This window comes from Mixophyes fleayi, chromosome 1, assembly GCF_038048845.1.
Source record: "Mixophyes fleayi isolate aMixFle1 chromosome 1, aMixFle1.hap1, whole genome shotgun sequence".
Lineage (NCBI taxonomy): Eukaryota > Metazoa > Chordata > Amphibia > Anura > Limnodynastidae > Mixophyes > Mixophyes fleayi.
In genome coordinates, this window is record NC_134402.1 from 299,386,568 (window position 1) to 299,530,746 (window position 144,179).

At 40.6% G+C, this 144,179-nt stretch overlaps 2 protein-coding genes across 19 annotated transcripts; both read right to left on the reverse strand.

The window, feature by feature from the left end:
- Window positions 1–28,108: 28,108 nt before the first annotated feature.
- CDC14B (cell division cycle 14B) lies at window positions 28,109–86,721 on the reverse strand. Of its 15 annotated transcripts, none has more exons than XR_012692395.1 (16): window positions 86,143–86,721; window positions 57,846–57,936; window positions 54,960–55,035; window positions 52,868–52,960; window positions 52,365–52,441; window positions 51,450–51,516; window positions 50,836–50,898; window positions 50,640–50,727; window positions 49,112–49,342; window positions 47,848–47,986; window positions 46,667–46,829; window positions 45,052–45,152; window positions 36,977–37,111; window positions 34,298–34,405; window positions 33,315–33,422; window positions 28,109–30,798 (listed from the first exon to the last, which is right to left on the reverse strand). XR_012692395.1 is itself a non-coding variant. In XM_075211100.1 (16 exons), exons 1-16 carry the CDS (start codon window positions 86,288–86,290, stop codon window positions 30,762–30,764), a joined length of 1,677 nt encoding a protein of 558 aa, XP_075067201.1. In that variant the 5' UTR covers window positions 86,291–86,721; the 3' UTR covers window positions 28,109–30,761. The 15 variants fall into 15 exon arrangements, 13 of the variants coding, with proteins under 13 accessions (XP_075067201.1, XP_075067205.1, XP_075067202.1 ...); XM_075211100.1 differs by lacking the exon at window positions 33,315–33,422 and adding an exon at window positions 31,169–31,228; XR_012692389.1 differs by lacking the exon at window positions 28,109–30,798 and adding an exon at window positions 31,169–31,228.
- A 21,920-nt stretch (window positions 86,722–108,641) lies between these two features.
- Window positions 108,642–119,732, reverse strand: PRXL2C (peroxiredoxin like 2C). Of its 4 annotated transcripts, none has more exons than XM_075211112.1 (6): window positions 119,363–119,732; window positions 119,026–119,094; window positions 117,654–117,707; window positions 115,488–115,593; window positions 112,929–113,057; window positions 108,642–108,970 (listed from the first exon to the last, which is right to left on the reverse strand). In XM_075211112.1, exons 1-6 carry the CDS (start codon window positions 119,609–119,611, stop codon window positions 108,843–108,845), a joined length of 735 nt encoding a protein of 244 aa, XP_075067213.1. In that variant the 5' UTR covers window positions 119,612–119,732; the 3' UTR covers window positions 108,642–108,842. The 4 variants fall into 4 exon arrangements, with proteins under 4 accessions (XP_075067213.1, XP_075067212.1, XP_075067215.1 ...); XM_075211111.1 differs by having other exon boundaries at window positions 108,644–108,970; window positions 112,929–113,060; XM_075211114.1 differs by having other exon boundaries at window positions 108,646–108,970; window positions 119,417–119,732.
- Between the last annotated feature and the right edge of the window lie 24,447 nt (window positions 119,733–144,179).

The window sequence follows — 144,179 nt, forward strand, 5'->3', positions numbered from 1 at the left end:
ATCAGATTAACGATCTCATATATAAAAATTGGTCAGATGATACAAATTTTAACTTATAAAACAAACAGATAACAATAGTACATCTTAACCACATGTAAATATAATTATTGCATTAATCTAATATAAATTATAGTATGATGCACCATAGTGGACTATATTGCGTCAATACAATTATGTTTTTATATTTTTTTGGACAATATAAAGCTGTTAATGTAAGACATCATTTATTAATAAAGTTCATTCCTTGCACTTGATCAGTATCAAACCAGTTACAATAGTTTGTAAATAATGTGAATACTTTAATTTTGGCTAATGGACCCAATTGTGACTGACATTCAAGTTGTTCTTTTCTGTGAAATAATTCGACTCATCTTCTAAATAGGGCATAAATAAATTGTGTATCAACTGAGAACTGTGTGAGATTCATTCCTCCTGAATGTCTAATTGGTATGTAAATAATGAACCTATCATGGGTAAATTTAGAGGGGGAGGATATGTTGGCAACAGGGTTTGGATTTTGAGAGGGAGAAGACTACCACCAACACCATGTGTAACGTCCATCAGTTGGCATGGGGATCAATTAACCTACCGTACCAGATGGTCTCCCATCCTGTTTCTTACGTGGCTCCACCTTTCTTGGCTTCCAAGATCAGACATGGTTGGGCATCTTCAGGGTGGTATGACCATAGTTATAGCATCCCCATCATACACCTACTGGTCAAGGATCTGAGGTTTGTACTGTGGTCGGTGTGGATCTCCCCCCTAGTTTCTATTACTAGGAGGCATTTGTTGTCCTCATGGAGATAAATCAAGTTCTGCATTAAAACCCCCGTGGTATTAGGGTCTTCATGTTGTATATTTTTCATGTCTCTTCCCTGTTTACTCTTTGAACCAAATCTCTACCTCTCTAACCAACTAATAATTTCTTGATTCCCATGAATATCAATCCTGTAGGTTTACACGCATGTTTTTCTTGAGAGATGGTGATTCTCGAAAACCAATTTTGATATTTCTCATATGTTAATTTAGTCTGAACTTTAGTTTTCCGATGGTCCGGCCTATATATTGCTTTCCGCAAGGGTATTGTATCAAGTATATTATGTTGCTGGAGTTGCAGTTAGTAAAACGTATAAAATCAAAGATTTTATTATCTGTTGTGGCCTGGTATTGGGATATTAGTTGTGTTCCCTTACATTTCAAGGTTTAACAATTCACACACCTCCCACGGTAATAAAATGCTGCTTTTTGGGATAAATTTCCTAGCCAGTTATCTGTTGTCACATTTTTCTTGTTGCAAATATGGCTGGTGACCAGGGATTTTTTGAGGTCTGTGGCTTTCCTAAATATAATACTGGGATGATCTGGTAACATTTTTCCCCAAAGTCTCCTCCTGATACAGTATGTGCCAGTGTCAATACCTTTTTTAATTGGTTGGCCCCACTCGAGTAATCGGATATGAAATATATCTTGCTATAATTTATTTATTTTTTTTATTGTTTTTCCTTCTGTATTCTTTTTGTATCTCAGTTTTTTTCTGTCAACATTTATACGTTTTTAAATGCTTCATCTACAATGTTATCATACTTTTTCCAAAAATTGGGTTCTCATTAGATTTCCTTGTTCTATATAATCATTTGTAAATGTGCAATTCCACCATACCCTGGTAAAGTGGCTAAATGTAATGCTACGTAGCCATTGCGGATGGTGATGGCTGTCCGCAAGGATATAGCTGTTAACATCAACAGACTTTCTAAATGTTCTTGTCGCAATATTATCTTGTTTAATGAAAAGTTCTAGGTCCAAAAATTCTCTCACTATACTTAGCTGTGAAGGACAGGCCATTATTGTTATTATTGATATATTATTGATATATTACAGAAATCCTTTGTGATTCTTCAGAGCCGTCCCAAATGATTATGTCATCAATGTATCTTTTCCAAAGCACCAGATTTACCTCCCAGCTATGATTTGCCCAGATGAAATGATTTTCCCAATAACTCACTTAGAGATTGGCAGAGCTGTGAGCGAAGTCTGGTGCCCAGAGCTGTTCATTGTTTTTTCAAACAACAAAGACCATTTGCGCTCCAACCATATAGGACTTCCACATTATATCAAAAGATAAGTCCTATATATCTCACTTCTGTCGCGACACCTCTTTGAGACCGCCAATCTCGTATGTATATAGAAACAACAAAACAATAGAGTGCGCCAAAAGGGAGATGAAAAAATAATAAAAAGTTGATAGGATGTCAGATCTTGTTAATATCATATATTTATTAAAACATTAAAATCAAATAGTATATATTACAAATCAACTCCATTAAAACATGACATATCATAAATTTCTAGATGTTCAATATGATATGTCTCTTTATAGATTGTATAAAGTGCCTGGCCAGTACATTTGAAAAATAACAATTGAAAACCTAATAAAACACGTGTTGTAAATAAAAAACTTTTGATTCGCTTGTGAACAGACTGGAGTATTATATGTAAATGGAAACCTTGTGGCGCCTTAAAAATAAATAATAATATAATGGAGTAATCTCACCCACTAGATGTAGTCTTCTGAACAGTCAAGGTGTATTCTCTCATGAGAGATTTTTTTTCCAGTGTCCTATGTTAGGATGAAGACACTATATATCACATTTTCTTCTCAAATATTCACAATATGGGATATTTCAAAAGCAATCTCTCCTAGTATTTCTCTGTGTACTTAGGATACTATATGTTCCATGCTCCACGATAGTCACAAAGAGGAGATGTTTACCCAAATGTGTGTATGGAATGGATTCCTATTGACAAAAGTGATCCGATCCGTGATTCCATTCTGCAGTGCTCCCGGACTTTTAATGTTCCACTTTTATATCTGGCAAGTGGACGTTTTCATCACGATATATCTCTGATGCTAACCAAGAGTGTTACCTCTGTGAGTTCAGTGAATCAATTGACGGATGATATTTAACCCCTCGGATCACTGTTGTCTGAGAATACCTTGAGACATGTTTCCCTGTAAGAGAGGATGAAGGGACTGATTTGTATTCCAGACCATCTGCATTTATGTTTAGTTTCATTTCATTCTGTGAACATGCACCTTTTTCACATTAGATGAGCCCCCAAGCCTGTGGTACTACAGTCTGTCGAGAATCTGATGACAGGATCCAAAACAATGAGAACTGGGAATGTCTCTGTCAGAACCAGTTGGATAAAAATGAATAGAAAATATAACACTTAAAAGAATCCAGAGAAATTTCATAATGTTCATACAAGAAGATAGAGAGATGCAACTTTGAACAGAATGAATGGGATAAGAATTCCCAATCTGTTGCATATAATTAAACAAAGCCATGATTCCATGTATATTTGCTTACTTTCTAAGTAGAAAGGAGATTTGTGGGGCGAAGTGTCAATCAAATTCAGACAAATCAGAAAAAGGGTAATGTAAATAAGCCTGGATACACACTACAGTGTTTCCAGCAGCTTATCGGGCCAATTCAAGACTGATTAGCCCGATGTCACAGTGGTGTGTACTCTGGAATGATGGACAATTATAATTCCAAAGCACATGAAATTGTTGATCGAGATTTTCAAACTGAACTGACAATCTCGTTCAGCAATGGAACGATGTTCTTCCAATTCTGCAGTGTGTATGCACTCACAATCACCATCGCCAAAGAGTTTACAAAGTCATGATCTTTTCAGCCAATAGACAGATGAAGGAGCACAGATCTGAGGGTAAATCTGTAAATCCTGTAAAACGTGTAAAGTGTGTACATGTAAATCGGAATGCTTATCCGAACTTTCCTTTTTTTTTTTTTTTTTCCATCAGCCGTTGGCAAAATAGAAAATTATAGATAACACATCGGGAGAAAATTTCTGTAGTGATGTAAATGATTGGTAAAAGCCCTAGTCTATATGATTGGTCGGCATGTCTCTGCAGTAACTGATTGACTGCAGCTGCCTTTAAAAATATTTTTTTCCAGCAAGTCAGTTCTCTTGATAAAGCCATGGTGAAACGCGTGTTGAGGGGAAGGGAGACTGTCCAACATGTATTAAAATGATTAGATAAAATGATACTGGAGCGATACATGGCGATTTAATTCAGCGGAAGGTGTTGCCGAACATCGACTCATAGTTCGGCTGCACATATTGCCGCCTATTACAGTAAGGACTGTCCGCTCATTTTTCTGTGCTCCTCTATGGGACACAAGGAAAAATGAGTAGAGATTTCAGCCTTAACATCGCCTCATTGTGTCTCTGTGGACTGTTCTGGAGACATGTCTCGCTGTATTAAATCCCCCCCATAGAATCACTTTAGAATATCAGCCAGAATTGAAGTGATTAATACAAAGTTATATTAGATAGTAGACAATAAGAGAGGGAGAGAAGTCAGTACAAGTTACACTCTTAACAATTTAAACAAGGGGCAGATCAATAATCTGTACAGCGTGAGATAACCACTTAATAATATAATATATAAAATCAATCCAAATGATGGTCAAGGGAAATAAAGCTCTCACAATTGGAAATTATGCACAGTTTATGTGGAGCAAATGTTGAAGCAAGTATAACTGCAATCCAGGGCCATCTTTTCCATTGGGCACGATGGGCAGGTGCCCGGGGGCCCCACGGGCAAGGGGGCCCCATAGACAAGGCTCTTAATAAGAATAAATAATCCTGCAAAAAAAAATCCTGCAAAAGAAAAACTTCAAGGGTCACCGAGCGAGTACATTTAAAAAAATCAGTGCATCGGGGCCCATATATATATATATATATATATATATATATATATATATATATATATATATATATATATATATATATATATATATATATATATATATATATATATATATATATGGGCCCCGATGCACTGCTTTGCCCGGGGGCCCGTAATGTTGTTAAGATGGCCCTGCTGCAATCCAATCTTTTAAGACTATGCAGCAACACCATAAAATGAAAACATTCTCAAAGTGGAAATTAAAATGAGTGTTGTTCTTGAATAATCTTTTGATAAATTTGAACAAAGTTCTTACTTTCTAAAATTATTCACAGCACATGAGAGGATTATAAATAAAACAACCAGCATGTATAATTAAACTATATAAGAGCAGCAATATGCAGTCAGATTTTTGAGAAGCTACACAGTAGCAATATAAATTTTAGAACAAGAACAGCTACAGGGTATTAAGATAAGAATTAATGAAGTGGTAATAGTATTACTAAAAGAGAAAGATGCACATGTATTAGTACCAATAATCATACACATGTATAGTGTTCTATGGCCACAGAGTGGCAATAAAAATCACATTACTATAATTTTTCTAAAAGTTGGGTTGTTTGTGTAGACACATTATACTCAAAACATACAAGGTACACAGTAGCAAAATTAAAATCAATCCAATGGTTATGTCACCATTGATTTTTCTGCCATAAAATTTGAATGAATAAGATTTATCCATATTGAAATAGACAGACATCTCTCACTGATTTATTAAAGCAACAGTAAAAGGGATATTATTCAAGGAAATCAACTGATTGCAGAATACATTCACTCTAACTGGATTTTAAGACACAATCTATAGTTCACTCATGAGAAATTAGAATATAGAAGCCATCTACTAATGTGTTTTGTGCCTTGATTGCTTCAAATATAATGTATAAGTTAACAAGGAAAAATAATGAGTATGTGGCAATGCTCCAGGAAATGTTAGGAACATGATTAAAGATAAGAGAGGCACTGGTAAGAAATATTTTATTAACATTGTACCTCGTAGTGTTTTGAAATTTACTTTGCACGGCTAAAATCATAATGACAGATTTATAGCCCCAATTATTTTAGACATTTGATGCCAGGTGTTATATCTTTTTGCATGTTAGAAAAAGTTTCAGAGTGCTATAAGAATGTGTAATCTTGATTGTAAAAAACAGAACAGTTTCTATACAAACAAGAGATGGTGTTGTGTTTTCTCTGTTCTCTGATTGTAATGCATGCAAAAAAGATGTGGCATTGCTGGTGTAGTGCAACATGAACCATCGGCACAAACTTATGCATCACACTTGGCCTTCTGCCTACTCTTATCATTTCTCTTGCTGTGCAAAGCACCTGGAGCACCAGGAAAATGTGTAAAAACCATAATGTTTAAAAAAAATATTTTTTAGTGTTGCATAACCCAGCGGTACTTAATTATTATAAATATTGAAAATAATTAATGCAACAAGAAATAAACTTTATACTGCATTTTATTTTATATAGTCCTTCAGCATGTGTCAATAAAAGCTTAAACTGAGACCCTTTATACATAAATGGTTAATTAGCTTTTTATATATCGCACTTTACATATCAAAAGCCATTCATAGTGTCTGTAGTCATATGGTTAGTGTGTAGGCATCATACACCATGGTGTGTCTCCTGTTTAATAAGAATACATCCATCCATCTTGCATTCATACAATGATACTCTGATCTATCCCTTCTGCACACTAAGGCAGATTCTAAAGTCTATTGTGCAAATACCATTCATACATAGTTGTAATTAGGACTTCATAGATAATTAGCTACTTTTATCTAGTGAATCCAAAGACGACATCTCCAGGACACACAGACACACATTTCGCTAGTTTAATTTTTTTTTTTAAGGCAAGCCGAGTGATTGGATTATAGTCCATCTGATCATGGCTGTCTGATGACCACACTCAATCTCATTCCCATTTGCATAGATGTATTCTAGTATTCACCTCCTTTGACCATTGATTGGTCCATCCACGATCTCTTTGTGGGAAAGTTATCAGTACATCTATGTAGAATATATATATATATATATATATATATATATATATATATATATATATATATATATATATATATATATATATATATATATATACACACATATACATATACACATACATATATACATACACATATATATATTTTGCGGCAAGAGCCCACTACTGCAGTAGCACACACACGAACAACTTCTTCCTTTTTATGTAGCTTTATTGTCAGGATGGTAAATGTTTTGACACCGTATACTTTCACAGCTATTATAGAGACCCTAAACGCTAGCTATACATAGACTAGCTATACATAGACCAGCTCTCTCTCAGGACCAGCCAGCTTCCCCAGCGTTGGTCTCAGTGAACAAATGACACAAACAAGCTTTTATACATTATACTCCTCCCCCAGCCTTAGCTTGATGGACAGGTGACACACCCACCTTCTCTTTAAGAGAAAACACCCATCACTGGCTCTGTTTGAACTAACAGACACACCCTGTCTGTTTGCTGAGAGGAAGCAGCTTTCAAATCATGTAAGTTAACCAACTTTAAACTACACAGTCTTTACTTGGTTTAACCTGAATCTAGGTGCATAACTGCGCCAATGTCTTACTCTGCTTGTATGTATGTCAGATAAATGCCTCCCTTTGTTACAATATATATATATACTAATGAATTCAAATATATTTAATAATGAGGTATGTCTATAAAATGAAGTATACTTTGCCATCTTTACAAATAAACTAATCTTAAGTATATTATTCCCCTACATATGTTGAGTGTTTATAATTTAGCATTGTGCCCAAATAGCACATGAGAATCCTACAACTAGAATTATTCAAACATTGGGATCACAAGCAAGAACCTCTGGGATCATAAAATCAAGTGAACAAAATTAGTTAGAGAATGTCTCAATTGACAGAAGGCACCCATAAGAAATCAAGGGACACCTATTTCAGAACCAGATTGGCTCATTTTAACAACAGATTCCAGCATCAGGGGCTGGGAGAGGCATTTGAGCTTGCAGACTGTACAGGGTACCTGGAGCAAAAAAAAAAAACTACATTTATATATTCTACAAATGAGAGCAGTTTGGAAGTCAATTATGCATTTTCAACCTTTCTTTCCCCAGAGGCATCTCAAGGTATTCTTGGACAACCAGACAGTGGTAGCAATCATAAACCAGAAGTACAGATATCATGAAGGAACACAGATCATGAATTGGGCTGAAGGCAACTTAAGTTCTCTCACAGCTCTTCATGTAGCCAGCAAAAATAACATGGTGGTAGCTTATCTCAGCCGCTATCAGATTCCTCTAGGAGAATGGACTCGGAAAGATGTGTTTTGGTTACTGATACAAAGGTTTGACTAATCACAAATAGTTTGGAATTCTAAACCATTGGCATTAAATCTGAGATGATTTTTCTCCTGCCACAAAAATTCCAAAGCTGAGGGGATAGATGCCTTCACAAGACCTTGGAAGTTTTACGTAGGATGCATATTAACTCAATTCCCTCTCATTACAAGAATTCTGCTAAAGATAAAAGGGGAAACAATAGAGGTGATAGCAATTAACTCATTCTGGCCTCAGCAACCAAGGTTGGCTATAGCCTTCGAAATGCTTCTAGAGCCAACAAAGCACATACCATGTTGGTCCAATTCTGCAGTGTGTATGCAGAATTGGACCGAAATTGCTTGAAGCAGCACTTACCTGTCACTGGAGGTGTCTAGGGCTTCGCTGTCATCTCCCTCTGTACCCTCCTGCCGACGCAACTGTTCATAACATCTTCCAGGCTGACGGTGCTTCTAGCTTTCACTTTCAGTAGTGAGGGCACACAGGGTTAAGGATGCATAGGCTGCATGTAGGGGAGGGGAATGAAGGGGGAGATTGACCTTTGTGCTGTGCGTGCATGGTGAGACTTTCCAGGCAGCAGCAGAGCACTGTGCAGGCTGAAAGTAAGGGTGTGCACCGGCCACTTTTGGCATTTTGGGTTCTGATTTGTTTTGCCAAAACACCCCACGAAAGGTTTTGGTTCTGATTTTGGGTTCTGATTTTTTTTTAAAAAAGCATAAAAAGTTCTAAAATCCATATTTAGTTGTTTTTTTTTCACTCCTACACTATTATTAACCTCATTAACATTCATTTACACTAATTTCCAGTCCATTCTGAACACCTCACACCTCACAATATTGTTTTTAGTCCAAAAGGTTGCACCGAGGTAGCTGGATGTCTAAGCTAAGCGACACAAGTGGGCGGCACAAACACGTGGCCCATCGTAGGTGGCTGTGTAGGCTTGAATGGCTTTTTTGCTGCTCCTCCATCCTCTGCAGCATATAGAGGGTGGAGTTCAAGCACGTCACTACCTCTTGTTTTAGTTGATGGCAGGGCAGGTTCTTGCTTTTTTAATGTAGCAGGAACAGTGAACGTAGTTTAATATCTGATACTAATATTTCTGCACTGCAGAAACAGTGAACATAGTAATATAGATTGCAGTACCTATTCTTTGGGACTGCTGAAACAGTGAACGTAGTAATATAGATTGCTGTACCTATTTTTTAGACTGCAGACACAGTGAATGTAGTAATATAGATTGCAGTACCTTTTTTTTGGACTGCAGAAACAGTGAACGTAGTAATATAGATTGCAGTTCCTATTTTGTGGACTGCAGAAACAGTGAACGTAGTAATATAGATTGCAGTACTGCAAGAACAGTGAACGTAGGTAAATTTAGCAGTACTAATAATTCTGGACTGCAAGAACAGTGAACGTAGGTATTGCAGTACTAATATTTCAGGACTGCAATAATATATTGCTCTAGAATTTTTTTATACTTTTTAAATTATTTTTTTTTACATTTTTTTAGGAGTTTTTAATAATTATAAAATTACTATGGACTTAGCACAACAAAGCACAGGACTAAAGCACCACTGGACTCAGCAGGACAGAGCACTGGACACAAGCATATAGCACCACTAGACTGATCACGCAGGAGCACCACTACCCTACAACCTCCCTCCTCCCTGATGTCAGGCGAAATGAAGATGGGGGCCACAAGCTGAGAATTTATGACATCCGAGTCTCGCGAGATCCAACGAGAGACTTGGATGTCATAGCCTCGTTTCGGATCTTTTTGCCGGGCGGAAGTACCCGGATCCGCACTGTTCGGGTGGGCTCGGATCAGCGGAATCCGAGCCTGCTCATCCTTAGCCGAGAGTGTCCAGAATGCAGTGAAAGTGACAGGCCGATGGCTATGACAGATGAACAGCAGACATCTGAAGGTAATCGCTATAGTGTGTATGCATATATCGGCATGCTGATCGGTTCTTTTTCATTTTTGGCTGACGTTGGTGAATCGCTTATCGTTGCCTTTTCCTGCAGTGTTTACCTAGCCTAACACTTGTTTAAATGCCTGCTGCTATGTTAGATCTTATTGCTGAGATTAAGGGTAATTTGGGGCCCTCAAAGGGTTGCCTATCTTAGGGGTGCCTATCATTGGTCTACATATACTAGATGTGGCAAAAGCTATCTCCATATATCTGCAGAGAACAGAGAAAATGAAAAAAACAACAATTATCAGCTCTTTGTCTGACCAACAGGAGCATGAACCTTCAAAAGATAACCTTGCTAGTTGGATCTGTGAGATCATAGCAGGCATATAAGGGCTTGAGGTGCCCAAGTTTATAAAAGCATATTTAAGGCGAGCAATGGCAACCTCGCGGGCTCGAAGCTCGGCTTTAGGTAGGATCCTTCATACCTTTTGTATTCAAAATGGTGTCTGATTATTGACTGACCCTATATTATTACTGCTTGGTTACATCTCAGTGGTTTAGGCTGCCAGGAAGTCCATGACATCCCTAATGTTTACCACGCTTTTGTTATGTGTAATATGTTTTTCAGAAGCAGCTTTGGAAGTTAAAGACACTGAGGAAGAGGATGACTCGCACTATATAGACTCATGTTTTACTTTTCCTCTCCATGCACAGTTTAGTACGATGTTAACCCATTCTTTAGGGCTGCCATTGAGTCCATCTAGGAAACAAAATGAACAGTTAAACATAAATAGTCTAAGAGGGACTTCTGAACCACAGTGGAGGATGATGCTTTATTCATCTCCATAGTTCTAGACGTGGCCAAGTAGAATCTCTACATTATCCACATTAATTAGTCTAGGCTGTTTATAGATTACTAGATATCTTTAAAGAGTTCAGCTCTGATTGGGAACCCTTTTCCTTCAAATTCATACTTGTCTGGGACCTTTTTCTCTTCACCACCTGCATAGCATATAAATCCTCTGTAGTTTTCCAGGATATCGGCTCCATAAATTGATCAGGGGGCTGGGGATTACATGTTGCACAAAAGACCCGATCATAATCAGATAATAGCCAATCACAATGTCCACAGACCTTACGCTGGGCTTTAATTTCTTCCCCTTCACATGGGTGCTCTTTGGCTTTTTGGAGATGGGGCAGTACTTTCATGGATCAAGGAATACTTGCACCAGTGGTTCCGAGGGCCTGCCTGGTCCTCTATATTGGCACCCTTTAACCCTGGATATGGTGAATGTGGGGGGGGCCCACAGGAAGTGGAGGAACCACAATAAATACTACCTACGTTTCTAATTTCCTGTCTCTAATTAACGCTAAAAGGGACTAACACATTGTAATGGCTATCACAGAGGATGGATGAGTAAAAGTCTGTTTTACTTTAGGGCAAGCATAGCTTACTTTATGACACTCAACTTCTGATTGAAGGTTTTTTTTTTTAAACAAATCTCTTTATTAAAGGTAACAAAGAGGCAAACCGTTATGGCATTGAAAACATTTTACAGTGCAGGTGAGGGCTAGTTCTTTTGAATTGGTTATATTAGTTAGACTTTGGCTTTCTGATTTGTGTTTTTGAATATCATTCACATTTGAATTGATGCTTTCGCTTTAAAGTGAATGTATTATGATTGCAATCATGAAGTAGATCAGTGATTTATTTAGAACGTCTTACAATTTGTTTTATGTTATTTGATTACAAGTGGGATCACAAGTGTGGTAAGTGAACTCCATGTCACATATATGTTGGGAGTTGTATCAATAAGGGCATATTGTATTAAGTTGTTATTCTAGTTTTAATTACATTGAACTTTGTTCTTGATTACCGTTTACTAGTCTGGAACTTGGAGCATGTTTCACTGAGCCTGCGACTTTAAAATCTGGAAGACCATCTGTGAACACCCATATAATAGTACCTTTTGGTTGGTATGTTCTCCATGCGTCTGGGCAACTCCTTTTTGTATTACTCAGAAATAATGTCTTCTAATGGAAATTGTACAATAAATAACCCACAATGTTATAATTAGCTATTTTTATTTCTTTTAATATATATATGCTGCTGTGTATTCTAAGGCCACAGGTATGACATGTGTTTCAAAACTGCTTTTGCATCAGACTCCCTTCCCTATTCTCTAAAACAGAAGTTGGGAGGAAGCATAGACCCACTGTTACAGGTAACAAGAGCTTTATCTTGCTTTCAGAGATAGTTTTCCAGAAATTCTATGTTGGATTGTCTAAGTTTTGTTCCTTATAACCTCTGTGGTATGTTAGTGTTGCTGCAAGAGGCATAGCCGGATTAAGGGGGGGGGGCACAGGGGGCACATGCCCCGGGCCCCCCTCTCTCTGAGGGGACCCCGCCGCCGGCCGCACGCTGATCGGATCACCTGTCAGTTGGTGATCAGATTCTTTTTCTTGTGAGACTGTGGGGCCCCCTGACGTAGGCGCACACCCCCCCTCCCCCCTCACAAAATGTGACAGCAGGCTTGATGTACAGCAGCACCGTGGCTGCTGTACATTCTAAGAGGCCGAAATAGAGCTGCTGCGCATGTGCAGCCGCAGCAGCTCCTAATCCCAGGACGGCTTCATAGACAAGAGAGCCTGCGGTGCCCCAGGGGCTGATCAAAGCGGCCATGAAGAGTGGTCAGCTAAACCTTCCAACCAGAGGCCTGACCAAAGGTGACTGAACATGGGGGGGGGGAGGGTCTGTGGGTGACAGGAGAGGGAATGGGTGTCTGTGGGTGACAGGTGTGGGACACAGGTGTGGGACTGGGTGTCTGTGGGTGACAGGAGTGGGCCTGGGTGCCTGTGGGTGACAGGAGTGGGTCTGGGTCATAATCATTAATCATCTAATCATTATTAGAGATTATATATATAATACATATATACACACACACACATATATATCCACCCAGCTCCCCGTCCCAGCCCGTCCCTGAAACTAGCATTGATAACGCACATTAAAAAAAAAAGAAACATTGATAACATGACACCAGTTTTGATATATCTATCTATATAATATCTATCTGTGTATATATATATCTATCTATATATATATATATATATATATATATATATATATATATATATATATATATATATATATATATAATATATAGATAGATATATAATATATATATATATAATATATATATATATATCTCCACTGCCCCCCTCCACTGGAACGACCTCCCTCGCTCCATCCGTCTCTCTCCTAATCTGTGCTCCTTCAAACGAGCACTCAAAACTCACCTGTTCCTTAAAGCCTACCAACCTTCTACCTAACCCGCATCTCCTCCAAACGTTCTACTCTCTCTCCTCCCGGTCCCTCTCCCCACACTTCAAATTCCTCCAATTGTGTCTGTTCGTTCACCCACCCTTAGGATGTAAGCTCGAATGAGCAGGGCCTTCTTCCCTCTTGTCTCCTCACCTGTTCTTCTACTTCGCCTCTACTGCATTGACCTAACTGGAGTTTCTGAAGCATTGGTATTTTTGTTTATTGTTCTGTATTGTTATACCCTGTATAGTCTACTGTTTGCTTTGTGTACGGCGCTGCGGAAATCTTGTGGCGCCTAACAAATAAATGATAATAATAATAATAATAATAATAATAATAATGTGTCAAAACTGATGTCATTTTATCAGTTTTTTTTTTTGTTTTTTTTTAATGTGCAGTATCAATGCTAGTTTCAGGGGCGGGCTGTGACGGGGAGCTGCGTGGCATATGCCCGCTGGGCTGGACAGAAAAAAAAGGACTATTTTGGGCCGGTCCCTGCACTGGCCCAAGTCTCTATTACTTGCTATTACTTGGTGCCTGGCCCCTCCTCCGAGACCAGCCACCTTCTATTATTGGCCGCGGATCCTTACGATCCGTTCCCCCCATTCCCCTATGCGTGGCCTGCTATTGGTGTCACATGGGACGTGCACCAAGTGACAGGTGCCGTCCCATGTGTGAAGAGAAACAAGGTCATACAGCGCATGGATAGAACAAAGTTAGTGGGGGTAGTATGTTAATATAATGTGTGAGGGAGAGGGGGTAGTATGTTAATATAATGTGTGGGAGAGGGGATAGTATGTTAACCTACCTCCCACATTATATTATTAATTTAATGGTGGATTGCAGGTGGATGCTAATTATTTAATGGGCGCTATTTTATTGTGGGGTGATGGTGGGGCAATTTAATTTAATAGTGGGGTCTATCAATTTAAGATGGGGTGATTGGACCTTAAAATTTAATGCTAGGGTGGTTTGGAAGTTCATAAATGAATGTGGGGCTGTTTTGGGGAAAATTAGGTCTTTTTATTAAATGTGAATATGAATTATTTAAACCGTGGATGTGGGAAATGGTTATATTTTTTAAACGCCATTTAATTTATTGCTGGGGCTGTTTGGAGGGAGGGAAATATGTTTATATATTTAAAGGGAATACCATTGTTTTAATGCTGGGGCTGGTTGGAATTTTCGAAAATTTCATGTACCCATTTTTTTTTCCATATAGGACCTCCAACATTCCAGAATCCAGACAAGCAGCAACTGAGACACCAGCAGTCACAGGTGGGGACAGTGATAAGAACAGGTAGGAGAGAGCAGGGCAGTCTGCCAACTGTCCTGAATCTGGTCGGGCAGTCCTGAATTTGGGTGACTGTCTCGTGTAGTCAGGATTGGGTCCGACTACAAGGACAGTTGGGAGGTATGTCCCGATTCACACTGTACTGCATATGAAGGCAGAGCTGTGTGCACCTAACAGCAGTGCACACTGTATTGCCTGTGCATTTGTATAAAATGATAACCATGTTACATCATAGGGGCCCCCCTGTCTAAAGTGCCCCGGGCCCCCCAGAGCCTTAATCCAGCTCTGGCAAGAGGTATGCATTCTGTGTGTTTATGAAACTCACCAAAACTTAAAATTATTGGTTACTGCTCTACCGCTAATGATGGACTAAAAGACCTAACTGAAATCATTGCTTGTTCAACTGTCTCAAAAACTTGTATGCTCCATTGATGTGACAAATGCCCAGGTCTGGAAGCACTTCAGAAAATAGTTGAAAAACTTTTTCATGATAGTGATATGGATTATGACATGACAATTGTTTATGTGGGCAGCACTGTGGCTTAGTGGTTAGCACTTCTGCCTCACAGCACTGGGGTCATGAGTTCGACTCCCGACCATGGCCTTGTGTGTGTGTGTGTGTGTGTGTGTGTGTGGAGTTTGTATGTTCTCCCCGTGTTTGCGTGGGTTTCCTCCAGGTGCTACAAAAACATACAGGTAGGTTAATTGGCTGCTATTAAATTGCCCTTAGTTTCTCTCGGTTTGTATGTGTAGGTTAGTGGATTTAGATTGTAAGCTCCAATGAGGCAGGGACTGATGTGAATGAGTTCTCTGTACAGCGCGGTGGAATTAGTGGCACTATATAAATTACTGATGATGAGAATGTTTTTCCCCAGTTAAATAAATAGCAATGCTAACAAATTAAGTTATTTTACAAAATACATGTAAAATAAGTTCTAAATGGTTACAACTGACAGAAGTACCAACTGCATATATAAATGTCCATATTGGTGGGAGTAGATGGAATTTCAACTACTGTGGAAATGGGAGGCGACAATGGGTTGGTTGGCAGCTCTTCTGGCAGCTCTGCTTAACATGCACAGCTGTTTGGTGACTGTCAGGGTTTTGTTTTTTGTTTTTAAATATAAAATGTTTATTTCTGAAACTGGGCCCATGAAGGAAAGAACAGATTTGCAGAATATACTGCAGTGTTCGTGTTTTATCCTTTTACTTTATGGGCATCACTAATCTATTGTGGACAACCGACTACCCTACTGACTGCACCCTTTGTCTAATGAATTCATTTACTAATAAACTTGCTTGTATAGAAAGTCATATTGGAAAAAAAAAAAAAAAGAAAGCTCATACCCTCTGCCAAATCTGTGTTTTTACATCACAGGACATACTTCTCAAATCACCTAATTCTCATTACATTATACATTTTCATTAATCATGCAAATAACAGTAATAAATTTTACTTTATCACTATGTATTAAAAAAAAACCATGAGTGGACTCAGATTGCGAGGTTCTGTGGCTTCAAAACTATTACAAGTCATTGGTTTTGTAGCTACACACTGTTAGTGAAACACAGAATCTGTATAAAGACAAAACAACTCTGCCTTAGTCTTGTCTGTCCAAAGGGAATGGTCAATAAGTCTTCAGTTTCCTTCATATACAACTTTAGAAAGCTAAGCCATACTGCAATGTTGTTCTGGAGGGAAGGGGGTTTTTCTCCTGACTACTGATCCATATATAAATAGATGATAAGCAGTAAGTCCACACTGACCAAAGTAAATTGGTTACAATCATTAATACTGTTGAACAATTCTGTGACATTATTTGCAGTGCTGATGATGATGCAACAGCCTATCTGTACACAGCAAAGTCCCAGGATGAATACCTACATCAGTTGAAGAAAACCATTCTACTAGAATCAGAAGGTATTGTTTTACTAGATTTTGCAGAAACATATACATTTGTGTGTCACAATGCAATTCAAGGATTCCACAGGGACACTCAAATACTCCACCCATTTACTGTATATTTTAGGCAAAATGATTGTGGCACTTTAAAATGTGTGAGTCTATATGTTATAAGCAATAATCGTGACCATGTAGCCATAACTGTGCTTTCCTTTACGTCAGTAATGAAACACTTATCAGAACTATTACCAAAATTGGATTTGTTCACTACTTTAGTGATGGTGTTAGTGCATAATACAAGAACTGCAAAAACTTTTTGAACTTATGCTTCCATACAGATTACATCATCAGTCAAGCAGAATGGACTGGTTTTCCCACATCTCATGGCAAGAGTCCCTGTGACAGCACTGGAGGGACAATTAAACATCTAGCCACCTGCACCAGTATGCAAGCAGTGGAAACCCATCACATCTTGACACCTTTGGACCTGTAAATCTGGGCAAATGAAAATTTACACAGCATAAAGTTTTTCTGCATGTCACAAAATTAAATACAAGACTGCAAAACCAAGCTGCATAGCTGTCTAGAAACAGAGAAAACTGTGGCAGAAACAGATGCTCATCACAGATTTCGGCCTATTCGTAACCATCAGACGTAGCCATCAGATGTCATGAAGACAGCATGAACCAGAGTTAGTGTCACTACACCCACAAAAAATGTAGACAAAAGTGATTTGCAACAAATATGTAATAAATATTGGCGCTCAGTCTAGAACTTGAAACACTGTTCATAAGTTATTTATTCACACCATAACATGTCCTTCATACAAGGAAGCTGCCTTCCTTCAAGATTTCGGGTGGTAAGGACGAACAAAAGGAAATCTGAGACACGAAAAACAGAAGGAAAAGGGTAGTAATTTCAGGAAGATACTCCTAAAACAAATAGGTGTTAATTAAATGCGTACCAGATATACGTTTTATAAAAGGCTCTTCAACACATGAATTCTGGGTAGTTCAGCTCGAACCTTGTGTAGTTTCTCCAGTCATGCCTGTACAAATTCTTGCTAAACTCCGTATCTTGTCCACTTCATTCGAACCCAAGCTGCCAGTTCCAGTCTTGGCCCATACCGGACTATTCTCCTGCCAGCATCTATCGTTCTTCTTGTAAGGGTCCCTGAGGAAAATGGAGGTTCAATTGTGCGCTGGGCCTGAAACTGTTAAATCAGCCTATATTGTGTAGTTGTAATGACAGGAATTTCCATAAACAGAGCACGGGTATCCATCTGCTGTCCTAAGCTGTCCCTGTGGTCCACAGGCTCTGCTGGACTCCGATCTCTCTGCAAGACTGGGATTTCCAAAGTTGATTTAACCCAGCGTTTTTAATTCTGTTCCAAAAGCTTGCATTATTGCTGTAACCCGAAACAGAAGGCAGATAAATTATCTTAGGAGTCCAAATTCTGTGGTAATTCCTTGATAAACACCCGCGATACTTAATAAATAAACTGGAATAAATAAGCCGCGTTTAGTAAATAGTGTAATACTTCAAAAAATCAATATTTCGGAAACGAATGACAGCTGATATATTTGGCAGAAATAGAGTTTTGGACATCCTCTCTTAACTGAAATTTTTTTGTTAAAACCTGAAATGGGTGGTGGTCACACCTGGTTGAGCCAACATGGGATGACCCTTCTACATTGCTGAATATAATGCTCAGTTACATTACATCACCATATGGACATCAGTACTGCACTTTTCTTTATATGCTGGGTGTAAATCCCATTATTCTTATTAACCATTTGGATATCTTGCTTATTTAAAGTTTGGTGGTCTTTTGGTCTGGTGCGTTATTGTCCAAAAAATAAGTTCTGGATCTCTATAGACAGCCAATCAAGTTGATTTTCTTCAATTATGTCTAATTATTACTTCAGTGCAATGTATTGCCTACCACTGTGATACACACTTTTCAATATAGGCTAAAGCTCCATAACTTACAGACATGCTGTCCAGTCCCAATATATTGGATGACTTCATAAGAGTGTTGAATCCTTTGTTAAAAAACAAACAAAAACAAAACTAAACACAAAAACAGTCATAGCAAAATAAAGGACATTAAACAGCTGATGCGTGGGAGCGTGGCCTGGACAAGCATGGAGTAGCACGTATCGTTACATGTTCTCAAGCCCATATATACTAAAAATCTCCTGTACTGTGGCTAAGGTTTGGACACAGAATCGGACTCCTGATATGCTGCTGATAAAGTGGCCCTGCGGTGATAGCGATCTTAGTGGCGGAGAGTGAACTACCCAGAAGTCATGTGTTGAAGAGCCTTTATAAAAACGTATATTTGGTATGCATTTAATTAACACCTATTTGTTGGAGCACTGTGTATGTGGCGGTGATTGAGGCGGGAGGCCAGGACGTCACAAGTGCAGAGAACAAATCACTATTCTAAGCCCATTACCTGCAGTGGACTTGGTTTGTGGGATTCCAGGCGCTGGATTGGTGGTCTTTTACCTGTATGCCTGCCGTGGTGGTGAGGGTGGAGGCTACCGAGATTTGACTCCCTTGTATGCCCACAAAGACATACCATCGTCTGCATCAAAGGCTCCCCAGCTGTGTCCGGTAGGCTGCATACGCGATCAGCGCTGTCCCCCTCTGCAGAACACCAGGGAGGGAGTTGGTCACTTCAGGTTCCTGTCAGCCATCTCTTTTTCCTGCCGCTCCGGGACACCATATTGTCTAGGATTGAGGCACTCCACACTGAGCCTGAGTGACGGAGGGGAATCTCTTCATGCTTTACAGTATCTTATACCAGCTTGGGTCGATTATACTTCAGCCACCGGTTAGGCTGATACACATTCTCTACCGCCTGAGGAACAGCCTAATTTCACTCTGGTCTCATCTGTACTCCTAAAGCCTGCAACTGTTAACATTTGCATAAAAAGCTGTGACCGACTGTTTTGCTTGTATCATATGGTGGAGGGTGAGTGTACTTGGCTGCAATTTGACAAGTTTTATTCAGACAAACCGAATGTACAGCTAGCATTATAACTTCTGACACACAGACCTGTTTGAATACGGGCCTGGTGCTAGGCTATATACAAGTCTATAAGATAAATGTGCTCCAGCATCATTGCAAGGCATCATTCTACCTTTCTCCTAAAATTATGGGCAAACATAGCCAGTCCACTGCGGCGGGAAAACTGTAGCATTTTGCTCGCTGCTCCACCACTGCCTCTGGCTCGGGTGATGCACCGCACTCAGTGCCATTGCGGTCCTCCGCTTCTCCTCCCTTGTCAGTACCTCCGGCTGACCCAGAGGTCACACTGCAGCAGGTCTTACAGGCCATCGGTGTATCTGAAAAACGACTGGAGAGGTGCAGGCCGACCTCTCTCTTCTCTGGCATGACATGCAAAAAAATCAGGGAGAGAGTAGGCGAGGTGGAGGCCCGTGTATCCACTTTGGAGGATACCTCTGCACCGATCAGAGGCCAGTTTGAAGGTTTAGAGTCAAGTTTCCCTGTTCAAGCAAAAACTCACGGATATTGAAGGGCGGCTACACCGTAACAACATCCGTTTGGTTGGGCTACCTGAGAAAGCGGAAAGCCCCAGAGTCCTTCCTGGAAAGCCAAAATAATAATAGAAGTGCTGGTATGTCAGACAATATTTAATAAACCATATTGTTGGTACATAAAAAACAAAACTATGATAAAAACAAATATTAAAACACATAAAAATATATATAAAATATATAAACCAGTATGAAGCCACTTGCTGTTATTATATTAAAACTGATAATCTCATAAGTGATCATATATTGATCCTTGTGATAAAATACCAATGTGTTTTAAAAAGGACAATAGATGAATACTTCCAAGAAATGGATACATGTATCAAATTCAAGCTTATAGACTGACGATATAAAGTCCTATGTGGACTGGGCATACAAACAAGTGTCTATTCAACTCTGATTAGGATGGAATCCAGTTTAAGTGATTGCTCACAAGTTGATCTTTGTAGTGGATATTGTTGAGAAACCAGACTGATAGTGATCCTGTTTTGCCCTGATGTTCCGTTCAAGGTTAAACAAACGCTTGCTACTATGCCAGTCAGGCAAGAATGTGGAAACTTCTTCACTAGTAAAGCACCCCTTCCTGGAAAAGTGGTTAATTCAATTGTTTGGCACAGATTCGTTTACAGCCCAATTTGCGGTAGAGTGGGCCCTCTACATTTTAACTCAGGTACCTCCACCTGGAGCCCCTCCACGCACCTTCATAGCCAAACTCCTGCATTACTGTGACAGAGATCCTGTGCTACGTCTGGCCAGGTTGATAGGCCCAGTGGAATACAATGTCCAACGAGTAGCAGTGTATCCTGATCTCGCTTTGGATGTACAAAAGAGTAGGGCTCAATTTATGCCGAATGAGAGATTACGGGATCTACAGATTCCATACTCTATGATCTTCCCCACCAAGCTGCGGGTGGTCTCAGAGGGCCACACATCCTTCTTTGATATGCTTCGGGTGGCCGTTACCTGGATTGATCGTCTGGCTGCTGGTGGACGCTGAGAAATGATGCCTGCTGAGTACTTTATTGTTTCTTTCCTTTGTCCTCTGGACATTTTGGCGCTGAATCTTTCTTTACAGAATGTGTTGAAGCTGTTAGACATAATGTAACCCCTAATGTTTACTTCTTAATACGGTTTAACATGTGTTGATAAGAAAGTGTTACATTAAAGCCACTGTAAGATGTAATGCGCTGGAGGGCCCATGGCTTGAAGACTAATCTTGGTCTCAGTTTTCCCCTTCCCTCTCCTTTCCCGCCTCTTTATCTTTGTCTTTGTCTATTTATTTCTGGTCTTCCCTTGAAATTTACCCTTCCTACTCCGCTGGTGGGCGGGCGGCTTGCCTTGGTGGACCCGGGCTGTCTTGAGCAGCGCAGGCTCAGCTGGTGGTCGTGTGCCAAGTGGTTGAGTATCCTAAATTAAGTGGAGTTGGGGATTAAGGTATACTTCAGGTTTAGGTGGAGTATACAGGGTGTGGGGTGTGGTCTTTAATGTTAAGGTTAATCAGATTTAGCTTTTATGTTATCGCAAAAGTATGACCTATGTTTATGTGCACGAAAAATGGTACTGGATTATGTATACTCTACTGGGGCGAGTTTTTCAGGGCAGGGGGACCTGGGGGATTCGCTGTAAAGTCATGTGGATTATATGTATAGTGCCTTGTCTGACAGGGAGTTGAGATTTCTCTCCTGGAATGTGAGTGGTTTAAATAATAGTGTGAAACGCTCTCTGGTTATCCAGGAAAAAAGGACCTTGTGGCCCCAGATGTCAAATGAAGGTATATATGTATAAAAGTTGTTTGCTTTATTAATACATAAAGACAAAATAGTTTAAAGTGCATAGGTTGCAACCCAAAATTCATATAAAACAATTGTGCTAATACATGCGATAAAAGATATAGCAGCAATAAACTGAGGGTGTCACAATGAACATGAATAATTTGGTAGATCAAAATTCCACATGCATATAGTCTCTAAACAATAAAAGAGTCCAAATATGCTATATGTATATACTCTCTCCGTGTGGAGGTAACCAATCCAATGGGTAAAGTGGAAAGTCCCAATAAAAAGGGAATTCGTATCAACACTCACATAGGTAAACAGAATCAGTAGCTTGCAAAATAGCTAAATGTCCTGTTGTAGCAGTCCTGTGAGGGATACACTACAGCAAATGAGCACACTAATAAGAAAACACTGGTCTCTACATGTGGAAGTATTCGGATGCAGTAGAGTCAATAACCGTGGAACATAGTGTCAATGCTTCCACGGGGAACGGATATAGTAGCACGTAGCTTCCAAAGCCATAAAAACTACAAGGTCCTGCTGTGGTAGTCCCGTATATAGTGAGAACAACTGAAGTGCACTTTCGCTACAAGCCGTCTGCGAGTGCTGGAATGATAAAGACTTACCCGGTCCCGGACATCAAGTTATCCCTGAGAAAGCCATTAACGGTGAAACGCGTAGGAACCATTTATCTGTCTACTAGAACACAGTGTGTATTTGCCAGAATTCACCAAGAACTGCATTAAGAACTGTTTCTATTATACCGCATGGGCAAACACAGGAGTGATCTAGCTGCGGCCGCGGCTTTACGTCACTTCCGCTTTCGGAACTCATTCAGCTGGGAGGAACTACTCGGCCCGAATATCCACTGGAGGAAAAGAAACTTACAGAGCCCGGGACTGGGTAAGTCTTTATCATTCCAGCCCTCGCAGGTTATCATCTTTTATGGGGCTTAGAGATGGCTTGTAGCTAACGTGCACTTCAGTTGTTATCAAGTACTTTCCTTAAAAAAAAAAATCGTGGGTGGGTGGAGCTCTATCACTCTACTCACACCAACTCTCAAGGGGTTTCTGTGCTTAAGCATAGTTTGTCTTGGTTTATCCTTCGAAAAACTCCAGGTGGATTTTGGAGTGAGGTATGTCCTAATTAAAGCTGTCCTTAACTGGGCTCCAATGCTTCTCCTTGCAATATATATACCCCCACCGTACAATAGTAAGGTACTAAAGCAATGTGGTAAATTCATAGCAATGTTTCCGGAGGTCCCCATCATATGCATGGGGGATTTCAATAATGTGATGAATAAAGCCGTTGATAGATGGCGGAAGGAAAATACTATAATCAACCTGCCTCAGCCGTCTCCGCCTTGCTAGACGAGCTGGGCCTGGTATATTTCTGGCGCTTGCGGCATCCAGAAGCTGTCCAATTCTCCTGTTTCTCCACATCATATAATGCATTCTCAAGAATTGATCTAGTCATGCTGTCCAGTTCTCTAGTGCCGATGGTACATGGGAAAGAATATAAGGCCAGAGGGATATCCGACCACAAGTCTCTTCTTCTATTGACTTTGCTATTACCAGAGGTCAGTCCTTCTGGAAACTGAATCCCTTTTGGCTCTCCCTGATGGGCACAGTAGCAAAATTGGCGACTCAGTGAGAGGGATTCTTTGTACTGTCTGAGTTATCTGCAGACTCTGCTAGTTTGGGATGCTTTTAAGACTTTTTGAAGGGTACATTAATCACCAAGGTGGCAGAAACTAAAAAGTCATCTAGACAGGAAGAAAAGGAACTTGAGAAAACATGTAAATTATTAGACATGCAATATATAAATGGTAGAACCGAAGCTATAAGGCGAGCATGGCAGTTAGCACAGAGGGAATTGGTTGATTTATGTTTTTGACAAATCCAAACATAAGCTCATCTTCTCAAAACATGTGCAATATGCACAGCGTGACAGAAATGGGAGTTTTTGGCATACCTGGCGAGGGTGGAGAAGGCCGACGCGGCTGAACCATTTTTGAGGGTAGTGGGGTTAAGCAGTTCCTGATGCCTGATATTGTTGAGGTCTTTCACAATGATGCCGACACATAAGTCCCAGGTCTAGTATGAATTGACAGTCTTACAGGCATACTTGGATGCTTTTTTTTTTCCCCCATGCTCTCCACAGATAAGTAAGGAGTATTTTGATTCACCATTCACCCTAAAAGAAATCAATGTGTAGAACTAAACTGACAACCTCAAAGCAAGTATCTTAAATGGAAAATTCATGTTTGGAGGAAGCTCCCACTCTCTGGCAGAATAAATTTGATTAAGATGGTGGTAGAGCGAAATTTTTTTATATATACTTCAGCAATCACCCATTATATATTCCACCCTCCATTTTTCATAGCATTGACCAATATTTGGTCTCTCTGGTTTGGGGAGGGCTAAGGTTAAACCCAGCTCACTGTGCAGGTCCAGATCCTCTGGTGGCCTTGTGCTTCTTAAGTTGAAATTGTATTATATTGCCTCTCAGTTGGCCCATCTCAGGGCACGGGTTTCTGATCCCGATCATAATCTAGCATTAAATTGGCGCACTAATTCCCAATGTAACCATACACCTTTACAGTCACTACTGTTGGGACGGCTTAATTCACGGGCTTCACTGCTTCCGATACAAGCAATAAAGATTTGGACAATTAGTAATAAAATGGTGGGATATACTGATACTGACCCATGCACACCTATTTGGGGGACAAAGAAATTAAAGGAATTGGACAGTGTAGATGTCCAGGCTGTGGTCCCGATAAGGTGTAATGGTTTTAAATCAATTATGACACAAATGTTCTCAAATCTTTTGAACAGTTATTCAGAGAATTCTCCATACTTATAGCATGTTGTAGGTAGGAGAAGAACATTCTTCTAACCACAATTTAAGGGGGAACCACCGATAATTGTTATACCCTCACTGAGGAAGCAACTACAGGCCCCTGGTTACAAAAGTTTGATTTCACATATGTACTTGTATCTGTTATATGAATCCACAGTGGATGATTTGAATGGCCTGAGAAATCAGTGGGAAATAGATCTAGGTCCTTTAACAGATAAGAACTGGGGAACGGTCCTGGACAGCACTAGTGGTTACAGCGTCCTTAAAGTTCCAACAAATACAAGTTTTCATTTTGCATAGGGATTATCTGACCCCTGTTAGATTGGCAAACTTCCGCCCTGATAAGACTCCCAAGTGTCCGAAATGTAATTCAGAGAATGGGAATTTTGGGCACCTTCTTTGGGAGCGCCCTCACATACAAACCTATTGGCGTAGGGTAACTCACTGTAGTCAAAAAAATTGGAATAGAGGTGCCCCTTTGGTCACCTGTCTCTTTGGGCTCCGCCTGAAGAGTAAGGTCAATAAGCTGATGGAACTTTATATTTCTCAGTTGCTGATGGTGGCTAATCATTTATCATTTATGATAAATGCTAAATGTCAAATCTTGTATCTGGATTAATACTCATGTATGGTTCATGTTCCGTAACGAGATCAGCACATATGATGTAATTTTGCTATGTTTTTATGTAAGTAACTTTCCTAACTCTGATAGTGTTAGAGTTGCGATTGTTTTTCTTTTTCTTTGTTTTGTTCTGTGTTTGGTTTTTTTTTTTAGCAACTTTTTTTTATTGGTATTTCAAGGTAAAAACAAAAAAAAAACCAAAAAAACCCAAAACCAGCTGATGCATCACACCATGCCTCAAAATATTCCACTGCATCTGTTAAAAAGTATAACCTACATCCCTCACTTCATTAGAGAGCTGAAGCGCCTCCGACATCTTTAGGATCATATTCTAATGTTATACGATCAAATTGATGAAACTGCAGGCATTTGAGCAGCTGTGACATCACAGGCCCTACCACAGTGTATCAATCCAGTGTGTTTTTGCAAAGCAAGGTTGCCAAGCTGCCAGTCACACTACCTGCTTGCAGAACCACCACCCTAATATGATAGTCTGCTGCAGGGGAAAAAGCATGGTGCACATATCTAGTTATGTTAAAAGAAGTTATTTCATATGTATAAAATCGGCTCCGTAAAGTACATCCTTTGACATACTACAAATTTCTGGATTATTTGATACAAGTATAATATTAGAGAGGTGTTCCTAGCAATCAAAATGGAAACATGGTTCCAGTTTTGAAGATCTGATTAGTATTTTTAGATATACCAGTAACCAAAACATGAATTCATATTGTTTAGTGCACTTTAATATATACACATATCAATCATTACATTTAGAAATAATTAGTTTATTTTGTATGTATAAAGTATTCCAGGATTTAGAATTAAAAAACAAAAACAAATTGATGTGATGCAGGTTTTTTTTTTTTTATATATATAGAAAACAGCATATTAAACAAATTGAACTTTGCAGCATCTTCAAACAGCTATGTTTTTCAATAAAAAAATACTTTCTGCAAAATACCAGCCTCTTAGTAACTCCGTTCAGTTTAAAAAAAATAGGATTACAAATGTACAATGCAGTAAAAATAAAGATGCTTTACCAGCACATTAACATACATTCTTAAAAGAGGAGTATACACCTAAAGGCACAAAGACGTTGTATTTCAGTGATATGAAGGAATACAAGTAAAGGCGCTATCCATTCTGACAATACCCATACTTAACAAGAAAGTCTTAAATCTATCTATACTGCACTTGTAATATAGACATTTCATTAGCTAGCCAATACATAAACACTTGTCAACTCTTCAAAGGGTCATCCCTGAGCTTCTCTCCTGGAAATAAATTTTTATATATATCTATATCTATATCACACACATGAAATCAGAAAATTCTGGAAATGAGTCAATAGCTCGCTGCTACTTGTCCTTTCTAGACTACAAACAAGGAAGGCATTCTATTGAGCAAAAGGAGTATTGTTAGTAAAAACTTTCGGCTTGATCTGCCTATTGGTAATAATGCTGCTCCTACAATCATTCTATGTACACATAAGGGTTACATCAAACAAATAACGTGTATGGGATTGTTTAGTCTATGCTGAGGAAAATATGCGGTCAATGTCCAGACATTCATTTGGTCGACATTCAGAAAGTCAAGAACTGTAGACAGACAGGTCAATTCGAATGTAAACAGTATTAGGTTGTCAATTAAAATGTAGACAGTACTAGAGGGTTAGATATTATTGTCAACCTAATACTGTCAACATTAGAATTGTCAACCTAACAATACTGTCAATGCCATTATTATAGACGGGGTTGGAAAGTCGACATTATGATGTCAACTATATCAATGTCAATCATGGAACTGTCGGACACATCTATCCTACCCTTGTGGAGACATTGATACAGGAACTAGCAAGGGATATTACATGTAATGCGAGAAAAAAAAAAAAATATATTTGAAATATAGAATCCATCCTGATGCATAAAAGATTCTATTCAATGTAACAAAGAAACTTGTGGTTTGAAGCATATAGTTTTCTACATTAAGAAAATCATTGTTTAGGGGTAAATTCAATGAGTAAAAAAAAAAAAAAAACATAAAACCCAAAAAACCCAGCTGCGAGACACTATGCTGTTAGTGAAAGTAATGCTTACTTTTGCTTGCGCCGCATACAGGTGCGAGCAAATTTAAGCGTTCCTTTTTACTGTGTAAACGGTAATAAGGCGTGGCTGCAATGTTCTCTGGAACATCGCACCCAATTGAATTTGCCCCCTAGAATTAACAGAAGGAAGATTTTTCTTATTTAAAGTTTCTTTGAAAAATGTAAACTAGTCCCATTCTGAAATTTCACACCCTGTCACGTCGCAATCATACATATTTATGGCATAAGGATCAATAATCAATTTTTTCAGACTGCCGAATAATATTATAAAAATAATATATATATATATATATACACACACACACATATATATATACACACAACGCATACACATATGTACACACGTGTATGTGTGTATATTATATAGTTTTTATATATCCACACACAATTAAAAAACATATACTTTAATCATTTTATAGATTCATATGCTAATGCATATTATTTATCCACACGATACTGCATTCATCCCTTGCTTAAAAATGTTTTCTGCATTAAATGTAGCCGAACATTCCCAAATTTAGATAGATTATCTAATATTTTATGTAGTGAACATTTGGACATGCAGAATACTAGTCATCTTTATGCAATGTTTTATTTATATATGGAGCATGAGGCAGTCTGAGCCTCCAAAACTTTGTAGTTAATAGCATATCTGAAGTTAAACTAAAGGGGCCACTTACTAGGACTGACACACAATTGCTAGTCATTGAATGACAAGCACCTCCCTGATAAGAAAACATCAGTAATTAAAGATGCAGCAGCTGTTTCTGAAATATAGGAGAAAAGCTGTCAGAGGTCAATTTTGTTCAGAGGCTACAAGCACCAAAAATTAATAAGTAATTTGTTGAGAGGTTTGAATAAGTAGATTTTTACATGGAGATTTGCATTTAGTATACTAGGTGATTTGCAAATCGACCTTTGATAGCTCTCACCCAGTGTCAGTCTGACTGGACAAAACAAACATAGCACTTTGCTTATACTTACTTATTGTAATCATGTTTTAAATATGGCATCTCCAGCAGCCCCCATTATTTTCGCCACATGGATATTCAGGAGCAACATTTTAGGCTTTCCATTTCAAACTATATAATATATTCATGTTTACACCAATAGTATTGTAAAATGAGAAAGCAGTCTTTGCATTGCTTGCATGAATAAGTCTGCATACAGTCATTCACCCAATTTCAGAATAATGTTATACAAGGGATGAAAACTAAAAGTAGAAAACTGATCTTAAACTTGTCAGTTTTATGGAATTATTGAACATCTGACTCAACTGCCAACATGCTTTGCGTATCACAATTCATGGAAATTTATATTACTTAATATAGAAAAGCATATCAAATCTCTAGACCTCCAAATGTTTTGAACACAAGATGAATTAAACATTTCATTGCCAACCAATATGACTGCGCTTCCAAAAACAGAAACCCAACAAAAAGATTAATGACATGTCCATGTGTCTCAGGTTACCTACATATTAAATCCTAATATAAAGGGTTTAAAAGTTCTATAAAATACTTTATCGCTTATTCATTATTGTTTAGAGGACACTAAACAATGGGTCCTTTTGTTTACAACTGGTCCATGGAGACCATTTAAACAATGTGGGACTTTGTATATGAGACCTGCTCCCTGTCATATCATTTTCCTGATGTTAGTGGAGTTCTAAACAATCAACGTAATTAGCTTATCACATGGGGTGTCTGAATATATGGGACCTATAAAGAAAATGGAAGTTGCTCAAATCAATTTATAGGCTATATCAGGTGCATGAAAGGGTGGGGTTATCCTAAAAGGAACAAACACAGACAAATCCCCCCAGCACACTGCTATAGCCAGCAACAGATCTGCTATTTCTACTGTAGATAAAAATGCAAAAGTCTTAGTTGCACACATTTGCAAATGTATGTTGAAGCCACCCACCACTCCACGGTGATTTTGCTAATAGGGTGGTCCTACTCTAAACAAACAATGAGAGTCCCATATATTTGGGCCATACATATGTGTTTTTAAATTGAGAGCTAACTTACCAAAGAGGTACCCCAGAAGCCTCAAAATAGGACCTATGTCTAGCTGTCTCAGTTATTCCCACGGAAGCAAATTGCAAACTGTGAGGGAAGAGGACGCACTAGACATCCTTTAATGGATTATATAACTAATGATATATAGAAGGTAAGTATTATATATAAATAACCCATAGGGACAAGATGTTTAAGTATGTTTGAAATATAGTGCAACTGACCACTAAAGGCTAAAGATGGAGCAGACCTGTAAGGTTAGTTATTGTTAGATTGCTGGATGAGGCTAAAACAAAAATGTAATGAGGTCTAGAGAGGGTCTTCAACAAGTCACAACTACTGGCCTCCAGCGTCACACATCCAGACCATGACGGAGAAGAAAAAAGGAAAAACACAAAAAAACAAAAAAAACAAAACATACTTCAGAGACTAGGAATTGGGTAAAATATTTCATGTTTGAGTTTATTGCCCCATAAGACAATAGTTTAAAAAAAAAAAAAAAAAAAAAAAAGTTTCCAACTGCATGGTATGCAATAGTTGGGGAGAATAAAAGCTTCAGCCCACAAGTCCCTACTTAAGATCATTTCTTTGAGAAGCAGCTCAACTTACCAAAGGTTTCCAGTCAATGGTGATGCCCTGCAATTACAAATGTAACTGCAGACTTTTGCACCTCCTGTTTTCCGTATTGAAGTTTCCAGAGCAATGATGAAAAACCCTTTGGTATGGTGATTGGGTTACACAGTATATACACACACACATACATATATACAGAAAGTCTCCTTTTAGAACAAGGAAATATGGTTCACTGGGTTAACAAGATAATGGAATGCACTTATGAAATATTATTGAGAAGACCTACATCATGTAGGTTATTATGGAAGTGTAGTGCTTGGTTGTCATTTTAGCACATGAAATGATTGCCATCACAATGTATACGCCATGCAGGCAGTAATCTACTGCATGCTGAAGACTGCCACAACAGCTGGAGTACCAAATGAGTGCTGCAGATACGACAGTAGTGCAATATGCCAGTTATCTGGCTATTCCTCATGCTTCTGGTGGGGAAGCAAATGCAAAACAGTGGAACATGGTTTGTTTTTTGGGAAATAAAGGCAGATTGAGGTTCTATATTCTGTAAGTTCTTTGAGAAGTCTATTTTCTTCTAAACATATATTTTTCTTCATCTTCTTTTCCAAATGCCAACTTCAACTCCATCCGATCACAATCTAGTTATCGCAACACTGTCCGAGTCCGTGGAATTGTGTGGCTGTAGAAATAAGATGTCAGAACTTATTACAAAGACAGAAAATAACACAGGGGAAGGGGGAAAAAAACAAAAAAAAAACCTCAGTTGAATTATACCATAATGAAAGAAAAACAAAAATCAAACAAAAAACCAAAACAAACAACACACTCCAAACTAAACCAACAAACACACTGGTGAGGCAAACTTAAAAAAAGACAAAAAACACACTAAGTAATGAGTGCAGGGGAGAAAACAAAACTACACTTTTTTTTCTTTTTTAATCAGGGAATGCTGTATTAGTGTTAAAGCGGCAGACAGGTTGATTTAGGAAGACTGAAAGAGCTGGTCAAGCACGTTTTGCAAGCAAAGAGCAGCAGAATCTGGGGAATACCATAATTTCATTAAGCGCATTTGGTGCAAAGCAATCCTTTTCTTCCGCTCAGGAATCACGCTGTGGGGAAAGTAGAAAGAATGGTAACAAGAAATGAAACAAGCATAAGGTTTCATGTTTAGAGGAATTAGAAGGGGAATTAATAAAGAGCATCACATAAAGAAATAAAGCACTGACACCTTAGAAGCACAGAATCACAGACTTGATTGACCTATTACCCCATAGAGTATTTAGGTGCTAAATCTATGCTTTTTTATGAAAAATACTAATAAGTTATATTCTCTTTACTACAAAATGCACACACACACACTAATGTGTAAGATCACTGCTCTAATATAACGGTCTCCAAGTGCCCAAAGGAAAAAGAGGATACTGTGGAATGTCTTACATTCTGTACTATGTAACTTATAACATGGCTAAACAAGTTGGCAAATTAATTTTTTTAAAAATCTTGATATTCAGCAATAAAAGAGTTAAGGCTCCCACAAATCAAATGTATTATGATATCTCGACTAGAATGATCTTAAAATCTTGCAATCTTTACACATACACATGAAACAAAATCCTGTGCTATAAAGAAAATGCATGTGTAGTCTCAGCAGCTGTCTGTCTATAATGCATCAGGAAGATACTAATGGCTGCAAACAAGCAAAAAAAAACCAAAAAAACAAACAAAAACAAAAACCTGAAAGACTGCTTCTTCAAAATTGTTCAGAACAGCATATACATTATGAAAAGGTTGCATTTGTGGAAGTTACAGAGTAACTTATTTTAGCCATCAAAAACAGCATCATGATAGTGACTGAACATTTTTCAATGTAAGATGAACTATAGTGTATACAAACACTTTATATTATTATTATTATTATTATTAATTAATTTTTATTTATAGCAATTATATTGGAGGAGGCAAGTATTTTTTTTTTTTTAACCATCTACGAGGGCGAGTCAAAAATGATCTGCACTCCAGTTATTTTAAAACTTCTGTTGGCCGCAGTGTCTTATTAACGCTTTCTGTACTAGGTCGTTGTCTCCCCAGTCACTGCTGTGCAAGTTTAAACGTGTTCCGCAAGTTATTTGTGACTGCACCGCAAGAAAAAATGGCTGCTCCACTTGCGATTTGCATTTAAGAACAGCATGCAGGGATTTGTTTAGTCTAAGGAAGATGAAAGCTTCTTAAAAAGAATTACTGGCGACGGGACAAGGATTCATCACTACGAGCCCGAGAGTAAACGAGAGTATGGAATGGAAACATCCTCAATCGCCAACCAAGAAAAAGTTAAAAAAAAAAAAAAAAAGTCAACCATCAACAGGAAAATTGATGCTTACAGTTTTCTGGGAATATCAAGAGCTGGTATTGGAACATTATCAGGGAAAAGGTTCAACAATCAACAGTGCTCACTGAAGAGCTGAAGCCTAAAATTCAAACAAAATGCAAAGGACTGCTATCCAGGGCTGTTGTGTTATTTGCATGACCATGCACGTCAGCGCACCGCTGCTGATAATGTCGACTGTGACAGGATGGACCATCTATGACACCCTGTCTGTTGCTGCTGGGAACCGGCTGGGCTTACTTTGCCACCGTTCCCTTTCGTTATCCCAAATGCGCCCTCTTGCTGCAGTAGGAGGGGCTTACAAATGTTGCCCCCCACTGGACTCCTTACCAGCATCCAGTACAGAGTTTCTTCTGGGTAACTGATGCTGCAAGTGTACCCCGTTACTGGCGTACCTAGGCTGGTACTCCTGACCTCTTACTATGGATCAGTGTTGCTGTGGATGGATCCCCCCTGGCCTATCACACTGACCAGAGCTGCAGGTTAGCAGGCAGAGCGGTGGTACCAGAAAAGCTGGGTCCAACCTCAGAAACAGACTGAGAACGGATTAGATTTAGGGTCTAATCTGCAGGTAACAGGAATACAGCAATATTGAAGATGTTTTCAAGCAGGTCTTTGAAGCAAGTGATGTTTATTTGCTCTCACACTGGTTGAAGGTAACAGTGATCAGGTCAGATGGAACAAGAAGAACATTTCAGTGTACAAGACAGTGCTTTTTATACAGATTTGGACACAGGCTATTTATAGAATCAGGATGCAATGTGTTTACACAAACATGGATTTACATGCATTGCAAAGACAACAATATTTACACTTATCTGTGAAATTCTAGATATGCTGTGATGTCCTGCATCTGGTTTTCAGATGCAGAGAATCTAGGAGCCAGTCTTAATTAAAAGTTCCTGCTTTCAATGTTGGACCTTCACACATCAAAAGATCTAATTAGCATGGGGCCCCCTCTTCAGACAGTCCAGAAAATACATTCCCAAAGAAAAGGTACAAACCCCAAACAAGCCACTTCCCCACATTACAACACACAAAAGACTTCCATCCACAAAAGGCTTATTGTATCAGATATATACCTTAACAAATAAGTGCATGTGTAATTATATAAATAAGTGCACCTGCGCTATTTCCTTAAATAAATTTATACCAGAAGTTATTTATCAGTGATCCAGTCACATCGACACTCTCCAAAAACTTTGTTTTTGCGGTGTTAATGCATCCTCCCTATAGTCCTGATCTTGCCCCATAGGACTATCACCTGTTTGTCCTCTTAGGGCTTCTTTCAGGAGCCCAAAGATTCACATGTGATGAAGAGGTGAAGACAGAGGTGCATTCGTGGGTTGCAACTCAGCCTAAAACATTTTCTTTTTTAATGAGGGAATACGAAAGTTGGTTGACAGATGAACAAAGGGTATTGAAAAGCAGGGAGATTATGTAAAAAATTAACGTATTTGTATTTTCTGACAGGTTATTAAAATAAATTCTACAGTCAGAGTGCGGATAATTTTTGACCCTCGTAAGTTCTCAGAAACTTTTCATATCAAATTTGATACACTTTGGTAATCATTGTATTTTCCTTCATCATATTTAAAAGTGGTTACATTTACTTTTTAAAAGTTTTATATGAATAGTGATTTTACCCCCAATTTTTTTTTAAACCAATTTGTAGCTACAGCATAATTATAGAACTAAACACAACACATTAACCAGGCCTCTACAATAAAGAGGTTAAAACAAAAAGGGAAGAAAAAAAAGAAAAAAGGTATAATGTACTGCTAGGCAAGCTTACCCTCTCAATGTGCTGTTTCCTGTAGAAGACCTGGTGGTCCTTTTTGTAATGCAAGAACTGCCAGTTAAATCTGACTTGGGGTTCTGTACACTGGACTGCAAAATTACTCTGAAATGAGTACAAATAGATTACAATGATGTGGTCTGCATTGCATACACACATCAATATGCAATGACCAAACAAAATATGACTTGTGAAAACCCATCCTAAGTCTGTCTTATAAGTAACCAACATTATAACCGTGATCGTCCAGATCTGTGGCTTGGGAATACAAATAATAGCAGTTGGGGTTTTACGGTTCCCTACATACGTAACCACACAAATATAATGTGCACACTCCAAGTCTGCGAGAATGAGCGTTAGGATACATTTATCAATCCACCTAAATGTGAAGATCATTAAGGGCTAGATTTACTAAACTACGGGTTTGAAAAAGTGGAGATGTTGTCTGTCATTTATTTAGTACATTCTACAAAAAATGAAAGCTAGAATCGGATTGGTTGCCATAGGCAACATCTCCACTTTTTCAAACCCGCAGTTTAGTAAATATACCCCCAAGTCTTTTTAGGGGACTTTAAATCTAGGATTTGGTTTAAGGATAAGGTAGCAAGATCAGGGTTTGACCACATCCTTAGGAAACAGCCAACCAATCGCAAATTCTAATTTTCGTGCAATATTATGCTGCACGACTGTGTTTCCGGACCCAAAATTACACAAAGTGCATAATTTATGCTGCAAATTGGACTTCATAATGTTTTGTAAAAGGATTCAGGAATCTGACTAATAGCAAAAAAGTAAGGATTTGGGGAATTCCTACCCAATATTAATACTAATGTTTTCTTGTGGAACTAGCTACATGATGAATGTCATCAACACTGCACTGCTAACAATATCCTAATAAACACAGCCCGAGGAATGTGGTTTGAACCAGAAAGTTTTCATGAACACAGAAATGATCATTAGATCCCACAACATATAGCTAAAAGACTAATGCAAATTGTAATTTATTGTGTAGAAAGCTTAGAACCCATTAACAGAGAAAGTGACAGCTGAGAATAAAGTGTAGACAATGCAACATTAAGCCCCCATGTACCTGAGTAATCACCATAGAGCAGGACATCATCTGTGTGGAATTTGTATGCTCTCCCAGTGTTTGTGGGTTTCCTTCGACAGCCCAAAAACACACTGGTATGTTAATAGGTGTCTGATTGTGGGTGCTTGGTAGAATATGTAGCCTTTAAACACCATTGGAGCAGAGATTGATGTGAATGATTGCATATGAAAACATGGGGAGAACATACAAAATCATCACAGATAGGGTTGGAACTTAATTGCCATATGCACAGGTAAAAGATAAATAAAGGAGGTATTGGCTGGCTTCATAACATCAATGCAACTCATTACAAATTTGCCTGCTCGAACGTGTACACTCTTAAGTGCTGCCAATACCTGTAACCAGCAAAGATCACAAAAACAAAAAAAGGATGATGGCTCACTGAAAGCCAAAAGGGTACCTTGACCATTTTATGTAACATTAGAACTGTTCTCACTTAAAGGCATGTATCCTGCTGGCCAGAATTCTAAACTTGACAAGTATGAGGATATACCTGAACAACAGTAGGCATTGTGTTATATACAACAACATTTTATTGTAGGCAACACAATAAAGTTGCATGGATTTTTCAGTTTTAGATTCGGGGGGGGGGGGGGGGAGAGGGTGTTGGAAATTCATTATGTACACAATTGTTAGCTTTTTTTATGGCGCCACAAAAGGTCCACAGCACCATACTACAATTCTCAAGGAAGTGAACCTCAATATTTTAAAATCTGATTTTTCATCATGCATTTTTACAGTATGATTTGGTGAATATTTTAAAGGATTTCCACAGGACCATAAAAACGTGTTCTGCAATTAAGACAGGATGTTTGTAGTTAATCTATAACAAACTGATAACAGTAGTGTTTACCTTCAGTTGTGTAAAGCTAGGTACACACTACAGAAATTTCGACCAACTTTATATGCCGAGCGATTTTACATGCGATAAATGGTCCGATCGCTCGGTCCATGGACTGCATACACAGTAGCCTTGTTTAGGACGATAAAGGGAAGAGTGGACGTCTCTTTAGCGACTTTTTACAGCCATGTTGTCATGAGCAATGATTTTAATTTCATACACACTGCAGCGAAATTTGCGGGAAATGTAACGAGATAATATAATTTTTAAACTTTATAAATGAGAAATGATTGCCAACATAGATGCAAAGGGTAATAACACACGTGCTTTATACATGTGTAATGGTCTGCAGCCAGACAGGTGCAATACACATCTATACAAAACACACGCCCTGTGATGTGTGGATACCGCACCACGTGGGACTGGGACAGACATCAAAAATTAACATACACATGTCCCGCAGATCGAGGAAATATCGGAGGATTGTCGTGGATCGGTCGGAAGTTTATACACACCACACAGCGGAAACGAAAATATTAAAGGGTACGACCAACCAAATGAGGCGACAATCGTCCATTTGGGCAGACTTTCGACCATCGTGTCACTACATACACTGACTCGACTTTTGAACGAGCGGTCATATGTCGGCTGTTTGAGCCAATTATTGGACGAAAACAAGCAGTGTGTACCCAGCTTAAGCCATGTCTATACCAACTAATCTCACCTTTTCTCACCTCTGCTTTCCCTCTTCCTCAAAGTTCCTGATCTTGTACATTTAGATGTGCTTTTCTTTTTATCTTCTCTTACTTTTCTCTGCCTGCCTGAGTATTCCACAGAGTTACATGATGGCGCGGATCTTCTGTGACCAAAGAGTATTAATTCAACTTAAAGGAATCACAACTCTGGTCTACATGTGGTAAGATGGGATTTATGCTTTCCATGCAATAATAAACATAATCGTTGTAAGAAGTATGGTGTATTATTAACTCTTGTGCTCCAGCCATAAGCATTGGAACACTTAAAAAACAGGACTTCATTGAAATTAGTTCCTCAATTACTCGCCAACAGGTAATATTTTCAGGTGTGACGCACTTGTAAGGGTTGTAAAAATGAACTTTTAGCATGCAGCTAGCCCTGGAGAATCTCTGCGATTTTAGCTCATCGGGGAATCACATTGGGGCAGACTACACCGGCTTCATGAAGCCTGGAGCACAACTTTTTTTTCATTATGGCAGTCAAAACAATTCTATTATCAATTGGTATGGATATATGCACTCTAAATGTGGTAGAAAGCTAAATATTAACTAGCTTACAGAGATGTCAAAAGTTTAACGCTGATGATGCCAAAAACCTCACACATTCTTTAAGTCACCCTTAAAATGTAAAAACGCACTGTTTAGAAACAATGTTTTTCCTTTTTCTACAGTTGTCCAAAACATAAGCCTAACTATTCTGCACAGCAAGCCTCTATTGTCTGCTGATTTGTGTTTAAGTGAAAGCTGCTATAATACATGCATGGGAAGGTGGAACTGAAAAAAATAAAAAACATGTTTAAAAAGGTAGAACAGTGCCCTCTTGTGGTAAAATTTGATAAAGGAGGTTATCTGATAGAATAGTAAATATGTGCTTCACTTTAGAGAGCAGTAGATTGTTTGAAAGTACTTTGCATTCACCCGAACTATCCCTAGCTTCTAGTTGAGTTCTTAATACTGTGGTTACCTCTGCTCCCCATTGGAGTATTGTTGATATGTACCTACGTTTATGCCGTGTGGTTAGATATACACTTGTCTGCTCCCCACTATTTACCTCCCCCTCTCTCCCCCTTTTTTCTGTATCCCCTTACCCTTTACTCTTTAATAAAAAGTGTTTATAAAAAATGAAGAAAAAAAAAAAAAAAGTACTTTTGCATTGACTAGTTTGAATTTTGATTTGATTAGTAGGAAAGTTTTGCGAAAAGGATTATATAATATAGCTCAATGTCAATTATTTTTCTTAAACAAACAATACGATTTGTGATATTAATACATTTGCACAGGTGATTTTAACACTTTTATAAGGTTTAGTAGTCCTATTGATTTTATTTTTATGCACAAGAGCTACATTGTAAGTGCACTTTTATTACACATAAGCACATGCCAGTGTTATAAATATGTTTCCTTTTATATTAACCCCTTGACTGCAGCTACTCTTGTCCCTTAATGCTCAGGGCATCACAACCATGTTATCCCCCATTGAACTGTAAAAAGCCACACAGCTGAATCAGAACTCACCACCTCATTGTGTAAAAAAAAAATAAAAAAAAAATGCTCTTGGACTTGTCCTATATTAATGATTTTAGCAAGGTCACTTATTTAAAGGAATGCTATACATAAAATAAAAGCTCTCTAAAATCATAGAGACTAAAGTTTAAGTCAGAAAACAACATTACTCCATTGTTCGAGATGTGATTTTTTAACATTATTGCTTTGAAACTTAAAACAAAACAATCAGATCTAATACTCACTGAACAAATTTCCTTCAAAATGGAAGACTTCACACATGCACTAACTTACAAAGTTCCAACAACGGATTCTAAAATTAATCTACCAAAAGGTTAAAATTGATGAATCTTTGCAATAAGTGGTTTTATAAACAAGTTAGGAGCTAAAGTTTCTCTAACTATTGCTCTTATGTTGTAGTGACAGTGACTGTAGTACTTAGACCAGTGCACCGAAGCTCTCTAGGGCACCAAAGTGATCTCACAGGGGTGCACAGCTAGGGCCAGTGGTAAGCAAGGTAAGGAACTACTTGCCTTGAAAAAAATTATGGAGACCCTAAGAGAGCGTTTGGTATCCACTGACTGCTACAGCTTTCAATAATGAGTCACACTCAGCACTGGAACAACAGTTATAACTATGCTAACCATTTAGGGGTAGATTCCAGTGGTCTTACTTTTCCACGTGAAATGTACCAAGAGTACTTCAATAACAAAACCAGCGGTATTGAGAGTCTACAAATAGGGATACATTTTTGCTCACACCCCTAGTAGGTACAAGTAAAAATGAGCAAGATCACTTTCCCCATGTGTCCAATTAGCCATCAGGTGCCCAGGGCAACGAGCTCAGTACCTCTGGGCTAATAAAAGTTTTACACTGCGACCAATGGCAGAATCTATTTAATTTGCAAAGTTTGGTCCATCGTTGGTACTGAAAAGATAAAAAAAAAAAATGCACTGCTGTTATACAAATGGACAAACCTTTATGTTTTCTGCAAAGCAAACCCAGGCAGGTATTTGATCCGTTAACGTGCAGTTACAATGCACTTTGAACAAGGTTTGAGCAAACAATGAATGAATATGATTATTATTGGAACTATTTTACATGTTAAGGAGCATTTTGAGAAGCATATCAAATGTTTTGGTAATCACCATCTTCTCTACATCCTCACACCCTGACTTTTCTTAGAAAGCAAATGCTCAGAAAAAGAGGAAACGAACACCTACAACCATTTCAACCACAAACTGACACCGTCTCTTCTTTCTGGTAATGTGTTGCTATAAGAACATGTAATGTAGCAATGTGTTTTAAGACATAATGCCAGTCCATAAAACACCTGTAATTTACAGAAGACAAAAAGGAAGAAATGAAATAAAATCTGTTAATCCCAAATTAGCAATAAAATGCTTGGCATAGCAACATCACTATTTTTTTTATACAGAAAACTGTCTAATACAATCTGCAGAAGAGATCATTGACAAGTTTCCAGATTAGAGAAAAAGGGGGAGAGGGAGGGGGAAGAAAAAACCCAACAAAAAAAAAACAACAAAAAACACTTTTAAACATGGATGCCAAGGGGTGGAATTTCCTCTCAGCTGGAGATTACAATAAACACTTTGGTTACTTTCACAGGAATTATTTGCTGCCTGTTTGTCAAGTACAAAAAGATCAATAATCCTTACTACTAGTAAAAATCAGACTGCTGATGGTGTCCTGGTGGAAAACTAAAGCACTTGAATAATTACCCATCTGTTAAAAAATACAAATGTTATGTCAATGCGATAATAGAACAGGTATACCATGTCTGACTTTAATTTGAAGAAGTCCGGAATATTAATGGATCATGAATAGGCGACATATACCACTTCTTCTAAATTTCCAGTGTAAGAATTTAGAAGTGGTGATGTATGTGAATGGAATTTGATAGTTTTGCAGTGAGTGCAGTAGAAGTGGTGGTATGACATACCACCAAATACCAGCCCACTATGACCGGTGTAAAAAAGAAATTAAATAAAAAAAAATATAAAATACTTTTTACACACACACACACACACACACACACACACACACACACACACACACACACACACACTATAAATTACAAATAATTCACAAATCCGTTTTAACTAAAGCCCTTCCCAATTCCTTTACCTTTTGGACTCACTGCAATTACTTAACCCTTATATACAGCAAGGACCTATGCGGATGGGATTCAGTAAAACTGATCTTTAAAGTGAAAAACCCCTTTAATAACAATGTATAAATATTATGGTCTTTGTAGCCATGAGTGCATTAGACAGCTACATCTAGAAGAAGTGTGAGCAATTCATTCTAATCAAGTCTCTCTCGGGGAACCCACACAGTTTTTACAATTAACAGCATTGTTGACCTCAACAGAATGTAAAAGTTGTCCATTTTCCCCCCAAAATATAATTGTAAAAAACGATTTTAATCATGATTGATTAAGTTTCCATTTTCGGTAAAAACAGAAATTAATACAGCACATCAGGAGGAAAGCAGTAGATACAGCCCAAGCACTTGACACACAAAACACAGAACAGAATGGGACACTTACACTGGCCATGTGCCATGATCCTGAAGCCTATTACGTTCATAAACCATCAAGACAGAATAGCACGAATGGTAGAGGGGAGCCATATACAATCCACCAGGTGACAATGCCACACAATGCAGAGAACAGCATAGCTAGGGCCCATCTAAAAGAAGGGGAGAAGATGAAAAAAAAAAAAATACAAAATGGAGAAGCAGGGCTTGGAAAGCTATAGCAGGTACAACTGCAGTGTTGGGTGCAAAACAGCAAGCACTGGGTCATGCTCAGGGAAACAGACAGACACAAGAGAACGTGGGACACAGCACTAATCCTCTCTGACAGAGCAAAACCACATGTGCACATTGTACAAAACAAATATCTAGCACATAAGGACACAACCATAGAATTATGAGGACCCAAAAACAAGCAGGTAAAATTTTACATTATTTAAAGGAATGGTGCGTAAAGCAAAATACATACATGCTGGGGTCTAAAGAAATAAGGCTTCATCTGAACATTTTCTCCCACAGTGAGAAAGTTGGAAAAGACTGACAGGAAAGGTGTAACACAGAAATAGGTAAATCATTATTTGTTCAAACCAACTCCATTTTGACAGATATCAGCTGCTGGAGACAAACACTCAGCACGTCTCTGTTAATTCACAAGAAACAGAGGGAAAAGTAAAAAGAACCAATAAATCTATAACCTGGAAATACAAACAAAACAAAAAAAAACCAAAAACTTATAAACAAGCATTTCCTCATTTAAGTTTCCTTTGGCCACAACTGTCCACCAATGACAGCTGGACATATTTCCTTATGCTTTTCATTATATAATCAAAAGGAAGAAAAAAGTTTAAACTTGTGCAAACAACAAACAAAAAAAAACCAAAACCAAAATAAAAATATCACCCAGCTGAAACACCTTCCAGTTACTATGAAAGGTAGAGTAAGGGGAATGTGCCAGATTGTTTATTCAAACAACTTAACAGTTAGTATAACAATGTTGCCACACTCATGCATTGTTGTATATCCACCAATGGTATATTGCCATGAGCCGCACTCATTGGGAGGGGAATATTTATCTCCAATTGTGAGCAATAGATCAATATTTAGAGATATGTGGTCTATACTGACTGCACTTTCTAGAAACACTGAACAGACCAAAAATAGAACAAGCTGCCTTCAGGATTTATCTAGAGTTTAAACAGAGATGGGAAGAGCTTATGTAATTACAATTACACCTGGCATCATCCATAAAACCAAGCAAACAAAAAACAAATTGTGAAGGCTCATGTTCTTCATGCAAACCTCACATAAATTGTGAAGCTCACTATACACGTTTCATGCAGCGCCGTGCTTTACAAAAGGTGTACAAATACAACATTTTCACATTTATATCAAACGCATACAACAAATAGCCAATTACAGACCAAACTATACGTATACACAGTTTACATTTCTGTACTAGTAGTTGTAGTAGTATATCAGCGTACATGCGAATGTCATTAGTACAGTCCATTCATGGTTAATATTTATGGGTTATAAAATGTGGCCATTATTACACATTATGTATACACTCCACAAAGTGCACAATGGTGTGATCTTCACAGAAAATGTGGATTTTGAATTAAGAATATGAGTCTCCATCAATTCTTTACCTTTCCAGGGTATGGAGATAACCATTTTGGGTACAGGTTAAAATATGTCCCCCAACTAGTGACTGTTCTCAGGACAACATACCACAGGCAGGTGTATGGCTACCCATGATTACATACCCTTAGGACAACATACCACAGGTAGGTGTATGGCTGTCCATGACTACATACCTTAGAACAACATACCACACACAGGCAGGTGTATGGCTGCCCATGACTACATACCCTTAGGACACCATACCACAGGTAGGTGTACGGCTGCCCATGACTACACACGCTTGGGACAACATACCACAGGTAGGTGTACGGCTGCCCATGACTACATGCTCTGGCTGTTACCAGCTCATTATGCATACATAAAAGAGGACATGCATTTTTACATGCATGAGGCTAATATGACTATAGCACGGTCTCCTCGGAGCTCTGCCTGAGGAGACAGGACGACGCTCCAAGGAGCTGCAACACTAAAATTAGAATAATGCCCCAGAATACCGGACGCATGGGCAACATAACAAAGATGCTCAAGGAGGAAATTTGTTCTTACTTTCTCAACTCCACTCTGAGCAGTATAGGAGCAGAGCATGCAGGGGAGAGGCAGCAGAACGGCTTGGCAAGAGGTCAGTGTGGAGGGGGGTTGCGTGGAGGGGGACAATGGGCGAGAGATGAGTGGGACAATGTATGCATAATTACATATACAAAATATCCGAAAACACCCTTCGAGAAACCCTGCAATTGTTCCTGCCTAGAATCTAACTCATTCTAGCAGACGGCTTTATGTCTTAGATAAATGCTGGTCATCCTCTGCGAGCACCTTGCACAGTATGACATTGTGCGAGCGCGCAGTCTTTTTACTACTGGACTGTAAGGTATAGTCTCCTCAAAGTCTGAAGACAAACCAGTACAAAGTTCAAAATCAAATTAGACATCCCCCCCATCACTGGGCCAGAGCTGACCTTACTATAAAGGAAGACTGCACAATCAGCAGCAAGAGAAGATCACCCTCTCAAGAAAGTGCCCAAGCCCAGTGACAAACTAATCAGTAAGCTGAAGCTATTCACATGTATTTAAAATGCATCTTATTACTGTATTTTTTTATTTACTTTCATATATTTGTGACTGTATATTCAATTACCTAGCTACAATATGATATTCATAGAAATGCTAAATTGCCTCAAAGACCCCCCCAAATAAAAAAACAAAAAAAACTGCACCTGGTACTGAATGATTACATTGAATGATTACTTTAGCTCGTTACAAAATGAATACATGTTAAAAAGTGTGCTGGAGCTCTGGTATATCTATGCCTGTTTGAACAACTTCATTATTCATCTAATGACCCCATAAGTAATGGGGGAAGGTCTACTACAATGTATACCGTTTTGTTTTCCATTAGTATTCATAGAAAGGACTGAAAAGTATTTATAAAAAACTTTTGCATGTTGAACTATTTTGTGCAGAGGAGAAAGCAACTTTGTCCTGATAACATCCACTTGTATAAACAGCCACTTTGTGGAATTAAATAGTGATTTTGAAAAGAGCAGACACAAAGTTGGTCTTAAACTTGCAATAATATTTTTCCATTATACCTTGCTAAAAAATTCACCAGAAGTACAACCACCAGAACATCAGAAGGATTTTACTGAAAATCACTGCACCTACATCAAAGTATGGACTATGTTTTGTCAATTAAAAGAATTCATGCTCAATTAGTATTTTATGTTATTTAAGCTACAAACCAAAGTAAACAGTGCACTGCATAAACAAAGGTTAATAAAAATAAAACCAAGCTGTGCAAATAGTTTAACAAAAAATACAAAGATGAACTATATATCTGGATTTCAATAAAGGTGCATTTAAATGTACGGTATATACAGCCTCTAATAGTATAAAGGGAATCAACCCACCAGTGAAACTAGGAACACTAAACAAGCATAAAATGCTTAACTTTTTTTTGTTTGTTTTTTTTGAAAGCTACAAAGTTGTTTTTTTTATGAGGATGCATGTGCAGTCTGTTTACATTCCTATACATCCAAAGACCTCTATCCCTAATGAAGCAAATGTGCAAACTTTGTACACATGACAGCACAGCCATTCCGAATCATTCTACACATAAAACACAAAAACAAATTAGAAAAGACTGCAAACACAAAATATAAAAAAAGTACAACTTGAGCTTTTTAGAAGTTTAACACAATTGTAACAAAATGTAACTCCAATGAACATAATGTTTGGCCCTTTGCTTAACATCCAATCTTCATCTCTCACCATTTGATGTTAACAAAACAAAACAAAAACCCAAACCACCCACGAAGGTGTCAAGGGTTAGGGTTACTTACGAGAGTGGAGCTGCAGAGGATATTCTTGCTTGTTTTTTACTTTTTAAGGCACGGAGCTTATCACCCTGGGTCACATTGGTTACTTCATCATCATCACTATACTGTACAAAATGTAGTAAAATATTAGCCATTAAGAAAAAACATTTTTAATTTTCAATTTTGTTATATCATTTTCTATATAGTTTGAAGTTGCACTAAATTTAACCCTATACGAATAGGCATTTTACAACATTTACAGAATAATGAAATCGATTTCATGAGCGAAATGTGATCTAATTGCATGCACTGTACAGCTAGACATAAAAAAATAATAAAAAAAATCAGTTTCAAGGCTACAATAAATTGTACACAATAAATTATGTAGATGACGCATGTCGGAAATTAAATTCAAGTAGCTCCGTAGAGGTGTGTAGGGCCTTAATAACACAAATTGCGTCACCATGGCCCCATCCTCTTCACAGGAAATGGGAGGCACAATCCAGGAGGGTGGCTTAATCTCTCAGAAGGATTCCCAAAATTCTGGCGTCTCACGGACATTTCGGGAAAGTAAGCTAGTATGTTTTAAGATAGCATTGCTACAGTGTGATTAAAGTTCCTGTAATATCTCCCTGCAGAAACATAACTAAATCATGATGCCTGAATGATACAAATCACATTAACAATAGGCAATTAAGCTTTATTTATTGAACTAATGAACCAATGTTTAATGTGTTTTCTGCATTGAAATACTAATTTATATCACTTTACGCCATAGAATAAACATCATCAGGGAACCCTGTGAGCTGTACACACCTCCACATTGACTATAACTGCAATAATATAAATAAAACTTCAAAACAGATTGGACTTTCAGCCAAGAAAACCGCAACATTTACATGAATCTACTTATCAGTACATAAATTCAATATATTGATTATGACTTCTTCGTATTATAAGTCAATCACCTCTGTCTCGCTGTGTATGCTTGACCGTTCTTTTTCATAGTGCCTCCCATAGTTTCCATTATTCATATATAAATTACATTTTATTTTTTTTAAAGAGCAAGACACTAAATTCTCTCTTCCTGGTCAATCTGACAACAGTGAGACACTGAAGTCAGAAGACAGGAAATTGGACAATTGTGAAAATTCCCACTACACCTCTATTCCAGAAGTCCTCTTAGGAATGGATACAAGGTCCTCTGGAGGTCTGATTTGTATTGGGTGGGAGGCAAGTACCCCACAAACCAACTTGCATAAGAAGAGACTGTAATCTAGCTTCCTATTACATTTTTATCAATTGTCGGGTTGTATGCCAGGAATGAATGATTAAGCAGTACAAGCCGAGTGCACACCAATATACATGTTGGACTACTAACAAATGGTAAGACATTGCAGGACAGAAGAGTTGCTGCCTTGAAGTCGGTCAGCAACATAAGAACCAGATGCTGCATTCGTACCAGGCCGGGAAACAAACAGGAGAAACTTTCAAGAATTTGTGTATTCTCCAAAGAAAAGGCTTGAACATTAATGAATCACCCTCAACACCAAATTAAGAAATCTTAAATCCACAACATATTGGCTAATTTTCTGTGGATCCTATTTAGGAGTTCGATACACATATTTCCATAGATTACCAGTTCAAGGTCTTCTTTTCCAGAAGCTTTGCCTAGATCATCATGAAGAGAAATATCGTCCACCCCAGAAAGGATGAATGTCACAGACACTTTGCTCCCGTTTTCATTCTCTCTCTGCTTTTTGCGGTAATTGTCGCCTTCATTCCAAAGACTCATTTGCTTACTGTGAACAAATAGAATACATTATGGAAAAGGTTTGTTTCCCCCCCCCCCCCCACTGCAACTAAATGACTTTTTCACCATAACTGAAAGGTCTGCCTTTGATTTAAGAATAAAATTTACAAATACACAACTGAAATACTCTTACATGTGAGAACATTGAGATGGTTAATGTTATTTCAGTACTTTATATAGACATCGTTGGTTGAATCCCATACTAACAACTCCTTTAAATTAAAACATGATCCAAGATCGATTTTATCTGCAGCCAACATCAACATAATGTCAACCATGCAATTTGCACCAAGCAGTAGATTTAAAGTTCTCCACGGTGTTAAGCATAGTAGGGGGCGAGTTTCCAAGTAACTGTGGGGGTTCTGGACACTGGAATTTAGCTAGATATAGCATGTGTGTGCGTATATATGCCCAGATGAATGTTCCTTGCATCAGCAATGTTTTTTTAAATGAGCAAAAACAAAAAAAACTGGTATATTACATTAATACATATTTCTAAGTGGATAAATATGCTAGAAGTAACTGCAGTATATACTTTACAAAATATTACCATAACGCACTGTGTGGACTTGCAAATTCATACACAGGGGCAGGATAGGTGATGTTACAGCGGCTCAAATGAGTGAAGCGTCAGCTTTTTGACCTGCATTAAATTCCAGGCGTTAAATCCATCAAGCTGCGGGTTTGAAAAAGTGGAGATGTTTCCTATAGCAACCAATTAGATTCTAGTCATCATTCATTTAGTACATTCTACAAAATGATAGCTATAATCCGATTGGTTGCTATAGGCAACATCTACACTTTTTAAAACTCGTAGCAGTGGGATGGAGATGGCTACAGCCGACTCATGGACTGGGGAGGCAATTCCTTACTTTATAATGGAGCTGCAGTGGAATTGTAGGTTAACACTGAATGATACATTTGCTTTGCAAAAAAATGTTTACAAAGGCTTTTAACAAAAGGCTTGCTGAAATACTGGTAACTTCCATATTATCAACAATACTTACTCAACCAGGAAGTGCTGCTGAGGTCCAATCACTGACCCAGGTCGGCATATTCGAATCCAAGCAATGGATTCTGCAGCAGTCATTCTGTAATGCTTCATAATGTAACATGCTATAAGCGTACCAGTCCGCCCAAGACCAGCTGAAAAACAGCCAAGAGATAGATTATATACACACACTTCAGTTAGTGTGTAGCTTATTAAACGGACACAAATGTTATCAATCTTCTCCTCAAATACCACCAATAAATGTTTTAATGACTGTTTCTATGGCAAAACATTACTCACATTTGGACAGAAAAAATAAATGCCAAGACATGTATAAGACAAGATGTGCCACAAAAAAAAAAAAAAAAAACTCACCAAAAAAAAATACCACAAAACTTATAATACCATACAGTGGCGCACGCAGGGGGGTTTCGGAGTCTCTAGAAACCCCCCCCTGCGCTAAGTGGTCACTGTCCTATACAGCAGCCGCGGCGCTGTCAAAGAAGCGTCCGCAGCGGTGCTGTATTGTATACAGCACCGCCGCAGACGCTTCTTAGACAGCGTCGTGGCTGCTGTTTAGGACAGCGCTGACGAAACGGAGCAGCTCTCTCGGTTTTTTTTTTGGGTCGGCGGGGAGAAACCCCCCCCCCAACAATCCTCCGTGCGCCCCTGCCATAAGAGTTTGCCCAAATATAAAATATGCAAAGAATTGCTAAACAATGACAGCAAACTATGGTATAGCTGATATAATAATGTGGTATCGTAATATAGCAATTTATAATGAGTTCTTTATTTCAGGGATGCCCATGAAGCTAGAATCCGGGAATACAGAGCATAACAGCCAGGATCTGGCATTTGCAGGCCCGACAGTGCTAGATCTCCATTAAGCATAGCAGGTCTAGAACATTTAAATGAGGAACTATCTTAAGTGAAAGACATACAGTCAAATCATTTTAGACGGTAAACCCCTTTACAACTTTTGATGATCTTGTTACACTATATTCGTATTAATCTACCAAAGTCTAGATATATCCCAAACTACAATGCAGCAGTGGAGGGTGAATATATAATGCAACAACACACTAACTAGTTAGCTTCAAAAAATGAGCCTACAAACAGAAACACAATGTAGCGTCGTAAAAATTAAATAAAATTAGAAGAGGTTTCACATAATTTAGCAACTCTGAGTAGACTCAGCAGAGAAATAATTGAAATAAATAATGACAGGATATTAAGAATATTAATACTACAATCACATAAGATTATGAATTTGCACAAACCTTTGCAGTGTACTGCTATAGCACCTTCTGCATTTTCACAGATGTTTAGAAACTTCTTAACAATGGCATCACTTGGAGTACTTCCATCAATAAAGAATAGATCATGATGATCAAACCCGGCTTCTGTAAATTTCTTTGCATCGTACATCTTCTTGTTTAGGCGAATAATAGTAGAAACTTCATGTTCTCTGAAGTAAGGGAAATAGGATTCTGGAGCATGCTGAGGGTAACCTGGAGAAAGAAAGCAAATATGTCAGAAAGGTTGAATTGTTATCCATTGCAATTTATAAACAAGACTGTATGTAGACAATAATAGTATTAAGGTCCTCTTGTTAAAAGAAAGCAAAAAAACAAAAAAAGGGACACACCAAAAATACTGCCAATATTTTTAATAGTATCCGTTACATGCACATACATTGCTGTTCCCAAGGGAATAACTGGATCCCTAAAATAGACTACAACCATAAATCGAAGAACAAGGAATGCTAAATGTGTCCACCTACAATAATATATATCAATACACTGAATTAGTTTGTTAAAATATAAGAATGTGTGACTCCTCAAAGCACAATGTCTGGCCCGTATATAGAGCACTATTAACCTCCTAAAGAATGATATATTCCCAGGCTTACTAAAATGACCAAACGGTGCCCAGGAGAATAGAAAGTCAGCTAGCCAGCCTACAAAATCATTCAAATCCAGGAGACCTGTAATAGGTGGTAGTTACGGAACTTTATGGCAAGATTCCCAATTTCAAGGAGGAAATATAGTCCAGCCAGCAATCAGTACTTTTCTAAAGTTATTAGTGTAATAGGTTAAATCATACTGTTGTAGTTTAATAGTGCTTTATATCTTGTCCAGATACAGCCCTATGAGGAATTAAGTCACTAATTCTTAGCGGTTGGCCCATTCTTGCTTTTTTATTTCACAAATTTTATTGTTTACTTTTGTGATTAAATTGTTTTTGTATTTATATTATTCAACATACAAATTTGATTTATTGATTTATATTATTGAAGGAAGACACATTTAGCACTTGGATTTGTGGTTGCTGCCTCTTTTGTTAAGTATAGGCTTTAAACAGACTGTAGCCAAAAAAAAACCTCCAATTAAAACAAAAAATGACACCCTCCACTCTCACAACAGGCTAGCCTAGAAGAAATGCATGCAAACTTCGTTTTGGATGGCTCCCACCATTAGCTGTTAACTACAAAGACAAACTCATTCTATCATTTTCATCTCTCTGATACGCCATTTAGCAGACCATACAGAACGGTTTGGTAAACTATCCAGAGGAAAGTAAAATACGGATGTAATATTAAACTATGTGAATTCCACCAAATGTTAATTTAATTAAAGTTTTGGATGGAATCCTAATTTTATCCTAATACTACATAGGATCAAAATACATATACGATTATTCTAGTACTCAAAAAGAAGCAACATTTAAAACCATTTTCTATTTCCTGAAAATTCTAAAAACTTTTTTAAAGGCCCTGATCAATATAGGAACATCCTAACTACATACCATTTTCGATTTTACTTTTGTGATGGGGTCCACTAAAAGCTAGAAATTTATTTGGAATTAACCAGTTTAAGTCTCCATTTTCAGCTCTCTAAAGGGGAAAAAAAAATAAAAAAAATCATAGTTAACAAGGAACAAACTTTTTTCCCAGGTTATATGCGATAATGTGACGGCCGACTGCCATAATAGCAATCCTCACCTCATAATGTTGGTATTCCTCCAGATAAAAGGTTCTAAAATCAAAGAATTCGTACTGCGAAGCCTGCACAAAAACAGAATTCAGAACATGTAAAACATACATTGTACAACAAGCCTGTAAAGAGTGAACTTTGAAGAACACAAAATGCATTGGCCACTTATTGGTCTGCAAAATGTTTTAAAAATAAGTTTGTAATTGTGTATAATTTATGCTACGATGACTTAAGACTCTTCAATAGATAGTAATAGTTTATTTAAAAAAATAAAATAAAAATGACCCCAAATGTTTTCTACAGTGTACCAAATGTAAATTGGAGTGCTGGACATCTATACAAAATGAAGTTTGTACTAAGTTTATAATATCTGTTTCACACAATGTGCATTCTCTTGGAATTATTACATTGATGTTTAGCGCCATTTAAGGACTTTAGTAGATACACACCTGAAGGATGTTGGCATTTTGTTATCAATAAAACAGGATGGGGGTAGTTATCTCCACGTATTTTACATTCAAAAACGTCAAGAATATCCAAACACATTCTTAATGGTCTATAAAATCAGATTTCTCTCATCTTCCCCACCCCTCCATAGCACTTTACAAGAGAAGCACCTCACCTTTTGCACAGCATGGAAACAGTCCAGCAGCGTTAAATGAAATGTACAAGTTCCAAATGAGGCGTCCCTGGAACACAAAGCAACCAATCATATATTGTCATCGTTAATAGGCTATCTGCTCTGCACCCATACCTCTATTCCAATGTAGTAACGCTGAAACTATAGCATGATTGCACCATTGAAGATCAGCAAGTATAATAAAGAGCAATATTGCACTAAGTGCAGTCATGTAAAGCACCCTATTTTATAATTAAAATTCTGTAAAGCAATGCAGCCACCAAATATCCAGCAGAAACGCTCTGAAAACCATTTAAGACATATTTAAATGCAAGCAAAAATGTAAACCGCACTGTGTTTGGAAATATGGAAAATTATATATATATATATATATATATATATATATATATATATATATATATATATATATATATATATATATATTAGGCTGATATGCACTGTAAAATATGCAATGTTCGAAATAATGCACCAAATTTATGATAACACATGTAAATGAGGAATTTTAACTGCAGTGAGTACAAAGCCTTTAGGCTACACATTTGTGTTGCTCTGTGTATTTAAATTGTTAAGTGTTAATTTGGACACTTTCAATGTGTCATATACATCAAAATTATCATGTAAATGCCTATTAAACATGCCACAAAGCTGTCTATATGCATTTTTAAATGAATTCAAACGTCAGGGTGTATGTAGCCCTAAGTGAGAAACGTTACCCATTTCAATATAAAAATTTACATCCAGGAAAGTGTGGTACTATACCATTTGACTAGATTTTTATACAGTTTGTGATGTCGATGGTCACAAATGCCAAAAGACTGCTTATTAGGTGCATTATCAAATAGCCCTAAGCACAAACCTATGAGGGGTTATTTACAGAAATGTAAAAACACTGCTTACCTAAATGGAAGGTAGGTCACATGCTCCATTTGTAAAGTTAGGTACATTTCTTCAGGGAGCTTCTTCAAATACAAGATCTATAAAATAGGCAAATAAACACAAGATTAAAATAAGGAAAAGAAATATAGATGATAGGTAGACTATTAGCATACTGACTGTGCCATCTCTCCTCCTCCCACGGGAGACTTAGATTAGGGAGAGGATATTTGTGATTTTTTTTTTCCCCCAGAAGAGAGGAAATGTCTTGTACCAAGGAGAAACTAAAGTTCAAGGCTGTGATTAACTTATTCTGCCATTTTTCAAGTACACTCTATAAAATGAAAGCAAATATCGGATTGGCCGATGTGAGTTAACTGTACCCCTTGCCTTTAGGTCTATTTAACACACGAAAACAATCAAATCTAAATATATCTCTTGAATGAGTGAATATATATATCTATGCAAGTATTTGCTGGACACCTAGTGAAAGATAGCCGAATGCGATGTTCGTTCAGCATACTTACAGCATAACATCCCATTAAAAAGGCAGCATTGGCTTGTTTTTTCGGGTCGCAGCTGGTGCAATGAACAATTTTCTTCTTTGTCAAAGAAAATGACTAAAAAAAATAAAAAACAATGTTAGTAAGTCAGGAGTGTGAAAAAGTTATGCTGTTAGACATTTGGGTGTACCAACTTAAATAATACATATGGACACTTATCTTTTTGTGCTTTTCTTTATTTTAACATGTTTACAGCATCTTCCTTTTTTCATACATGTCCAGTAAAACACAGATTCGTGTCATTCTACACAGATCACTTTAGCATATTTGCACTTCGCATTGAAAGGCTCCATATTTGCTCAGCCAAAGTAAATATATGGGCAACGTTTCATTTGCATCTAGATGATCATTTGAAACAGGAAATTCTATTTTTTCCAGAAATGTCAAATTACTAAACAATGCCATTTCAACAAAGATACAAGCAACCATGGTATACCAACATGCATAAGCAAAAGTAAAGCATTTCCAACTCAGGCATGGCAGCATTTCATAGTTTAAATTCCTATATTGCTTAGCAGTCCACAAGGCGAGATCCCCATAGACTAGTGTTGGTTTCAAACTAGAGTTCTCAACATTCTCTTAGATAGAGATAGAGATATATATATATATATATAAAACAAAAAATAGATAGTACAGCGCGTAACTCTGAGCAGATGATCAAGTTCAATTAGTGTCCCTTTGGGATAACAATAGTCCTATGTTCAGGCGGCTGCCAAATCCCCACAAGGCCAGATGGTGAACTGGAATAAATCTAAAACAAAATAAGCGGGAGGGGGCGCCACATAGTATAATACTGTATGTAACAATACAGACTAGTGTGCAAAGTAGCAAAAATAGAGGTCACCACGTGGGTACAAACACACAGATGTAGGGTGAATCAATAGAAAGAGTACATTCAGGAGTACAAGCACCAAGCCAATATAATGTGCGTACCAGATGTATAAACTTTAAGGCTGGTCTGTGGAGTTGGCTGGTAATATAGGGGCAGCACAGTGGCGTAGTGGTTAGCACGTCTGCCTCACAGCACTGGGGTCATGAGTTCGATTCCCGACCATGGCCTTATCTGTGTGGAGTTTGTATGTTCTCCCTGTGTTTGCGTGGGTTTCCTCCGGGTGCTCCGGTTTCCTCCCACACTCCAAAAAATATACTGGTAGGTTAATTGGCTGCAATCAAAAAAAAAATTGACCCTAGTCTCTCCCTCTCTGTCTGTATGTGTGTGAGTGTGTGTCTATAGTAGGAAATTTAGACTGTAAGCTCCAATGGGGCAGGGACTGATGTGAATGAGTTCTCTGTACAGCGCTGCGGAATTAGTGGCGCTATATAAATAAATGATGATGATGAATATCCTGCATCAACAAGAGCTCAGACTCCCCTTCAGGACAATAAGATGCTTCACACAGCGATTAGGGTTCAGAGCTGACACTTCATATATTCTCAGAAATAACCATAATACATAAACTCACATAGTGTGATACTGTATATCCACACATTTATTGGTAAAACAGGAGGAAGTCTCATCAGGAGGAAGTCTTAATCAAATTAGAAACGCGTTGAGGACCTTTTCCAATGAGCCTACTGATTCCAGCAACATGTTGGTGAGCTTCCATCGATGTTTTTAATGGTTTGGCTCGGTGTAAAGATACCCAGATAAGCTCTTTTTAAAGTGTTTTATGTAAGTGTACATCTGTACTGTTTTACCAATAAATGTGTGGATATACAGTATCACACTATGTGAGTTTCTTCCATTTCTCATATCATGGTTATTTCTGAGAATATATGAGAGTATATTGTCTTGGTGCTTGTACTCCTGAATGTACTCTTTCTATTGATTCACCCTACATCTGTGTGTTTGTACCCACGTGGTGACCTCTATTTTTGCTACTTTGCACACTAGTCTGCATTGTTACATACAGTATTATACTATGTGGCGCCCCCTCCCGCTTATTTTGTATATATATATATATATATATCCCAATTATTTGTTTACAAAAAAACAAAACAAAACAGAGCAGACAGGTCACAGAGTTCTCTGTGCTTTCATTTTAAAGTAACTCACCTTCAGTTTTCTATTTAGGTTAAGGCAGTATTTGTACAGCATGCCTAGATTAAGGGGTCCAAAGTCCGCATAGAAGCTAGAAGATAAAATGAGCACTTGCAAAGTAAATTTCAAGTGTTTTTAATAATACATAATCTGTCTATAAACAAAGCAAATTTGTTAGTTATACTAATAATATAAATATACTGTGGTAAAAGGACAGTTACTATTACACATACACTAGGACCAACACTACCAGATATCTGGCAAATTTTAATGCACAAGTTAAAAAAAAAACAACAAAAAACAAAATCAGATTAGTCAATGGGCAGACTACAGGAGTCACACTGTTTCTTGGGGATTGCCCAATAACGCAGTGCATGTGGCTCCAAAGCGAGCAGGATGCCCAGCAATGATCCATACTTAATTGCTGAATGTTGAATCGTTATCAGGCATCCCTGTAAATGCAATGGATAGATGCCCATTACTGGTCTAGGTACAAAACATTAATTTCAAATATATTATAAAGTACATACATATCACACCTTAAAAATAAACACTGGCACAGGGGTCCCCCATAAAGAACAGCATCTATCCCCTATTATTGAACTATCAAACATACATAAAACCATATAGGTGGACCCTTTGCTTGCATGGTACAAATGTACTTATTACATGGTGGAATGTTGCACCGGTACAAAAAAAGGGTTAGAATTTAAAATGTTCCATCCTGCCTACTATCAAGCTATAAGCAAACAAATTGCAATTGATTTACATTATTATGACACACATACCAGAGACACATGAATAAAACAATATTTACAATATAAAATACTTAAAACAGCATTAGAACAGTATCAGTAAACCCTAAATGAGAGTACTTAAGCCACATTGGTATATTGCTGCACCGTATGATGGCATGTCAAACACAGAGTTACTATAGAACTGTAAAATGACAAAACGTTTACTCAAAAGTAAACTGGATTAGAGAATTTATTAACTAATCCTGCACTGAATAACCTATGGCTGGCAAGACCATGTTAATTACACCACAATGTTGGCTCAACATACCCTTTGTTAGGATCTCGAGTTATGTTACATCACTCAATAGGTAGTTCCATAGTACTGTGTAATACAATGTGCATTGACGCTGTACGCTCAATCATTACGGATTATATAAGCGAACATTTACTCAGGGCTACACTAACTTGTTATTCATTGGCACACACAGAAATAATTCAGCATTTAGCAATAAGTCTATACAACGTGTAGTTGTCATTTAACTGCTACTTATCCAGCAGCAAGTAAGTCCAGCAAGTGGATATGAGCTAATAAGCAATAATATTTCTTATAACGCTTACACAGTTACATGACTGTTACAGGACAGCATGATCATTGTTACACAGTAACTATGTATTTGGCTCAACATCGATAACCGCTTTATAGTTGATGCCGCATGCTAACCTCTGAGAACATTGTGATCCAGTCTTGGGAGTATCAGAAACACCACCAATTATTAACGTTCGTCCAATTTAGGTTTTCGAGTTCAGCGTTTGTGATATAATGTGCTCGTATTAAGGTAACAAATTCTGATATAACAATACACGATCCACAAGTGTGGCTTGACTTCCAGTGAATACGAAAAACGTGTTATCAAACTGGTAGTTCTGTGGGAAAGGAATCTGCATTGTAACTGCCTGGTAAGAACAACATTAGGGTAATATGTTCCACTAAAAGGTTCAGGAAAACACCTTTCTGCTTTCATATTAGGAGATTAGTAAAATTTTCCAACCAAAACTAAAGAAACAATTCTAAAGGAGATTGGATATGGAAACTCACTAGAAGAAAAAAAAAAAAAGGCACCACATAGGCATAACAAAGCATTCTTGCATAGTGAGATATCCCATGCACAACTTTACACCAGGGAATTCAATCTGGCTACAAATCAGTCAAATATTTTGTACTTTATTTTCACCTACAGCCAGGGCTTAACTTGTGCTGGGATACACAGGAACCCAGTTCTGGCACTTTTTTTTGCCTAATGTCCTCCTCCCAGCATGTGTCATAACATTTTTGAGTTCCACTTTTTTTTTTTTTTTTAAATCTACAAACTAAGCACTGTCTACATCGCATGAGCTGACAAGTAATTTAGAGAAGAGGTAAATAAAGCAGCAAAAAAAGTAATCTCCACCTCATACCTCCATGGTCTCCTTGACTGTCAGGGGGCAAAGTTTTGTCGGTTTAATGCTTTTGTAAAATGAAAATGACAAGTGTAATCAGTAATAAATTGCCTGTTCTGTATACACCACTGAACTTGCAAATGTGCACTGCCAAGTGGATCATGCTCTGTGGAGTACTAGGTTAATCTGCACAGCAGATCATATGCAGCCTTCTGCTCCAGGGATCCAATCCACACCAAAATCAGAGTACAAAAGATGTAGAGTACTTACTGGACTTCAATGATTTTGGATAAACCTGCCTCTCACACCGCTGGAGGACATTTATAACCAACTGACCTGCAGTTGCTCATGTGTTTCACCTTATACTTCAAATGAATGCAAGGATATCACCAACCTATAAGCTTCTGCCCACTACACCCTTTTCCGATAAAGTTTTCCCTCAGTTTTATGCAGACATCACTTTTGACACCATTGCTCGGGAAACAGCAAGTTGAGCTTACTTGTTCACAGACGATTCTGCCAAATGTGCTCTACCGTTACCCCTCTAACATCCCCGAGGTCTCCACTAGCAGCCATGCTACCCATAATTATAGGGAACTTAAGCATTTTTATACAGAACCCTGACAATCGTGGAATTTTAGTTGCTTAACGCATACGAGTGGTGTCTCCTTTTTCCAGGCGTTTCCATTTTTGTGTCAAGTACCTGTATTCACTCAAATGCACTTACTTTTCATATAAAAGCTCATCATCTGTAGAGAAGTAATACGTGCTTGGAGTTGACTTTGGTTTGCAGCAGAGGACGGCAAAATAAAGACGATCTGAAACATAAGAAAAAAAACCAAAACAACTACATTACACATTTTATAGAAAGTTTCTATTCCCTATTATGGACCTGCAGATGTCAGTACTCAAAGCAACAAAAACCTTCGTTTTGTGATTACCACGGCTTTCGCCAGTCACAAGGAAAAGGACATGAACTGTGCAGGTTTATTTTGCATGACATAGTAATCTGTTAAAAATGTTGTCCTGCAAAGCCACACCACGGATGATGTCCCCAAGATATATGCCCCATTGAGGTGTGTCTCCAAAAGATCAAGCACACCATCTTATTTAAATATTCTGCTCCTATGAGCAGGCATTGTGTGATATAACTTATTTTCAAATCACATTAACAAAAAAAAGGTACCCCTAAGACATACAACACGATATCAGTACACTGATATTACATAAAATATCTACTGAAAGACTGTACAAGTTTAACAAGAAACTCAATTGCATAACAAAAGCAGGAGGATAAAAAAAGAATTACATACCAAAAGACACCTACGCACACTCCCAAATACCAGACAGAGCACAGGATGGTCACACATCAGTGTCACTAACAGACCAAACTTTATATACTCTGCACATAAAAGGCAAAGGGGCAAGAGCAATGTTTTACAAAACAGCATCACCAATCAATGGTCTTTACTTCCACACAGCAGTAGTGCAGGAACAGTGATCTATGATTCCTATGTTTGTGCAATGCTCAGACACTTGTTTTGTCTTGTTCCTTATGGAAACCGCATGAGCAATCTAAATTGTCACCTGAATAAGCCCCAGTGCTACAGAAGAGGATTAAATGATGTAGCAACGAATCACAACTCGTTGCTACAAACAACCAATAGCCGAAATTAGGGGGGAGGGGACAAACAAACACAACAAAGCCCACCACTAGTGGTTCATTAGTTGGCCGTGACTGGGATTTTGGAAATTAACAAATAACCCATTCATAGAACTATATCTAAAATCAGTCCACTAACAGCAAGAAAAGCATTAGAGCAAATATCTACAAATGTTTCCGTATTCTACTTTTTATTGTTATTGAAAGCCTGAAAAAACATGCTCTCTTCCCAAGTACTGGAAAATATAAAATTAAAAAACGTGCTCAAGGGTATGGTTTCAGACCCTCCTCAAAAGAGGAAGGTCCCTTTATCCCCGACGCCAAAAGGTCCCTTAGGGGAGCAAGGGTCTTCAGACCCCCTTCGCAGCAAGGTTAGGGGGTTCCCTTTTGCCATGGGTTACGCCAGAGCTTCCCCCAAATCTTCTGCCTCCCCCAGGAAGCGGAGGACTCAGAGGGTTCAGGGAAGTGGGAGCAACTAGGACCACAGCACCTCCCCAAGATCTTCGGGAACTGGATCCATAAGGGTTGCCGCACCTCCTCTAATCCATGGGGGGGAAAAAAACGTGAAAATAAGTGCAGTGAAACAGTGAGAAAAAATAAATAGTGCCGTGCAAAACGGCCCCAGCCTTCCGGCCGAGATGTTAAAAATTATTCCTGCCTAGCCAGAAGGCCGGGGGCAAGGAAGAGTGTGTAGGTGAAAGTGAGGTTCTTGCTCTGCGCCATATTTTTAGTGAAGGTGACCGTCCCCAAGTGATTTCAGGCACCCCTGGGTCTCCACTACAGGGGCACTAGTTCTCAGACTTTCAAGCTACCACCTCTGGCCAGACCAAGTCTTTCCAATGGCCCTTCCAGAGTGGGCAGATCCCCTACAGGTACTCACTTGATCTTAGCCAAAAGGCTGAGAAGCGAGAATTTTTCAGCATTCTACTATCTCAGAATTCAGCCATGCTCTTTTTACTAGAAAACAGTTTTTAGTAAATGTTTGTGAGGCACGCATCACCCTTTTCAATAGTGTGTGGGATACAAGAGGCTGTCATTGTTATTGTGTTTTGTTAAGCTATAATAGCAGATGAGAGAACATAATTGTTGAATAATGCATTCCTGAAATGGTCCTTAGAGGATTTCCCATTTAGACAAGCACAGTGATCCACAATGTAAAAGGAGCATTGCCCAAATTTTATAGACGTATATTTAATTTCTACATGCAGTGATTTACATTACACCTCAGCATTTCTGAACTGCCACTGCTACTCTACTCCAGTATAAACTAATAAACAACAGATCTTGTGCTATAAACAGTAACAGCGAATAATTGTAGCAATTTGCTATCAAACATATGTACTTTCACAGTTAAACATGTGGATCGTAACCCAACAGTACAGACCAGTGACTAAAATTAGTTGCTGATGTAAACGCATCTTGTTCTACCCATATGCCCTTAAGATAATTGTGTTATTGAAGCATACAGGCTCCAAAAACTAGTAAAAACACTAGTAACAAACAGACTTCAAAACCATTTGACATGCATTTTCACTAGTATGAAACAAAACAAAAAAAAGCTAGTCAAGCATCAGTGGACTACACGGCATCCATTAAAGGATCTCCAAATAGGCCTATTCATTCAGCATATTGGTACGAGGCCAAGAATATATCTATACATTAAACCTATTCAACTGTACAGACACTTTCTACTTTGCATGTTTCCTTACACTAGTCGTTCTCTCACATTGGCTTTAGTTGGAAGATGAGAACTGCAGCAAGCAGCCAGAAAATTGTCTCTCAATCAATGGTGCATGGGCAGCTGTACAAGGCTAAAGTTCTCAAAGTCTCATAACAGGTGATCTGTAGGAGAAAATAATTTGTAATTCTAGCTAGGAATTTTAGGTGGATTCTAAATTACAAAGATGTCTTCACTGTTAAATAAGAAGTAATGTTCATGCAGATGTGTTGTGTATATTTATGCTTTTATTCTTTAAAATAACGAAAGAAAATATTGAACATGTTGCAGACTGTAAAGAACTGCCACAAAAATCTAGTGTTGACGGTAGTATGCTTTATGTAAATCATAACCTTCCTATCCATTTGAAAGTTTTTTGCAGGTAATTTGCAGTCTTGGCATAGGTGCAAACAGTATGAAAGTAACTATATAGACTGAGTACACACTGTTTCTTCTGTCATTTTACAGTTGATATTCAGCTAAAGGATACTGTGCGCACCATAGATGTGTGGAACGGATAAAATCTTATGTTTGGGTGTTTAACTGAAGATTGAAATAATATTTGGTCCATAGCTTTCTTGTAAAGTTCACAAGATGAAAACATGTATTAAAATAAATTGATTACCCAAACACACACACACACACACACACCATAGTTCTGTTAAATTTGTGGAGTGCAATTTAAAAAGATGTGCGTATTCCTTAAAAGAGAGAGAATACTTTACTATTGATTTATAATGAGAAAAACCATCACTGCAGTGCTGTTCATCATATGCAATAATACATTTGGCCCTTTATAACAATTACACAACACAAATCTGAGAACCCTGATTAAAAAAATAAAAAAATAGATTGAAACCCAATAACAGCGAGTGTGCATGGTAAATAGGTTTGTAATATAGAGGAAGTAACTGTTAAAGGGCATCTCCACTGAAAATGTATATTTTGTTAATATTTAATGAGAGAGAATAAGTGGGAGATACTATCTCAGGTGAAGGAATTTCTTTTTTAAAAACAGGGACAGCTTACACAATTGCTTGAGGATGGATGTATATGTACATCTACAAGCAAAATTCAAAGGTTTGCATGTTGCAAAATACAGCAGAAGAGAAACTATTTGTACAGTATGGACAAAACAAGTTGTGGAAACACTGGGCCCACAGAGTGAAATAAATGAGACTTTAGCGACTGAGCCTCAGGAGAAGTATAGCAGGTTGCACACTTCCCACAACCATTGCCTCCTACAACTGGGTTTGTCTGTGACCTTTGCAACAAAGAAAGGAGGTAGAACAAGGCGGTGCAAGTCCTGATATGAAGGGAAATATTAACCAACTCCAAAACAAACACCAACCACTTGTGAGACTAAACTTACATTCAGAGGAAACACTGGAGTACCTTGAAAGCTTTATGGAATGTTTGAAGACTTTTTAATAGTCATAGCTTTATATTAGACTATAATTGTACTGGTATGAACCACCAAAACCCACAAATGAACTTTTAGATAAGTATTACCATGCCAATATATTTTTCTCCACAAAACTCCACATATTACAAGCATTTACATAACATTTTCATAAAAAATCTTACCATTTTTAGATATTCAATGATTTAGCTTTTTTAGGCAAGCACACTATATATATTCATGTTTCAGTATTTAAGAGCACTGCTGATACAAGTGTAATCAGTATAAACAAATGGCATACCAGATTTTAGAGCAATCAGTGATTTGGTAATAAGTGTTCTTACCATCGCTGACATGAACAGCAGCAGCTGGGAGGTCGTATTCTTCACTCATGTTTGGAAAGAAGGTAGAAGATGGAGAGGAGGGGGGTGTGCGTCCAAGTGCTGATCCTGCTCACAAGTGGAAGAGGAGGATTACGTGCGACAGGCTGCCAGAGGAACTGGCGACAAACTCTTTCCACCCATGAACTTTTTACTAAAGATTAAAAGCAACCTTTGGGCCAGCTTCCTCCTCCTGTTCCCAAAGCGATGGCTTCCGCCCTCAGCACGCCGCGGGTGGTACAAGGCTAATCGATATATGAAATCAATTGTCCCCAAGGGTAAAAGTATAAGTTATGAAGACGGGACAACAAATAAAGCAAAAACCCAACGCCTGTCCTGCACGACTCGCTGCAGCTCCAAGTGTGAGAGCAACTTCTAGCATGCCCCTGGCATGTGCCCAGCCTGGGGGGCAGGTCCGGGAGACTGGATGGTAGCTGCAGCCGAGGCCGTGGGAGAGTGAGGCCAGTACCGCGGAAGAGCCCACACTCACCCTGGTGACACCAGCCCACTGTGTTGTGGATCCGAAGAGTGCAAACAAGGAGTGAGGTGGGCAGGGCCGGACTATGAGCCCGCCCCCGACCCTCACCCGCGCCCGCTCATTGGTCGCCGCGCCAGCCGTTGTTAAAAGGAATGCGCCCAACTGCCAATAGCGAGGGCTGAGAAGTTTAAATGCCCCGAGTAGTGGGCGCCTAGTACCCCCGACGTCTCCGCAACGCTTCTCTGTATAGATGTTATGGCCACATCATTACACAGACGTAGCTTATGTTTTGGGGCATCATCAAACACCGCTGTATTAAAGGGGTTACGGGGGTGAAACTTTAACGTGAGTAATAGTTTTGTACCATCTTCAAAAGTTGCTCAACTTGGCTGCGGACTCCTGAAATACATTTACAACAGTTCTGGAAACAGAAATGAGAAGCTATTTGGCAATATTTGTGCAGCATGCTTTTATAATCAAGTGGCCAATGGGAAAGAATATGCATGTACTGCAGCAACTCATAAGCTAACAATAATGTCCTAATGCATAATAATTTTATTATGGTTTCCTCATAAGGCACGGGGGAAGGGGGGGGGGGGGTCTATGCATCATAGCATGATGAGCCATGAAAACAAATAAAACTGCCGTTTTCTTTGTTAAATGGCCATCACAGAATGCATCAAGGGCTTATTTCAGGAGACATCAAAGAATTCTCCAGACATAACCCACTGTTTGTCTTAGCAGTCCCCATAGATTACTATGGGAACGGCAAAGTTCTGCAATGCATGAAGCTTTGATAAGATTTGCAATGTGCAGAAAGATATCTCCATCTCAGGATGACGTCACCATTCTTTTCCTTTGGGATTCTGCTGAAGCCTCTTCGGCTTTGCAGAATCCGTTACAGTGGAAGTGCTGTGCGCACTTTCTCCTTTTACCGGTAACACTAGGCTGCCGGTAACTAGGGAAATTAGTTCGCAGCTGCGGGGTCACTTCGCTGGGACTCCCAGAGTAGCCCTGGCATAATGCATTCAAGTGGTGCTTATATATGCATCACTGCGATTTGCAACGATGCATATTTAGTGACACCGCATCTTATTGATGCATAGACCACCAGATGCAAAAAAAGTGGGAAAAACTGGGTATACATAAAAAAAGAGACATACAAGGTAGACAAAATAAATGGCAGACATGAAAACAATGAACTCATATCAGAATAATTATGTTTTATTTTTAGTTGTATAAGCCATTTCCATAAGTCTTGTAAGTCAGTTGGGAGTTGCTACTATTGGCTAATTAGACCTAGTAAATAGATGTTCTGTGATAAAGGAGTACAGGAAGCCATTGAACTTGAAAAATCACCAGGCACCCAGCTTGTATTATCTCAGGTTCATACGCCTAATTGTTCATCTCATGCATAAAAAGGAGATCACATTCTGTTTTTTTGAATAGAGCCTAGGAAAATCTTTTGCACATTTGAGGGTCAACCACTTTAGAACAATCACCATGATTCAAGTCAACTACCATTCATTCTCTTAAAGCTGCACTATCACCTAGTAAAAGTTTTTAGTAAATGGTGCCCTTATACCCAGAACCCGGGACTGCTCCAGTCAGCTGGTTTTTTTTGAGCTATTCCATCATTTTTACAGCCCTGGCCACAATCCAGGGGGTGGGAGAGGTGCAGCATAGATTTTTTTTTATGTAGATGTTAATGCAGCTTTAAAATACTAGTACTCTAGCTCTGCAACTACCTGAAAAACAGGTAATATCTTGGTAAATGCACTCGTCACCCCCCATAAATCTCATTATAATGTCTTTACCTGCATAACAAAAAAGAATGTCTAAACAAAAGGAGGCAAAGGATTGGAAATTGACCTCCACAGGTGCCTCTATTTTAATAAGGAACGTCCATGTTTGCCTCCCAAAATCAGGCTCATTTATGCAAATCTATGTGCAAACACTTTAACACAGCACAAAAAAAAAAAGCAGAATCTTGTTGGCTGCTATGAATTTCACACCCTCAGTTTTAATTGTGCACTGGATTTTAAAAATATCAACTGCAAGCATGGGCAGTAAATGTATTTAGTGACTAAGGTGTACATGTTCTCCTTAAAGAGAACCTGCCAGAGTGATAAGCATTGTTGTACTAGAGGAAAAAAACAAAAGAAAAACTACAGCTATCAGTAGTCCCATAGTCAATTTTACACTGCCTGTCCAGCACCACCTCCTCACTTGCACATGCAGTTCACTGCTACATCAGTAGGGAGTGCAAAAGTAAACAACCACCATATACTTTATAATAAATGGGTAAGAGCCACAACCACTTATATAAAAATATTTTTTTTAGATATATATATATATATATATATATATATATATATATATATATATATATATATATATATATATATATATATATATATATATATTTTCCAAGGAAATGCATAGTAGTGATAATTATGAGCTGTACTCGATTTTCATAAAGATTGGTTAATCCAGGTCTGTACTCAGCTGCTGGATATTGTGAATAAGTGGAACAGGAACACTAACATCCAACACTGCCATACCCCCAGAACTGGAAACTGACAAGGTGGTGGAGTAGGCATTCTACTTTCTCCAATTTACACCTTCCAAGTCATACCCCCTGAACCCTCACTCCCATTCTCTTCTTTTGAAATCCACACTACCCATCCACTTTATCCTCTCCTTCTTTGGGTTGCTGTCATTTATGGCTCTCCAGGTCCAATTTCCTGACAACTCTATGGCCTGGCTCATTTATTTCCCATCGTTTGACCTGCCTACTCATACTAGGTGATTTCAACATTCCCATTTATAATCCCACTGTCTTTTCTGCCACTAAATTTCTTTTACTTGCTTCCTCCTTGTGTCTCTCCCAGTGGACCTCATCTCCCACCCACTGTGATGGACACTCCCCTGATATTGTCTTCTCCTGCTACAGCGCCATCTCTAGTTTCACCAACTTAACATTCCCACTCTTCGATCACAACCTCCTTTCCTTCAGCCTCACTTTACCTCATGCCCTCCCCCCTGCACCCAAATCCTCACGTACATAATGAAACCTAAGTACTCTTGACCCAATCCCACTTCTCATCTTTACCAAAAAACTATTTTCTCCTATGTCTGCATTGTCCTGCCCTAATCAAGCCACTTCGTTCTACAACAAAACACTCACTTCAGCCCTAGATAATGCAGCTCCAGCTACAACATACAGTCTCTGACAATTCAAATCCCAACCATGCACACCAAACTGACCCGCTACTTGCAAAAGTGCTCCTGCACTGCAGAACACCACTGTAGGAAATCTCGTTCCTATCTCAATTTCCTCCACTTAAATTTCATCCTCTCATCTTACAGCACTGCCCTTTCAGTTGCCAAACATTCTTCAAATATCTTCCCAGTCTTCAAACCCATGTTGTCTCTTTGCCACCTTCAACTCACTTCTCTGCCCACCTGCACCTCCTTCCTCACAGCCCATGATTTTGCCATTTACTTCAAAAGACACCATTTGACAAGATATTTCCTCATGTCAAATTCTGCAAACTTCACCCACTCTACCCACCTTCCCCTACACTCCCCAATCCACCCTCAATTCATTCTCTCCAGTAACTGAAGTCTCTACATGCATGTCATCATCTCACCCTACAACCTCTCCCCTCAAACCTATTCTCTCCCAACTTCTACACTCCTTCACCACCAATGCATGACCACCTCTAACCTCAACATGTCTCGCTCCACTGGCACATTTCAATCGTCCTTTAAACACGCGCTCATCTCACCAATTCTAAGGAAACCATTGCTCAATTCAGCCTCTCTCCCCAACCAGTGGCGGATCCAGGGGGAAGGGGCGATCGGGGCAATCACCCCCCCTAGCAGGGGCTTGCTGCCGACAGCTGCACACTGTGCATGTCCGTTCGGCAGTGACAGTGTGCTGCCCGGCTGCTCTGATTGTGTTTTAAACACAATCAGAGCAGCCAGGCAGCACATTGTCACTGCCGAACGGACCTGCACATAGTGTGCAGTCGCCGGCAGCCTTAGAAGTCAGAAAGGGGGCAGGGCCTAAATCCCCCCCCCCACCCTAAATCGCCCGGGATAGAAGATTTTTCTAGATCCGCCCCTGTTCCCAACTACTGCCTTATTTCTCTCCTCCCTTTTGTATACTAATCGCTCAAGTAGTTTGGAGGCAAACGCCTGTCTCACTTTCTCTCCATTCTCGACTCTCTCAATCAGGCTTCCATCCCCAAGATTCCACTGAAACTGCTCTCACAAAAGTGATTATCTACTTATTACAAAGTCTAAGGGTCATTTCTCCATAGTCATTCTCCTGGACCTCTCTGCTGGTTTTAACATTATCACCCAATTCTTCTACACACACACACACACACACACTTCACTCCATTGGCCTTCATGTCAGTTCTTTCCTGGTTCACTTCCTACCTATCGAACCGCTCCTTTAGCATTTCTACCTCTGGCACATCCTCCACTCCCACTAACTATTAGGGTCCCACAAGGCTCTGTTCTCGGCCCTTTACTTTTTTTATTGTAAACCTTCATCTCTTGGGGCACTAATTTGCTCAAATCGGCCTACAGTACCACCTCTACACTGATGAAAACCAAATCTATAACTCTTCCCCAGACCTCTCCCCTTCTGTACTATCTTGTATAACTAACTGTCCTTCAGCAATCTCCACATGGTTGCCCGGATGCTACCTTAAGCTCAACATATCCAACACAGAGCTTATTATTTTCCCTCTTGCCAGAATCATCACCTCCCCTCAAATCTCCCTCACTGTCAATAACACCACAATTTCCTCAGTCTCCCAAGCTTGCTGCCTTTGTATCACACATGACTCCGCCCTCTGCTTTATCATCTATTTATATAGCACCACTAATTCCGCAGCACTGTACAGAGAACTCACATCAGTCGAGAGACTATACAACATACACATACTAAGGTCAATTTAATAGCAGCCAATTAACCTACTAGTATGTAGCAAAAAACAAAAACACCCCATAAACCAAAACACTTTCACACAAAACTTAAATACATTTTTCTTAATGTCTGAAACATACAGAAGAAAGCTAGAAAGTAAAAGCAATGTATTTAATGTATCAGGAGGAAATGTATAAGTTGCCCCATTTAGGTGCAGGAAGTTGCCAGAAGAGGATGGGCAGGCAAGTATTCTTAGGGGCATATTCAATTAGAATTCCGGTTCACGGTAATGCGCGTTACCATGGAACATGCACAGTATTGCCGTTAATACGGTACCGCAATAACGTGGATTTTCGTACGCATCCCTGGGGTGCGAATGAAAATCCACGTTATTGCGGTACCGTGGATTAACTTTGCGGCCCGTTCCGGCACGATCCCGCGGACCGGAAACGTAATTGAATATGTCCCTTAAAGTTGTAGGCTTAATGAAGAAATACTAGTAATCATTTAAACATGTAATTTTCATGTAGCAATTAACCCATCTTCACCAATTGGCAGAACTACGTGTGTCAATGGTCAGTCACCTCCTCAGTTCTCAAGAGATGTTACTATCTATTTGACGTTTTGTGTGAAAACGCTTCTGGAGACATGATTTACTAAGAAGTCCAGCCAAAAATGTTTACAGATTAAAGGATTATTTATTCTGTGGAATATCCTAAATTTAGTCCAGCCCCAAGAAGTCTGGAGTTATTATATGGGAACACTGCCAACTATCACACACTTCCCACAGCTACTCTCACTACTGCTGAAGGAGCGTGTACAAAGGAGGTAAATGCTCCTGTATCAAGAACAAATTCCAGAAGGATACACAGTATTAAATTAGAGACGAGAGCTATTTTGGATGAAAAATACATACAATTAAGAGAATATATACGCCAAATGCTAGAAGTGTAATAAATAAAAGTGCAGTTTAGGTGAAGCTTTAACAGGCAATCATATTTTCCTACAGAGGGTATATTTGGAGCTGCTGGTCAAATGTTTTTTTCTTCAGCGGAAACAGATATAATCCTTTTAAAAAAAAAAAGGGAAGGATATAAAATGTTTTGCGAGTTTATCTGCTGTCTTTATACAAGTTATATAACTAGTATGAGAATAAGCAATGTGAGTAAATAATATATTTGTAAAGACACTTACTATAACTATTAGCAGAAATACTTAGTGAGTAAAAGCTGTATAAATTCCTAACTAAATAACTAATATTCTTGTGAACAACATATTGATAAAGTGCTATTAGCAGACCTAAGAAGTCAGTCTTGAATTTAAGTTAATTACAATTTATAAGGAAATAAATTAAATTAAAGATCCTCCTGCCCAGCAGTATCTTTATTCAGAATGAGAACCCACAAGAATGGTCCATCAAATAATTCATGTTGGTTACTAACAGGCAACACACAAACAAATTGTAATTACCATCTATTCTCACACCATTAATTTCTATTATGTTCTTTTACATTTTGCTTGATTTTAAATATTCATATCTTGCAGAAGTAAATCAATTTGATTTTTAAATGATTTTCAATAAATAAATATTACAATATTGTTTATCCAGGAGTGCACCTAACCACAAGAACCACTCTTCTTTCCTCCTATTTATTGATCAATAATTGGTTGAGGAGTGGCAAACCCTATCTATATTGAATATCTAGTATTTTATAATACAATATAGGGATTATGATAAACTGGATCAGATTTTAGGATAGACAAAAATACAGTTTGGATAGAATACTATGCTCCTCAAGGAGCCGTGTAGAGGTCAGGGGACAAGGAGTATTTTTCTCTTTAACTATCTGGCCCTTCACCACCATCAGAGAGAGTGAGTGAGTGAGTGAGTGTGAGTGAGTGTGTGAGTGTGAGTGTCTCCTGAAATATACCTCCTGGAAGATATGCTAACCTTCCAGATCCCCCACTATGCCTCCTGAACTGCTAGTTTGCGGGCATAAAGACGCGGCCTAGCACAAGGGCACTAGCTAGTATGTACATAGATCAGTAAGATTTCCTTGCTGTTATATCTTTTTTTTTTTTTTTTTAAATCAGTTATTAGAAGTCCACAATTTGTTAAGTCTGATAGAGATTTCTGATGGTTAAATAACTTAGGCCCTATTTATCATGCCCTATTAACATGCTAAAATGTTTAGCGCAGCAAAAGGGAATTTCATTTGCTTTCTTCTACTTATTCATCCTGTTATCACAATCGTTTGGGCCCCCATACTTCTGCATAGTAGACCTTATTATTTATCAAGCAGTGCAAAAGTAATTTCCCTGCTGCTGTGGCCATAACTTTTACAGTAATAAAAATAATCATCCTTGCAACACTGTTCAGCCCCTGGCTGCAAAGTGTAGTATTGATTCTATGCTAGCACAACCCCCTCTCAAAAAGGTATAATACAAATTCTCTATAATTATTGGTGACTACCAATAATTGTAAGGGAAGCAAGCTGCTACCCCTAAACATGATCTCAACTGGGGAGCAAATTTTGCAGTCCACCACAGGAAGACTCATTGTCCACAATCAAAGAAAAAGGTGTCAACTCTTGGCAAAGAGAATGCTTATAAAAGTTATTACAGGTGGTACCTGGACCCAACCAGGCTACAGAGGATCTTTGACACACAGCATCCACACAGTGCTGGAGAGGCTCTTTCCATAACTGGTGGACCTGCTCTAAAATATCTATGTATTGGGGGTAGCAGTGCTGATCTTATCACCAAAATAGCATCTCAAAAAAATGGTCTTTCCTTCTGGATCTTCTGCTAGTGGGTCTAGACAAATATACTGACAAACTGTCTGTCCAAATTCTCTAAGTATCCAGGTACCTGTTAGCTAACCAGTGGAAATGTCCAGAACCACCCCTCCCTGCAGTACATAAAGATTTTGCAACAAAAATGCTTACCAATTATTTATATAACGCCACAGATTCCGCAGCGCTGTACAGAGAACTCGCTCACATCAGTCCCTGCCACATAGGAGTTTACAGTCTAAATTCCCTAACATACACACACAGACAGACAGACTAGGGTCAATTTGTTAGCAGCCAATTAACCTACCAGTATGTTTTTTTGGAGTGTGGGAGGAAACCAGAGCACCCGGAGGAAACCCACGCAAACACGGGGAGAACATACAAACTCCACACAGATAAGGTCATGGTCGGGAATTGAACTCATGACCCCAGTGCTGTAAGACAGAAGTGCTAACCACTTAGCCGCCGTGCTGCCCAAAAACATTCAAGTAGGTTAATTGACTGCTATCAAAATTGACCCTAGTCTGTGTGTGTCTGTATGTTAGGGAATTTAGACTGTAAGCTCCAATGGGGCAGGGACTGATGTGAATGAGTTCTCTATACAGCGCTGCGGAATTAGTGGCGCTATATAAATTACTGATGAGAATGTTTTTCCCCAGTTAAATAAATAGCAATGCTAACAAATTAAGTTATTTTACAAAATACATGTAAAATAAGTTCTAAATGGTTACAACTGACAGAAGTACCAACTGCATATATAAATGTCCATATTGGTGGGAGTAGATGGAATTTCAACTACTGTGGAAATGGGAGGCGACAATGGGTTGGCAGCTCTTCTGGCAGCTCTGCTTAACATGCACAGTTGTTTGGTGACTGTCAGGGTTTTGTTTTTTGTTTTTTAATATAAAATGTTTATTTCTGAAACTGGGCCCATGAAGGAATGAACAGATTTGCAGAATATGCTGCAGTGTTCGTGTTTTATCCTTTTACTTTATGGGCATCACTAATCTATTGTGGACAACCGACTACCCTACTGACTGCACCCTTTGTCTAATGAATTCATTTACTAATAAACTTGCTTGTATAGAAAGTCATATTGGAAAAAAAAAAAAAAAGAAAGCTCATACCCTCTTTCAAATCTGTGTTTTTACATCACAGGACATACTTCTCAAATCACCTAATTCTCATTACATTATACATTTTCATTAATCATGCAAATAACAGTAATAAATTTTACTTTATCACTATGTATTAAAAAAAAAAAAAAAAACATGAGTGGACTCAGATTGCGAGGTTCTGTGGCTTCAAAACTATTACAAGTGATTGGTTTTGTAGCTACACACTGTTAGTGAAACACAGAATCTGTATAAAGACAAAACAACTCTGCCTTAGTCTTGTCTGTCCAAAGGGAATGGTCAATAAGTCTTCAGTTTCCTTCATATACAACTTTAGAAAGCTAAGCCATACTGCAATGTTGTTCTGGAGGGAAGGGGGTTTTTCTCCTGACTACTGATCCATGAAAGTCACACTTGTCTAGTATTTTCCCGATGATAGAGCCGTAAGTATTAACATTTACCAGGTAGATAGATACCTGTAGTTCCCTGGATGCATCTTTTAGATTCTTTGCAATTTTTCACAGTATGTGAATGACAGATGGGAGAGGAGCAAAAAGAGTGGCAGAAGAGACTTAAATGTTTACATTTTTTGGAGTAGGCGTGTCTCATGACCTAATAAGGAATTAGGAAAATAATATATTAATGTTGTCATGATCCCTCCCAAAGATACAAGTTGTTTTAGTTAACAACTTTATAAATAAATATATATATATGTGCACAGAACATGAGCATAGTTCTGATCGTATCAAGTTAAAGTGGATCTGACACTATATAAATAAATGGTGATGATCTCAAGGTGCGTTTGGATTTGAATCTGGCTTTAAGTAAACTCTACCTAAACGGTACTTACTCTCTGAAGAGCTATTAACAGTACAATCATTAAAAGGAACTATGGATTTAGTTTTTCAAGTAAAGACTATGTCATCATCACTATCAATCAGTACTTACACCTGTCCTGTAGCCGGTGCAAATGATTCAGCTGAAACCAAGCGCACTTACATGAATCAGCGGCATCTGTCGGAACACCCTCAGCACACCCTTAATGTACATTCCTTATGCGAGTCTGCCCCTTCTCTCCCGTCTCGCCCCTCAAGTAGTAGGCTGAAAGTGTCATTTGCGTTTTGACATGAATTGCATGCAATGCCGCTCATTGGTGTAAGGTCCATTTCTGAGCCAGAGCTATTTCATGCAAGATACGCTACGTAAATGGACATATATCCATAAATGATTCAGCCTCACTGTGTCTAAGTAAACAAGGAATTAAGGTATGTTTCAGAGGCCTGGTTTTTTTTAGTCACTTTTGAGAGTTCAGAAATACCCCATTCATACTGCACCAAAAACCCGTGTTTTTGCAAGGGTAAGCCCAGACGACCCGGGTCGAGGTGCAGTATGAATGGTCCCAGATCTAATTCCCGGATCTTTTGGTGGGGGTAATTCCCAGGTCGGCCCCGGGAAGCCTGCATATGAATGTTGCGACCCAGGTTTTTCAATCCGAGTCTCAGACACATGTGAAAGTTAAAAAAAAAACAAAAACAAAAAAAACCCACAACATCACAAGAAGAGCCAATCAGAGCTCCTCTTGTGATGTTGCCAGACCTCGGGCAGACCAGTGTTCAGTATGAACGCGGTCTGCCCGGAAATTTGATTCCGGGGAAGCCTCTGGCCCCCGGCAATATCCCGGGTTTATATACCCAGGATATTGCCTGGGCGGCAGTATGAAAGCTGTATAAGATTCCTGGCTAGTCAACCATGTGCTATTACAAAGCTACATATCTTTACAAATATATTCAGAGGTCTCCAAAACACGGATTCGTGCAGGAATTATACCTCTGCATTCTGGAATTTCTCAAACTTTTAAAGGAGTGAGACTAGCCAGATGATACGTCATCCACGGATACCATCATCAGCTATTTATATAGCACCATTAATTCCGCAGTACTGTACTGTCTCTCACTTCAGTCCCTGCCCCATAGGAGTTTACAGTCTAAATTCCCCAACATTCACACACACAGACCAAGAGAGACTAAGGTCAATTTAATAGCAGCCAATTAACCTAATAGTATGTTTTTGCAGTGTGGGAGGAAACTGAAGCACGGCTTAATAAAGAGTCTAAGGTATAATTTTGGGGGGATTTTAGTCATATTTGGACTACGTGATTTTGTTTAACCCTTTCACTCCCATATATCATGCATGCCAAGCAACGCAGAAGAATGCTTTATGAAGAAAATTAGTTTAGCTGCTGCATTCAAAATAGAATGTAGGCCTGAAAGTCTGGTTAGGGGAAAACCAGTAAGGAGGGAATTGCAAAGGTCAATGCAAGAGATAATGATTCCATGACAAACATTTTTTTGTAGCACCTTGTGAGACATGTGCATGTTCTGGAAATGTTATTTACATGTATGGAACAGGATTTGGATACAGACTATATGTGGGAAACTTATGCCTGTGTGATTTATAGTACTTATAAGACACAGCATGAAAAACCCTACTTGCAAATAACATTGTTTTTCTTTTATTACATGACACAATGTTGTCTGTGACTCCAGGAAATTTTTATTAGTATACTGTGAGCAATTGTATTCTTTGGAAAATGAGCAAGTACTAGGCATTTATTTAGGATGTGCAGTTCATGCCCAAAATCTTCCACAATTGTCATTAAGATAAGATTTTGTTGTTCTCTTGCTATTAAGGATTATTTCAGCTCTTTAAAGGACCACACTAGGGACGAGTTCTACAAGTCTATTGTAAAGGGACATGGTTTAAACCTTCTAAGCCCAACTCTCAACTTTTCATTTACAGATATGTTGTCATTCAAGCTATAGATCTCCTTGTATCTAAAGAGGCAATATTATTTTTTGGGGGCAAGAAGGTTAATCCCCTAAAAACACTAGGGGGTAGTACATTTGAGAAAATGACAGCTAGATTGTGATTGCTTTTTATGGGCAACACCTCCACTTTTTCTTTTTAGAAGTTTTAGTAATTTAACCATCGTTCAAGTCATATATCAGAAAAGTGTACATTTGAAGCAGAAGACTAAATGGTATAGAATTATTTGCAATAAATAGGCTAATTTCAAAGAATGTAAAAGACAGTAACTCATGTTAGGCCCTTAAAAAAAAATAAAAAAATAAAAATAATAGAAGCCTTTATGGTGTCTCCTGCACCTACCACAATAGCGACTAAACATCTGCTGAAAAACTGCAGAGACAATATGCAATATGTAGAAGTTTTCAAGCAGCAGGACAAAAGCTTCATTTTTTAGCTGAGTGAAAAGTGTGACACCGCTCTTCAGATGTCCCATTCGAGCTTCGCTCTTTTCCAGCTACAAAAGTTTACAATGCTCGGCCACTACTGTGGTAACAGGCTGAAGAAAAGGAGTGAGTAACATCAGAAAAAAAAAAAGTTTGCGCGATATATACACTAGCATTTTTCTAGCTAGAAGAAAGCATCAGACCCCCTATATAACACCACACTTTTCCTGTTTCTCTCCCTAAAGAGCACAAAATATATAGGATGCATTTAGATCACATACCCGATGCACACAATCAAAAAGCTAAACGGCCTCCTATTAAAAGGGATTGCAATTGGCCAGGGGACTCTGTTGCAGCGGGGTTTACCAGATTACGGAGGGCGTCCAAGAAATATATAGGAGCATCAAATTACACACGCTGACTAGTTGTGCTCATTGTTCCGCACATTTGCCATAAATGTTGTGGGTTTCCACCCCTTGTAAGAGGACAATGGGAATCTAAATTTATAACAATATCCCAGCTATAAAAGACTCAGCTGCTTTCAAGTAATGACAGCTCATATTTGTTGACCTCCTGAATATATGGTCTCTCTTAATAAACTTGTAATATTTTTAGTAGAGATGAGCGCACTCGGATTTTGTGAATCCGAGCCCACCCGAACCTTTCCGATCCGAGTCGGATCAGAGACAGATCCGGGTATTGGCGCCAAATGAAAACCTGAAACCGAGGCTCGACGTCATAATCCCGCTGTCGGATCTCGCGATACTCGGATCCTATAAATTCCCCGCTAGTCGCCGCCATCTTCACTCGGGAATTGATCAGGGTAGAGGGAGGGTGTGTTAGGTGGTCCTCTGTCCTGCTATATCTCGTGCTGTTCAGTGCTGTGCTGTGCTGTGCTGTGCTCTGTGTTCTGCTCAGTCCAGTGGTGCTGTATCCTGTGCTCTGTCCTTCTGAGTTCAGTGTTGCTGCTGGGTCCTGTGCTGTGTCCTGTGCTCTGTGCTTCTAAGGGCATAGTTATTTCCCCATTATTCCCAAGTGTTTTAAAAAATAAAAATAAAAAGTTATAAAAAAAAAATACCAAAAAAAAAATAAAAAATTAATTACAACTAAATTTGCAAAACCAATATATAAGCCCATTGGTACTGCAATATTACAAAGTTCACACATTCTGCAGTATCTTGTGCTACATATAATGGAGACCAAAAATTTGGAGGATAAAGTAGGGAAAGATCAAGACCCACTTCCTCCTAATGCTGAAGCTGCTGCCACTAGTCATGACATAGACGATGAAATGCCATCAACGTCGTCTTCCAAGCCCGATGCCCAATCTCCTAGTACAGGGCATGTAAAATCCAAAAAGCCCAAGTTAAGAAAAAGTAGCAAAAAGAGAAACTTAAAATCATCTGAGGAGAAACGTAAAGTTGCCAATATGCCATTTACGACATGGAGTGGCAAGGAACGGCTTCGGCCCTGGCCCGTGTTCATGACTAGTGGTTCAGCTTCACCCACGGATCTTAGCCCTCCTCCTCCTCCTCCCCCCCCTACAAAAAATTGAAGATAGTTATGCTGTCAGCAACAAAACAGCAAACAACTCTGCCTTCTAAAGAGAAATTATCACAAATCCCCAAGGCGAGTCAAAGGGTGTTGGTGGTTGTCAAGCCTGACCTTCCCATCACTGTACGGGAAGAGGTGGCTCGGGAGGAGGCTATTGATGATGTAGCTGGCGCTGTGGAGGAACTTGATGAGGAGGATGGTGATGTGGTTATTGTAAATGAGGCACCAGGGGGGGAAACAGCTGATGTCCATGGGATGAAAAAGCCCATCGTCATGCCTGGTCAGAAGACCAAAAAATGCACCTCTTCGGTCTGAAGTTATTTTTATCCAAATCCGGACAACCAATGTATGGCCATATGTAGCTTATGTAAAGCTCAAATAAGCAGGGGTAAGGATCTTGCCCACCTAGGAACATCCTCCCTTATACGTCACCTGAATAACCTTCATAGTTCAGTGGTTAGTTCAGGAACTGGGGCTAGGACCGTCATCGGTACAGGGACACCTAAATCCCGTGGTCAGTTGGATACACACCAGCAACACCCTCCTCGTCAACTTCCTCCACAATCTCCATCAGATTCAGTCCTGCAGCCCAAGTCAGCAGCCAGACTGAGTCCTCTCCAATACGGGATTCATCCGAGGAATCCTGCAGCGGTACGCCTACTACTGCCACTGCTGCTGTTGCTGCTGTTAGTCGGTCATCTTCCCAGAGGGGAAGTCGTAAGACCGCTAAGTCTTTTACAAAACAATTGACCGTCCAACAGTTGTTTGCCATGACCACAAAATACGATAGTAGTCACCCTATTGCAAAGCGTATAACTGCGGCTGTAACTGAAATGTTGGTGTTAGACGTGCGCCCGGTGTCCGCCATAAGTGGAGTAGGATTTAGAGGGTTGATGGAGGTATTGTGTCCCCGGTACCAAATCCCGTCGAGATTCCACTTCACTAGGCAGGCGATACCAAAGATGTACAGAGAAGTACGATCAAGTGTCCTCAGTGCTCTAAAAAAATGCGGTTGTACCCACTGTCCACTTAACCACGGACATGTGGACAAGTGGTTCTGGCCAAACGAAGGACTATATGACTGTGACAGCCCACTGGGTAGATGCATCCCCTTCCGCAGCAACAGCTGCCTCAGTAGCAGCATCTACAAAATGGCTGCTCGTGCAAAGGCAGGCAACATTGTGTATTACAGGCTTTAATAAGAGGCACAACGCTGACAACATATTAGAGAAACTGAGGGAAATTATCTCCCAGTGGCTTACCCCACTTAGACTCTCATGGGAATTTGTGGTGTCAGACAATGCCAGTAACATTGTGCGGGCATTAAATATGGGCAATTTCCAGCACGTCCCATGTTTTGCCCACACCATTAATTTGGTAGTGCAGCATTACCTCAAGAGTGACAGGGGTGTGCAGGAGATGCTTGCGGTGGCGCACAAAATTGCTGGACACTTTCGGCATTCAGCCAGTGCCTACCGCATACTAGAGGCACATCAAAAAAGCATGAACCTGCCCTGCCATCACCTCAAACAAGAGGTTGTGACGTAGTTTGTACAGGGAGAGATGAATAACTATTTTGGTGTGGGGGCCCAAACAAACCAATCATTTCAGCCACAGTTGTTTGGTAGGCCCTGTCGCTGAAATGATTGCTTTGTTAAAGTGTGCATGTCCTATTTCAACAACATAAGGGTGGGTGGGAGGGCCCAAGGACAATTCCATCTTGCAATTATTTTTTGGGCATTATGTGACCATTCAACAGTCGTTTGCCATGTTCAAAAAGTAAAAGAAAATGCCGACAAATTCCATCAAATTAAATCTAAAGTTAAATGCCCTGTCATTATTTAAAACAAGAGGTTTTGACGTGCTAGAATTAGTGTAGTGTTAAGATGTTATAAACACTACACTTGGAACTTGGAGGAAGTATTGTGGCCCTGGTATCAAATTGGGTACCGGGGCCACCCCACTACGCAGTACAGATACATTTATTGGAGCGAATCATACAAGTTCAGGGTTTTTAATTTATATTGTGGTGACCGCTCCTCTACGCAGTCCAGGTACATTTATTGGTGCGAATCATACAAGTTCAGGGTTTTTAATTTATATTGTGGTGACCGCTCCTCTACGCAGTCCAGGTACATTATTCTGTGCGATTCAGACCAGTTGATGGTTTTCTTATTATATTGTGGGGACAACTCCACTACGCAGTCCAGAAAGATACCTCGTTGCAACGTTTTGAACTAATAACTATATTGTGAGGTGTTCAGAATACACTGTAAATTAGTGGAAATGATTGTTATTGAATGTTATTGAGGTTAATAATAGCGTAGGAGTTAAAATAAGCCCAAAAACTTGATTTTTGAACTTTTTATGCTTTTTTCAAAAAAAATCCGAATCCAAAACCTTAAATCCGAACCGAGACCTTTCGGCAGGTGTTTTGCGAAACAAATCCGAACCCAAAACATCGCGAAAATCCGGATCCAAAACACAAAACACGAGACACCAAAAGTCGCCGGTGCACATCCCTAATTTTTAGCTCAATTCATACATTAAGATAAACAACCATGCAATACAACTATTACCAAAGGTTAAACAACAAACAGCACACCAGACACACAGAACTTTTGTCGAAAGGACAAAGCACTCAAGCAATTGGATTACGACTTTATTTGTAAGCATCTAAACCTTTTGGGTTTTTAATTTTGATTTTTGTAATAGAATTTGGCGCCATGACAAAAAGATAAGTAACTTTTACACAATTTAGACATCTTTTTCATATCATCTTTTTTCTTCTACACAATTTTTCATTAGAAAATCCCCATCTGTCTTTACTACACCTTATGCAACAAGCATAACTGGCATAAATAGATGTCATGCTGTATTTGTTGTCCAGTTCCTATTAACAAATAGTGTAGGATGTGTGCCATCTGGTGACAAACTTTACTGTGATGCTGTAAAAATATTATCTTTTATTTATACAGTGCCAACATATGAAGCAGCATTTTAACTAAAATATTTATTCATTAACAATATGTGCATTTTCATTACATTAGCAGTCTTAAAGGGAGAGAGCAGCCAGTAAAGAATTAATGGAATTATGATCATTACGGAGAAAAGCCACACAGGCATTATCTTTGCTCTTCTAGAACTGATCAGTTCTTAAATTGAGCAGCCTTTTATTATTTTAAATCATATATTTTATGTTTTCCTCACACTGACACCATGGACAAAGCCCTTCAACTGTAGTAACTCACCATTTTAACACAAACCACTATTCTCTTATGTAGGGGGGGGGGGAAATCAAGCTAATTTCAGTATGTGGCTCCCTGCAACCCTCCATCCTTATCCCCAGTTCACAGAACTGCCCAGTTACCCGCTTCAAAAATGGGTACAGCCATACAGGCAAGAGATGAAGAATGTAACAACAAAAATGCTCTAGCCATAGTTAAGCGAGTGTTGTTTAAAAATAAACGGGTAATATATATGGAACGCTAGTGGGGGGTGTATACGGTGCCATACTACCACCTCTCCTATGGGCCTTCACTATAAGTTCCAGTCACTTGCATTCCAATTACATTTTTCATACCGGCACCTCTAAATTTACAGTTCGACCAGTGTGTGTGTGTGTGTGTGTGTGTGTGTGTGTGTGTGTGTGTGTGTGTGTGTGTGTGTGTTATATATTTGTAAATAACTGTTTAAAAATAGTATATGTAAACAGGCAACAAACATCAACAGTTTTCTGTACTATATATTTCTGTTAAAATAACAGGTTATTCATACACTGATACAGACTCAAAAAAAAAAAAAAAAAGGGGATAGAAAATGAGCATATTTCTGCCTATATGCAGATCTGTATGCAGCTCGAGTTATGTCTGCAGAATCAGCAGCATAGGCACCTATTTGACAATAAGCCATCAGTGCATACTCGCACCTGTCAGCAGGCGTATGAGGGATTCAGCGGGTCTGCATGAACACACCTTTAGTATATTCGCCTGCGTTTGCACGCCCGTTCCCTTTCCCATCCTGGCTCTCCAGGCGCAGGCTGGTGCAAATGCCAGAAACACACAAGTCTGCATAGGAGCATATGTGCACCCACCTTCCAAGTATGCACAGAGCAGTTTGACACAAGATAAGTACACAAGCAGGTGTACAACCCACTCTGAAGCAGCCCCTTAGTGTTTATCATCATATGTATATTGTGTTGTATCTCATGTAATTGTCCTCAGAAATAAAGGGGTGGAGACTTCATTTGTGCAATCACAAAGCAGAGCTAAAGACTGGTGCGGGAGGGTTAAAGGGAAAATGCTCAAGTTCAGTCATCAGGTGATGTGAATCAGATACATATAGTGGCCATATTGCCACTAACACTGCTGTGACTGCTACATTTTTCCAAAAGGAGATTGCTGCCCTGAGCAACAGAAAGAAAGTCTGAGCTGTGAAAGCAAATTGGGAGAACAAAGAGCCACCAAAGGAGCAGTTCAAGCTTTCTGTGGGTAGCACATACCAGAGCACTCTTGACTCTAGACTGAGAAACTATTATTAAAAACATTGGCTTTAACAGTTATTGTAATCAGTTGCATCAGCTTCTATCTAGGAACAAATACTCCATTCTAACCCTCCACTCATAGAAATGCAAAGAAAGAGACATGCCTCAAAAAGCCAGCAGGTGAGCATTATCTTGCAGAAGATGTTATGTAGATCCCTGGGCATAACAATACTGCAATATACCAAAAGTGGGCTAGCTGCTAGGAGCAAGCCTTAATGCCCCAGGTTTTGAAGGTGAAAGGTGTATATTTATTCACCTTAAGCACACAGCACTTGAATGTGAAAGGGCAAATGCAGCAGCAATAGGATTCAAGGATCCATAGGCAGCTTCTGAGGCAAAAATGCAAGGATTCCAGACAGATAAACAAAAATAAGTTCAATTTCTTTCTTCACTTTGTAGAATAATGAGGTGTAGGGAGAATACAAATAGAAACCCAAACAGATCTGACTTTCAAAAAAAAAAAAAAAAGTTGTTTTTCTCTGATACATTACTTATATAGGGGCCTGTATAAGGATTATTTAACTTTTACCCCGTCAAGCATGAACGGTCATGGGTCACTCCACGTCAAATCACGATTTTAGAAAAGATTCTACGTTACATTCTCTAATTTCAATTACATTTGGTATAATAAATTCTGCCATGGGTGTAAAGAAACCCCCCAAATCTTAGGCTGATACGTGCACTGGTTTTGCAGTTATAAGCCTTTAAAGTTGCACTTTTGTAACAAAAAATATTGGTTTTGACTTTTTTTTAAATTGCATTTGAAGCTCACCTGATTGAGCTACAGAGTTGGGCAAGGTCCCATTTTAAACCTCTTTATGTGCTTTCATATGACATAACAGCATCACGTTTCAATAAAAATTAAAAATATAAAATTTTCTAAAAAATTTTATTTTTACAAAAAGCCGTATTTAAATTTGTTTTGAAAAACATCTAAAAAAATGTTCATACTGTTGTTAATAAATCCCCGAAGTTTTATTTTGAGTCTATTTGCAACAAAAGCCTTAAGTATTGAGTGATTCATGAAAATTGTACTTATTGAGGCACCACATATCTGAGACAATCAACAAAACAATATTTTTCCAATTACCTTCATTAGAGGATGCACGTTCCTCTTCAGGTGTGCCTGAGGACAAGATTTTACAGACCGCGCCTGCTCACTTCCAAATGTATGTGGAAAGATACTTGGTCACTAATTTAAGCCCACCCAAACCTTACCCGACCCTGGACCTTTTGTGTCACATTTGAAAAAGCGGAGTGTTTAATTACAGTGGAGTATCAGACTGGGAGAATGTGTGCTGGAGCAGAGAGGAACAGCAACTTGGAGAAGGGTTGCTGGGAGGGAGAGATACACTGTACTCACTAGAATAAGCCTCAGTCACCCGGCCAGGCAGAGAAGAGAAGGCACAGCCCACGAGGCTGCTGCTAATCTCCACGGGTCAGAGGAGCATGTGTTGGGCTCCTCCAATCAGAGCTCAGCTCACGCTCCTCTCACCCCTCAACAGAGTCTCATGGGAATTATTTCCCCAACTCCCCAGTAGCCCAGTCCGAGCCTGCTGTGGTGTTTAAACTGGTTTAGAGAAGTAAAGAAGAATAAAGATGGAGGAAAGTGACAGGTACCTTATTGTTTCAACCCATTTAAAATGGCTAATCATACTTCTAATAAGAAGGGGTTGAGAACTGTTTCAGAATGGATATGTAAATTAATTTATGAAACACGAAAAGTTGCAAAAGTTTCTGCCAACTTGGGACACTTCAAAAAGAGCTATAGGATCATTGTTCAGTTCCTCAAGATAATGTAGTATCAGCTCCCACTTGCTGACATCAGGGGGTTATGTAACTGCTGTCTATGACAAGAAATGGTGACTGGTATTTATTCTGAAGAAAGATGAAAACATCAAAGTGAAAGTGACATTCCTTCGTTAAGCTGGTCCATCACCATCTCTATCATACCCAGGGAAACCGGATGTTTTATGGACTACTATGGTAGAAGTTCTGTATAAGGTGAATCTGTTAACTCCAACAGGTGGAATGTACATCCTTTCTGAAATGGAAATACTACAAACAAATAAAGCCTTCAGCCAGTTCCAACCCATCAAGTAGCACCATTCATCCAGAGCAGCAGCACCAAATGGTAGTGATCTGTAGTAAGCTTTATTAGAATATGTGAAAAGCATAACATCACAAATGTTTTAAATATTTCAGTATTTAATATGTGTCGTTGTACATAATATACATAAAAGGGATTGTTTAAGGAAATAAATTAAAAGCAATGAACAGACCTAGGGGTAAATATATGAAGGGAAAATTCCTAGGGCTGAATGTATGAAGGGCTTGTAAAGGCAAACTTGCCTTTACAAGCCATTGCCAGTTTAATTTTTTCTTGCAAAGTTGCAGATTTCCGGCGACTTGCAGAAATCTCTCCTTCATACGTTTACCCCCTAGATAGTTCTCATTTTCATTATTTTAACAAAGTCTAAAATGAAAGCTCTTGTAGGAGAAGATTCCATCATGATCCCAACATAAAACTTTGGGGATTTATTAACAACTGTATGAACAATTTTTGAGATGTTTCTCAAAAATGTAAAAATATACCTTTGAAAAAATTTTAAATTTTGCAATTTTAATTTTTATTAAAACATGATGCTGTGTATGCGTATACTCATATGAAAGCCCATAAAAAGAGGTTTAAAATCAAACATTGCCCAAGTCTCTAGCTCAATCAGGTGAGCTACAAATGCAATTTAAAAAAACATTAAAAGCAAGTTTTCCATTACTTTAAAGGTGTATAACTTCAAAACCAGTGCATATATCAGCCTAAGATTTGGGGGTTTCTTTACACCCATGACAGCATTTATTATACCAAATTTCATTACAATCTGAGATGGTCAGTTTGAAACCCTGTGTTGAATTGATGTGGAACGACCCTCATCGCAACAATGACAGATGACTTTTCAGGGCAATTTACTACAAAAGACATGTTGAGACAGCGCATCTGATAGGAGGATGACCCAGCGATGACTATTATCTAAAGAAGATTCTGGGTCCTGAGCTGGAGCCTTTACTTTGCATGCGCAGTTGCAATTTGCATTAAACAGCACAGGGGAGAGCAGCAACTTGCCGGAGAGAGATACGAAGATCCCTCTCCTGCGACGCTCTCCCCTTAGGATTGAATGGCTAACTCCATCTTTGGAAGGAGTTACTCATCAGGGTCAAGCTCCAAAAAGCTAAGCTTTTCAGGGCTTGTTAAAATTGCACACAATGCAATCCCCATTGAGTATTATGGTGACTATGGTTTAATGCGGTACTTTGGCTAATGCAGGAGATATCTCTCACATGTCACCATTGTAAATGAAAGGTATATATTGCAATATTTATACAATATTTTTTATTTATGATTACATATGTTTACAACTGTGTACAACTGTGTACATATCTATGCTTTTAATGCCATCCATCCCACATAAAAAAAACTAGAAAAAAAAAACACACTGTATACTGTATATGGGATATTGCACTTCAAATTGTAAATGAGGTGGAAACTAAGATATTCAATTGGTCGCAAAACTGCGGGCATGCATTTTTACCATTACTATGGTAAAAACGAACTAATTTTTCCTCACACCTCTATGGGACGCAAGCAAAAATGAGTGTTACTTCTTTTTTTTTTTAAAAAAAAAGTCTGCGCGAGGTGTCTTGCGGCTGTTCCATAGTATTTTTACAATTGAACCCCCCCCCCCCCCCCCCCTATAAGTCACTTAGTCCTACTTAGAGTTTTTAGTTTATTCTGCTCTATATTTAAAAGCTTTGGGGCATATTTGATTGTTGTTTTTCCACGCCACGGAAAAACTATTACCGTTAATACGGCAATAGCTGGATTTCAGCTCGCGGCTCAGGGAGCTGCGAGCTGAAATCCAGCGAGAAGATTACCGTATTAACTGTTTTTCCGCGTATTATTACCGTAATGACGGTAATAATGCGCGGACCGCGAGATTTTCGGTGTTTCCGCCGAGAATTGAATATGCCCCTTTGTGTTTGTTATAGTTAGTAAAATCTGAAATGAAGATAAAGAGATCGGCTACTACCATCCAGTGGTTTGGAGGTGAACTGCAGGCAATCATCCATTTAGTACATCTCTGGTCCTACAAAGTGGATGTATGTAGTTACTACAGGTACAGAATAGTCTGATTTAGGTGTTTATTAAAGCAAATGACCACCATGTAAATGAGGATAACAAAAACTGAAGCTCGAACATCCTACACATTGATGTAGGTATGTAAACTATCAGGAAGCATGAACCTCTTTAGGCCTCAACAACCACATAGGCATGGTAGCCCCCTTATCAGATCTTCACTATGAACTTTGAAAAAATCTTTATTGACATGAATGTAAAAAGCTCAATGTTACGTCCCTCTTTACTAAATGTTCAAATGTAAAATGAATAGATGTTCTATTACAAACTACTTACCCATGGCAAGATTTTTTAACCCAACTGTTTCTATAGTTTTTTTTTATACAACAGATTAGTGAATTAGCCAGCATATTAACACTGCAATAAAACACTAAGGGGCCTATTTATTATTCTGTATTTTCATTAAATTATAAGTATGGTTCAAATGTATCGACAGAGCATCGCTATCTGCTGCTTTGCATTTTCTATCAAAATCCATAGCAGTCCCCTTAAACGTCTATGGGGACTGCTATTTACCGCAATGTAACAAGTAATTAAAAGACAATTACACATATGGTAATATGCAGCAGCTCAGGCTGACATACATTACCGTATGTGTAATTCTTCAGCTCTGCTCCTATGGGGAGAGCACTGTGGTAGAGGGATCTTCAGATCCCTCCCCGCATCTTACTGCTCTCCCCTCCGGTCACTATCGCAGAGTTGGTCACTTTGCGATAGTGACCATAGAAAAGGCGTCTTTGCATGAATAGCAGTTTTTCGTGACTGCTGTTCCTGTTGAAGTTTTTTAATAAATACACACGATATTTCAATCCTCATCTTTGCAATAAGGATTGAAAGGGATTTGTGTTAAACATGCGGTCATTAATAAATATGCCCCACACACCACCTTAAAATCTCATGCAAATCACTAGGGTATGTTTGTGTTTAGCACAGTCTCATGGCCTTGCAGCAATCCTGGCTCAGGCACGATGAACTATTAATCTTACCTGTGATACCAGTGTAGACATCACGTTCCAAAAAATCATCCTCTTCCCTTTCGCCGACTTCGTCCCATGCCTCCTCTCTGGGCTTCTTCCTCCAGCCCAAGCTGCTCCTCCTGCTCCCTCTTATGCTCTTATTAGTTCTCCTCTTCATGGTACCCTGCAGACTCAGTGCATACCTGGCCGTCGGTGAGATATAGGTTTATTAATGTGCACTTTACTTGGTTTCCCTGGGCTGATAGCAATGCGGGAATACTGTCCTCCTCCTCTCTGTGTACGGTTTCCTCGCTATAATTGTGCCCCAGTTTAATGGCTCTAGAAGTGTCTTGCAACTATTAGCATGCAGAGTGTGGTGACAGCGCTGCTTCCTTCCAGCTGACCTGCAGTCCCTCCTTCCCTTGTTTTGCTGAGGTTGCTGTAGATGGCAGACCTCCGTGCGGCCGTGGTTCTCTGGCCGGCATCGCTCGCACACACACGCCCCTCGCTGTTTCCAACTAGCTTTGATGTTTAGAGGAGGGATGAATAATTCGAGGGAACATATCCCTGTGCTAGGAAGGGAGCCGCTACCCTGCTGTGGTTGGCCGCGGTTAGGTGACGCCACAAACAGCGTGTCACTTTGTTGTGTATGTCATGAATGGAATCTGCAGAGAGGTGTTCACACGTCATGACTCCCATAGATACGACCTCTGCGAGCAGCTGGGTCTGGGTTAAGAAATCAGACATTAAATTCAAGGAAATTTCATAGTTTTACAGTTCACATTAATCAGGAATGACTATGTGACCCATTTCAGGTGGGATACATTTATTTCTGGGTCGGTTTTTCCCACCCTTGGACTGAAATCACCTGAGCCCAGGTAATTAGTTGATGTGAAAATTAGCTTTTTTTTTACATCCATTAATTAATTAAGCCCATTTTAATTAACTCAAAATATTAGTGGGAAATACTCAACCAGACAAAGATTATTTACAAGCTTTGACATATGTAGCTGTGCAGTACATTTAATTTGGGAAATGCATCTGTTAAACCTGCACACAACAAACCACACACCCACAGCATAACCTTATTGTGCATTTTGGAAAACTGCTCTGCCTGATGCTTTGCCGGTACCTTTGGAAATATGCATGATGGAAGCCATAAAATACACATGGATAAAGTGTCACTTTAAAGTTCAGTCTACTCCCACTTTAGAGTCACCTTCTTTATGGATTTAAACGTTTCAGTTTATATTCCCAACATACTGCTCAGATTAGCCTTCAAAACAGTCCTGGTTTAAGGGCACAGTTTGTTCCAACTGCTTGGAATATTGGGAGGTATTTCCCGCTCGCTGATCCCCTGCGTGCGACAGTCCAAGGGGTAAATGTATGAAGGTCTGATTTTTTTCAGCAATTTAAAATCGCAGCAAATCCCGCCATTTTAGTACCCAAGTCGCCAGATGTATTAAAGTGCAATTTTTACTTTGATCTTCAAAATTGCTGGTCATCTCTAGCGATTTGCTGCAATTTCAAACACTCCCGTGTTTAGCTAACTTTCCTGTGTTGAGGTTAAAAATCCCATAGACAACACGCTGCTTCCTAGCGTGGGAGTAGTAAACATATCACTGTTAAGCTGGGTACACACTACACTGTTTTCGTCCAATAATCGGCTCAATCAGCTGACATACGACCGCTCGTTCAAAAGTTGGGTCTGTGTGTGCAGTGGCACGATGGTCGAAAGTCTGCCCAAATGGACGATTGTCGTCTCATTTGGTTGGTACCATTTAATATTTTCTTTCCAATCTCATTTCTCGTTTCCGACCGATCCACGACAATCCTCCGATACTTCCTCGACCTGGGGGGCGTGTGTATGTTAATTTTTTATGTCAATCCCAGTCCCACGTGGTGCGGAATATGCACATCACAGGCTTGTGTTTTGTATAGATGTGTATTGCACCTGTGTGGCTGCAGACCATTACATTTTTTATAAAGCACGTGTGTTATTACCCTTTGCATCTATGTTGGCAATCATTGCTCATTTAACCTTTATAAAGTTTAAAAACTATGAAAGTTATAAAGTCATATTAACCTTTATTAAAGAATATTTATAAAATACTCTGAATAAACCACACAGTGTTAATGCAGTTTTATTGTAGGTAAAAAAAATAACAATATAAAATTTATAGTATAGTACAATATGAAAAGTGAAAAAAAAAATAGTATTACAGTGAAAGGGTGCTACTGGTTTGTGGCACAACAGTTGCAAACAGCATATACATGTCATCAGAAGTATTATCAAGGTTTTTGATTTTTTTCTTAATGTTTGCAATATTTCCTTTCATTTCTTTAAAATAATCGTTGAACTTGGCAACATTTTTTTCTTCTTCCGAACTTTCATCAGATATGACGATGGTATCTATGAAGCAAGAAAATTTAAAATGTTTTACCATTATGATTCTATATCTGTAATAAAGTTAATACAAGTTTTATTCCAACACCTGAAATGTGCTCACCTTGCCCACTGCTCGAGATCAGTTTGTGCTATGGTCCCTCTGGCACATTTATTTTTTCTTGTTTTATAACAGGTGTTATTACATCAATGGTATCTACAGTGGGCTTGTCACCGTTAATTCTTGCTTTTGACAAAACAATAATCATACGTTTGCAGTGGTTCATGTGACAGTAGAATGAAATACATAAAGTCCTTCAAACAGGTACACTACACAACTACACGGGCTACTCACTTTTTTTAATGTTTCTACGGATTCGCTCCAGTCTCCTAGCCTCTGTATTTTTAAGGTCCGACCACCTCTTCTGGACTTGGAATGTATTTCTTTTCTTTCCAAGTTTTTCCTTCAGTAATCGCAGTAGTTTTTGCATTATCAATTCCTTTCTATTATTCACTTTTCTGTACTTTCGCTTTTGACAGTCGTAGTCGTACTTGTCCAGTACTTTTACCATCATCTCCATCTCTCTTGGGCTCATTGACTTTGCTCTTTTAACTGCAGTACATTCTTCTTGAGCATCTCCATCCCCCACCTTAACTTTTCCAACATTTGTTGGCCTGGCCCTTCCAGCACCATTTGTGACTGCGTCTCCGTCTCCATTGCTTCAACCCCCACTAACACCTTCTCTTCATTCGCCATCTTCTCACGTTCCTCGGCGCCAGACAGGCTCCTCTATAATTTTATACACTCAGACATGGGCGTTTGTTTAGAGAATGGAGCATTGTGGGTGATGCCTATTCGTGTATAATAACCTCGTGTATGGATATTTTTTTTCTATAACTGTAACCCGTTCATGACCATTACATACGAAGGGATTTTACGATTCTTCAGAGCTGTACATTCGTTCACATATACGGCAAGTTATTTCTGATTGGTACATACATGTGTACTTGCATTGGTTTATTGTACAGCACAGATGGGACTTATGTTTCTTTTTATTATACCCAAACAGAACACAATGGCTTATGAAAGAAATGCTGACCTAATGAAGGATTTTATTGAGACCTACAGGGCTCACCCGTGTTTGTGGAAAGCCAAATCCAAGGAGTATTCTAACAGAATGATGCGAAACATGGCGATGCAAGAGCTTGTAAAAGCATGTCTGCCATATCACACTGGAGCAACTGTTGAATGGGCAAAAAGCAAGATCCAGAACCTTAGGACTGTGTATAAAAATAATTAAATAAAGTTGAAGCATCAAAAAAATCTGGAGCTGCAGCTGAAGATGTGTATGTGCCAAAGCTATGGTACTTTGATATGTTACACTTTGTGAGGGACCAAGAAACACCACGTACGTCCACTAGCAGCAGGCCCACAGACAGCAGTTCATCCACAGAGGTAGAGCAAGCATATGATATACCTGCAAGCGACACAGTAAGTACAGTACATTATGATGTTACCATGTAACAGATTTATTCATGTTCAAACAATCAACAACACAATAACAATGCATAACATGTATATAAACAGTCATAAGCAATTATTCTGCCATGGCACGACACCATCACCGTTGAAATACGTAAGGTACGCTTCACGATTTAATTTTGCCAATGAACTACTATTTTTAGAGTGTCCATACTCTAATGGTGTCAAGCCCACTACCTCCATGTCCTCGGCATTACTTTCCACATTGACCTGAGTGGTAGGTGCACTGTTGCTTTTACGCCGCAGAAAGTTATGCAGAACACAATAGGCCATCACTACTTTGTCGACATTGTCCAAACGCAGGTTTATTGTAGAATGAAAAACTCGGAACCTGTTACTTAGAATCCCAAAGGCATTTTCAACTACACGCCGAGCACGTGACAGTCTGTATTTAAATATACACCTTTCAATGGTCAGATTTCTTTGAGGGTATGGTTTTAAAACATTGTTGTGCAATGCAAAGGCGTTGTCACGGGCACTAGGAGTCTTTGCCCAGGATATCACCAGATGATGGACTTACCAGAGTAATATAGCTGGTATTATGGTTCTCAGGTAGCAGGGTGACAACGGAACAGGAGAAACAGCAGATGGTGAGAGAATGCTCGAGGAAAGTCTATGACTAGCAGCACTGGTAATGAGTAGATGAATGTACACGAGGAACCAGTTGGACAAGGGAACGTGAGGAAAGTCAGTGGTCTGCGTATAGCAAGTTGTACCACTGCTATAGTGAGGAGGAATGTCCAGGAGTAGCGAGGAGGTAGTGAGAGTCAGCGGTCTGCGTATAGCAAGTTGTACCGCTGTCTATAATGAAGGAATGGAATCCAGGTGAAGGTAGGTAACGGGGAAGTCAGTGGTCTGCGTATAGCAAGTTGTACCACTGCTTATGTGAGAGGATACTTGAAGCTGGTGTCACAGGGAACAGGAGTCAGTGGTCTGCGTCAGCAAGTTGTACCACTGCTATATATATGTGAGGAGGGGCACGAGGAGATGAATGTAAAGCAGAGTATACACGGGGCACACAGAACTTGATCCCACGATGATATCCACAATACAACGATAACTGACAAGCACTGCTTGAAATATACAAAGTCACAATAGCTATCTAGGCAATAGTAAACAAAGTCAATGGTAACAATAGCTTCAATGGATAGGAGGCTCCTGAGGAGAACACAACTCAGTCCAGATGGATATGCAATACATAAGCAAAGTCAATGGAAGGTATGCATACCGCGGTTCAGGAGAGCAGGCTGTCAGAGAGACGTGCAGGGATACCTGAACGGCTGAAGGCCGGCAGGAGGAGAGACCACTGGAGAGTGGAAGCGGTAATCAGGTTGGTGCAGCGCACGGCAGGTAATCCAGAATCAACGAAGCAATACTCAGGAAGCAGTAGTAAGTGGAGCTGGAAATATGAAGAACACGGGAGAGTTGAGGTTGTCTGGTATCCAGTAGTAGAGGTGGAGGCAGCGGAGAGCTGACACGATAAACCCTGGAGAGATGAGACGATCAGGAACTCTGCAATAGTAACGGAGGCAGCGGATAGGAATCAGCTGAGTGCAGGCACGATGGACACAGGAGAGTTGAAGTGAACAGGAACTCTGTAGCAGTAACGGAGGCAGCGGATAGGAATCAGCTGAGTGCAGGCACGATGAACACAGGAGAGTTGAAGTGAACAGGAACTCTGTAGAAGTCACGGAGGCAGCGGATAGGAATCAGCTGAATGCAGGCACGATGAACACAGGAGAGTTGAAGTGAACAGGAACTCTGTAGTAGTAACGGAGGCAGCGGATAGGAATCAGCTGAGTGCAGGTACGATGAACACAGGAGAGTTGAAGTGGTCTGGAAACCACAATAGCAGCAAACAGGAATCAGCAGGAGCTGAATACACGAGGAACACAGGAACACCTTCAGAGGCTCATGGGGAATGAGACTCCAAGATCAGGCACCCAGGTAATGATCACATGTGGTTTAAATAGGGAGGGTTGCCTAATCATCCAATCAATTAAAAGCAACAGGTACTGAAGGCTTGATAAGGGCTGCACATGCGCAGACCCTCAGGATGGCGGATGGCCACGATTCCTGAACACACGGGAAATGGCACTCACAGTCCGGTAAGTGACAGTACCCCCCCTTTTAAAGGTGGGCACAGAACACCTGGAACCGGGTTTGTCCGGAAACTTGGAATAAAACTTCTTAAGAAGAGCTGGAGCATTAAGATCTTCTGCTTTGATCCATGACCGCTCTTCCGGACCAAAGCCCTTCCAATGAACGAGGAAACGAAGAACTCCTCGCGAAATTTTTGCATCCAATATGTGAGTAATCTCAACGTCCTCCTCTTGATGAATTTGAACTGGCCGAGGTGCTGAAGGAGGGACCGAGAAACGGTTGATGATAAGAGGTTTGAGCAAAGACACATGGAAGGCATTGGAAATACGAAGGTTCTTAGGAAGTAGAAGTTTGAAACAAACTGGATTTATCACTTGAATGATCCTATACGGACCAATAAAACGAGGAGCAAACTTCATAGATGGGACCTTCAAACGAATATTTTTGGTTGATAACCAAACACGATCTCCGATTTTCAGTGGTGGAATAGCCCGTCTCTTTTTATCTGCAAAAGACTTATATTTGGCAGATGTCTTCTTTAAACAGGTTTTGACCTGAGCCCAAATATTTTTGAAGGTCTGACAAACAGTCTCTACAGCAGGAAATTGGGTGGGAGGGAGGGCAGGAAATTCCGGAAAAGACGGATGGTGACCGTAAACCACAAAGAATAGAGTTTTAGAAGATGACTCATGATACATGTTGTTATGAGCGAATTCAGCCCATGGAAGCAATTCTACCCAGTTGTCTTGGTTGGCTGAAGAGAACATCCTTATAAAAATCTCAAGATCTTGATTGACCCTTTCGGTTTGTCCGTTTGATTGAGGATGGTAGGAGGATGAGAGTGATAATCGGATACCCAAGGTCTTACAGAGGGCCCGCCAGAATCTGGAAACGAATTGCACTCCTCTATCTGAAACAATCTCGGAAGGACATCCATGAATACGGAAGATTTCTTTGATGAAATAATCAGCCAGAGTAGAAGAAGAAGGCAACCCAGTCAAAGGAACGAAATGCGCCATCTTCGAAAATCTGTCCACCACTACCTAAATAGTATTGCAGTTTTTACTAGGAGGAAGATCAGTAACAAAGTCCATACTAATATGGGTTCACGGCTTGGACGGAATGGGTAGTGGTTGAAGCAAACCCGCTGGAGTTCTGCGGGGAGTCTTGAACTGGGAACACAATTCACATGCAGCCACAAAATCTTTGACATCTTTCCTCATAGAAGGCCACCAGTAACTTCGAGAAAGAATTTCAAAGGTCTTGCGTTCACCAGAGTGTCCAGAAAAACGAGAAGAGTGAAACCACTAAAGGATTTTCTTCCTAAGAGCAGGAGGCACGAGGGTTCTCCCAAATGGTAGCACCTTAGTGGAAGAAGCAGCCAGCAAAACACATTTGGGGTCTAATATAGAGTGGTTGGGACCATCTTCAACGTCTGAGGACATCACAAAAGCTCGAGATAGAGCGTCTGCTTTTTTATTTTTTGCAGCTGGTTTGAAGGTTATGATTAGTTCAAAAAGAGAAAAGAAAAGAGACCATCTTGCTTGACGAGGATTCAAACATTGAGCAGACTGTAAATATGACAAATTTTTATGATCAGTAAAAATTGTCACAGGATGACGAGCTCCCTCCAACAAGTATCTCCACTCCTCTAATGCTACTTTAATAGCCAGCAACTCCTTGTCCCCGATGGTATAATTCTTCTCCGCAGGCAGAAGACCCCGAGAGTAAAAGGCACAAGGATGGAATTTTTGTTGCTCCGATCTTTGGGAGAGAATGGCTCCTAAGCCAACATTAGAGGCATCTACCTCTAGGAAGAAGGGAAGCGTCAAATTAGGCTGTTGAAGAACAGGAGCAGAGGAGAAGGACTCTTTGAGAAACTGGAAGGCTTGAAGAGCCTCAGAGGACCATTGTTTAGTATTGGCCCCTTTGCGAGTTAAGGCCACGATAGGGGATGCAATCGAGGAAAAATCTTGAATGAAGCGTCTATAGTAATTGGCAAAACCTAAAAAAAGGTTAAATGCACGAAGAGTAGTTGGCTGAGGCCAATGTAACACAGCATTCACCTTTTCTGGATCCATCTGAAGACCAATTCCGGAGACAATATATCCCAGAAATGGAATCTGGGGCAACTCGAAAGAACATTTTTCTAACTTGCAGAATAATGAATTTTTCCGGATTCTGGAAAGGACCTCTGCCACATGTTGATGATGAGAAGGCAGGTCCTGCAAAAAGATCAATATGTCGTCCAGATAGACGACGACACAAACGTATAACAAGTCCCGGAAGATCTCATTAATGAAACCCTGGAAAACAGCGGGGGCAGTACATAACCCGAAGGGCATTACTAAATATTCATAATGCCCGTCTCTGGTGTTGAAAGCTGTCTTCCATTCGTCACCGGACCTGATACGAATTAAATTGTAGGCACCACGAAGATCCAACTTGGTAAAGATCCGGGCTCCCTTGATACGATCAAATAACTCAGTAATTAGTGGAATGGGATACCGATTTTTGATAGTTATGGCGTTAAGTCCATGGAAATCTATGCAGGGGCGTAATGATCCATCCTTCTTTTTTACGAAGAAGAACCCTGCTCCAGCGGGAGAGGTAGAAGGTTGAATAAATCCTCGTTGGAGATTCTCTTGAATGTATTCGGATGTAGCTTGAGTTTCAGGTAACGAAAGTGGATACACACGTCCCCTGGGAGGAGTCTTGCCAGGTTGAAGATCAATCGGACAGTCCCACGAATGATGATGAGGGAGACGTTCAGACTGAGTTTTATCAAATACATCGGCAAAAGAAGCATACTGAGGAGGAAGTCCCGGTGAACAAGGTGAAATGGAGGATTGCTGTATTTTGAGAGGAATGACTTGAGAGAGGCAACGAAGATGACATTCAGGCCCCCAAGACGTAACTTGAGGAGTGTGCCAGTCAATCTGAGGAGAGTGACGTTGAAGCCATGGAAGGCCTAATACAATCAGACTGGTAGTAACAGGAAGAATTAGAAATGAAATTTCTTCCTGGTGTAATACACCAATTTGAAGGGTTACTGGAGACGTACTCTGGGTGATGAGACCATTAATAATGCGTGATCCATCGATAGCAGTCACAGTAATAGGTATTTTCAAAGTAATCACTGGTAGGGACCATTGATTCACGAGGGATTTCGAAATAAAATTTCCTGCAGCTCCAGAGTCAATAAGTGCTTGGGACTTAAAGGATTTGGTAGCAAAGGAAACTGTAACATCAAAAGCACAAACTTTTAATTTCGTAGAACATGGAGAGGACTCCAGGGACCCTAACTTCACCTCTCCAGAACTGGTTAGGGCCTGGCATTTCCCGATTTTTTAGAGCATGAATTGAGCATATGAGTGGAATCAGCACAATAGATACAAAGTCTATTTTTTACTCTTCGGTCCCTCTCCTCAGAAGTTAATTTGGAGCGACCTAGCTCCATGGGTATCACCGGAGATGAAACTGGGCGAACTTGAGGGCTTGAGCGAAGAGGTGCTTTAAATGAAGTTGTTTTTTCAGACTCTCTTTCACAAAATCTCATGTCTACACGGTGGCAAAGAGAAATCAAATCTTCTAGAGAAGTAGGTAATTCTTGAGTAGTCAGTGCATCTTTAATTTTATCAGAAAACCCCTGCCAGAAGGCGGCAATTAACGCTTCAGTGTTCCACTGAAGTTCAGAGGCTAATATCCGAAATTGAATGACGTACTGGCCTACTGCACGAGAACCTTGACGTAGACGGAGGATGCTGGATGCAGCGGAAATAACACGACCAAGTTCATCAAATACACTTCGAAACGTGGAAATAAATTTGGCACTATCCTGTAATAATGGATCATTTTTCTCCCACAGAGGGGAAGCCCATGCGAGAGCTTGTCCGGAAAACAAGGAAATGAGATAGGCCACTCTGGAACGATGAGTAGAGAAATTGTGAGGTTGGAGCTCAAAATGAACTGAGCATTGATTTAGAAAACCCCTGCATGTTTTGGGGTCTCCATCATATTTTGACGGAGTAGGCAGGTGAAGCGTGGAAGCAGTAGACACCTGGGATGGCACTGGGGAAACGGAGGAAGGCACTGGAGCAACAACAGTAGCTGTGATATTTTCCACAGACGTTCTTTGAGAGGCTAACGCCTGGTAACATTGCAGCAAATGTTGTTGGCGAACATCCTGTTGTTCAATACGGGTAACCAGATGCTGCAGCATCTCTTTAGCTGTAGGTTCCGCACCTGGGTCTGTCATGGCCTGATCTTACTGTCACGGGCACTAGGAGTCTTTGCCCAGGATATCACCAGATGATGGACTTACCAGAGTGATATAGTTGGTACTATGGTTCTCTGGTAGCAGGGTGACAAAGGAACAGGAGAAACAGCAGATGGTGAGAGAATGCTCGAGGAAAGTCTATGACTAGCAGCACTGGTAATGAGTAGATGAATGTACACGAGGAACCAGATGGACAAGGGAACGTGAGGAAAGTCAGTGGTCTGCGTATAGCAAGTTGTACCACTGCTATAGTGAGGAGGAATGTCCAGGAGTAGCGAGGAGGTAGTGAGAGTCAGCGGTCTGCGTATAGCAAGTTGTACCGCTGTCTATAGTGAAGGAATGGAATCCAGGTGAAGGTAGGTAACGGGGAAGTCAGTGGTCTGCGTATAGCAAGTTGTACCACTGCTTATGTGAGAGGATACTTGAAGCTGGTGTCACAGGGAACAGGAGTCAGTGGTCTGCGTCAGCAAGTTGTACCACTGCTATATATATGTGAGGAGGGGCACGAGGAGATGAATGTAAAGCAGAGTATACACGGGGCACACAGAACTTGATCCCACGATGATATCCACAATACAACGATAACTGACAAGCACTGCTTGAAATATACAAAGTCACAATAGCTATCCAGGCAATAGTAAACAAAGTCAATGGTAACAATAGCTTCAATGGATAGGAGGCTCCTGAGGAGAACACAACTCAGTCCAGATGGATATGCAATACATAAGCAAAGTCAATGGAAGGTATGCATACCGCGGTTCAGGAGAGCAGGCTGTCAGAGAGACGTGCAGGGATACCTGAACGGCTGAAGGCCGGCAGGAGGAGAGACCACTGGAGAGTGGAAGCGGTAATCAGGTTGGTGCAGCGTACGGCAGGTAATCCAGAATCAATGAAGCGATACTCAGGAAGCAGTAGTAAGTGGAGCTGGAAATATGAAGAAGACGGGAGAGTTGAGGTTGTCTGGTTTCCAGTAGTAGAGGTGGAGGCAGCGGAGAGCTGACACGATAAACCCAGGAGAGATGAGACGATCAGGAACTCTGCAATAGTAACGGAGGCAGCGGATAGGAATCAGCTGAGTGCAGGCACGATGAACACAGGAGAGTTGAAGTGAACAGGAACTCTGTAGTAGTAACAGAGGCAGCGGATAGGAATCAGCTGAGTGCAGGCACGATGAACACAGGAGAGTTGAAGTGAACAGGAACTCTGTAGAAGTCACGGAGGCAGCGGATAGGAATCAGCTGAATGCAGGCACGATGAACACAGGAGAGTTGAAGTGAACAGGAACTCTGTAGTAGTAATGGAGGCAGCGGATAGGAATCAGCTGAGTGCATGTACGATGAACACAGAAGAGTTGAAGTGGTCTGGAAACCACAATAGCAGCAAAAAGGAATCAGCAGGAGCTGAATACACGAGGAACACAGGAACACCTTCAGAGGCTCATGGGGAATGAGACTCCAAGATCAGGCACCCAGGTAATGATCACAGGTGGTTTAAATAGGGAGGGTTGCCTGATCATCCAATCAATTAAAAGCAACAGGTACTGAAGGCTTGATAAAGGCTGCACATGCGCAGACCCTCAGGATGGCGGACGGCCACGGTTCCTGAACACACGGGAAATGGCACTCACAGTCCGGTGAGTGACAGGCGTCATCTGCCACTAACAACAAAGTTTAGTCCATATTTTGTGCTACTCCGCGATGGAAGGTTTAGGGCATTGTTTTGTAGTTTGTTATGGAAGGTAGTTGTCAGGAACTCCCAAGTCAGTACAGTGAAACTCGGGAACTACTCTGAAGACCAGGTGTTCGCTGGAGCCCCTAGTGGTGGGGACAGACTGGGCTGCGGGCCGACCGAGGGTCGAGTGACGTATACTGACTTAAAGGAGTTCCCAGAAGTGGAGTGATTGGCGGACTGTAGTTAAGTAGAATCCTAGGTCAAAGGTTCACAGGCACAGATGCAATATCCAAAGACAAGCGAAGGGTCAAACACACAGGCAGAGAAGCAAAATCCGAAGTCCAGGCAAAAGGTCGAGGTCAGAAGAGAAGGGTCACAGGTCCAATAACAAGCAGGGGTCAAAACACGGGTAGTCAAATCCAAGGTAGCCGGAACCAAAACAGATAGCACAAGCAAGCAGCAGGACTGAGGACAGAACGTTATAACCGGCAGTGAGGCTGCAGACCTCACTGCCTTAAATACACAGAGGGACCAATCAGGGTTTGCCCCTGAAGTATACCCACTTGCAGGCTAATGCCTGCTAATTCAGCCCACAGGCTGAATTCAATCATAAATTACAAAATGCGCATGCGCGCCCGGCTCTCTATACCGCCGGGACGCCGCGCTGAAGGAGTGTCTGGCCGTTGTCTTAGCAACGGTCGGGTGCTGGGCGGAAGTGACGTCCCGGTCGTCAAGGTGACGGCCGGGACGCTAGAGGAACCAGGAAGCGAGCCCCGGCGGCTCGTAACAGTAGTATGCTCCAATGTACCACCATCTGAGACTCTTTCATTTTTTCCAATGTCCACAAATAGGAATTCATAGTTCGCATCCACTATGGCCATTAAAATAATGCGAAAAAAACCATTTGTAGTTATAGTAGAAAGATCCACTGTTTGATGGTGGCATGATTCGGACATGTTTGCCATCAATGGCACCACCGCAATTTGGGAAATTCCATAGTCTCTCAAAGTCTTCTGCTATCACTTTCCAGTCTTCCTCTGTCGATGGAAACTGAAACATAAAGATGTATAGTTTACATTTGAACATGCATGCAATTGCATTCCCTCATTCATTTGCTCTTTTTCAGCCTGCACTACTGTCTGATGGGCTCTTGCTGGAAGTTGAAGACCAGGATTCTACAACAATTAATAGCACTCCACGTGAAAGCCAGCTAACTGCTGACAGGCAAGATGTGACCCAAGCTGATACACCAGCAAAAAACAATCAGAAGCGAAAGAGAGGCAGAATAAATGAAACACAAGAAACTGATGCACTAGCAGAAAAGATGATTGATTGCGCTAACACTCTGATAACAAAAATAAAGGAACAGGACACATTTGATTTCCTCGGAGCAACAATAGCTAGCAAAATGAGAAGTAGTAGCAACCGCATACAAGCTGAAATGGAGCCGCTGCTGTGCGACCTCATGTGTAGGGCTACCGCTGAAGATTTGTGGCCGGACACATTTATTTCCACAACTAACCATAGACACAAAGCATACACATTTCAGACAGCACAGTTGCAGCATGGTACCATGGGTGGACAAAGCGGCATGTCTCAACCTTTTATGACATCCACGCCATTAGCATCAGTAAGGATGCCACATTACGCAGGGGACACATCTGGTATGGACACAAGTGAAATTTTGCACTACCAACAATTATAAACTATTGCTCTGGTCCAAACAATTTATGAATTGCACATTCCAAGTTAAATGTATTTTTACAATGTTATATATGTTAATATGTATGCTAATAAACCGCTATTTTTACAATAAATACTATTACTTTTCACCAACCTTCATATACTGGTCACTGAGAACTTCGATGATAGCATCACACTTGTCAGGTATTATCATGGCAAGAGCTTGAGGTGAAATAGCCGTACTGTATTTAAGATCTGAAAGTGTTCTCCCTGTTGCCAAAAATCTTAGTGTTGCCACCAGTCTTTGCTCTGGCGATATGGGTCTCCTTAAATTGGTGTTCTCCTTCTGGATGAGAGGGGTTACTAGTTGGAGCAGTTCCTGAAAAGTTGAATCATTCATACGAAGAAAATTCTTGAAATCATCTGGGTTGTTGTCCCGTATCTCCTGTAGCAGGGGCATATGAGAGAACGTGTCTCTCCTCTTGAACCAAACAAGATCTACTCTTTCTCCTTCTTTCTCTTTGGTTCCGTACCAGCAGTCTTCTTGCCACAGCAATCAGGAGAAGTGCAGTTGCTTGTTCTTGTACTACTGTAGCCATTGTAGGTTTACAAATAGGAATGAAGTAAGAGACAATGTAGCCTTCTGTTTTTATGTTGTTTTGGGAGTTAACTATAGTGAAAGCTCTGCCCCTTTATGCTAATGTCTTTGGTATCTCGTTACATTTCCCGCAAATGTCGCTGCAGTGTGTACGAAATTTAAATCATTGTTCACGACAACATGGCTGTAAAAAGTCGCTAAAGGGACGTCCGCTCTTCCCTTTATTGTCCTAAACAAGGGTAGTGTGTATGCAGTCCATGGACCGAGCGATCGGACCATCGGTCGCATGTAAAATCGCTCGGCATAAAAAGTTGGTCGAAATTTCTGTAGTGTGTACCCAGCTTTACACTGCCCCTGTCTATAGAGCCACAGGTCCCCGCAGCTGCCAAAAGTATAAAAATAGATAGATGTTCCCAAAAAAGAAAAGCATGCCATTCCCCCCGTCTGACTACTATTATCAGTAGCGCTGCCAGCCTACTGCTAGTTATGTGAAAATCGGGGAAAAATTTGTGTGGGGTCCCCCTGATTTTCATGCAACCAGCACTAGGCAACCAGCCCGGGGTGGGTGGTACTATAGCAGGGAGACAAGCGGCAGGAGTCCCCCTGCCATAATGACAACCAACCCCACACTGTTCAGTGCTGGGCGGGATTCCCTAGGGAGTGGGGTCTGCCGGAAAAAAACCAAGCAGGCTCCCCCTCTAGGAATAACCAGCCCAGTGCTGAAGGCACTAGGGCTATTCCTACCCCGTGGGCTGTGGGTAGTAGGGTAATATCAGCGAAAAAATGGACACCATTTTGATTTGTTGAACTCCAAGTCCCAACCAGGCCGGTCTGCCCTAAATAGTCTGGGCATGCTGATGCTTGTATAACTACAAGCACCAGCATACCCATGGCAGCCAGGTCCCACGCTGTCATGGGAAAAACCCTTATACTATAAACAGAGCTTGCACCTGTGCTAAACTCATAACGTATCAGGGCTTGTATTTGATGTAAGCTAAGTTTGCGGCATCTGAAATGAGGGTTTATTTTTCTAACCAAGCATGTTCCAGATTGGATTTATAAATTGGGGGTCCCCCTGACCCGAAGCAAGAAGACTTCAATCAACATGTATTTACCAAAGGGGGGTCCTTCTGACCCGCAAAACCGAAGATTGTTTACAAGCATGGACGTTTAGAAATACAAGTTATTTGGGACATGGTTTACAAGCAAATTTGGATTGAAAGCTGCTGACAAAAGAAGAAGTCAGACCGGTGAGTATATTGGGTTTTATTATTTTTAATAAACATATGTGGTATGAATTTATTTTACATTTTGTTTTGTGAAACTACAGGTCACAGCCAGGCATGGGTGTCAGGGCATGTTGGTACTTGTGGTTCTCCAAATGCCAGCATGACCTGGCTGCCATGGGTATGTTGGAGTTTGTAGCTATACAAGCAACAGCATGCCCAGACTGTTTAGGGCAGGCCGGCCTGGCTGGGACCTGTAGTTTCACAAATCAAAATGGCATCTGTTTGTTTTTTTTACTAATTCATCGCTATTATTACCCTACTACCCACAGCCCACAGGAGTAGGAAGAGCCCTAGTGCTTTCAGTACGGGGCTTATTATTCCTAGAGAGGGGGGGGGGCGCATGTTTTTTTTGCGGACCCCACTCCATAGGGAGTCCAGCCCAGCGCTGAACAGCCTGGAGTTGGTATGTCATTATGACAGGGGGAACCCTGCCGCTTGTCCCCCTGCTATGGTGCCAACCACCCAGGCTGGTTTGCCTAGTGCTGGTTATGTGAAAATTGAGGGGGACCCAGTGCAATTTTTTTCCCATATTTCACGTAACCAGCAGTAGGCTGGCAGCACTAGGGTTAATAGCACTTGGACGGGGGGACCCCACACTCTTTTTTTAAAAAATTGTATCTATATTTACACTTTTGACAGCCGCCGGACCTCCGGCTGTATAGGCAGGGGAGTATGACAGTGATGTATTTATTAATCATGCAGCTAGGAAGCAGCGTGTTGTATCTAGCGATTTTTAAAGCAAACTCGCAGCTTCATACATTTGAGACTTGTATAGCTAGAGTGGCAAGCAGTCGGGACTTCGATCTCTATCGATTTTGGAAATGGCGATTCTGACAGAAAAACATCTCTGGCGATTTTATATAAAATCTCACTTTAATACATCCTATTATATACCAGATTGGCTTCAGGTATATTGGAAACAGGGGAGGGCTGGCAGACTTTAGCCCGGGGGGTAAGCACACAGCACTGGCCCATAAGTAGCGGCCCATCCTTAAAGGGTGGTTTTTGGTACAATATATATTTATCTATATACAAAGAGGCTATTTGTGTTGCTTAATCCATATATATATATATATATATATACATATATATATATTTATATATATATATATATATATATATATATATATACATATATATATATATATATATATATATATATATATATTTATATATATATATATATATATATATATATATATATATATATATATATATATATATATTTATGCCCAGGCCCAGAGGTGGATTAAGGCTCTGGGGGGCCTGGGCACTTTGGACAGGGTAACCCCCTATGATGTAGCATGGTTATTATTTTGGAGAAAAAATACACAGGCAATACTGTGTGCACTACTGTTAGGTGCACACAGTTCTGCCTTCACAAGCAGTACACAGTGAAGTGGGAGATACCTCCCAACTGTCCTAAGCAAAACAGCCACCCAAATTCAGGACTGTCCCACCAGATTCAGGACAGTTGGCAGACTGTCCTGCCCTCTCCTACCTGTTCTTGTCACTGTCACCACTTGTGGCTGCTGGTTACTTTGGCTCTGGATCCTTAGAGGTTCTATTTGGTAAAAAAAAATAAAAAAATGGGTACATGAAATTTAGAAAACTTCAACAATCGCTGGCATTAAATCAATATATCACCCAAGTTTTATAATTAGGCCCCCCTTTTGCCCACATGCTTTAGCCACACATGTCCCCCTCTGCCTAGCACCTTTAGTCACACATGTTCCCCTCTGTCCCAGCACCTTTAGTCACACATGTCCCCCTCTGTCCCAGCACCTTTAGTCACACATGTCCCCCTCTGTCCCAGCACCTTTAGTCACACATGTCCCCCTCTGTCCCAGCACCTTTAGTCACACATGTCCCTCTTTGCCCAGCACCTTTAGTCACACATGTCCCCTCTGTCCCAGCACCTTTAGTCACACATGTCCCCTCTGTCCCAGCACCTTTAGTCACACATGTCCCCTCTCTGTCCCAGCACCTTTAGTCACAAATGTCCCCTCTGTCCCAGCACCTTTAGTCACACATGTCTCCCTCTGTCCCAGCACCTTTAGTCACACATGTCTCCCTCTGTCCCAGCACCTTTAGTCACACATGTCTCCCTCTGTCCCAGCACCTTTAGTCACACATGTCCCCTCTGTCCCAGCACCTTTAGTCACACATGTCCCTCTCTGCCCAGCACCTTTAGTCACACATGTCCCCTCTGTCCCAGCACCTTTAGTCACACATGTCCCCTCTGTCCCAGCTACTTTAGTCACACATGTCCCCTCTGTCCCAGCACCTTTAGTCACACATGTCCCCTCTCTGTCCCAGCACCTTTAGTCACACATGTCCCCTCTGTCCCAGCACCTTTAGTCACACATGTCCCCTCTGCCCCAGCACCTTTAGTCACCCATGTCCCCACTGTCCCAGCACCTTTAGTCACACATGTCCCCTCTGTCCCAGCACCTTTAGTCACACATGTCCCCCTCTGTCCCAGCACCTTCAGTCACACATGTCCCCTCTGTCCCAGCACCTTTAGCCACACATGTATCCCTCTCTGCCCAGCACCTTTAGTCACACATGTCCCCTCTGTCCCAGCACCTTTAGTCACACATGTCCTCTCTGTCCCAGCACCTTTAGTCACACATGTCCCCTCTGTCCCAGCACCTTTAGTCACACATGTCCCCTCTCTGTCCCAGCACCTTTAGTCACACATGTCCCCTCAGTCCCAGCACCTTTAGTCACACATGTCCCCTATCTGTCCCAGCACCTTTAGTCACACATGTCTCCCTCTGTCCCAGCACCTTTAGTCACACATGTCCCCTCTGTCCCAGCACCTTTAGTCACACATGTCCCCTCTGTCCCAGCACCTTTAGTCACACATGTCCCCTCTCTGTCCCAGCACCTTTAGTCACACATGTCCCCTCTGTCCCAGCACCTTTAGTCACACATGTCTCCTCTGTCCCAGCACCTTTAGTCACACATGTCTCCCTCTGTCCCAGCACCTTTAGTCACACATGTCCCCTCTATCCCAGCACCTTTAGTCACACATGTCCCCTCTCTGTCCCAGCACCTTTAGTCACACATGTCCCCTCTGTCCCAGCACCTTTAGTCACACATGTCCCCTCTCTGTCCCAGCACCTTTAGTCACACATGTCCCCTCTGTCCCAGCACCTTTAGTCACACATGTCCCCTCTCTGTCCCAGCACCTTTAGTCACACATGTCCCCTCTGTCCCAGCACCTTTAGTCACACATGTCCCCTCTGTCCCAGCACCTTTAGTCACACATGTCCCCTCTATCCCAGCACCTTTAGTCACACATGTCCCCTCTGTCCCAGCACCTTTAGTCACACATGTCCCCTCTCTGTCCCAGCACCTTTAGTCACACATGTCCCCTCAGTCCCAGCACCTTTAGTCACACATGTCCCCTATCTGTCCCAGCACCTTTAGTCACACATGTCTCCCTCTGTCCCAGCACCTTTAGTCACACATGTCCCCTCTGTCCCAGCACCTTTAGTCACACATGTCCCCTCTGTCCCAGCACCTTTAGTCACACATGTCCCCTCTGTCCCAGCACCTTTAGTCACACATGTCCCCTCTCTGTCCCAGCACCTTTAGTCACACATGTCCCCTCAGTCCCAGCACCTTTAGTCACACATGTCCCCTATCTGTCCCAGCACCTTTAGTCACACATGTCTCCCTCTGTCCCAGCACCTTTAGTCACACATGTCCCCTCTGTCCCAGCACCTTTAGTCACACATGTCCCCTCTGTCCCAGCACCTTTAGTCACACATGTCCCATCTCTGTCCCAGCACCTTTAGTCACACATGTCCCCTCTGTCCCAGCACCTTTAGTCACACATGTCTCCTCTGTCCCAGCACCTTTAGTCACACATGTCTCCCTCTGTCCCAGCACCTTTAGTCACACATGTCCCCTCTATCCCAGCACCTTTAGTCACACATGTCCCCTCTCTGTCCCAGCACCTTTAGTCACGCATGTCCCCTCTGTCCCAGCACCTTTAGTCATACATGTCCCCTCTCTGACCCAGCACCTTTAGTCACACATGTCCCCTCTGTCACAGCACCTTTAGTCACACATGTCTCCCTCTGTCCCAGCACCTTTAGTCACACATGTCTCCCTCTGTCCCAGCACCTTTAGTCACACATGTCCCCTCTCTGTCCCAGCACCTTTAGTCACACATGTCCCCTCTGTCCCAGCACCTTTAGTCACACATGTCCCTCTCTGCCCAGCACCTTTAGTCACACATGTCTCCCTCAGTCCCAGCACCTTTAGTCACACATGTATCCCTATACCCTGCAGCTTTAATCCACCCTTCCTCTTACCTTTTTGTACACGAGTGGCTCCAGGGACAGAGAGAACTGCTGCAGCTCTGCACAGACCATAGAGTTCCAGCAGCCCCGCCTACACTTCCTACAATTTGACCACAGAGGTCACATGACCCTGTGATGTAGCTGTTACTGAGATGGGATGGAGACAGCCTTTGCGGTCTGTGCAGGGGCTGTCACATCGCAGAGTACTCACTGCAGCCGGATCATTCATTCACAGAATATACAATATTCTGTGAATGAATGATGCGGCTGCAGTGAGTACTCTGCGATGTGACAGCCCCTACACAGACCGCAAAGGCTGTCTCCATCACATTACCACTGGACCACCAGGCGGCCCAAAATACTGTTATTCTGTCCGGCCCGGGTGCCATCTGCCCCCCGGGCCAGCCCGCCCGATTGGAAACACAGACCCTAGTGTCCCTTTAATTTAAAGATCGTTTGGTGCACAAATTTATATATTTTTTTATTAAGAATTAAACAATTTACTTGTGGGAGTGTACATTGTCACTTCAGCATACAAGTCCTTGTGAATGAGACAGACATAATAAATTATTGTATTGTTTTGCTATGTAAAACTGGACACATGAACTGCATGTTTGTGAATGATCAAACACAGGCATACAGAATGCCTCTGGACTGATTGTAATGCAACTTATCATCATTATGTGTATTTCACAGCAGTCTGCAAGATTATCGGTTGGGCAGCAATGAGCCAAAACCCAAAGAAGAACATGCAGCTAAAGTACCCCCAGGCTTGCTGCATTTTAATTCAGTTATCAACTGGATTGGGAAGCTGAGGATACAAGATAAGTATTTCAACCGTATCACATTGTAAACATGTAATTAGTGTGAGTAGTGTTGGATGTTGTTGTTCTGCGGACCCTACCTTGTGACTACATCCTAGGTTCCCTAACTGTGCGCCGCGGCTCCGTCATAGGGGTGCCGTGGCCAGGAAGAAGTAAAAGAAAAAAACCCCAAAACTTACCAATCCGGCGGCGCCCGGGACCCAGCAACCTTCTCCCTCCTCGCTTCTGACATCACGCCCAACATATTCAGTGAGCAGCGGCAGGAGAGAGGATGCTGGGTCCCGGGCGCTGCAGGATTGGTAAGATTTTCTTTTTTTTTTTCTTTCTGTCCCCGGTGGGATACAGAGGGGGCAGAGTTAGGGCGGACAGTGCAGATGCAGAGGGGGCAGAAAGGATGCAGAGGGGGCAGAGCGAGGGGGCACAGCGTGGATGCAGAGGGGGCAGAAAGGATGCAGAGGGGGCAGAGCGAGGGGGCACAGCGCGGATGCAGAGGGAGCAGAGTGTGGATGCAGAGGACACAGAGTATGTGGATGCAGAGGGGCACAGAGTGTGTGGATGAAGTGGGCAGAGTGTGTGGATGAAGGGGGGCACAGTGTGTGTTAGCTGTAAATTATTCTTTGACAGAAATATAATTGAAAAAAATATATATAGAAATATTCTTTTCCCTTGGATTTATGAGTATTATTTTTGCATACAACTAAATTAGTATCTCTGTCCTGACCTAAATACTTATGACGTTATTTTGACTACTTATAAAACGGGACTGCTCGATAATTATTTTGGAGAGGTGCCTTGAAAAAATTATGGAAACTCTAAGGGTGCCGCGAACTGCAAAAGTTTGGGAACCACTGCCATGGGGGACACCTTGGGAGCACAAAATCTACACTATTGGGCCAATTGCCCAACATCACTGCAGATATCTCAGTGTGTGTGGCCAGCAATACTCTTGATAACAGTCACACCTTATCTACATATTTCTTACCAATGGGAAAAACAGGATACTCTAGCCGATAAGTAAATTATGTAACTTGTAACCATTTAAAACAGCACCCCATAAGCATTCTTAGTTTGATTGATGTTACAGCGTGGAGTTATGGAAGCAGCATAATAGTGCCCAAGAAAGCCACTACTTTGATTAATTGGAAATATGTAAATAATCTGGCCTGTCATAAAGAATCATTCAAAAATTAATCAAAAACAGTGCAGTCTGACCGCACAAGAAATGAAGATCTTATTTGTTACAATGCATGTACTTAATTTCTGGAAATTTTGCAGAACACTTAGGGCTAGATTTACTAAGCTGCGGGTTTGAAAAAGTGGGGATGTTGCCTATAGTAACCAATCAGATTCTAGCTGTCATTTTGTAGAAGGTACTAAATAAAAGCTAGAATCTGATTGGTTGCTATAGGCAACATCCCCACTTTTTCAAACCCGCAGCTTAGTAAATCTAGCCCTTAAGGTTTATGCACACTATAAAGGGTAATGAGGTCTTTTTTGCTCCTGCCTTTTGATGGTTTAAAAAAATCATGTAAGTTTTAGCTTTGAGACATTTTCCTACATTATGGAATCAAAATGGATTTATTAATTTTTAACCAATGATCAACACAGAATACTTTCTTTTGTGAATTTCTGGCAAGTCTTAGTTCTAAAAAGAGAATCTCATCTGAGTGTGCTTCACGCTATAATATTGGCCTGACACTTCATAGCACTGAACAGCCGGATAGTTTAGATTTGGCCACATGTGTATGTACATGTATGGCCAAACCAAACATAGACACAGACACAGGGAAGAGCAGGCAGAGTGGCTGGAAAAAACTGTGTGTGGCCACATGTTAGTATAAAATACCCATTTATTATTTTTCAAGTTACACACCATTTTATTCACTCCAAAACAATCAAATGTACAAATAAAATAACAGTATACATAAAGTTGTAACATAAACATATAATAAATAGGTCTTGAAAAAATATTTAAAAAAAATATGGCTTGCATTTGTCAGATAGGATGCTGTGCATTGTTTGCACCTGCATCACATCACACTTCTAGTATTTGAGGCTTATTTCCAAAGTGGACTGTTTGCACCCCAGCATAGCGAAGAAGGGAACTAATTGGTACATGGCTGTATCTATTCATGTCACGGTGCAGAAAATGGACTCTGTTACCTGCAGTGAAAAACAGAAGTGAAAAAACATCATTCTAAGGGGCATTGTCACTCAAACTCAAAAAGCATTCACTTTAAGTTATTGTTTAATTAATTCATATTGCTAAAATACCCCTTTCATTGTTATTATAACAGTATTTAACAATTCCTGATCACAGTAATCATAAAGACTGCATTTTTATGTGCTTTGCGTTTACCTAATCTGTAAAATGCAAATGTAGTATAGAAAGCTACAATCCCCAAAATGCATTGCGGCTATTCGCTGTACTGGAAATAATGCAATCAATAAGAAAACATGCTCTTGCATTGCATAACATAATCCCATGAACGTTGCAGAATATTTATAGAAGGATGAATGCAAATTCCCTACATTGGGTTGCTAACTTAAGCACAGCTTATTCCAATTTTGAAAAGTTTAAAAGTATACAATTTTCCATATTCTTACAGGCATTAAAATGTTTGAATTTGTATGTAACCCTGTTATTATATGTAACCATGGTCGGATTGGCCATATACCTTATTGGGAGATTTCCAGGTAGACCGCCGACCCCTATAACATTATGAGCCCACTTGGGGCAGGGCAGGCTCATCCAGTTCGCATTTGGGCCGCCATATTTGATGGCTGGACTGCTTGCTGTTTGTTGCTTTACAGAGATAGTGCGCAGCCATTTACACAAGCAGTCCTGCCTATTGTTATGTGTTTGTGTGTCCCCACCCCAGCCTCCTCCGCTCCCACCAGCTTTCTCCATTGGCCCAGGACTTTGCACTGCACAGTCCTAGCACAAGCAAGAAGGTAGAATGCAAGATTCAATGTAAGTAGCTTCTTCTCTTCTTCCCTGTCCACCTCTTTGTGTGTGTGCACCTCCGTCCCCCCTCCTTTGAGTGTGCACGCCTCTGTCTCCCCTCCTTTGAGTGTGCACGCCTCTGTCTCCCCTCCTTTGTGTGTGTGCACGCCTCTGTCTCCCCTCCTTTGTGTGTGTGCACTTCTGTCCCCCCTCCTTTGTGTGTGTGCACTTCTGTCCCCCCTCCTTTGAGTGTGCACGCCTCTGACCCCCCCTTCTTGGAGTGCACACCTCTGCCCCCCTCCTTGGAGTGCGTGCACCTCTGTCCCTCCCTCTTTTGTGTGCATGTGCCTGTTCACCCTTCATTTGTGTGTGTGCACCTTTGGCTCTTCCTTTGTGTGTGCACCTCAGTCTCCTCCTTCGTGTTTACACATCTGTCCCCATCTTTTGTGTGCACTCCTCTGTCCCCTGCTCTTTTGTGTGTGCGCGCCTCTGTCACCCCCCCTTTGTGTGTGTGCGTCTCTATCCCCCCTTACTTTGAGTGTGTGTCCCCCTTGATGTGTGCGCACGCCTCTGTCCCCCCTCCTTTGTGTATGTGCACAACAGTCTCCAATTTTGTATGTGAAGCATTTTCTCGCCATCTGTCTCTCTCTCTGTGTTTCTCTCTCCCTAGTTGTTGTCTGTCTCCAAATTATGGGTGCCTGTCATTTCTCCCCCTTTGTGTGTATGTGTCCATTTATCATCTCCTCTGCCACCCCTCCTTTTTTCTCCCATCTGCGCCCACAACACACTTGGACAACAACTTTTCCCCCTCGTCTTTCACTTCTCCTCTATTCCCCTATTATAGTCTGAACACTTTATTGTATCCAATCTCCTACTCTTCAGCATGTCCTCAGTTTTGAAGTGTGGGTGGTAATACAACCTGTAGACAAACAAATCTTCTGAATGTTGAGTATGCATATATTGTGGAAGGCGGTGACCTGTCCATTTATGTGGTAAAGTTACTTAGGACATGTCACAGGGGCAATGTCATGATGCGAGGGGAGGGGGAATAGAGAGAAGTGGGAAGTCACAGACTGTGATTATATACTGGGTACCCAAGAACACAGAGTAGTGAAGTGAGGCTCCTATCAAAATTGTGCAGGAAGACTGAAGTGTCACCTGAAGTACACCTTTAGATAAAACAAAGTTCATACATCCAATTTCTTAATTGTAAGTCATATTTCGACATGCCCATATGTAAATGTGCCAGCATGACTATTTTATCAGGGAGACATATGTGTGGTCTAGTGTTTCTCGCTTAAATTTTCACTGATTTGTCCTGGGCTAAATTATTTGATGTATAACAAGTCTTTCTACATTAATTATTTGAGACCAGGTTATTTAAGTCAAAAAAATAAGTGGAAAACACTAGATCAGGCAAAAATGTCTCCCTGATGAAATGGGTCATACTGCCTGTAGGTTTGTGGAACACTACTGATCAGGCTGAGCACATTGTAGTTGCTTATGCTACGTAACTGTGATCCATGATAAATCACATTCACACAATATGCATATTGTTTCTTTTTGTTCCAGTTTGCTATAATTTTGAATAAACACTTCAATAATTAAAATGATGACTTGAGTGTACCAAAACGCCCTTCGGCTGAGAACTGCAAAAAACAAGTGGGACCCAGGTACACCCATCTACTGTTTGGAGAAGTCTGGCCAGAAGTGGTCTTCATGGAAGAACTGCGGCCAAAAAGTCATACATTCGACGTGGAAACAAGGCCAAGCGACTCAACTACGTACGAAAACATAGGAACTGGGGAGCAGAAAAATGGCAGCAGGTACTCTGGACTGAAGAGTCAAAATTTTAAATATTGGGCTGTAACTCAATACTGAGTGTCTGCAGGCAAAAGTGAAGCATGGTAGAGGTTCCTTGCAAGTTTGGGGCTGCATTTCAGCAAATGGAGTTGGGGATTTGGTCAAGATTAATGGTGTCCTCAATGCTGAGAAATACAGGCAGGTACTTATCCATACAATCATACAATACCATCATGGAGGTGTCTGATTGGCTCCAAATTTATTCTGCAGCAGGACCCCAGACATACAGCCAATGTCATTAATAACTATATTCATTGTAAAGAAGAACAAGGAGTCCAGAAAGTGATGATATCGCATCCACAGACCCCTGATCTCCACATCATCGAGTCTGTCTGGGATTACATGAAGAGAAAGAAGCATTTGCGCAAGACTACATCCACAGAAGATTTGTGGTTAGTTCTCCAAGATGTTTGGAACAATCGCCCTGTCGAGTTCCCTCAAAAACTGTGTGTAAGTGAACCTAGAAGAATTGATGCATTGATGCTGTTTTGAAGGGAAAGGGTGGTCACACCAAATATTTATTTCTCTTCTGTTCATTCACTTTGCATTTTGTTAAGTGATCAAAATAAACTCTTAACACTTCTATTTTTGAAAGCATTTTTTCCACACCTGCCTAAAACTTTTGGACATTACTGTGTATATATATAATTATCAACAAAAACATGCAGCACTTAGGGATTTTGGAAAAAACATAGTGTTTCAATATCATACTATATACTGTACTAATACAAATCCACGTACAGAATAAAAGTTGACGTTTCAAAATGTCAAGGCATACATTACACACCTGAAGCTGCAAGATCTTACCTGCTATAAATAGTTCCAAAAGACACCAAACTACCATAACCGCTTGTGTAGAAAGCAGTAGCGACTAACTGGCACTTGTGTACCCCAGGCAAGCCAATGGCATGTTTAGAGATTAATCCGCGTATGCAGCAACCCAAAGTGCAGAGGTTGCATCGAACGTGTTGTTTAAGACTGGGACTAGAAAAACCTAACGTTAAAACAGTTGAGCAGCGGGTGCCAAAACGATAACGAGAAACTAAGAGTATAATGGGCTACTGAAATCAGGGTTTGTAATATTACATTAACCTCCTTCTGCGATTGGGTTGCCTGGGACACACAGGAAGTGACACTTGGCTGCTCCTCCCCTCTACACATGGAATTTGGCATCATTTGTACATGTAAGTGTGTGTTAGAACATTACAGTATACAACATACTATGATGGAAGTGGGGATAAGCAAATAAGATTTATGAGTGGAGCATCGCTACAATCATGTAAGCTCCAAACAAAACAATTCTTTACACACCTGGGCCTACTATTAATGCTCCACCTTGTTGTGCTGGGTCCCCTTGAAAATCAAATGCTGGACTTTTCATGGCTCTCCAAATACTTTTAATGCTTCCAGTGACGAAGTTCGATTTCACATGGGGACTTCCTGCTAAAATATCACACAATTATGTTCACCCACTGCGCAGCAACACACAAAGTATATTGCTGTTGGTGGACTTCTAATATTACTCCGCTCCAATTGAAAAAACGCTTCAAATACAAATAGCAATTGAAATGAGCAGGCAGCACGTACTAATATTTTTTATACCGTCAAGTTCTAGTATTTATGATTGCAAAACTAGAACTCACAGATGCAAAATGGAATATTGACAGATGGATGATAGTTTGGCACTTTATGCATAGACATAGGAAGGTCTGCAGGCAATGTAATGCTAATAACAGATTCAATTATAATTCAATGTATTGATTATATGATAAAAATTACAGTGCAGTTCCACCTTACATGGGCCATGATAAATAATGTGCATGAGTAAGTACAAGTGTACTGAACTTGGATAGGGCCACATTCAGGGATGGTCCAATGCTGTATGCTGTTTCTATAAGATGGTGGACGTAGGAATAAAGGACATTGTCTCATGGGGGTAAATGTATCAAGCTGAGAGTTTTCCGGCGGGTTGGAAAAACCAATCAGATTCTAGCTATCATTTATTTAGTACATTCTACAAAATGATAGCTAGAATCTGATTGGTTGCTATAGGAAACATCTCGACTATTCAAACCCACCGGAAAACTCTCAGCTTGATACATTTACCCCCTGGAGTGAACACATTTTCAATGCCTGCAGTCATTGTTTTAGATGGACCATAAATAGCAGTTAATTTATTTGTGGTCATAGCTATTTCTGATAAGGCAACAAAGGGTGTTTAAAACGTGTTAACTACAAAGATGCAGTGCAAGAAGCAGCACATAGACACATAAATAGATGCTTTTCAAACATGAGCTTTAAACCCCCCCCCCCAAAAAAAACAACCTCTTGCATAAAGTTGGATCCACAGATCAGAGGGAGAATATAGCAAAGACTATGAATGACCCTTGATTCAATGCCAAGACACTAATTAACCTGTTGTTCATTAGTCACAGAGTTATATTTTATACCTCTGTGACTAATCTCACTACGTATCAGTGAAATGGAAAATCGTTTCTAACTACTTAGTGTACTGACAGAAATTTCAGATTGTTGATTTATGGGGTCATATTCAATTAAGGTAGATCGTGGTTACAAGCGGACTGCACACTTCCCATTACCACAACGTTGTGGATTTCCATTCGCACCCCATAGGGTTGCAAAGGGAAATCCGCGATGTTGCGGTACTGTATTGGCACTTTATGTGCGCTGCCGGGGGCGTAACTGCGATCTGCCTTCTTAATTGAATATGTCCCATGGACTGATATGGCTTTCAATTGGTAGCATAGTAAATTAAATATATTTTTTATTTTAAATGCTGCATTACCACCTAAATGGCACTATATTTTAATTTTCACATTTAAAATGGCTGCAGAGGGGAATGTTAGCGGAAGGAACAATGAGGAGCTGCAATCTCACACCCCTTCTCCGCAGTGTCCCCAGGGCCGGATTAAGGGAAGGGAGGCCCCCGGGCTAAGGATACTGTGAGGGCCCCCCCATGAGGCCCCCCAGCCATGAGGCCCATTCCCCTGTGACCTTACCTCATTTCGTAGTTCCACTCCCTGTAGCAATTACGCAGCGCACAGTAATCTCTTTACTGAGAAGATCTTGTGAGAGTGAGACTATGAGTCATAGTCTCACTATCACGAGATCTCCTCGGTAAGGAGATTACTGCACGCCGCGTAAGTCGTACAGTTACAGCAGGCAACTAACAGCATAACATTTGCTGTTAGCTGCCTGCCATTTTCCTTGAACAGGTGACAGTCGGAGCAGGGGGCGGGGACGCCACCAACCCGATGAATGCCTGTGGGCCCCCCAGCTGCCCGAGGCCCCTGGGCTGTAGCCCCTTTAGCCCTATTGTTAATCCGGCTCTGAGTGTCCCACAGCCACGGTTTTCAGCTGGAGACAAGCCACTAAGCCCCAGGAAAAACAGGAAGAAACAGGTGAGGTATTGGTTGTAATGCAGTTATTTTGACAGTAAATAGTACACCAGAAAATTACTCAATGAGTACGGTATGTCACAGGAACTAGAATCAAAAGTAAGTTTTAATGCAAGTTTTATTAAATCTTTTGTGTGGGAAATAATTGAGATTCGGTGCACTCTCAGTGACACTACTACAAACTGAGTGACATGACAAGTCTAATAAAAGAATGGAAGCAGATCTTTGTTGTCAGCTAAGTGTCATTAAATCACTCACTGAGGATGGGATTGTGGGGATTAGCTGGGACGATGAAGAGCACATACAGTTGTGATAACTTGCTTAACTCAAGAGGTCAAGGTGAATTCAGATGTCTGAGACCTTCTGGCTATGCCGCTGATCATTCCCATGTGGTATAACATTGCATTAGGTAGTTTACACACACACACACACACACACAAATAAACAATACCTGATGCGGTAAATGTTTCCCCTGTTTTCATACCCAGCTTTTTATAGATATCTCTGTCAGTATCAACATATATTTCGTGAGGATATCCTGTTAAGGAGCAAAATTGCTGGAAAATACAGAGAAGAAAATGTTAAACCATTGTTTCCTGGGTATACACAAGTGGGTGTTCAAGCTGTTACATGAAATACATGGCATTCTTTCCTGTTTGATATAATGCTTGGATCTGTCACGTGACAACTCACAAATTTACTTCAAGCATACATCTAGATGTATAAAGCATCAATTCTTTAATAGTAAATAAAGTATCTTGTAACCTAATAGGCATTTTTCTGAGCTGTACCCCTGCAAACCATTATTTCCTTTTCAACATCTTTCTGCAGGGCTCAAAGTATTGTTGCCAGTCACACTCAGGCTCTCAATATGTCATGTGAATGTAGAGGGTGAGAAGAGGGGGTGAACTTACAGTACTTAGTCAGATCTCTCATAGGCATTCTAAAGCCTCTCTATTCACTACATTATGTGCCATGTGACTGTGGTTGCCTTGGTAGTCCATGACACTGCATAATTATAAATCATTAATAGCAGTCTGAAGAAACAACCTAAGGACAAATTATAAATACCAACATTTTTCTTACAGTCTGCCACAATGATTACTGTTAAAAAAAAACATTTTTTATATGGGACTGCTGCTTTAAATGTGGCAGTCATCAAGGGTCAAATTGTAATCATACCATAAGATTTATTGTGTCACACTGAAGGACAGTCTAAACCAACCACAATTTCCATTGCTATAGGAGGAGCATGCTGTAACTCTTAGTTCCACAACAGCAGGGCTGCTAGGAATTACCTTGATCTGGTCTACTTTTCATGTGTTTTATATTCAGAAAAGGAGAGAATGAAATGAGCACTAAGGAGTATATTTATCAAACTTTCTAAAAAGAAAAACTGGAGGTTTTGCCCAATGCAACAATCAGATTCTAGATATCATTTTCTAGAACAATGGTGGGTAACAGACCACCGATCCTTCACCTGCAGCCCCTTAGCCAGGCTGCTTCTGATCTCATGAGAACGTTGTCTTCCATATCAAGTGACCTCCTCCGTAATGTGGAAGACCCAGAGGAGGGAGTGCACTGTGTGGCCCTTCACCTCTTTCACATTACCCTTCACTGTTCTAGAATGTACTAGATAAATGATAGTTAGAATCTGACTGGTTGCTACGAGCAACATCTCCAGTTTTACTTTTTAGAAGGTTTGATAAATCTACTCCGAACAGATCATTTGGAAATGTGGCAAAAAAATCATATTTTGCATAAACTGATTTTATATTTTTATGTCCTTTGAAGCACTGCCTTAACGGCAAAGTCTCTAGAAATTAATTTTACAGTTTGACAACTGAGCTGTACAATGTAAAATAATCTCCACAAATGATCACAATAAATTATCTACACTTCTCATACACACATGCAGTATTATCTACTCTTACATACATACATGTAGTATTTATTAGTGTTTTGGTAGTTTTTTTTGTGAAAGGCAACTTGTATTTTAAGTTTTGTGGTTGTTTAAAGTTACTTTTGATAAACATTTATCTTAATATTTGATGTCAATTAAGGACTGACTCATACATGTACATGGTACATTAAAGGTAAACTAAACTAAAACAAAATCTAAAACAACCAACTAAACTGCTTGACTTGTCCACCTAAACCAAAGTAGCTTGTCAACATTAGTGTTGGTTACAATTAGTAAAACATGCAAAAATAATGATTTCTATAAAGCTTAGATTTTTGCGGTTAGATGACTGAGGTTTACAGTCAAACCAAACGGTCTCTATATAATTATTGATGGTTGTCAGGTATGCACATCAAATACATTACTTGTTATTTGAACAAAATGTAGGCAAAAGTTGTCTTTTTGATGCCAATAACAAATACTTTATATAATGTAATGGTAAATTATGTACATACCCCTTTATTCTCAAATAAAAAAGTCCAAGTTGAAAAATAGCAACTCCCTTTCATACCATATAATTCACAAAAGTGCAAACCTTATTAGAAATCTTAATATAGTCACTGCATGTAAATAATAATGTAAATATAAAAAGTTTATTTTCATATATAGATGCCTTTATAGGTTAAAATAAAGTGAAATAAAGAGAAATGTTACCTGTATATGTAGAAATGATGACTGCCCAATGACAACAAGTCTGACATCTGCTTTCTAAGCAATCAGAAATATGTTATAAATTAATGATACAACACGCCTTAATTATGGTTACAATGAAATATTACAGAATGATCTAAACAGTCAATTTATCATATGGGTAAACTATATAAAAACATATACAAGATAAATTCTCATTCATCAAGCTGGATACTGTTTCAGATATATATATATATATATATATATATATATATATATATATATATATATATATATATATATATATATATATCTATATCTATATCTATAATATAAATGTCTAGTGGCGTGTGTTAGTCTGTCTGTGTGTGTGTGTGGAAAAAATAAAACCAAGCTGCAGCGCCACCTGCTGGGCGGAGTTATACACTGACCTAAATTCTTAGTGTGTGTGGAAGAAAAAATTCAGAAAGGGCTGAAATTTGGTATACTAAGATGTTTTCAATTTGTTAATTTAATTTGTTAATTGTTAAAAGTGTTTATAAAGATTTTAAAAAAAAAAATATATATATTTCTTGAAGGAGAAGTGACAGTTGGGAGTGGTTGGTGGTTGCCGGGGGTGACAGTGGGGAGTGGTTGGTGGTTGAGGCCTGGGCTATGGCCCAAATGCATGACAAGAACCTTTTTAACACCTTAAGTAGCTTGATTTGACTAGAATGCATGAGTATCATGCACGGGTTAACTGACCTACTAAATTCTTAATGTGTGTGGGAAAAAAAACTCAAAAAGGGCTGAAATTTGGTATACTGACATTATTGACGAGTTGAGGGGTCAAACTCATTTTCGTGAGGTGATTTTACCTCATGAACACACATGTGTACAGTGGCGGATCCAGGGGGGTGCGATCGGGGCAATCAATGCATGACAAGAACCTTTTTAACACCTTAAGTAGCTTGATTTGACTAGAATGCATGAGTATCATGCACGGGTTAACTGACCTACTAAATTCTTAATGTGTGTGGGAAAAAAAACTCAAAAAGGGCTGAAATTTGGTATACTGACATTATTGACGAGTTGAGGGGTCAAACTCATTTTCGTGAGGTGATTTTACCTCATGAACACACATGTGTACAGTGGCGGATCCAGGGGGGTGCGATCGGGGCAATCAATGCATGACAAGAACCTTTTTAACACCTTAAGTAGCTTGATTTGACTATAATGCATGAGTATAATGCACGGGTTAACTTGTGTATATATATATATATATATATATATATATATATGTGTAGTAGCCTTATACAGTATGATATCTTGTTATGAAAATAATGAGGTTCATAATGAAAAAAATAAATAGAATCTGAGAAAATTGCTGTTATTGTATTGAGACGGCTAACCATACCTGTAGGAAACTTTTTGGAATTTTCGCCAAATCTTCCACATACTCTTTACAAGTGTAGCAAAGGAAATTCTGCAGAAAAAGGTTACATAATCTTTCAGTATCATAGCAACTGGTAAACAATCAATCACTGGTCACAATGCAGATTCACTTTTCCCAACATCCCCTTTTTCCATAATTCTACAATTCATAGTAAACGAGGGAAATACGTATATGATCAGACATAACAATAACACTTGTTTTGCTATATACGTGTCATGTATGCAATGGTTGTTTACACTTGAAAAGTACTTTTACAAGACCTGGCATAAGGCATGTTTTGCTGTGCCGCAGAGCTTACATCCAAGTCCCCCTCCTGACTTGTATAGAGATAGTTGGGTGTCCGGCCACTTACCCTCACGAACACTATGATCGCCTTTTTGTCTCTGTATAAGTCGCCAAATTGGAAACTCTTGCCGCTCCTGTCCCTCAGCAGGCAGCTTGCAGCTAGCTCCAGGTCCGGGTGGTACATGGAATCGTACAGGTCTATGCTGCTCTCCTCCATGTCCCTGCCTATTTGCTGGGTGATTGGGGTGATTTCTGAGGCCATGTTATGCTTCCTTCTTAAACTGGGTGGGATTCAGCCCGTCCTCCTTTCCAGCAAGAGCCGTGGAAGAAATGTTTTACTGCAGTTCTCCAATATGGGCGGCCCTTCCCTGGTTACTGCCTACATACAGTTAACTCTGTGTGACGCGACTAACTGTGACCTACCGTGCGTACTATTACCTTACATACCACTGCAAAGCGGTGGTTGGGAGACGGATGCACACATAAAATGAATGTATTTCCCAATAGCACAAAAAAAGAATTACTTTTATCATGCAGCTGTCAACATAGGCAAGTCTGGTGTGGCGATTACAAGTGTATGGAACAAGTTGAAAACCCAAAACAATATTGTATACTAGCTTTTTTATAAAACTTTACACATATCATTTTTACCGACACATTTTTTTTTTTTTACATAATTCTAAATTGTATTCAAAATTGAAAGTAGTAGCCAGCTCATAAGTGAATCAAGGTTGTTAAAAGTGAGTGCCGATAACTTCAGTTCCAAAATATCGGTGTGCTCAATAATATGAAATTAATTCTGTCAGAGGCGGTCAGGGCCTGATTAAGGGTTCTGGCCGTCCTAGGCTAATACGGCCGCAGCGCCCCCCCCCCCCCCTCCTCCGAATATATAGGTGTATAGGAACACTCCTGAATATGAATGTTCAGGTGTATTCTCCAGCATTCAAATTTAGACAGATTGTGCCATTGTCTCTTACCTGTCCTTGCTCTTCTCTCTTGCAACTTTGTTATCCCCCCGCTGGCTTCTGGAAAGTCGGCGTCCTGTTTTGAAAATGCAAAAATGTATTATAATGCAAACCCTGAATGATAAGGCCCTTTAGTTAAAACAAAACACTCCATTATGGCCAGCTAAAAGTACCCCATTGGACAGGCATATATAAGCAATATCTGAATATTTGTTGTCAATCAAATACAAACCTCTACCAGCCCCATCTCACTAATATTTAGTATTCTAGTGATTGCTGAGACCACCCATGTGACCACCACACAATCATGAGATTCTGCCCCCCAAAGCTGCTCTATTTTTTAAATACCCCCTGCAGCCATTTTACTTAACCACAAACCCCCCACAGCCATTTTCCTTAACCCCTGCTGCAGCCATTTTCTTTACCTCCCACCCTGCATCCACCCCCCTTGCAACTATTTTCCTTACTTCCACTCTGTAGCTATCCCCCCCGTCACATCAAAACTCCCCCAGTCACATATATCAGCCCCCCTCCTCTGCCCTCCTTCATACATATCAACCTCTCTACCTCCCTATAGATTTTCATGGCAGACCCCCCCTCCCACCCTATAGATTTGTATGACAGTCCCCCTCTCCCTCCCTATACATATGCATGACAGTCCCCCCTCTCCCTCCCTATAGATATGCAGGGTAGTCCCCCCTTCCTCCCTATAGATATGCAGGGTAGTTCCCCCCCTCTCTATAGATATGCAGGGCAGTTCCCCCCCCTCCCTATATATATGCAGGGCAGTTCCCCCCCTCCCTATAGATATGCAGGGCAGTCCCCCCCCCTCCCTATAGATATGCAGGGCAGTTCCCCCCTTCACTTACCTGTAGTTGTGCCAGCGTCGCTCCTCTCCTCAGATCAGCAGATAGGAAGTGAAGACATCCTGCTTCCTGTCTGCTGCACAGCAACAGGCAGCCTGGCGATTGGCTGTGTGTTGCTAACCACTGACCACCAATGCTTTTGATCGTCAAGCCCTCCACCCCCCCCGCGGCGACCCCCCCTCCCCCACCCCGAAAAAAAAAATGAATGAAGAAAAAAATAAATAAAATAAAAATACCCACAGTGCCGCGCCCCCCGGGACCCAGCGCCCCAGGCTGCAGCCTGGTCAGCCTAGTGGTTGATCAGGCCCTGGAGGCGGTCATAGTTTTAGTGACTTGTTTTTTTTCTTACTGACATAAATTGAATTAATTATCGATAGTAAATTTACAGAGAGTTGACCATCTATCCATAATCACTGACCTAGACCCATCTAAACTCTTATCTTCGCAAAATCTCATCAGTTCAGATTTTGGTGTGGGACTGTTAAAATACTTGGATCCTGACTATCTTTCAAGCAATGTAAACAGGGTTGTGGAGGAGGTTGGGAGCAAGACCCCAGGTATGCAGCCCTGCATTGGCTGCAGCTGGAGCTCACTGAGCTCTTCTGTACTTTGGCCTCCTCCCAGATCTAAAGGGAAGACCTCAGGTACTGCAGCTCTCTGATCCTTGGAGTCTGGAGTGGGGTGGTGGCAGTCTAATACTGGCTACTCTCTGGGTTGATGCCACAGACCCCACTGGACCACCAGGTGAGAATACATACATATTCTATATTTGGGAAAGGAGGACACCAGCCACGCTTAGCCCCACCCCACACCACACCAAACTTTGGTCCTAGTTGTCAGGCCCCTCCTGGTTGAGTACTGCTCCAAATCAATAAAAAGATGCATCAGTCTGTATAATACATTCCTTGTTATAGTTTGCCTCTCCAAGTACTGGAACACTCATCAAGGCCCTTATCAAAGATTGGTATGTCAGCTCACAAGTCAGTGTCCTGTCAGCTACTTTGCAAAGCCATTTCTTAATGAGAGCCGTTAATGACGTCAGAGACAAACCAGTATCCTGCAGTGCCTTAGACTGCTAGTACCTGTCTTTTGGTCATGGACTGCAGCCAGTCTTGTATCGTCTCTACATTGTTTTTTGGCCTAACCAATTCTCTGCCCACAATGATGCTCCTGGTGTTATACTTCTGACATCACCATTTGACATTTCTCTGACTGGATAGTTAGCACTGCCTTTCGAATCATTCCTAACATCTGCCTTACCTGTGGTATGTGGTTATCAAGGGCTATATCTTCAAAAATCGGACACGATTACGCTACAGCGTGTGAGCAGGAGCCTAGCCGCGTTTGAAAGATACCCTGATGTGCACTGTTATCCTTACCGAATGTAAGTGCAATTTGTTCATTAAATATTTTTATACTGGAATACTACACTATTTGGGGACTTTTGTCTTCTCTTACCTTACGTCTGGTTACTGGGACAACTGAACCTGGAAAATTGTATGGAGACACGATCGCGCTGCAGCGTGTTAGCAGGAGCCCAATCGCGTGTGAAAGATACCCTGATGTGAATTGTTACCCTTACTAAATGTAAGTGTATTTTATTGTTATTCACAAAATATTTTTATATTGGAATACTACACTACAAGGGAATCCTTGTTTCTTCTTGTCTTCCGTATTTATATGAACTGTATGGTGGATCCTGGGAGAAACGGATGGGAGTATATCGAGTGATTATTTGGAATTACATTCAGATGACCTGAAAAGATTGCATATTGGGACTTTATACATTTCATATTGTGACTATGGACGATTTATTATATTTTACATGCTACCATTGATGAAATCCATTCATGTTGTGATACTCAGAAAACCTGTTCATTTCATTACCTTCCCAGTTGCGCCTTATTCCAAATTTCTGTTCTACTGTCTGTAACTTTGGGAATTTTAGTGGGTATTCCCAAGAGAATCGGGCTGCATTCCCCATCCTCTCCCCTATCCTATAGGAGCGCAGGAAGGACATCTATTCTATGCTATCTTCAAAAATAAGCCTGGCCAAACTCTCTGCATGCTTCCAGCAGGTGGGTTACTTGGTGCTGGAAGATTATCAGCACATTCTTGTTCACAAACGTCATGACATTAAACTTCTACAAGTCAAATGTGGTGATAAATGGCAATTATTCTTGAGCATCCCCAGTCAGTGGGAACTACCAATACTCATTGCTCACGTCAAAGTTGGAAATGTACCAGATTCCTGAATGCTCACTCGTCTAATAGCATCACTTCAGGGCAGGGGATAGGCGCCAGATATGGCTACAGCATGGGAGTAGACCACACAAAAGCTCAATAAGCATAAGAAGGGCTTGATTCCTTGAGGCAGTCAAAACTAATGTAATGTGCATTTTTTTTTTTTTTTAAAAATGCACATAATTCGAGCATATGCACATCCATATTCAACTACAAGTGGATCAGAAGAAGTGTTCCCTGTTGAATATGGGTATTGGTACGCTTTGTATATACGGCACTTGCTGTATTGAAACAGTCGCAACACACTGCAGGATATAAAAAATACATATATGGAATATTAAGTCCCATCATAATGCACTGCACAGAGATTAAAAATATATTATTACTGTCATCACTATCACTCGGCAATTACACCTGACCTGTAGTTGGTGGAAGTGATACAACTGAAAATCACATACCTGGGAGATGCCCAGAGGTTAGATCGGACGGACGTGCATGCGCTTGAGCTTGTCACACTCTTACTGTTCATCGACTACATGCATACACCCCTTCCCTCCCCCGTTCCGCCCATGAACTCATAGGCTGTAGGATGTGTCCTTTGCATTCATAGATTAATTAGATGCACTTGCTCGCTGTCATATTGTCCTTTTCTGAGCATGCACAGTGCCATTTTTATACAAAATATGGAACCTATCAGCATTTGCTTGCCTTAATGAACCAAGTCCCCAGTCTCCCTTCTCTAAAGACACAAATGCACATTGTACTTACATTTATTCCTGCATGTACCACATGAAGGTGTCTTTAGTGTATATACTGTTTAACAAATTCAGTATGCTACATTATACTGCTTAGTTATTGTTTCCTATTTTTTTCTAATGCCACATTTCTATTACAAAGTCCAATTGTTAGTAACATTTGCTTTGTGTCTGTGCATACATGGCAGATAAATATGTTGGTACTTAATAAAATGTATAAAAAAACTTAAAAAAGAATTATAATTAAGAATAACATTTCAGGACTTAGAGATTGGATTTTCATTTAAATGTTTGAAAACATTAAGGAATGTGGGGATGCAAAGTTGAGTTCATTTATACAGGACACAGTAGAAATCTTATAGACTTTCATTTTTGGATATTTATTTTTATGCCATTAGTAGAGTTAGCAATAAAGAGATACCAGTACTTCAAAAAATAAAATGGATCATAAGCATTTAAATAGTCCATACTCCCAGCCTGTGTTTATAAACTTCCTTTATTTCAAGAGCCGTATAATTTGGTCATGATCTTGTTCTGCATGTGAAGGATAGTACATGAACTGATCATAGCCACTTTCTCTGCACCTTAGTGATGACAACCACAATGGTTGCTGCATAAGCTACATGAAGCTCAAGTTCCTAGCTAGGGTAGGGTATCCATGGCTTATCCTGTGAAGATTATTAAAATCTGGCAATAAGGCAGATTTTCAGTTGTCGTTTACCTATCACTGCAGCCTATCATTAAAATAACGACGGAGCAGCTGAGCGGTACTCTGAGCAGAGTGATAACTGGAGCAGTAAGGGCTAACTTACCGCTTTGTTGGGCCAGTCTCAGGCAGGGGCACATGGAGGATTTTTAAGGAGGGGGTTTCCCCTCCACCCAGCAGCAGCTCAGTTTCGGCAGCACTGTACTATACAGCAGCCGCGGCGCTGTCAAAGAAGCATCCGCGGCGGTGCTGTATACAATACAGCACCACGGCGGAAGCTTCTTTGACAGCGCCGCGGCTGCTGTATAGTACAGTGCCGCTATGTAGGGCACTTTTTTAGCGGAGGGGAGGGGTTTCTGGAGACCCAGAAACCCCCCCTGAGTGCGCCCCTGTCAGGGGATGTGACGTGACTCAGCTAGCTGGTTCACGCATGCACAGTGGAACTGAAAGCCCAAATTTTGCCAGAGATAAGGCTTTGTCCTCCTTAATAAATCCCATGGTGCCAAAGCTACAGATGGAATTATTTTTTTGAAGGCTTATCGTACGACTCAAGTTATGGTACATGATGGGTAAGGCTTACCGAGGCATGCCTTTGCCTGAGCATGGGTACCAGACTACACTAAAGAAATGCACTATATATATATATATATATATATATATATATATATATATATATATATATATATAGAAAGTCAAACAAGGATACGGCGCACAATGGTGTGTTACTAGGAATTTATCCCAGGTTCAGTGGGAAAATAATAGTATAGTCAATGGATCAAAGTTCCACGTTTGCTGGACGGTCTTATAGGACCAAGGATATAAGTCCAGTTTGCACATATAAAAGACAGAATAATAAGGCATAGGATTAGTAGGAACAGTGTGTTAGTGATAGCCCATCACCATAGTATTACACACCCAAAGGAATTTATATCGCTTATCTGTATGATTAATCCAAAGACTGGAACACAGCTTAACAACCACTCCTCTTTCAATATTACGTGGTCAGCATACTCAGCAACTGCAAGTCTGGTCTCCAGTCAAAAACATCAGCATACTGTAAACATCATATCTTTCTTCCACTCAATGGGTAAGAAAAAAGGAGATAATACACTATATGGTGTAGTATTTCAAGGTAACAGTATTTAATCAGGATTTAACATATAAAATGCACACTCACAAAGAGTAATAATAATGCAAGCTTATCTGAAATTCAGGTATCAGATATACCATGTCCTCAGGTACAGCAGGAACCTCCCACAGTCTTCCGCACAGGATTGACTGATGGTGTGGTGACCCAAATACACAGGAACAGTTGGAAAAGAGCCTCTACGCGTTTCGTCCTCAAACAGGACTTCCTCAGGAGGTGATAAGTGTGGCCTAAAACAAGGGATGTATTTATAGTAATGCGCATCGCCATTTTGCGCATGCGCATTGCGCTAGACGAACTGCGCATGCGCGACCCATCGGTCTTACTGCGCATGCGCGGCTACGATACTGTCGTGATTTTCTGATCACAGACAGTCTCCTATTCAGGTGTTCAAGGTGCAATGTGAGGGATATAGTGCAGGGAGGAGAGGGATAGAGGTTTAGCAGTATTTATGATAAAGTTAAGTTCAAAACATGGCGGTGGCCATCTTGGTAAGGGGGATTCTAGTGGAATAACCTTTTTGTCGGCCATATTTGTACAGGTGATGGCGGTGGCCATCTTTGTAAAGGAAATGTAAATAAATGGCTCCAAAAAACGGCCATCTTTGTGCAGGTGCTAAAGTGCTAGTGCTGGATGTAATAGTAATAAATATCGGGATCTAAGGATCCAATGTAAGTGGACACAATATGAAATATATGACATTTACAAATACACAGTAAATATATATAGAAAAATGCATAAATAAGATAAAATAAAATAAATTACATATAGTGTATGCAAGTGAATCATTATAAATATGTCCTAATCAATTACAAATTGTAACAGGGTAGTGGCTCAGGAATGTATTACAATCACAAAGTATACCATTATAAAATGTTAACTTAAAACAATACATAGCACGAAAATAGTTCAGGTAGAGTAAACCATAAAACATATAGAAATACATAAAAATCATAAAAGATCATAGAAAAGGTGCAATCTCATAACCTTCATTAAAACCAGCAGGGGCCAAGGTACCCAATTGGAAAATCCAGAACATCTCACGTCTAGACAACTTCGTCTGGATATCTCCCCCTCTTGGACCTAATCTAACATTTTCAATTCCTTTAAACGTAAGGGAACCAGGGTCTGAGTTGTGTGTGCTGATGAAATGTTTAGATACTGAATGTGATTCTATTCGTTTTTTTATATTGCGGACATGCTCTTGTATCCGCAATTTCAACGGTCTCTTAGTTTTGCCCACATACTTCAATCCACATGAGCACTCTAACAGGTAAATCACGGATGATGTTTGGCAATTCATGAATTGTTTAATGTCATATTTTATGCTGTTGTCATGATTATAGAATATTTTCTTATCTGGATGTGCATATTTGCACATATTACAGTGATTGCATTTGTTAAATCCCTTGATTTCCAGGAATGTTTTTTTAGTGTTCAGGGTACCTTCTGGTATCATACTAGGAGCTAGAGTGTCTTTAAGGTTTCTGCTCTTGCGGAAAACAATATCAGGTTTAGTGGGTAGGATACTAGCTAGAATGGGATCCATTCTCAATACTTCCCAGTGTTTGGTTAATGTTGACCTAATCCTACGTTCACCTACGCTATAATTGGTGATGAACGGAACATATCCAGTTTTTGGTTCCTTATTCTTATACTGCATTAATTCATTCCTGTTTGTCTCCTCTGTTTTTTTCAGAGCATCTAGTAGTAGATGTTCAGGATATCCTCTATCTTGGAAGCGTTGTGCATATATGGAAAGTTGGGTTTTGCATTGGGACTCATTGCTACAGTTTCGCTTAATTCTAGAGAATTGTGAAAAGGGGATATTTGTTTTCCATCTATTAACATGGCTGCTCTTGAAGTGTAGATAGCTATTAGTATCAACAGTCTTGATGAAATTTTGGGTTTCAACTTCATTGTCTGAGCCCGTCAAGACTAGATCCAAAAACTCAATATTATGTTTATTGCGATTTGCAGTGAATCTAAGATTGTGGTCATTATTATCAATGTATGTTAAAAATGAATTAATGGAATCATCATCTCCCTCCCAGACCATTAGAATGTCATCTATGTATCTCTTATAAAATTTAATATGCTTCGAGAAAGGGTTAGGATTATAGATATATATTTTCTCCCAACTTCCCATGAACAGATTTGCGAAGCTTGGCGCAAAAATAGTCCCCATCGCGGTTCCGCAAGTCTGGAGGTAAAAGCTGTCTAGAAATTTAAAATAATTATGAGTAAGAATAAAATTAATTAACTCACATATAAAATCTTTATGCTATGTATTGTTTTAAGTTAACATTTTATAATGGTATACTTTGTGATTGTAATACATTCCTGAGCCACTACCCTGTTACAATTTGTAATTGATTAGGACATATTTATAATGATTCACTTGCATACACTATATGTAATTTATTTTATTTTATCTTATTTATGCATTTTTCTATATATATTTACTGTGTATTTGTAAATGTCATATATTTCATATTGTGTCCACTTACATTGGATCCTTAGATCCCGATATTTATTACTATTACATCCAGCACTAGCACTTTAGCACCTGCACAAAGATGGCCGTTTTTTGGAGCCATTTATTTACATTTCCTTTACAAAGATGGCCACCGCCATCACCTGTACAAATATGGCCGACAAAAAGGTTATTCCACTAGAATCCCCCTTACCAAGATGGCCACCGCCATGTTTTGAACTTAACTTTATCATAAATACTGCTAAACCTCTATCCCTCTCATCCCTGCACTATATCCCTCACATTGCACCTTGAACACCTGAATAGGAGACTGTCTGTGATCAGAAAATCACGACAGTATCGTAGCCGCGCATGCGCAGTAAGACCGATGGGTCGCGCATGCGCAGTTCGTCTAGCGCAATGCGCATGCGCAAAATGGCGATGCGCATTACTATAAATACATCCCTTGTTTTAGGCCACACTTATCACCTCCTGAGGAAGTCCTGTTTGAGGACGAAACGCGTAGAGGCTCTTTTCCAACTGTTCCTGTGTATTTGGGTCACCACACCATCAGTCAATCCTGTGCGGAAGACTGTGGGAGGTTCCTGCTGTACCTGAGGACATGGTATATCTGATACCTGAATTTCAGATAAGCTTGCATTATTATTACTCTTTGTGAGTGTGCATTTTATATGTTAAATCCTGATTAAATACTGTTACCTTGAAATACTACACCATATAGTGTATTATCTCCTTTTTTCTTACCCATTGAGTGGAAGAAAGATATGATGTTTACAGTATGCTGATGTTTTTGACTGGAGACCAGACTTGCAGTTGCTGAGTATGCTGACCACGTAATATTGAAAGAGGAGTGGTTGTTAAGCTGTGTTCCAGTCTTTGGATTAATCATACAGATAAGCGATATAAATTCCTTTGGGTGTGTAATACTATGGTGATGGGCTATCACTAGCACACTGCTTCTACTAATCCTATGCCTTATTATTCTGTCTTTTATATGTGCAAACTGGACTTATATCCTTGGTCCTATAAGACCGTCCAGCAAACGTGGAACTTTGATCCATTGACTATACTATTATTTTCCCACTGAACCTGGGATAAATTCCTAGTAACACACCATTGTGCGCCGTATCCTTGTTTGACTTTCTATATGATTCTGGACTTACCCACCTACTATAAGGAAGGCTGCCTCCATATGTGGAAGAGGTGTATATGTGGACTTTCTCTATACTAACTTTATACAATACTGCTGTGAGCGCCATTGTTTATTACGTTTTTGGATATATATATATATATATATATATATATATATATATTTATATATATTTATTTTATTTTTATTTATTTATATATATATATACTTTGCTGGCTATAGCAGTGTGCTGGGGGTTTTTTCCTTTCAGGGTAACCCCATCCTTTCAAGCACCTGTTATGAGCCTATAAATTGATTGAGCAACTTCCAGTTCTGTATTGTTTGTTTGAGAGGCATGTTGGTGTCAGTAGCTGAGGAGAAAAAACACACATACGTATGGCCCAAATATATCAGACTCTCATTGTTTAGAGCTAGGACCATCCTATTTGCAAAAGCGCCGCGGAGTGGCGGGTGGCTTAAACATACATTTGCAAATGTACATTTGCAAATTCAGTGAGTGGCGTTGTGAAAGCTGCAATAACAGGTAGGTGAGAATAACACCATTTTAATACATAATGGGGGGAATTCAATTGCCGGTGATGTGGCGCACGGACATTGTGTCGCGCACAATGCTGGCGATTACGGTAGAAATCTCCACTCATTTTTCCAAGCACGAAAAATGAGCGGAGATTACTGTCAAAATCTCTGCAGCGATATTTCTCATGGACGTTTCTGAGGCACTTTGCGATTACCCCCCATAATGTCAAGTATAAAGAGGGGCAGTCACAGCCCATGTCGGCCACGTCCCAATCCATATGTGGCCACACCCCCTTTGACAGTGTGGGGGGAAGGGGGGGCAGAAAGTTGCTGTACCGGGGCCCTAAATTCCTCTTGGCAGCCCTGAGAATATGTATTCTTTGTAATAAGATTTTACATTTTTGGAAAATTAGTTTGGTTGTGTCACCTCCTTCATACACTGTACCCCCCTTCAACATCACACTGTGCCTTCTCCTCATCTTACTGTACCCCCTCCTCATCACTGTACCCTCTTCTCATCACTGTGCCCCTCCTCATCACACTGTGCCCCCTCCACATCACACTGTCCCCTTCATGACCACTGTCCCCCCTCCTCCATCACATTGTGCACCCTCCATTGCTGTCCCCTGCAACGCATTGCTGCCCCCTCTGTTCTTTACTTACCTTTCTATGACCTTCTGTCACTCACCGGACCGTGAGTGCCTCTTCACTGGTGCGTGGCTCTCCAGTATTCCTGCCAGCACCTATCCTGAACCGTGGCCGCCCGCCATCCTGATGGTCTGCGCATGCGCAGTTCCTAAAGAACTCTTCTGACCTTTGCTTTCAGTTAATTGGTTGATCAGGCAACGCTCCCTATTTAAAGCACCTGTGTTCATTACATCGTTGCCTGATCTTGGAGTCTCATTCCCTGTGAGTCTCTGAAGGTGTTCCTGTGTACATCTCCGTGTCTTCAGCTTCCTGCTCAACTCATTGCCGGTTTCCAGACCGCTTCAAGTCTCCTGTGTTCGACTATGTCTTCAGTTCCCTGCTGATTCCTGCCAGTTTCTAGACCGCTACAAGTCTCCCGTGTTCTACTATGTCTTCAGTTCCCTGCTGATTCCTGCCGGTTTCCAGACCGCTACAAGTCTCCCGTGTTCTACTATGTCTTCAGTTCCCTGCTGATTCCTGCTCTAATCATCTGCGGCTTCCAGTCCACTATTACCTCCAGTGTTTTACTCGTGTTCGCTATCTCCAGTGATTTCTGCATTGCTCATCGTTGTTCTACCCGTGTCTAGTTCTCTGCCTGTGTGTTGACCCGGACCCTGATTACCGCTACCACTCACCTGTGGTTTCTTTACTCGTGCTGGCGTGCAGCCGCTCAGCTGTTCCTGTATCCTCTCGTGGACAGCCTGCTCAACTGAACCGCGGTATGCTTACTTTCTATTGACTGTATTCGTTTACTGCATATCCGCTTGGACTGTTCTCCGCTTACCCACGGAATCCTCTATCTCCCTGAGACTGTGTTATTACTCCGCATATCTGCTGGGAAGTTTACCTCTTTGTTCAGTCGTGAGATACATATGCTAATTGACCTTCTGCTATTAGCCTGGATTCCAGTAGTGAATTCGTCTCTGTCAAGCAGCGCCTGCCACACCAACATAGACTTGTGCATATTGTTTGGGATCAAGTTCCTTGTGCTCTCAGTGTCAACATTCTATGTTTCCACTCATCAACACTTGTACACCTCCTCACCTATTAAGCAGTGGTACAACTTGCTATACGCTGACCACTGACTTCCCCGCTACCTACCTGCACCTGGACAAGTCTTCTCACCATAAGCAGTGGTACAACTTGCTATACGCAGACCACTGACTTCCCCGCTACTTACCTGCACCTGGACAAGTCCTCTCACCATAAGCAGTGGTACAACTTGCTATACGCAGACCACTGACTTCCCCGCTACCTACCTGCACCTGGACAAGTCTCTTCACCATAAGCAGTGGTACAACTTGCTGTACGCAGACCACTGACTTCCCTGTTACCTTCCTGCACTTCTTCACGTCCATCAAGATCCTCGTGTTCATATCTACCTAATCATTAACCAGATTGCTGCTAGTCATTGACTTTTCTATTTGCATCCTCTCACCATCTGCTGAGTCATATGTTCTGCTAGTCACCCTGCTACCAGAGGACCACTGTGTAACCCACACTACTCTGGTAAGATTATCATCTGATGATATCCTGGGCAAAGACTCCTAGTGCCTGTGACAGTAAGATCAGGCCATGACAGACCCAGGATCGGAACCAACAGCTATAGAGATGCTGCAGTATCTGGTCACCCGTATCGAACAACAAGATGTTCGCCAACAACAGTTGTTGCAATTTTGTCAGGCTTTAGCCTCCCAAGGAACCCCTGTGCAAAATGTAGCAGCAACTGTTGAGCTTCCAGTGTCTCCATCTCCTTCCCCAGTGCCATCCCAGGTGTCCATCGCTTCCACGCTACACCTGCCTACTCCTTCTAAATATGATGGAGATCCCAAAACCTGTAGGGGCTTTCTTAATCAATGCTCCGTTCATTTTGAACTTCAACCTCATAACTTCTCTACTCATCGTTCCAGAGTGACCTATCTCATCTCTTTGTTTTCCGGACAGGCTCTCGCATGGGCTTCCCCTCTGTGGGAGAGAAATGACCCTTTGTTGCAAGATAGTGCCAAGTTTATTTCCACGTTTTGAAGTGTGTTTGACGAACCTGGTCGTGTTATCTCTGCAGCTTCCAGCATCCTCCGACTACGCCAAGGATCTCGCACCGTAGCTCAGTATGTAATTCAATTTCGGATACTTGCCTCTGAAGCTTTGATTGCCGCCTTCTGGCAGGGACTTTCTGATAAGATTAAAGACGCACTGACCTCACAAGAACTACCCTCCTCCTTGGATGAGTTGATTTCTCTTTGCCATCGTGTAGACATGAGATTTCGTGAGAGAGATTCTGAGAAAGTAACTTCCTATAAAGCACCTCTTCGCTCAGTACCTCAAGTTCATCATGCTCCATCTCCAGTAGTACCTATGGAGGTAGGTCGCTCCAAATTAACATCAGAGGAGAAGGAACGAAGAGTAAAAAATAGACTCTGTATCTATTGTGCTGATTCTACTCACATGCTCAACTCATGTCCTAGGAAGTCGGGAAATGCCAGGCCCTAACAGTGATGAAGGGGGCAGAAATGTGATAAAGGGGGCACAGTGATGAAAGGGGCAGCAGTGTATTGAGAGGGCACAGTGATGAAGGCGGCAGCAGTGTAATGAAGGAGGGGGCACAGTGTGATGAAGAAGGGGTCACAGTAATGAAGGGGCAAACATGTCAAGAAAGAAGGGGCACAGTGTGATGGAGGAGGGGGCACAGTGCGATGAAGGGGGCTGCACTATGATGAAGGAGGCTGCATTGTGATGAAGAAGAGGGCACAGTGTGATGAAGGAGGCTGCAGTGTGATAAAGAAGGGGGCACAGTGTGATGAAGGAGGGTGCAGTGTGATGATGGAGGGGCAAACAAGTGCATTCACCAGTGACAGGGAGCAGGAATAGGGATAGAGAGGATGAAGGAGTAAGGGAGGTGCCAGAGAAGCAGGATGTGAGGCACAGGGGAGTGCAGGTAGGAAGAAAGAGAGGGGGATACCTGCAATGAAGACTGGGGCACAGAGAAAGGAAACATAAGGGGAAGATAAAGGATAACATGAAAAGATATAAGGGAAATGTTTTGGATATGGGTATTTCAGACAGCAGGGTCCCTATTATGTAACATGGCTATCATTTTAGACAAATACACAGGCACTACTGCTAGAAGCACACAGCTCTGCCTTCACAAGCAGTACGTTGTGAAGCGGGACATACCTTGCAGTCGGACCACATCCTGACTAAGTGAGACAGTCACCCAAATTCAGGCCCCACCAGATTCAGGACAGTTGGCACACTGTCCTGCTCTCTCCTACCTGTCTTGGTCACTTTCACCACTAGCAGCTGGTTTCTTTAGCTCACTTCCTTCTTGTTTTGATCCTGGAATATTGGATGCCCTATTTTGAAAAAAAAAAATGGGTACATGAGATTTAGAAAACGCCAACCAGCTCCGGTGTTAAAACAATAGCACTCACGTTTTATAATTAGGCCCCCCTCAGTCCCCACAATAATAATATTCACATTTAATAAGTAGACCTATTTCCCTCCAACCAGCCCCAACATTAAATTAACAGTATACCCATTTACTCAAAACATATTTCCGTCCCTCCAAACAGTCCCAGCAATAAATTAAATAGCATTAAAGTTTAATAAATATAGCCATTTTCCATAACCATTTCCGGCAATAAATAATTCATATCCACATTTAATAAATAGCCTTCCTCCCCAAAATCAGCCCCATAGTCAATTGATAGCCCTAAACCACCCCAGCATTAAATTAATGGTTCCTTCACCTCACCTTAAATAATTAGCCCCCACCTCCACTTCACCATTAAATAGTCTACCTCCTAGCCTACTATATTAAGATCCTCCCTTCCCTCACATATTATATTAAAATACTGCGCGTGCACACACACACATGCACACTATATGAACATGGCCAAACACATACACGCACACTATAGCAACACGGGGCCAGACACGCACACTATAGCAACACAGGACCACGCACGCACAATATAGCAACACAGGGCCACACATGCACACTATAGCAACACAGCCACACTATAGTCACACAATAGCCACACTATAGCCACACAGACACACAATAGCCACACAGACACACTATATCCACACAGACACTTACCTTGTTACATCCGATCCCGAGCAGCAGCACCTCCTTCCTGCGTGCTGGTCAGCGAACGGAGAGTCAATGTAGTGCCGCCTATGCAAGTAATCACATGGGATGGCACCTGGTGATTACTTGCATAGGCTGCACTTCGCTGACTCTCTGGCGTGCTGCTCGGCGGGCATACGGACTGGTCCATCTGACCATCGACCCTTCTGGCATTTGCCAGAAGTGCCAGATGGCCAGTCCGTCCCTGACTCAGTGTCACAGTTATTATAAATAATTCCTACACATAGAGTGATTTTTCTGGTATGTGTAGTACTAGATTTACATTGCAATTATTTGATTTTTGAAAACTTGATATGTATTCTTTGGATACTAAAAATCTACTCCTTATGCTCCTTATTATCCAGTGCTCCTAACTGAAGCCCCCTTATGGTGACCCTGGTCTTTGTCATGTACAAAAGCAAAAATCCAACTGCATTCAACCGCTTGTACATATTACAGCTTTTTGCACCTATCCATCAACAGCAAAATGTGACTGTGACTTTAAATACAAATAAATTAACAAGCTAACCGGTTCACACCAACACAAATATCTACAGGTCTAGTCATTTACTGTATATACTGTTGTACATAATATCCTAGCATTGGTTATACCCAGGGCTGCCGAGAGGGGGGGGTGGGGGGGGGGGGACGGGTACATTTTCCCCGTGCCCGCGCTTCTAATTTTTTAATTTTTTTTTTTTTAACGCGCGCCTCGGGTGGGGGGTCGGTTCGTTGGTGGGGGGAGCTGGAACAATAAAACAATAAAAAAAAAATACTCACGTGACCGCGGCGCCGCGTCCCTCCTCTCCTCTTCTCCATTCACACTGACTGTCGGGCATGACGTCATCAAGTCATGCCCGTCAGTCAGTGAGGAGCGCCAGACAAGACAAAACCAGAAGAAAGAAGAGAAGACAGAAGAGAAGAAGAGTAAAAGAAAGAAGCTGACAGGAGGTAAGTAAAGAAACGGAGAGGCAAGGGGAGGAAAGGGACAGTGCTATAAAGAAGGGGGAGTAAAAAAACGGGGGAGAGAGGCTGAGAATAAATAAAAAAGGGGAGAGAAACAATAAATAAAAAAGGGGAGAGAAACATAGAATAAATAAAAAAGGGGAGAGAAGCACAGAATAAATAAAAAAGGGGAGAGAAGCACAGAATAAATAAAAAAGGGGAGAGAGACATAGAATAAATAAAAAAGTGGAGAGAAACATAGAATAAATAAAAAAGTGGAGAGAAGCACAGAATAAATAAAAAAGGGGAGAGAAACAGAATAAATAAAAAAGGGGAGAGAAGCACAGAGTTAAAAAAAAAAGGGGAGAGAAACAGAATAAATAAAAAAGTGGAGAGAAGCACAGAATAAATAAAAAAGGGGAGAGAAACAGAATAAATAAAAAATGGGAGAGAAGCACAGAGTTAAAATAAAAAGGAGAGAAACAGAATAAATAAAAAAGGGGAGAGAAGCACAGAGTTAAAAAAAAGGGGAGAGGCACATTTAATAGTGGGGACTATTAATTTAAGATGGGGTGGTTTGGGGGCTATTGAATATGGGGGTGAGTTTAGGGAGAGTGAGGTCTATTTATTAAATGTGACTATGAATTTATTAATGGCAGTGATGGTTGCGGGAAATAGGTATTGCTAGGCTGTTTGCAGGAAGGGAAATAGGTTTATTTATTAAATGTGAATACTATTATTTTAATGTTGGAGCTGGAGGAAGGCCTAATTATTAATCGTGGGTGCTATTGATTTAACGCCGGGGCTGGCTGTAATTTCCTAAATGTAGCCATTTTTTTCCCCAAATAGGTCCTCCAGCATTTCAGGATCCGGACAAGCCACAACTAAAGAAAGCAGCAGTCACAGGTGGAGAAAGTGAGAAGAACAGGTAGGAGAGAGCAGCAGAGTGTGTGAAATGTTGTGATTGTAGTAGGGACAATGGCAATTTTTGGTGAGTGTTGTGCTAAATGTAAGGTGCAGGCCAAGACTGAACTCTTTGTGTACACACTGCATTCTTTCTATACTACACTGTGGTGCTAGATGTCTTAAAAGTCAGGAGTGCTGGGACATATGTGACGCTCTGGTGAATTCAGGACCTAGTGATTTTGATGTGCTAGCGACGCCCCAATGGTGCATTGCCATGCCCCAAATGTATGGCCACACCCCTGAATTTTTTTGCGCCGCTGTTAGGCTAGCCACGCCCCAACGGCGCATTGACACGCCCCTGAATGTATGACCACACCCCCGAAAATTTTTTGCGCCGACGTATTTTTTTTAGGGCTTACTCGACTATGGGGGGCACATGATTTTGTTGTACCTGGGCCCTGAATTCCTCTTGGCAGCCCTGGTTAAATGCATTATGTACATTCAGGGGCTCATTTAGAAGTGGATGCGTTCGAGCTCTGAACTTATGTCGGAAAAGGAAAACATAAAAAGCATACTTAAGTGCATATATTAGCATTTGCACCAAACGTTCATCAGGTGGGACAAGTGTAAGAGGTGCTAGGGGAGACAAAGTTGCACAAACCGCTATCCCCTTCCCGAGATCCCAGGTGCTCACCCGATCCCGAGGGACCACTATGAGACACACCGTGCTCTCCTACGCAGCAGTCCGGGAACCACACCACGTGTCTGATCTCCCTAGCGCATCTGCCGTTTCTAAATCCTGGCCTTCGGTTCTTACAGGGGAAGGACACTTAAAAAGAGACAGGTGCATACAAACAACTAACAGTTTGGCAAGTTACCTGCCAGGGACTACCTCACCAATGATCACTATTTCTCCTCCTAGATCCTGCTACTGCTCACCTGTCCTGGGCCACAGGTATCTGCTGAGACAAAGCCACTCAGCAGGCCTCCGCCCACCGCCTGAACCCCGGCCATTAAGCCCTCCTGTCTTGGGGTTCAGGACTTTAGGTGCCCTTTCGAACAGGACAGAGGGGCTTTGTATGACACTCTGAACAACTTAGGATTTAACTACATATGGCCTAACGCCCTTTTAAACTACCTAGAGCCTTGCGCCCTGCTACACAGCTATAAGGGCCTACTACTCTTCTACCACAAGGGCCTACTCCCCTCTAGGCACCTAACAGGGGCGTGGCACCCCACTATCCTATGGGCCTTGCGCCCAGGTAACCTAATGGGCCTTGCTCCCAGCCAGCCTAATGAGCCTTGCGCCCAGCCAACTTAAAGGTCCTTGTGCCCAATCACTATGCCCTGTCTACCTATAGGCTTTCTGCCTAACTAAACTAACTATTGGGCCTTGTGCCCTGTTACACTAATGAGCCTCGTCCACACCTAAGATAATGGGCTTAGGGCCTACTAAACTGACTATGGGCCTTGTGCCCACCTGCCTGGTTCTAGGGCCTTGTGCCCACTGAACTAACTATGGGTCTTTGTGCCCCACTATCCTAAGTGGGCCAGGCATTGTGCCCCCTAACTTGCCAATGGGCCTAGTGCCCGACTTAGGCCTACGGGCCTTGTGCCTGACCTACAGGACTAGTGTACTTACCAGTGTCTTTGGGTCTTCCAGACCCTCCAGCAGGCTGCGCCGCTTCTCCTCTTCGACGCTAAATTCTCCACAGTCTTCTGAGTGGGAACGCTCTTAGCACTTACAAGTGTGAAGGGTTGCTCTGTAGGCCATATTGCATATTACAGTCATTAGTTTCTGCCCCGGCTAGCTGGTGGGTATGGGTAACCAATACCAGAGGACCCCCCCAATACACGGGTGTTTAACACAGTCACATGTGGGCAGACTGTAGTACAGTGGTTTGGTGCAGTGCAATAAAATATTGGGCGTCAGGCCATCTCAGTTCAAAACAGAATAAAACTTTATTGAACTCCTCTTTTCCTCCAGCACAAAAGAGCATAATGGTTATATGACCTCTTTAACTCCTCCAGCACACACTTTGCAGCAGTAAAATATTTCTGACAGTTCACACACCCAATGTTGTAGGAACAGTCACTACACAGCATCATTAAATCCCATCATGTACACAGGCAGACGGTAGGCATGGACCAGAGGTTCTCGGACTACGCTCGCACACACCATCCCCTACATCGGGGACCCTCCTTTTCAACTTGTAGCCACACTGCCTTCATGCATTGACCCCCCCTCAAGTATTGGGGTGCTTTCCAAGGGGATTCCTACTGCTGCTGTACAGAGTAATTCCCCTCTAACCAAGGACCTCCCTTTATCTTTCTGCTGAAGCGGCATTGAACTATTTGGGGGAACACTTTCAGATTATTTTATACTTGTCACTCATTCCATTGGTCAGGGATTTCTCCATCACCTACTCATAGTCACACACTGACTCACAGTACTCCTCTGACTGCAGGGTCCAACCATACTGTTACACATGGCACTTTTCCTCCTGCTTATGACATATGAATCAGTCTAACAGGGCATATGGCCATTAACTCTCTCCCCGGGTGCTGACACTCATCGGGACTCTATCCAGGGGCTCTCTTCTTCTCCCTGCTGTCTTACAAATGTGCTACTGTGGCAGCTGCCACTCACTCACCCCTATCCAGAGTCTTTGCCCTTGCTCGGCTCCATTCCCCATGTTCATAACTGCCTTCACTGGGCTAGTGTCAGGCATCGTCCCCAAAACTCAATCATGAAGCTGGGACAGCTGCCTGTCATTTCTGGCCGAGGGAGATCTGTTGCTAGGCAACAGAGAAGCAGTTTCCCCCAGCCGTCGGACAGCCACTTGAGCAGGCACAGTAGCGCACCCCGTTGCCAGACAACGGGATGCTATTCTTAGCCCTTGGTCGGCTGTCTATGACGTTCCTGACAGCCAACCTATCATTCCCAGGGCTCTACTATATAAACCTGACTCTGATGCCAATAGGGTGCCAGAGTATCAGGTATATTTCCTGCCTCCAGCGTTTCCTTGCATCTTGCTTCTATTTCTCCTGTATTGACCCGGCTCTTTTTGACTACCCTCCTGGATTCTGTTTCTGCTTGTGTTCTCTCCTTATTTGACCTCGGCTTCCCTGACCATTCTTGTGGATCTTCCTCGGTACTGCATTGTCCTATTGGCTTGACCTGGCTCATCCTGACTACCCTCAATGCTATTACACTGTTAACCGTCATGGGGTGCGACCTGCGCACCTCTTGCAGCGAAGTCCAAACCTCCTTGCGGGGGTCCCTGGCAAAATCCGGGGGTGCGTTAGATTCCACACCTTCCTGTACAGTTGAGCCAATACCAGTTTGTAGCTCCATCAAACTTACAGTCCTGACAGCTAGCAAGTTTACTTACAGGGGTACTTGCCACTTTTGCCTTTACACTTGCCAGGGATCCAGCACCACCTCCTCCCTCATGGGGCCCAGCTAGAAGATCGCCTCCCTCTATTGGCGCTTATCCGATTGGCCACGCCCCTGCTGCCATTGGGCATGCCCCTGACCGTTGGCCATGTCCCTTTCAATGACGTGGCCACTCGCGTCTTCAGGAGGTGGAGCCTAACGGCAGCCCTTCTTACACAAGGTCTCCCCACCAATGATCTCTTCTGATGCTTGAACCCAGCGTCTTCTTCCGACGTCTTCTTGTGGCAGGGTAGCTCCTAGCCCTTACAAGAGCTTCCTGACACTTCCGCCATCTTCTCTGCTTGCCCAGCATCTCCAGATGTCCGTCCTGTCTCTCTGCTGCCAGACTTCTGAACCAAAATGGCGCCACCCAGCGGCTTATATAGCTGCAGGGGTTCTGATGTGATGCTGCCTGGTGACGGGCGGGCCGGGATTGGCTCGCAGAGGGCGCTAATAGCTCAAACAGCTGGAGGTGAGCCAGGATTGGCTCACCTATCTGGGGCGCGGATTGGCTAGCAGGGTAAAGTGAGCCCTGGTTGGCTCACTTGCCCTCTGCTGCCGGGACCTGCAAAGAAAGATGGACACTTACCGTTGCTTGAACTAAGGAATTGTGAGTTGTCTTCTTTCTTTTTTACTTCCAGCTTCACCCTCTTCATGGGCACCTCGGTCAGCTGGGCACATCTCTACAAGTGTGTATGCTTATGCCCTGAGATAGTGTAGAGATGTGGCTTGACAGTGTTAGTACTACATGCTAAAGTTGCATTAGCCTATTTGAACACAATATAATTCTGTAAGTAACTGAAGTGTTATATTCACAAGAGAGAATAATGTCTTAACAATTATAAATAGATGTGAAAGGTGACCACTATTTGCTATAATAATACACAGCCAGCTAGATAGTGCTGCTGATAGTCATCATCTTTGGGTATTGTTGCATCAGCCGTCCAATAGTTGCAAGTGATACTCCTCCTAAAAGGCATTTTTGAGGATATATCCATGTTCAATTGTGCTGAAGTTACGTGGACAAAATCTTTCAGTACTCAGCCTAAAACTAAAATATCTTAGATTAAACAAAGTACTATCAACAGTAAAAAAAACCTGAAAACTTTACCATAATAAATTTGAGTGGCAACCACCCAAATCACACAGTTTATGAACTTGAAACAGGATTGTTTATTGCTATTGCATTACTGTCCAAACTCAACATCGCCCCTGATGGATTTACAATTTTAAACAAAAGTTCTGGCATCAGGCAGAACCATTTGGACACATACAATGCTGTTTTTTAAGGCACAACCTCAATATTAATAATGTAAGTAAAAATTAACTAAACCTGTAAAACACAAGACATAAACTGTAAAGCAAATATTCACTGTCTACAAAACAAATAGACTGCAACTGGCAAACAAAAACCCTACAGAACTGAAGGAGTTTTGTTCTATTCAATAATAATTTTTAAACTCCTGTCATGCTGTAATGTTATCATGGATCTTGCTGCAGCAGGCATTATCTATTGACTGATATTAATCATATTTCCTTATACCATTTAATTGCGCCAAACGGTATTCTGCAGCAGGAGAAAGTAATTTACTGCCTGGTCCTGCCACTCCAAAAAGAGGCGGGCTTAGATGCTCCTGCAGTTTAGTTCTTATACTCTGAACAGATAATAAGTAATATTTATATTATTTTTATTTATAGCTATATTGCGGATGTGCGTAGAGAGGACACTTCACTTACTGTAGTATAATGGATGCAAATCCAAAATGCCCTTAACACTCATCCTCCTTCTCTCCACACTATCCCCCAATCGAGTTATTCAGCATGGCACAGTTATAGCGCTCCTACATTAATGAATGAATCGCCATTAATGTTTATTTATGAGGAGCGACAGATTTTGCAGCGCTGTACAGTTAGAAATACAGAAAACGAAATCTGGTAGAAGCTGTTACCATTTTCTGCCACTGTTCATCTTAACCTCCTGTCTGTAGGATTATTACAAAAATGTGATTTTCTATGTGTATCAGCTGTACAAGCCGTGCAATCTGCATTTTTTGTTTTATAAAAACTACATTAAAGATGAGGTATAGTCACCTTTTAACTTGCTGTCAGTCTTAGTAAACCAGTTTAAGCCCTGGAATATTAAGTCTTGGAACATACTGTTTTATAATCAAGAATATGAAAAGGGTCAGGAATTGAAAAGACAGGCTAATTATCATATCTATGAAAATAACATGTCACTTAGGGAATAGCATGTCCTTTAAATTTCCATGAAATAAATAAAATTTTCACATACTGTCAGTGACCACTAGAGGGCAGAAAAGTACAAGAACTGTAACACAAAATACATTCCAAACTTGTACAATTTAGTCAAACAGTATGAATTAAAAGCTAATCTGGTTTGTATTTAATACAGAGCTAAAGGAAAAATAGATTTTATCTCTTTTTCAAGTTTCCAGCATCACTCTACTTTATTATATCTTTGATTTGAGCTGTTAATTTTATGTAGCTCCCTTTATTTTTATGCATATCTTTACAAGCAAAAATATTGAAGTGATAAACTAGACCATTCTTCAAAGTTTTCTAAGGTAGTTAGTTGTTTTCTGAGGTACTTAGTGGACTGAAAAAGATGAACAGATATTTTAAAGTCCTCGTCTTACGATACTTTTCTACTTATGTGATAAATCATAAAAAGTGATGAGACATATTATGATTTTTTATTTTTGCGAAAAAGTACCTTCATATAGGAAGTTGTGAAACAAATTTTGGATTAGTAGAAATATTTTTTAAATGAAGCATTGTATTTGCTAGAAAATGTTATAAAAATGTTTTTCTAGCATCACCAACTTAAATGTAAGGTTAGTTTACAGCCGCAACAAACAAGTTACAATGGTAAGTCTATAAAGAAAATGCCTGATAATCACTGACATAGATTCCAATTAGGATTTGTGTCTTTGGTAAAAAACAAATCTGTCCTATGGAAGGGGGTCTGTGTGCAATCTGATTTGTATGCATGCTGTTAAATTTAACTCATAGGGGGAATTCAGTTCCCCCCGAAGTACCGCCGCGTTACAGATATTACCGTTATTACGGTAATATTAACCCGGCTTTCTGCTCGCAGCTCCCTTAGCTGCGAGCAAAATGCCGGTGTTAGAACTACCGTAATAACAGTAATTAAGCGCACTACTATCGTAATAACTGTTATTACCATAATAATGGTAATAGTTTAAGCGCGGCGGTACTTGGGGGGGAATTTAATTCCCTCCATAGTTTAATATACTGGTCAGTGGCGGAACTACCATTGGTGCAGCAGGTGTGGTGCACCGGGGCCCATGGAGATAATGGGGCTCCCTGCGTAAGGAACTAGCGAGCTTTGAGCCCCGTGTCCCTCCTCCCCGCTTCCCTGCACAGGGACCTACAGCTCGCTAGTTCTGCCTCTGCCACTGGATAATGATAATTTCTCAGATTGCCATACTACATGTGATGGTGCCACACCACAGATGGGAGATTCTGCACAGCTTCCCACCCCCAGCCCTCAATTGTCAATGATAGCAGCAGGTGCAATCATGGAACCAGGAATTGTTTATTTATTCTTCTGGGGCCTGATTCATTAAGGATCTTAAATGAAGAGGATCCTTATTTCAGTCTCCTGGACAAAACCATGTTACAATGCAAGGGGTGCAAATTAGTATTCTGTTTTTCACATAAGTTAAATACTGACTGTTTTTTCATGTAGCACAAAAATACTTCATAGCTTATTTGAACACTGAAATTTAAAGTTGATATGTGTGTGTTACATGAAAAAACAGTCAGTATTTAACTTATGTGCAAAACAGAACACTCATTTGCACCCCTTTGCAATGTAACATGGTTTTGTC

Bases quoted from the DNA above. Each gene is read 5' to 3' on its own strand.
- CDC14B (XM_075211098.1), bottom strand. From the start codon at position 86,290: ATGAAGAGGAGAACTAATAAGAGCATAAGAGGGAGCAGGAGGAGCAGC. The intron at 50,728-50,835 runs GTGAGGATTGCT...TTTCCCCTTTAG, and splicing joins AGGAATACCAACATTATGAG to AGAGCTGAAAATGGAGACTT. The intron at 34,406-36,976 runs GTGAGATTAGTT...TACTCATTTCAG, and splicing joins GAAAGCAGAGGTGAGAAAAG to AGTAATTTTGCAGTCCAGTG.
- PRXL2C (XM_075211111.1), bottom strand. From the start codon at position 119,611: ATGGCCTCAGAAATCACCCCAATCACCCAGCAAATAGGCAGGGACATG. The intron at 115,594-117,653 runs GTAACATTTCTC...TGTATTTTCCAG, and splicing joins CATCATTTCTACATATACAG to CAATTTTGCTCCTTAACAGG. The intron at 113,061-115,487 runs GTATTGTTTATT...GTGATATTTTAG, and splicing joins GGAAACATTTACCGCATCAG to CAGGAAGTCCCCATGTGAAA.